Below are 144,179 nucleotides of genomic sequence, written 5' to 3' on the forward strand. Positions count from 1 at the left end.
ATATATTCTATGGAGAAGCTCTCTCAAGAAGACACGGACAAGAATGTTTATTTCAGCATTGTTTGAGAAAAAATAGAAACAGATTAAAGATCCTTCAATAAGAGAATCAATAAATTGTGTTTTTTTATACAGAATACTCTATCGCAGTTTAAATGTGCAGGAGGATGTGTATTAATGTATATTGTATGAGAGTTTAGAAAAGCAAAGAATACATTTAATGATATGTAATAGAAACAGCAAAATATTATAAATTGTTTATAGAGACACACAAGTGTAAAATACTCAAGAATTCAAACTCCAAAACAAGGATACTTTGTTCCCTCTGCAGATGGCAGGAGAGGAATGAGATCAGATTCATGACAGGACTTTCAACTATAGCTTTAAGATTTTAACTGGTCCTGGAGAAGGAAAGAACAGGAAGGAGGGGGGATGAAGGGAGAGAGGAAAAACTATTACATGAATGAGCTGAGTGGTAAGTACATGATTTATTATATTAGTGTCTATGTTGTCCTATGTGTGAAACATTCTAGAAGATGAAAGACATGCTAATCTTTATATATGTGTGTACATACATTTATACACATGGGTATAGATAGGTACAGATATGATCAAAAGGTGATTAGATTTAATTGGTCTTGAACTCATCAGCACTTCAAAGTATAGAGAACAAAAGTGGCTTACTAGCCCACTGATCTATCATTGCTAATTAATTTCCTATGAGGTCTCTATCGAAACTTTAAGATGAATTTTTTACTGTTTGAAAAATAAATCCCTGATTATTTCCAAACTGGGAAACTACAATATAAATAATGCAATACGAAGTTATATATCATCATACTGCTGAGATAAGGCCACTATTTCTAGTTGTCTCTTCTCTCCAGTCTTTTTTCTATGGAGACATAGATCTTTTTATATAAATTAGCGTCATGTTCCTCACATGTAAATTAGATGGCCAATTATCTACTGAAAACCTCCAACGGTGGTCTAACACCCTCATATAAGATCTAAACTCTAGCTAACCTTGGCCCTGAGGCCATGTATGACGTAGGGTTGCCTGTCTCCTCCCCCATTCTCCTCCTATTCTACCTAAACCGCACTAGCCTTCTCCTGGGACTAAGCTTGCTCTCAGCCAGGACTTTTGCATGTGCTCTTCTTTCGTCCTGGGATGCTCTCCCCTCAAAGGATTACTTGAATTACTCTTCATCAAGCATTCATTCATCTACCTCTTCTACATGGGATGGGTTTCTCTCCCCCATGGAAATTAGACTTGCCAGAGTGATTTGCTTAGGAATTTGCAATAGAACATCAGCAAACATGACAAACAGTGGTTGGCAGTATGTTTGCATGATGGGGTTTGTCTTCTTGTCTCTCTGTCCTCACCATGGGGGGCACACGCCCCAGCTGACCTGCTGGTCCAAGGAGGAGCAGCAAACTCCCATGACCCGGACTGTGCATAACTTTCAACTTGGTGCCAGGCCCAGACAAACACAGACTGGATCAGCTAAACCCTGTCTACCCACCTCAAAGAGTACATTATGTGGAGAGAGTAAATTATTTTACCTTCAACCACAGAGTTTTGCAGTGATTTGTTACTCAATATTATGACAATTGTTCATGGACACAGTCCATATTTTTGCACACTTAATCTTGCACTCAGTCCAGATCCTGATACTTTCTATCCCCTTGATTCTATTTTATACATATCTGTAATATTAATAATTATACATGAATTTGCTTGTTGTCTTCCCCACTAGAGTGTAAGGCTCATCAAAGTAGAGATGTTGTTGGGGCACCTGGGTGGCTCAGTCGGTTAAACGTCTGGCTTCGGCTCAGGTCATGATCTCACAGTCATGGGTTTGAGCCCCGCATCAGCTCTGTGCTGAGGGCTAGCTTGGAGCATGGAGCCTGCTTCAGATTCTGTATCTCCCTCTCTCTCTGGCCCTCCCCTGCTCGGGCTGTCTCTCTCTGTCTCTCAAAAATAAATAAAAAACATTTAAAAAAAAAAAAGAGACGTTGTTAACTGCAGTCCCTTCACTGCCTAGAACAGGGCCTTAAAACATTGTACATGCTTGATAAATAAATCTTGAGAGACTACTGTAATCCCATTTCCAGATCATGAAACATTTGATTTGCTTCTTACATTTGCTATTATAAATATCATTATGAAAATATCCTGGTACACCAATCTTTCCATATATCCCTGATTATTTTCTTAGAATGGCTAAATCAAAAGTTTAGGGCACATTTCAGATTCTAAGTAAAACTTGAACAAATTTCTTTCTCTAAAGTTTGCACGGACCTTTAAAAACAGAAAAGTTTTCAATCTTTTGCCCAAACATAATTTTATGTGTTTTTATATCAGCTAGGTAGTTTAACACGGCACACCACTGGCTTTTTCCTATTTGAGTGTATATTGTTGATGAGGCTTTTTTAAGGCTTTTTTTTTTAACATGGATGATACATTATTAATTCTTTAAAAAAATGATATTCATGTCCACTGCCCGGTTTTTTCTTTTAGTATGTTAAATTTCTTTCTAATTCTTTCTTTTTAGTGTTTGTTTATGTTGAAAGAGAGAAGAGAGCGCAGGAGCAAGTGAGAGAGAATCCCAAGCAGGTTCCATGCTGTCAGCATGAACCCAGACTCAGGGCTCAGTCTCATGAACCATGAGATCATGACCTGAGCCAAAATCAGAGTTGGATGCTTAACTGACTGAGCCACCCAGAAGCGCAAATTTTTTCATAACTCTTTAGAATTCTTTACAATTTAAAGCTATTAAGAGTTTTGGATCATCACTGCAAAATATTGCAAATATTTTATTCTAGCTATTTTTTTCTTTAACTTTTAAACCATCGTAGGTATAAAATATTGACACTTTTGTAGTTAGGTAGAGTTGAATTTGAGCACCAGCTCAGCCTCTTCCTACCAGTGTGACCTTGATCAAAGCTTTATCCTCACAAAGTTTCAGTTTCTAATCTGTAAAATGGGAAGAATAATACCTCTACGTAGATTGATGTGAAGATTAAGATAGATCATATACATCCAGTCAGTTAAGGTTCTGCTTTTAAGCAACATTCACTCTGGGTAATTTAAGCAAAACAATGTATTGTAAAGATACTGAGAAAGCTCGCCAAATTATGGAAGAGGTGAACAAGCACACCTTATGAAGGGCAAAAAGCATGGGCAACCCCAGTGGTCAGCAGCAGGAGCCCTTCCATGGACTGCCCAGCTAAGGTGTAGCCATTACATGACCCTTCTCCAGTTGCTTTGTCCCTGGTGTCTACACTCAATATTTAAATTCCTGGTTAAGGGGAACCTGGGTGGCTCAGTCGGTTGAATGCTCAACTTCAGCTCAGATCATAATCTCAAGCTCCATGGTGGGCTCCATGCTGACAGCTCAGAGCCTGGAGCCTGCCTAGGATTCTGTGTCTCCCTCTCTCTTTGCCCCTCTTCCACTGTCTCTGTCTCTAAAAAAAAAAAAAAAAAAGGAAATAAAACATTAAAAATTTTTTTTTAATTCCTCCTTAAGAGAATTTGACCGGCCTAATATAGATCCTATGCCCCACCTCTATAATCAGGGAATAGGACTTGATTACGGAAAGGCTGGAAAGTATGTGAGGCAGACAGCCTCTCCCAAATAGACAAAAAAGAGGGGAGGGTAAGGAAGGAAGAAATAGGGAGAGAAGAAAGAGAAAGAAAGAAGGGGGAGGGAGGGAGGATGGAAGGAAAGATAGAAGGGTGGGGTGGGAGGGAGGCCAGCTACTCCTATAAAGTGCTAAGCTCTGTATATGTCCCCCTAGTAAGTTCACATAATAGTAGCCACGCATATACTATGCAACATTGTCCTCTGGATTTTATACTTGTGTAGAAAAAAAAGATTCCACTGAAGTCAGAGTCTTGACTAAGTTTCTCATGGTATCTTTTGCTCTTACTGAACTCATTCCCAAGAGAGCCAGCCCTGAGTCAAGCTGAAAAATCTCAGCACTCTAAGGGCTTAACGCTTAGTAGTAACCATAAAGAAGCAAGCGGGCCTCTTCCATAGACTCTACTTCCCTAGGATGCACTGTGCATGTTTAATCATATTCTTGAATAGTACAGAATCCTGGATCGATCAAGTATTTGAAGACAACCCTTCAGAAGATCCAATATTTCAAACCCAAGATAGAAATTTGAAGTTTGAGTTTCTAGAATATAACCAAGATAGAAAATCCTCCAAAGATATTACCCTTGGAAGTGATTTAACCCTTCCAAGACTTAATTCCCCATCATTAAAATAAGTTTAATGATATCTACCTCTCATGATTACTCTGAAGATTAAAACAAGATGAAAATAAGATTTAAATTGCAATAGATTTAATAGAAATCCACTTTCCCCATCTCTTTCCCATGTGAGCCAGATGAAAGCACTATGAAGACTTTCTTTGCCTGATTTTATGTACTTAAGTATACACCATATAATGAATAGAGTATAGAAATAGCTATATTTTAATCATTTGGGTGGCTCATTCAGTTGAGTGACTTCAGCTCAGGTCATGATCTCACAGTTGGTGAATTCGAGCCCCACATCAGGCTCTGTGCTGACAGCTCAGAGCCTGGAGCCTCCTTCAGATTCTGTGTCATCCTCTCTCTCTGCCCCTCCCCCACCCATGCTCTTGCACTCTCAAGAATAAACATTTTTTTTAAATAATAAAAATAAATAAAAGGAGGCTTGAAACCATCCTGCCAGGATCACATCATAAGGCTATTCCTCACAGCAATCCTCCAAGTTTTGTTTTACAGATGAAGAAAGTAAAGCTCGGAAAATTTAAGAAGGGCCATGTCTGAGGCACCTGGGTAACTCAGTCAGTTAAGCATCCAACATCAGCTCAAGTCATGGTGTCGTGGTTTGTGAGTTCAAGCCCCGCATCAGGCTCTGTGCTGACAGCTCAGAGACTGGAGCCTGCTTCTGATTCTGTGTCTCCCTCTCTCTCTCTGATCCTCCCCTGTTCACACTCTGTCTCTCTCACTTAAAAAATTAAATAAACATTAAAGAAATTTAAAAAAAAAAAGAAGGGCCACATCAAAATTCAAACTGAGATTTGACTCCAGACCTCATGCTCTTTCCACTAAACTACATTACCTCCTAAGGAGGTAAGATGATCCACAAAGAAATTATTCTAGAACTCAACAACACCATAGTCAATTGCTCAGGAATCTGATCTTTTCAGCCAGTGCTCTGAAAGAACATGAAGAAAACAGCAGCACATTGTTTATGCACCTAACCCAGCACCTGGGTTGGCACACAGGCAGCATTCAAGATGGGGGTGTTCAATAAATCTTGTCTGCAGTTTCATGGAGGAGGAGAGATTCTAAATACCATTAAACACTTCTAGAAAAGGGGTCTGAGGAAAAGATTCAACTTTAGCTTGGAAAAATTCTTTAAACCGTCCTTTCCATCCAAGAAGAAAAAAGAAGAAAATGAATAAGGAAGACATGTAAATCCCTGTAAGTCTGGTTACCAGTAGTTTTCACAACTGGTATCATTTGAGCTTTGATTACTCTCTCTGATGGGTCACAGCACCTGAAGTCAACCCTTCAAGGGATGTGGTATTTCAAAGACAGAATGGAAACTCTAGGTAGGTTGCTAAGTTTTAAAATTTTTGTAGCTATCCAATTATTTCTATGACATATATGTGTCAGAAATTCATCTGAAGAGACTGATCTTAATGTATACATGACTTAGATAAGTAATAGCCATAAAATGTATTTCCTAAGATTCTCTAAATTGGAGCTAAAGAAGCATAGGGTATATATGTCTATTTTATTTTAGCATTTGGAGATTTTTTTTTTCAACTGTGCTTACAGAATAGATCGGATTCTTCTAGGGAACACCAAGAGGGCTTCAAAATGCACACATTGCAACTCCTCTCTCTCCAAAGCACACGATCCAGCTAGATTCTGAATGAGAGAGCGCTCCAACAGGATTGGCATCAACCCCACCCATCACTGGAGGAGTCTGGTTTTTGAATTATTTTTCAAAGCCTCGTCTTCCCCCGTCTTCGGAGGCAGTACAGCTGGGAGCCATTAGCTGTCATCAGTGGGCAGCCAGCACAAAGCAGCCGCAGTGGGGGAATGCTCCGCCTTTCTGTAGCAACCATCTGGGCAGAGGGAATTGGGTTCTAAACCGTAGGGGGTAAAGGAAGTTCTTGGGATCTTGTTATCTTTGGACTTCACTTGATCCTAAACAAAAGGTCTTTTTCTCACCCGACCTTCGCTTCCTGGGAACAGGAGTAAAATGGTAGCAATGGGTATCTAGGGGCCACCTTGCAGGATATTATGGTCAAAGCAGACAGTCCGAATACAAAAGCCAGACACTAGCTGGTTGGGAGCCTATTTCTGGCTTAGGGTTTTGAAAGAAAGGAGGAACACATCCTACTGTGAAAAAGCTTTTCTTCCCTCTCTGTGTTTACAAAGAAAAACATACCTCTTCCTCTCAACAAAAACAAAGACAAAAAAGGATTATGCTTGTCTTTTAACTTCTCCATACCTATAGCAAGATCTCTTTTGACTTGCTCCCAAATACAAGTACCGCACTTTTCATTTCATCCTCTCTCTCTCCTCTAAGGATGTTAGCAATAGGTGTACTAGAGGAAGACCAGAAACGCACTTTGAGGCCGGAAACCTGGGTTTGATCCTGGTTCCCCTACTTACTGACAACATGGCCTTCACAAGCTAGGTCAGCGCTGGGCCTCATCTGCCTCCTCTGTAAAATAAGGATAGAAATAGATGTATCAGACTGCTAGAGTCAGCAGCAAGGTGCACCAAGCACTTGTCATACTCCCTGGAACCTAGAACACAGTAGGCATCCAACAATTGAGTGTTGTTCCTTTTTATGTTGTTTTACAACCAAACTTTTAGGAAAAGTGGTAAAATTCACCAAATGACCTCATAAGGTTTCAAGGAGGAAAATACAGAGTGAGTTAAACGTGGTTCATCCCTCCAAACCCAAAGTCCCTAACTTGGGGAAATCTACAGATCCATATACCACTTGTAGATGTGGGTATCTTGGCCTCCTAGGGTTTTCTTTTATTTATTCTGAGCATCTTAAGATGCAGACTTTACACTAAAATACAGATTTGCAGCTTCCCTTGGAAAACTGCAAATGTCGCTACCCTGGGCCAGCATTCCTGATTGGCACAAAGGGCTAGGACCGACTAGGGACTATGCCCCACAGATAGGACATGTGCTCTTTGGTCTGCCGCAGTTGCCCCTCTCCCAAGTGTGGCATTCTGACCCTGCTTCTCTGCAATGATCCTTTCAGACATGTGACTCTGTGGCACCTTTTCTAACCCTCTGCCCCTAAGTGCAGATGGTTGAGAATAAGAGCAACAGGAAAGTGCCTCGTGAAGGAGCTGGGTTAGTAGTTGCAGGGCATGAGGTGAAAAGAAGAGCAGTTTGAGTTAGAAGATTAGCAGGTCAAGGGGCACCAGACCCAGCGACTTCTCCAGGCACTTGGAAGCGTGTCATTTAGTTCCAGCAGGTCTCCAGCTCCTGGAACTTAAGAGGCAGTTAATATTTACACTGACATTTCACAAGGTAGACACAAGGATCAACTAATACAATGCCTGTGAGCAAACGGCAAAATGCTTCGCATAAATGAAAAGTACGTCATCAACAAGAATGGACACAATATTCAAAGGAAGAAAAATTATTTATCTAGACCATCTAGAACATATCTTTCTGGGAAATCTCACAACTGAAATATCTTTAAAATGTCATTAGCCCTCAATATTACAAATGAGCAAATAGAAGCATCAGCTCAAGAAGATTGCAAAAAAAAAAAAAGTTGACAATATAGTGAAGGAAAATGAAATATTTGCAAAAGATGCTCACTGAAGAGATGCTTAGAACCAGGTGAGCCTCTGAGTCCAAGGGTAGAAATGGTTATGGGGGGGCAAATTTTTTTTGTTTAATAAAGTCTCTCTGCCTTGAATTTCAAACTCTAAGGATAATAGGTATTTCCTCACTCTGGAGGAAAGGATGGAATGGGACATGTGGACATGTGTTAACAGGCAGAGAAGATGTTTCTCCACTTTAGTGCTTACTTCCATGGATGGGAGGAGACCCTTTGCAGAAAGGAAGTAGGAGTGTTCTCAATAGGGAAAACTCCACCCAAACTCAGATTCACAGTTAGGACATCTGTCAGGAACACCCAGAATGGCCTTACTCCAAAATCCACTGGTAAGAAAGGTAAGTCTCAAAAGAATTCACCAGGAAATAAGGGGTCTGGGGCCAAACCAAGAGTCTAAGAGTCTGGTAAGTATAAGGGGAGGCTGGAAACCCTTTCATATCATCTTGGATCTTCCTTAAAACAGACATCCAGACTGGATTAGATATGCAAGAAATTTATTGGATGAAACAGTCCTCAAGAGTAGAGGGGGAAGAACAAGTGGAGGTAAGAGTATCCAGGCTAGGATCCAGAACGCACACTAACAGAGGGAGGGAGGGAAGCAAGCAGGCATCAGTTCTGAGGACTTGGTCGAAAAATCTGGAACCACGAGTTGGGGCCAGGTTGGGAACTTTATCCAGAAGGAAGTGGGAAATATCAGGTTTTGAAGATGGGGTAATGCCATTGAAACCATTGCGAAGACCACTATGACCAGAGCCCTGTGCCTTGTGGTTCAAAGGAAGAGGAACAGACCAGTGGGGGGGGGGGGGGAAGGTCATGGAATTAGTGTGGGCAAACTAACAAAGGGACGGAAATGACTCTAATACTAAATATGGAAGAGTTGAGTGTCAGAGAAGCAGAGAATGAGCAAATTCCCATCACAGAAACCACAGAGATAGATGGTTTCCAGAAAGAGTGACTCCAGAGACAGGATCAAGATACAGATAAGAAATCAGTTTAAACAGCTTTTATCTTAAGGATTCTATATTTGGACTAATCCTGCAGCAAATGAGGTTAAGAAATGTTTATGTTAGAAGATTTGCATGTAGAGCACTGTTTTCCTTTTCTCGGTTTCAGGGCAGCCAGACAGAAGAAATTAAGTGTAATTAAATATAAAAAGTATCAATTAGCTCTGATTTGCCCATCCTCAGAGAGAAATGGCCAGTTGGGAATGAGTGATCTAATCCTCAATCAAGCCTCAGAAGGAGTCAGAAACCAGACATCTATCTAATCCCACAGGAAAACATCACATGAAAGTCAAGAGTTCCTGATAAGCAAACAGGATTTTTCCCCCAAGTCATTACAATTCCTAACATAACAACATTTGATGTCCTGTTATATTATGCTCACAAATCGGACAGCCTGGGGTTGAAGTGGTATCTCAGTCTTGAATGATATTTCACTCCCACCTATCACTGAATATTCAAAAACCTTTTTCTGTCTAAAAAGAATACAGCTGATAATCTGACAAAATGAACACATTTAGCATCAGTTCCCACTTTTGTTGGTTTTTACCAAGTAGAGTCAAACCAGCCACTTCACCATTCTCAAGATGACTCCACCTAGCAGTGCTAAATGGCAAAGTCCTAGATTCTAACATTCTGTTCCTTCCACAGCCACCTACGCTAGTGCCTACCAACAGTTTTGTGAGTCTGTCCTATTTGTCCGCTCTCCTTGCTCAATGAGGATCACATTTGTGCATCACCAGTCACTGGTTTTAAGGCCTTTTCTAATTGATGTAGTTTCCCTCCACTCTCCCCTGTCCTTAGTATCCACCCTCCTCCCAGAAAACAAACATACATTTATATATTCACAGCCTTTGCGGGACATTCTGAATATAGGGCAGATGTTCTATTGAAGTTATATTAGGTTTGACAACATAGAATGATTAATTCAGCTGTTAATATGATAAAGCATTCTCAAACCTTCCCCACCAACCCCCAACTCCTGAGAACATCTCACTCCAGGCAGGTGCCCAGGTACCTCCAGTCTAAATGATCCCAATTATTCTGGGAGAAGCCCACCCTTTACTTGTGAGGCAAAGCTCCCAGTCCACACAAATCAGGACATCTAGAGTGTTCCCTCAGGATCTGCCCCTGCCTCCTGTCTCCCTGGAGTCCATTCACTGCACAGCCTACCATCTCTGCACCTCCATGCATCCCAGTACCTATGACAAGTGGACCCTCCCCAGCCATGTACCCCCAACACACAAAGGACACCATGGTTTTCCCGTATTTCCTGAAGCATCTTGAATACAAGATTATGTGTAGTAGAAACTTGCTACAGCTTAAGGGTAATGGACAACAGCACAGAGCAGGAAAGAACTTCCTTTTCAGTGTTCAGACAAAGGTGGACCTGTATTGGCCATTCTTAACTACTGTATATTTTATATTCTTTCATAGGCCAAGTTCCTGGGAGCCCCTTCTCTTGCTGCATCCTCCTCACTCAGCCCCTTCCCTCTCCATTCACAGTCCCCAGCCCCCTAGGTTTTACTTTACTAAGGAAAACAAGAAAGGCTTGCCTTCATCTCCTCTGACTCCTCCTCAATGTGCCCAGGAAGTCTTGTTTTCTTAGCCAGAGGGCCTAACAGGGCTTTTTCCAAAGCAATACAATTATTCTTATGGGAATAATATATTCTCTCATCCCCCTGAAGATAAAAACACTAATGACTTTTCCATTTCTTAGTAATGCTTATTTGTAATAGCTAAATATGTATAGTTTTCTCATTAGGGTACAGCCCCTCCCCCCAAACTCACATTGCAGTGTCCTGGAAATGCTCTCCTGTCGTCCTACGGGGTGTGAGACCCAGCAGTAGTCAAGGCCCATGCTAGCTGTGGACTGACTCCTCTCCAAAATCCATTCACAAGACCAACAACACTAGTGATCTCTCCAAGGAAGAGAAAATTTTAGTTTTTTGACTAGCCATTTTTCTTTTTAAGAGCGAGCATGTGTGCACAAGCAGGGGGGTGTATGGGGAGGGCAGAGAGGGAGGGAGGGAGGGAAGGAGAGAATCTTAAGCAGGCCCAGCACTCAGCATGGAGTCCAATGTAGAGCTCGATCTCACCACCCTGTGATCATAACCTGAGATGAAATCAAGAGTTGGATGCTCAATGGGCTGAGCCATCCAGGGGCCCCACCAAGCCATTTTTTTTTATTACTCCCCAGTGATACTCTATCCTAATCCTCAGCCAGGCAGTACAACATCCTTCTCTGCTCCTGGGGTGGCCACGCTCTCCAAGCAACCTACAGGTACTCTTCCTGATTCTACCACAACAGCTAGCCACGGACTTGCCATTTACCCTGGTGTGCACGCCGCCTGCCACGTGAACGTGCTGAGAGATTTTTGTAGCTCCACTTCCTGGAGGACTCTCTAGGATGACCTCTGACATCTGAACTTACCAGCCCTCATCTTCTAGCTTTGCCTGCTTTTCCATCAGTTTCCCTCTGTCCTCACCTGCAGCCCTGTATTAGTTCCCTGCTGTTACCGTAACAGCTACAAACATGGTGGCATAATACAACTGGAATCTATGCCCACACAGTTCTGGAGGCCAGAGGTCTGTAAGCAAGATGTCAGCAGCATTGCGCTCCCACCAAAGACTCCAGGGAAGAGTCTTTCCTTGCCTCTTCCAGCTTCTGGTTCAGCCAGGAGTTCCCTGGTTTGTGGGCTTCTGTTGCTCAAATCTCCCTCTGCCTTTTCTCTTATAAGGGTGCTTACCAAAGACGCCTACCCAGATAACCCAAGGGGATTTCATGCAACATGCTTAACTTAATACATCTGCAAACACCCTATTTCCAAATAAGGTCATATTCACAGATTCCAAGCACATCTACCTTTTGCAGGGGGTAGGAAAGATACACAGAGGACCATTCATTCCACTACAAGCACCATACTTCTTAGAGCCCTGGCCTGACTGCTAGTTGTGAAGGGCATCCTTCCCACAGACTCCCCAAAGGCCCCTCGGCTCAGGAAGATTCACTGGATTGGCCTGCTGTGTATTTCACAGCCACAGGGGAACTTGGTTCCCTCCACCCTGGGGTAGGTAGATGCTCTCTCCCCACCAAGAATTGCTACTAGAGGTCTAGGTTCACAGGTTAGGAGTCTACTGCAGTGTAAGGTAGAAGATGTAATCAGTCTCACTGGACTTTTCCATCTCCCTCAGCAGGATAGAAATTTTACCTTTCTCTTCCGTCACCTCTCCTGGAAGCTGTACATCATATGCACAACAGCATTTTCCTTCATCTACAGAACAGGGGACACTGCTGGTTGTTATCCCGTTCTCTGCTCTGAGACCGAGATCACACACACAAGATTAGCCACCCTGAGAAGTCTAGAGTAAATAGGCTTTAACACTTTTAGTCCTTTAGTAGTTAAAGAAAAAAAAAAAACCTGGCTAATCTCATTAGCCCAGTATTTCTCAAATTCTCTTGACCTTCAGTTTTCAAATTTGCGGGAGGGGTGATTGTTATTTTCCTTACACATAGTATCTTAAAATCTCATGGAACACTAATGTCCAGTAGAACACAATTGGGAAATGTTTTCTGAAAATATTGGGAGGGTCAAAAAATTAATAAGCTACAGTTATTTTTTTCTCATGCCCAACGTTAGAATACATAGCTGTATTTTAAGTCCTGTCAGTAGTTCATATCTAAAATTAAAGTCTTAATCTGGCCAGTTTTGATTTTTTCCACCGAGAACCGAGTTCCCTGAATTAGCTGGCATCTGTAGAGGATGAAGGCACCAAACTGACACAGAATAACCCTCAAGATATTTTTGAAGGCGGTGACCCATCTTCATCTTTCTGCAGCCGCCTCCTGATACCGGAAGCTTGTACGAAATGAGCGCTACCTTGCGGTCCTCTGAGCGAGAACAAAGCTGTGAGCCGTGAGGCTCCCTCCCGCACAACTGATTTGTGTGTGAGAAGAATAAACCCTAGTTATTTTTCCTCTTACAGACACAGGACAAGATTTCAGTGATTACTTCTTTTTCTGATATAGATGAGAAACAATCTGGATTACCAACTAGGTCATTTCCAAGTTTTTCATGAGTCATCTCAAATTATAAAACTCGATCGCTTTAGGCACAGGTACCACACTTTGTTCAAAAACAGGTGCTTTCTGTGGGCTCAGGAGCCTGATTCATGGGTTTCTCTCCACTTCCTGAGAAGGCAGCCCAGGGAGTTGGAATAAACGCTGATGCAGGCAGGAGTCGTAAGACCCAGATTTCAGGTCCACTCAGATGATTAGACCAGTATTTCTGAATTTGGAGTTTCTTTCTGAAGTTCCCAAATACACAGAAAGCACATACTAATCCAGTCCCATCCTCACTAGTCAAGGATTCCTTATTTTTGAACTCACCTACTTGCTGGTATTTATTTGTAATGCCCTAATCACTATCCATGATGCCTTCACAGTCATTCATGCCCATGGACTGAGTGACAGAAGACTTGAGCTGCCCAAGGTGCATGCCACCAGCTGCTAATTAACAAGGACAGGCTCTGCCTTCCTGTTTCAGCTGCCATACTGTTAACAAGCATCCTTTTGGTAGTCTATTGCCACATTTCCCACACTTTATTTACTCTTTGTTGATGATTTCATATTTTTTTAAATGATTTCACTGTTTAAAATGGCCCCTAAGTGTCAGACTGAACTTCAAAGTTCAGTTGTAAGTGCAAAAAGATTGGGAAGTGTTTTAAATGTGTGTTGGAGAAGCTTCATTCAGGCATGAGTTACAGCGCTGTTGGCCATGAGCTCAATGTTAACGAGCCCACAACATATAATAAATAAGGTGTCTTTAAACACACAAAAAATAAGATTATGTATTGATCAATTGATAGGAATTTGGCGAGCAGAGGCTCACAGGGACTTAAACCCTGTATCTTCCTTAGCAGCAATAGTTCTGTATTCATTAATTCAGCGTTCACAATGACTTTATAGAACATTACTAGGCATACAGAGAAGTAACCCTACCTCCCCAGCCTCATAAAGGAGTTATGGTGTTTAAATGAGAAATTCTATGTATTCAGCAATATTTAACCACTACAGTTGACCCTCAAACGAGGCAGGGGGTAGAGGCACTGACCCCTGTCTACCAAAGATCTATGTTGAACTATTAACACCCTGCTGTTGGCCAGAAGCCTTACTGATAATATCAACAGTCAGTTAACACATATTTTTGTATGTCATGTATTATACACCATATTCTTACAAGAAAGCTAGAGGAAAAATATTAAGAAGATCCTAATATATATATTTATGGTATGGTGTATTTGTTAGAAAAAAAATCAGCACATAAGTGGACCTTACATACCAGACATTGTGTAGAAACTGTGGACATATCTGAGATACAGTAAACATGGTCCCTGTCCCAGAGAGAGCAGAGATAAGGGAGCACTTGGAAAAGTTTAAAACCTTACACAGTAAGTTATGTTACTTTTACTATTAACAAGCTTTTCTAATATTAAGTCTATTTAAAAATCCTTTGCCTTCGCAATGCAGGCTTTGTTCTAATAAGAAAATAAAAAGTAGAATCAGACTTAGAAATACAGAGAATAAATTGATGGTTGTGGAAAGGGAGGAGAGGGGAGCGGGGGAGATGGGCAAAATGGATGACGAGGCACAGGAGGTCCAGGCTTCCCAGTATGGGAAGTCATGGGCAGGAAAGGAACAGCATGGGGAATACAGTCAAGGGTACTGTAGTAGCGTTGTATGGGGACATTTCTAGCAAGCACAGCAGAATAGAGTTATCAATTCACTGTATCATACACCTGAAACTGACGTAACACTGGGTGTCAACTCTACCCAAAAGAATTGTTTTTAATGTAGGCTTTGTTCTTATGGAACCAGAAATGGATTTGGAAAAGTAATGTTTTTGCCAAATCTCCTAATTTAAGTCAAAAAGATGAAGAAAGAAAACCTACAAAAACACATTTTAGGGACATGTCAGTATTAGATTGGGGGTCGTAATAAGTTTGTTTTACAATAATAATCAAGAACAAAATCTACAGAGCATTTTATAAAGATTGAAATTCCCAACAATCTTTAAGAAACTGAATTTCCATCTGGGACAAAATAGATGAGCAACAAAGAAATGCTGGGTCACCAAAGGATGGCTTGGTCCTTGGTGCTCAGGGGACTGATCAGATACGTAAAATAAAGACAATGCCAATCTGCGTAGAGAGTTGGAAGTAAAATCCAGAAGGTACAGAATTAAGACTAAGAAGTTCACCTGGAATGAATGCCCTTCTCCTCACGACTCCAAGCATAGCCACAGCCAAGACCTAGCAACAGTCGAGAGGGGCCAAAAGATGGAGGGCAAGTACCAGTAAGAGATGGTCAACTGCTGCTCCATTGTATTGGACTGGTTTTCTCAATGAGAGCACGAGTCCTATTTTGGAGAACATGGTAGAATGTTCTAGGTATTACGGCGCCTCAATGCATGGTTATGTAGCTTCTCTATTTCCCCAACTCCACCATCGGCTGATTGAAAGGACTTAGGTTTTGAAAATCTGCTGTGCCTCGCTCCCCTGGGGGGGAGGGGGTGCTGCCGTGTAACAAAGAACATGCCAGTTCATCTTCCCCTCGAACTAGGCGCAGCTGGTAGGAAAGAAAAGGAAACCCATTTTAAAACATTTTAAAGCTACTCTCTATTCCAGACTATGAGACTGCTCTGTTTAGGATCTAAAATATGCTTACTTTAACCCATCTTTGTTGACACAGCCACAAACTTCAGCAAATACTGGAACCAGACTCAACTAGATTTCTTGTAAACTTTCATATGTGAGCAAAATCCCCCTTTGATTTTGCCGCATGTTCATCTGCTACATTTTTTTTACCAAGTTCTAAAAATGAAATCTTCTGGCATTCTCTATTCTGTATTTTAAGGTAAAAAGGGGGAAAAAAGCCAACTGGACAACACTTATCTATTTCAAGCTATAGTAAGTCTTGAACTTCATTTTCTGCAAAGTTTTCTGATAGTCTTCATTTTTCTCTTTTTTTTTTTTAATAAGCAGTCCTACTAATCCATGCTACTTTCTCTGACTCCCAAAATAATTAGTATAATTGAACTTATAATTGAACTTCTGGGCAGTCAGAGGGACCAGAAGCCAAGTTTCAGATTAGCATGGTAGGGGTTGGGATGTAGAAAGAGGGCATCTTTTGTTCCCCTCTCAAAGAAGGAGCCCCAAATGTGTTCACAGTTGGCTGACTCTCCACTCAGAGAAATGTGCTATCTTGTGTACAAAGCCAAGGGCTTGTATCCTCATATCTTTGTATCTCTCCTCAATCCTTCTGTCTGACCTGGTATCCTGCAGAAATCCAGGAGCCCTGAACCTCTTCTTCCTCGTGAAAGAATTGGCTACATAACCTTGGGCTTGCCTCTGGTAACTTCTCTGAGCTTCAGAGTCTTTGTCAGGAAAATCTGGGTAATACCTGCTCTACCTGAAAGCTTAGAAGTAGACCCTTCTCATTTTAGAGTTAAGCTAACTAGCTCAAGACCATCTAAAGAAAAAGGAAAGCAAATGCACTATGAAATTAACAGTGTTGCATGATAATTTTAATGTTGTGGCCTCTTCCAGCCCTTTGACTCCAGTTATGAAGGGTTTGGGGAATAGCAATGTGTTCTTCTTACAGCTGACTACCCATGCTCACCCCTCAGTGGCCCAGTTTTTTGATGTGGCCCCCAGACCAAGATTAAGAACAAGCCACAAGGCACTCTCCACCTATGACAACTGAGACAACCTCAGCCTCTTTTGGTACCTGTAACTCCAAACTCTCATATTCACAGCCCCATGTATTGGTAGGAAAGGAAAGGACCTCAAATATGTGATGAAACATCAACCTTGCAGTCAGATGAGCAGAAGTCATGTTTGACTATTTCAGACCAAACTGAAGAAGAAATGGCTATGCCCTCTTTCATCGTTTCCTCTTCCACCAGCTGGAAACAAGATTCCAAGATAGACAGGGCCACAAAATGGAAGTCCTTGAGTCACTGCATGGAAGAGAGATGCCCACCAACTAGGAACACCCACATTACATTGTTAAGGAGCAAGAAACAGACTTCTATTGCATCAAACCACGGACATTTGGGGCTTTGTTACAGTAGCTTTACCCAAATATTCACTCTCAAAAAATGCTTATTTTATTTAATTAGAGAATTCTGTGTAACAATGCTTAGTCCCTCTAAGGCCTCAATCATAAAGGAGAGGGAAGGAAAGGGGAGGCAAAGGAGGGAAAATGGAAGAGAGAAGGAAAGAAAGAGTGGGATGAAGGAAAAAACAAATGTATGCAATGCAGAACTGTGGTCAGACCACCACCTCACACATAAGCTGTCCCTGTCCTCATCAACTGAGTACACAAGACCCAGGTCATTAGTCAACTTTGCTACTGTACCCACGGTGCCTAAACATTCCCTGAGACACAGATTTTCAGTATGTGCTGAATTAACTAGTAAATACAATCATGAATTCATACCATGTCTTTGCTTCCTTATAAAATGATCCCAAGAAATCACATCTCCATAAGCCTACAGATTATGATACTCAATCGGGTACGAAATAATTTCTCACCTCCGAAGTTTTAAACAACATGCTAAGAATGCATCTGAATACCTAGGATGTTCCATGCGCTTTTTAGAACTCCTGTTCCCTGGGGGCTTGCTTCTGAAACAACGGCGTATTGCTTGTTATTAAAGAGCTCATACTCCATGGGGCTGGCTCTGAAGTAGATAAAAGGCAGAATTCTCCCTTCCTTATCCTAATCTCCAAAACAAGTTACTTATTATAAGAATTTTTAGAAAAACCTTCAGAAGATATTTTGGAGGAGGGAGATCAGGAGGAAGGAGAGATTTCTAAACAGAAAAGAATCATCCAATCTTAATATCAAGTAGGAGAAGAGACCACATGTAGTGATGAGACCAATTTAATCTACATCCTCCGGTCCGATGGTCCAATTATTGCAGTGTGTGTGTGTGTGTGTGTGTGTATATATATATATAAAGCTAAATTTTGCCCAGTCCTGCTAATCAGACAGCAACTCACTGTGTCTGTTTATCTCTAAACCATTACCCGTTGTACAGTAAATCTGCATTTCCAGAGATGGTCTAAAATAGAAACCCATGCTAGCTAAATTTGTTTTGGGACATATCAGGCAACAGCTAGAAATTTTTAAATGACCAACTTGTATTCCACCGAGGCCCTGAATGAATTGATTAGGGAAAAGCTAAAAATTGAATAGTATTTTCTGGAGTAGGCTAAGGTTAGAGCTGCCAGTGAAAATATGTAACTACCAGGAGAGCAGCTATCCATCAGAGCCGATTTTCCAATAGAAATGTGGAAAAAATGCAACTCAATGGAAAAGGGAAAGGTCTTCTTTTCCCATCTCAATGCCCCTTTCCAACTCGGTCAATGATGTAATTAAGTCCTCAGGAATACACGCAAACTCCCAGCACTCAAATGATGATCGGGGAGAATGAGTTTTCCCCACCAGCCAGAGGTTATTTCTCAGTTAAGACCACCTTTGATCAGAAGATGTGCGTGGCTCCTCTAAGAACGGACGGCACCCCACGGACCAATACTGCGTGATTGATTGGTTTCTAATATGGACTGTGTGGTGCTGCCATGAGGAGAGGGCTCTCTTGAGAGACAAGCCCAGCTATTGTTTGGCCGCTCTCCTGTTAGCGAGTGCCCTGCGGTAACCCTCGTGCTCTGAAATACTCATATTGGTTATTTCAAAGTTGGGTGCAGAATTGTGCTTTCCCGTGTCTGTCACTAATGACTTGCAGCTGTTGCTAATCTGTGCCTCTGATTTCCTTTGATTACTATGTGTATTGATGCCTGTGGTAAATAGGCATCTGCCAGGTGCCAGCACAATCAGGGGAAAAATATAAAAAGTTCCCTGTTTCGAATTCAATGTGACATTGTGCAAGTTGAGAGGCAGCCATTTAACTATTCAGAGGAACCCGCTTCCTGGGGCACCTCCGGCCTCCTGGCCAGGGACATTCCTCCCATTCCTACCCTCCCCCCATGATGCTGACTGTCTTTAGGATTGTTTTCAGCCAGAAGAGGGACAGTTTCCATACCCCATGACAACAGCAGAGCAAAATATCTCAGTTGGGTGGTTATGACCCAAGTTTCCAGGGAAAGAGTGAGTGACTAGCCCTTTGGCCAAGTTACGCTTTAAAGCACCACACCTGCCCCCATCCAGGTCCCAGGAGATTCTCCACAGCAGCTGTCCTGTGATTTTTCCGCCCGTGAGGAACACGTCTTACTCAGGGAGAGCAGTAGCACCATCTCCTCCAGGAAACCAGGTGTTAATCTTTGAGAAAGCAGAGCAACATGGAGGCTTTCCCAGAAATGACCCAACACTGGTCACGATCCAAGGCCACCACCTGCAGGTATATGGGAAGAAGCAGGAGCTTCTCGCAAGCATTTTTGTTTTGTTTTGGGTTTATTTTTTGGTTCTTTAGGGATGCTATGGACAGGAGCTGGGCTCTTCCACTTCCTACCCTGACCCAGAGACCTTAGAGCACAGTATGAAAGAAAGGGGTCTCCAGCTCCCCAGGTAGGGGCTCTCCTTCATGCCTTCCTCCACCCACCTTTACTGTAGGGGGGGGGTAAGAGAGGGAGGGGCCCTCCAGGACCGCACGTGATAGCTCTTCCTGCACCTCAGTAGGTGCTACTCTGCTATTCACAGTCATCTCCCCCTTCACCTGTGTAGATTTCTTGTTTTTTAAAAAAAAACCTTCTGTTGTTGATTCCCATCTGTTACTTTATCATCGCTAGAAAACAAATCAAGAGGCAGGTCCACTTTGCAGTTAGTTGTTAAGCTGCAAAGTGAAGCACCCCCAAGAAGGGACTAAAGAATGAATGGTGGTAGCACCTGTGTGGCTCAGTCAGTTAAGCCTCAAACTTAGCTCAAGTCATGATCTTGAGGTTCGTGAGTTTGAGCCCAGTGTCCAGGGCTCTGTGCTGGCAGCTCAGAGCCTAGAGCCTGTTTCAGATTCTATGTCTCCCTCTCTCTCCATCCCTCCCCCACTCACTTTGTCTCTCAAAAAAAAAAAAAAAAAGGATAAAGGGTAACCAATTGAATCCTAGAATATTGGGAGAAAAGTCCCAAGGTAGGTTGACATTCAACAGGTCATTTGAAACTTACAAAAATCTAACTTAAACATGAGCATCTGATAGATTTTTTAATCCCTGGTTGGGCAATTTAAAAACCCAGATGGTGGCAAGGACATTGATTTAAAAGTAGATCAAGAAATCTTGTTCCTGTTTGACAGAAGACCCAAGTGACCACTCTCAACATCTAACCCAAAAAATGGCTTCAAAAGAAAAAACTCAGCAAGATAGCATGCGCTAGGAATAGATAAAAGCAGCTAAAACATAAATGAAAGAGAACCTCGTATCAAGTCAGAAGTAATAATTATAAATGCCCCTTGGCCCAGTTCTTAAAAAAATCTTCATCTGGACACTGCAGGATTCAGAAAGAAAACTCTGAATCAAGCAAAGTACAAGATAATAAGAGGATACAGGATAATAAATTAACAAAACTGTGGGTCAACATTCTTGGAACGAGCTCTCATTCTCTGGGTATTCCAACAACAAATACTTGCAAAAAAGTTCTCTACACTGCATTTTAAGACAATGGTTAAAAAAAAATTCCCAGATGTAAACTAGGAGTCAAGTCAACATCTAAGATACAGAAAACACTGCCAAGAGGAGTGGTTGGAGGGAAAGGCATCAGAGACTGGATGCTGCCACTGCGCTTTAGCCAGACACTCAATGAAGAACGCAGAAACACATCTCTTCTCAAGGACAGCCAGACAACAGATGGAATCTGACGACGTGTAGAGTTGATGATCACCTAGAAAACCAGGAGTAAAAGGCCGGCTGGGGATATGTGTGACCCTATTAATACCAATCCACCCAGCCTCCGCCCCACCATCCACGTTCCCCAAAGGGGTGCAGTGTCAGGAACAACACACTCTCAGCCTCACAAACACTGGTGAAAAGTGAAATCTTTGGTTTCCAAGCTCCTGGATGGGACCTCTATTACCAGTAGCCCTACCAAATTTTCAGTTGCTGTCAACACACTTCAACACAGCATACTCCAGGGAGATCTGCAAAAGGAGCTCTGTCCAGTGTCTGAACCCTGCACGGGCAATGAGGTTGGCCAGAACCTGCTTCAGCAAGAGCCAATTGCAGCCAAATCAAGTGGCCATCTGGATCTTCTGCCAGCAGCCTCCCTCCTCCGTCCTCAACCACACTCAGGCCCCAGGACTTGGAGGAATTAGGTATCACAAAAGAAACCCACTAAGTGCGAACTCGGAGTGGTCACCCTTATTATTGCTTTCATCACTGGGAAGAGTTGTGTACATACCGAATGCATAGCATTACCAGTTCATTTAATTTGGGTCACTAGAATGGCAACTGCCTCTTTTCCTGAATATTTACACAGGAGTTTTGTGACTGGACTCCCAAATGGTAACATAAGCAGACTTATCACTGCAACCTGCTAAGCAGATTAAAAATGTAATAAAGAGGGCACATGGGTGGCTCCGTCGGCTAAGCGTTTGACTTCGGCTCAGGTCATGATCTCACAGTTAGTGCGTTCGAGCCCCGCATCAGGCTCTGTGCTGACAGCTCAGAGCCTGGATCCTGCTTCAGATTCTGTATCTCCCTCTCTCTCTGACCCTCCCCTGCTCATGCTCTCTCTCCTTCTCTAAAATAAATAAAAAGAGTAAAAAGAAAAAAAAATTGTAAATGTAATAAAGTAATTGAAGTAACAATTTTGAAAACCATGCTGAATACCATAGGCTCCCTTTTTAAAGATTCCTAGAATATATTAGCATATTGTGGACTAGGAGGAGTACTGGAGTTTAATAAAAATTAATAAAAGTTAATACTGTTTAATCTAGAATTTTCTAAATACATGTGATGGAAAATTCCATGTACAGGTGACACCTATAAAAATGCCAAAGAAACTATTTCAGGGGCATTCTATCTTCATATAGTCATTCATCTATATGAAAAGAGAACACTTTATTATTGACATGTTGTCAAATAGAAGTACTTCTAGGATAGGTTGTCATCTATATAATTTAGTCCATAAACTGGCTGTAAGATTTAATAAATCTTGGCAATAATCAAGAGAAGACAAAAGTTACTGTTCTGTTAAAATTCTCTGGCATGATGAGTTAATATAGGGTCTTTATTTCTCATTTGCTTAGGTTATATTTTGTGAAATATTTTATTTGCATCAACAAAAATGGGCAATGTTATTTTTGCCATAGAAGAAACGTGACCAAGGAAATTCTTTAAGTGTTTCATAATAAACATTCAGTCTCTGTGCCCTCACCCCCCAAAAAATCTCTATATAAGTATCTACTCAAATTTTAAAGACCTTCAATGTTAAAAAGAAATAAAAGCATGTAACAGACATGGAGAGTCTTGCTCCTTGTTTCCGAGCTTATTAAATTCAGCCAATAAAACAAGATAACTATGCTGAAAAATAAGGGCATAACACTCTCAATGCTGTAAAAATAAAAGAAGGCTAGCTCTCAGTTACAACCGGTAAAATCAGGAGGTGCTGGGTGGCTCAGTCGGTGAAGCATCTGACTCTTGGTTTTGACTCAGGGCATGATCTCTTGGTTTAGTGAGTCTGAGCCCCACATCAGGCTCTGTGCAGCACAGAACCTGCTTGGGAATCTCTCTCGAGACCTTCCTGCCTCTCTGCCCTTCCCACACTCACACTGTCTCTCAAAATAAACAAGTTTTTAATAAATTTAAAGAACTAGTAATATCAGGCGAATCTTCAGGAAATGGGTGTAGTTTGGCTAGAGCCCTGGAGAAGGAGTTGACCTTTAATAAGCAGACATAAGGGCAGGAAGAATATCACATGACTAGAAAACACTGCTGAATCAAAGAGACTGATCGCATTTATTTTTCTGGGTCCTGACTATGAGGGAGGACATTTGAAATGTGAAACTAAATTCAGTACACAAGAAAGGGCCAGTGAAGGTGTTTGAGAAAGCATCTCCAAGAGTTGAACCCTGAGAGCACATGTAGGGTGGATGAGGACAGCAGTCAGAGCAATGGTCCTCAGTGTGGTCCCCAGGGCAGCGGCAGCAGGCGCTGTGTCAAAAATGCACGTTCTCAGGCCTGCTCCAGACCTACCAAATCAGCATCTCTGAAAGTGGGGCCCAGAACCTGTTTTTATAAGTCCTTCTGGGGATTCTGATGCACACTCAAGTTCTAGACGACTGATCTAAAGACAGCAAAGTCATTTGCAGGATAATTGTAGCAATTGTCCAGTAAACCGGTGACGAGTTAATCCAGATACAATAATCATAGGAAGGTAAAGAATAGATGGAAAAGGAGCACCTGAGTGGCTCAGTCAGTTAAGCATCAGACTTCAGCTCAGGTCACGATCTCAGTTTGTGGGTTCAAGGTCCTCATCGGGCCCTGTGCTGAGAGCTCAGAGCCTGGAACTTGCTTTGGATTCTGTTTCTCTCTCTCTCTCTCTCTCTGTCCCTCCCCTACTCTCTCAAAAATAAATGTTTAAAAAAATAGATGGGGGAAATATAACTGACTTCACCAAAAGGGCAGAGATCTGGAGGAGGCAAGATCACCACGTCTTTTCAAATACTTTCCCAAATTTCCCAGATAGCCACAGCTCCCGTTTCCCCCCAGTGTGCGAGCGAGACTGTAGAAGTATAACTCAACAACATATGCAGACTGAGGACCTACAAGGAAGGAGGGATAGAGAGGATTCAAAAGAGCTCCAACTTTTAAACCTCAGAGATAGACAGAGGTCAGAAAAGTAGAGGACACCAACACAACAGGACAGATCCACGTTTACTTTTACTTATTTATGCCCCTACCTAGTGGCAAAAGGATTTTCAGACAATTATAAAAATTATTATTCAGTAAGTTTAAATAAAATAAATGAAGATGAAAATGAAGTATAGAAAAATGGGATGAAGCCATGACTGAGCCAGAAGAAAGCCATAAAAATTTGGTTCTTTCCACTCATGACCTCAAGAGTCAGAGGACCCATGAGAGCAAAGCAGATCAGTTCCTTATCTCGTTTCCTCTTCCTGAAACCAGGGAGAAATTGCAACCTTAGATCATGAAAGACGAGACAAAGTAGCAAACAATGTCCTTGATAGGGGCGTTGGAGAGGATTCTGTATAAAATTACCACATGGACCTGCATGTACCCTGAGAACAATGAAGTGAACGGGTTCTGCAGGAAGTGGAGAATGTGAATCTGAAGCTCAGGAAGAAAATAAGAATGAATTGAGAATTTTCCCACATGAAAGGGTGGCCTGGTGGGCAGATGACAACACAGTTGAAATACAATTGAAGGTCCGGTTGCTATTAGGGTTTATGCCTACAATACAGAGAACACTGCCTAAGCTCAGATAGGAAACTGTCCCCAAGATTATAGAACAGGTCTCAAACATGAATAATTAAAAATATAAAAATGTTTTCCTTTTGCGGGAAAAAAAATGAAGACTACCAAATTTTGCATTTCTACAACACTCATCTGATTACCATTCCAAAAGATTCAATATTGAACATCAACATTGATTTTTATTGACTAGCAATTGCCCTTAGTGACGTCATGCTGTAAAATTTCACTTATTGCTAATTTTTGCAGAAGAGGTCTATTGCATTAGATGTGGCAAATCCATTTTAAAACTACAATCCAAAAAAACTGTGTTGGGAAATCGTTTCTACAATAAATGTGATAGGACATGGACAAACTTAATCAGTTAAACTAGCGAATCAGTTAAATTAGAACAGAACTTTCTGATAAGGCTATTACTAAAAGGTAAAAATCTTCCACAGATTGCTGTATAAGGAAGGACTGATCCTGACTTTTATACATGATATATATGCATGTATATATATTCTTGGAAGGCAATGTCAAGTGGCTCACAGATCAAAGGAGACGTTGAGTAGAGATACAAGATCTAATAGGCAGACTGTACAGGGAACACTGTGGTCATCAGGATCAATCAGCCTCGAGGTTTTCCATTTTATGTTTGAGTCAAGGTTCCCCAGTCCCAGGACAGAGTCTGCTTCTCACGCCCATCTCTTGGCTAGAAAAGGCAGGGCCCCTGGATCAACAGCCCATCTCAAGCAGCCTTTCTTACAGCCTGAGAGGCCAGGTTGTGTTATGGCGAAAGGTAACAGGCCTACCACAAGCCACGGGTGCGCATTTCTGTCAGTGAAGCCAAAACCAATGCAGCTCTTGATCTGTAAGATGAATCCAACCATCATCCAGAATCTGTAGTCTGTTCACATGCACATCCCTTGAATATCTTAAGAAACCAGGGATTTGCTGCAGGTTATTACCACCTCAGGAGGAATCCTGATCAGATCAGGAAGATCTTTTTTCTTCGATGTGACAGGATCGTTTTGTCTTATTTCCACAGTTCATACAAAGTAAAGCTAAGTTCAAAAGAACAAGGAGTATTGTTCAACTGAGGCTTGAAATAGCCATCTTCATACCAAAATATTAATGCAAAAAAATAGTAATGCAAATTCAGACAATGGAATTTAAGTCCAAATGGCAGGAAGTAGAGTTTCAATACCTTCTATACTGTTTAAACAACACAGTTTTGAGTTTTATAATTTAGAAAGGATGCAGTAAATTAAGACTACTCAAAGGACAGGACAGGAGAGCAAGGAAATGATCAGAATAATAATGAAGAGAAATGGGGACATTTCATACAGAAAGGAGAGAACTCGGGGAGTCAATGACAATGGTCTTCAGAGTACTACACAGCAGTGCAAAGAAAACCTGAATGCACTCTCCAGAGAGAGAATCTAGTTCCTCCTCTTCTGATTTTGCTGTGTGATCAGGAACAAGTTGCTTACTGTCTCTGGCCCTTGATTGTCACATCTATAAAAGGAAGTGTTTTGTTGTGGCTAAAGGCAAGGATTTTAATCCGAGACCCTGATTCAGATCTCACATTCACTGTTTAGTGGTTAAGAGATTTGAGTAAATCTCTAATAAAGTAAGGACAAGTTGGAATCCCACTTAGAGTTTATTGTGAGAATTAAACATAAATAAGACCCTTGATACAGTGACTGACACATAGATCATACAGTTACTCAATTACCAATTTCCAACCAATGGTACCTCTTCAATAATAGGATTCTATGAAATATTCCATCCACCCTCCTGAAGAAAAAAAGGGACAAAGTTTTCTGTGGTGTTGTAGGTCCAGTGGCTAAAAATTATAGGTAAGTTGATTTTTCTTTAATCAAAGGAATCATTTCCTATTAACTGGAACTAGGAAGAGAACAAGGAACTTGTGAAGTAGCAAGGTTCCCAACACTGGAAACATTCTAAAGACAGGAGACAATGTCAACTGGAGACAGAACATCTTCATCTATTTTGTGTGAGTATAAGTATAGGAGGTGGCCTAGTAACTCAGATGTTGGTGAATTCCAGCCGAGTTCAGTACCAAGTGCAGTCATGGTTTATAATATTAATGTACCACTGCCCTCTAGTGTACAACCTACGGCAAAACCATGAATATGAAAACAGAACGGAAAATTTGTACAAGCACCGTGCGAAATTATTTCTAATGGACAAAAGTGAGCTTACTGATCATGGAGTAAAACCATCTCATTTCCAGATGAGGAGATGGGAATATAAAGCTACCTGATGAGCCCAAAGCCAGCTGCAGAGCTGAGACTGGAAAGCTGGCGCCCTGGCTCTCAAGAAAGAGCTCCTCTTGTTCTGTCACGTCCCTGCTACCGCAGCCCCAAGCCAGGGCTTGTAGGGAGAGCACCCCTCATCTGACCTCCAAGTCCTTGCTTCCAGCCACCTATCTGCCCCAGGAAAGTTCCCCCTTAGCAAGATAAGCCCAGTGTGTCCTCAATCACAAGTTCAAACACTTACAACTATTTTGCTGCAAAAACAATGGTTAATGAGGCCTTGTTGACAAGAACAGTCCATTATCAGCAAGCTAATGACCACTCAGGACGCAGCAGGGATGCCAGGCTGCAATTAGGTCTGCAGTGATGTACACACAGAAAGGACTCTGGTTATAATTAAACCTGATCCTTTAGTCCAATTGCTCATTAGAAAAGAAAATAAAACAAAACATGGTCCCCCCACAACAAGAAGGCCTAAAACTAGTACTTCTTTGGTCCAGGGATGGATTTTCTAGGCTGTTGATCTATTAGGCCAAGTGTCTGTCTCTGAGAGACCACTTGAGCTTAGAGTCACATTCAGAGTACTTTGAAATGAAAGGGGATTGTTTTTGTGTCTTAGTGATTTTTTTAATTTTTTTAATGTTTTTATTTTTGAGAGGTAGAGAGAGACAGTTCGAACAGGGGAGGGTCAAAGAGAGAGGGAGATATAGGATCTGAAGCAGGCTCCAGGCTCTGAGCTAGCTGTTAGCACAGAGCCCGACGCGGGGCTGGAACCCACGAACCGTGAGATCATGACCTGAGCTGAAGCCAGACGCTTAACCGACTGAGCCACCCAGGCGCCCCATGTGTCTTAGTGATTTTAAAAGTCATGACATCCCGACACACCAGATGGTGAACAGTCTTATTTTGCTGATCAGCATTTCCCAATTGCTTTTGCTATGAACCTGTGTAACTAAACATCAAAAACATGACTGGCAAAACCTCTTTAAGTGATGAAAAATAGGCGTTTAATACAAGAATACATAAGAGCACAAATCTTTCATAATAATTTCATAACAGAGGAGGGAATAGTCTATTGAATGGCAGGAGGATGCTTGTCAGGTGTCAGCATGGGCTCTGGAGCAAGCAGACCACCACTTACCTGACAGCTGTGCCCATTAATGCCTTTGGGACTTTGGCCAAGTAGTGTAAGTCTTTAAAGAGGATGATTTCACTTAGGGTTAAATGAAAGCTCATGTAAAGATCCTAGCAGATGCAAAAATAAAGGGATCCTCTTTCCATTACCCCCACTTTTCTCTCCCAAGATTCCAAAAATTTGTCTAAATCTAGAAAGAGGATGTTGCTACATCAGCAACCCAATGCCTTATGTAGGTAGGTCTTTTTTAGCCAGTTCCACTGACTTCCCTGGGATTTTAACTCTGCACAGTGTTGAGAGAAAGGTCAAGGGAAAAAAAAGAGAGTGAAGCTAGTGAGACTACAAAAGATTTGTTGTTTCCATTTAGTCCCATGTGCCCACTCCCCCCTCCCCAAACCACCACGCTCCTCCCGGCTTCTTTCCTGTAGCCGCTTCCAGATTTTCCTTCTTATTCTTGCCCCTTCACTCTTCATGTCCCAACCGCTCACTACTTTTTTTTTTTTTTTTTTAGTAGTTTATTGCCAAGTTGGATTCCATGTAACACCCAGTGCTCTTCCCCACAAGTGCCCCCCTCCATGCCCATTACCCCCCTTCCTTTTACCCCCTCCCCCTCCCCCTTACCACCTCCCGCTTCAGCCTTCTGTTTTCTGTATTCAAGAATCTCTCATGATTTGCCTCCCTCCCTCTCCCTCTTTTCCCCCTTCCCCTCCCCATGGGCCTCTGTTAAGTTTCTATTAGACCTATGAGTGCAAACATATGGCATCTGTCCTTCTCCGCCTGACTTATTTCGCTTAGCATGACACCCTCGAGGTCCATCCACTTTCCTACAAATGGCCAGATTTCATTCTTTCCCATTGCCCTGTAGTACTCTATTGTGTATACCACATCTTCTTGATCCATTCATCAGGTGATGGACATTTAGGCTCTTTCCATGATTTGGCTATTGTGGAAAGTACTGCCATGAACATTGGAGTACATGTGCCCCTATGCATCAGCACTTCTGTATCCCTTGGGTAGACCCTCAGCAGTGCTATTGCTGGGTCATAGGGGAGTTCTATCGATAGTTTGAGGAACCTCCACACTGTTTTCCAGTCCCAACCACTCACTCCTGACTAACCCTGTCCCTGGCTCCTGTCCTTTGGACTCCATGTGACCAGCATCCTTTAGAACTGTCCTCAAACTTCCTTTTCCTTACACTATACTTTCTCACACGTTCCTTCATTCCATTTATCTCTACTGGTCTCTTATTTGTCTGTCTAAAAGCCTTCTTAGGGTTTCTCTGCTCTTAATATTCAATCTTACAAGCCCTGAAATTGATACGCCTCCTTTCTAGCTAATAGGAAGGGTAAGCATTGTAAATATATAATTTTGAAAGGGTTCCAATGCTCAAGGGGCTTGTAATTTAGCTGTGGAGGCAAGACTGCTACTTCACTACAAACAATGGGGATCAATAAAAGGTAGTGGATAATGAAGTCCTAAATCGTGTTGTCAGACTCCGTTTCTATAGCAGGGGTGGGGGTAGGGGATGCAGAGAGAGAAGAGGAAATAACCCAAGGTAGGATAATTGGGGGAGAGGGGGGAGGACTTGAAGGGAGCACCAATGAGAATATCGCTGGTAGCAATTATTCAATAACTGTTTGGGTTTTGATTTTGATAGGAGATGAAATGTTAGCTAAGCTTTGGAAACTGTAAGATCACCGATTCTCCCTTCCATTTGACCATTACCACAAACACGTGGATTTTAAGGTATACCTTATTTCCCAGTTTAGCAATTCTGAAACAAGGATGTATCTTTTCATGAATACCTCAGCATGTATCAATTAATATGCAGTGCTTTCTTTGTGGTATATGAAATAATTGTATATCTGATAACTGACAGATTCTTAGATTCCATAAAACACAATATTCATTAAGCATCCAGTACGTTCCATGCTACTACGCCTCTGGGCTGAGGGGATGGGTGAACAAAAAATGCAAAGTTTCTCCTGTGGAGCTTGCCTTGTGATCGAGGAGATGAACCATAAGCCAATGGGCAAATAGGTGATACACTGAAACCAGGCACTGTGCCAGGCAGGGCAGGAACTAGATTGAAGCCTAGGTCCCCAGCTGCTGTGTTAGGAAAAAATATACATTCAGAAGATTTTTAATATTCTGATTTCATATAGGGGGAAATTACAATCTAGGAGAAACTGAAGATAATATAATGTGAATTGGACCAACTAAAATAGCTGATTAATGCAAAAACATCAGACTTGGCAACTGTCTCCAAAGCTATGGGACAGCCCTACACAGCTTTGTCATTTTCAGCCATTTTATCAGTGCTTTGAGCAAACAAGAAATGGCATTGTATCTAATTTGCGGTTGATAAATCTTGAAAGAATAACAAGTACATTAGATGGAGTTAAGACACAAAAAGGTGTCCGAATCAGACAATGGGCTATACCCAACATAATAAAAATAACCATGAAGTCTTGCTTTCAGATTAAAATTTCTATTTGCAAAAGAATAGGAGATCTATGCTGAAACAATAGTATAGCTAAAAAGATTGGATGATTTTAGTTGCTGACAAGATCTACAGAAGTTAAAGTTCTGAGGCTAGGGGCACCTGGGAGGCTCAGTCGGTTAAGTGTCCGGCTTCGGCTCAGGTCATGATCTCATTGTTTGGGGGTTCGAGCCCTGTGTGGGTCTCTGTGCTGACAGCTAGCTCAGAGCCTGGAGCCTGCTTCAGATTCTGTGTCTCCCTCTCTCTCTGACCCTCCCCTGCTTGCGCTGTCTCTCAAAAATATATTAAAAAAATTTTAAAGTTCTGAAGCTAACTTGTCATATGTATGCTATGTTGGATACATCTTATTCTCCTTGTACTGTTATCCACATGGAGTGAACACCATAGTCAGTTTGGGCTGACACCATTTAGACAGAGGCTCAGCAAGAGTCAATGGACAGATTCGTTTCGAAAAATCTATGAATCTCAAAAATGTACGTAACATTTTGAGGAAGATTCCATGATTCCTTTCAGATTCTCAAAATATTCAAAACCCACTGTTTTTAAAAGATGCTGGCCAACTATAGTGGACCCAAAGGAGAATCTGAGGTGATAAAGGCTCTGGGGAACAGACCCTGTAAGTAAAAGCTGAAGAAGAAACTGCATAGAGGACAAAGAGAACCGCCTTTAAATATTTGAAGGATCTTGTCAGCAAGAGCTTACATCTGGTGGACTCTGGAGCATAGGACCAAAGTGAAAAAGTGAGTCACTTTGGTAATTTCCCACATCATAGAATCAGAATTATTTTAATGCCATTGGCTGCCGGTAAGATAGTGAGTTTTTAATTTTTTTTTTTTTTACTGTTTATTTTTGAGAAAGGAAGACAGACAAGCGTGGGAGGGGCACAGGAGGGAGGAAGACACTGAATCTGAAGCAAGCTCCGAGCTGTCAGCACAGAGCCTGACATGGGGCTTGAACTCACAAACTATGAGATCATGATCAGAGCCGAAGTCAGAGGCTTAACCAACTGCGCCACCCAGGCAGTCCAAGATACTGAGTTTCTTGCTGGAGGTATTCAGAGAGATGCAAGGACATTGTAAAAATTTTGCCCTTGATCTCAAGGGTTAGCAAGTGTTTTCTATAAGGGGCCAGACAGTAAGTACGTTCAGCTTCGTGCATGATATGGTCTCTGACACCATTATCTGACTCTGCCATTATAGCACAAAAGCAGCCTGGACAATACATGAACAAAGGAGTATGGCTGTGCTCCGATGAAAGTTTATTTACAAAAATCAGGTCACAGGCTATATTGGCTCTATACTGCAGTTCACCAATCCCCAGCTGCTCCTAAAGGTTCCCCAAACTCTAGAATTCTTTGACTCTGAGATCTGAACCTGGAGACCTCTCTACCCAGATTTTTAGCAAGACTACAAAGTCAAAAAAATAAGAAAAAGGACGAGCAATGCTTATGCTGAGTAGTAAGCAGAAATGAACCGTGTAGTGAACAGAAATGAATCCATTTGCCAATTTTTGCTCAAAGACCTAGAATTCATACGCATCCCAACACAAACAGGGACTTCAGATAGAATCAGAATCTTCTGCACTAAAAACAGGCACTTATGCAGCCACAGGTAGAGGGTGAACAGGTGATTAGTGAGGTCTGGATTCTCAGCCCTGGCTTGTTACACTGCAGTCAGTTACACAGCTGGTTATAAGTGTGTGTGTGCACCTGTTCAAGCCTTCAAATGTGCTGATCTCCTATTAATTAAACAACTTCTTAGATGCAGGTTAAAAACAAATTACTTGCTGCCATCCTGTGGCTGTCCCAGCTTTCCCTCAGTGGCCCTTTATCTAGAAAGGGATCATCTACAGAGGATAAAGAGCAGTGCTCATTTGTAATTAGGGAGGGGCTCGTTATCCCACAATTAATGCTGCCATCACTTAGTGAAAACAGTTGTTGGTACATAGTACAGGTTAGTGACTAACAAGGATTGATTAGCTAAGCTTGCTCACAAAGCCCAACAGCCACCTGCCACATGGACCACTGATGGATTGGTAAAGGGACAGCAAGAGTCTAAAAGACAGCCTGATAACCCTCATCTTTCCTAGTGGCTTAGGACACAGACACCCACAGCTAACCAGTGCACCTTCCAAATGTAACATTTTCAAATGACTTGGGTGGTCAACGATCTCTGGCTTAGATCAGTGAAGACCGAGGGACAAGACCCATGGTGACGAAGGTGGGAGCTGGTCTGAGGAAGGCAGAAGAATTCACACTGTGCGTGCGCACAGTGTATCACAGAACACAGGACAGGAATGCTCGTCCATTTCAGTACTCCTGATGAGCTTTTAAATGTTATTTTTATTAGGAGCATGGAATGGTGGGTACAAACAGGGGACTGAGATTGGGGATTTGCTCCATTTCAGACCAAGCAAGTTGTTCATGTTTCTATGACAGCAGCTGTTACGGCAGGTCATAATTGCCTGTTTGCATATACACCACTTATACACACAAGCACAGCTTCGGAGCAGCATCAATAAATTAGCCTGCACACAAGGCACTTTCCTATATTAATAACTATATAAATTACCGTGATTCATCTTTAATTTTGAAACTCTAGGATCCTGGAAAGCAGATGGTTTGTAACAGGTCTGTCATCCATTCTCTCCCTTTACTGTGGACATCCCCAGAAAATAAGAATATACAGCCACTGATCACCTACTACATGCCAACACTGTGCTGGGCACAGCAGCTCACTTTCTCTTGCTAGAGCTCACACAATAAAATGAGTATAAAAAAAAAAATTCCCGACTTACATAGTTGCAAAGAGCAAATGAACTTCAAGTGCTTAAATACTGGGATTTAAAACTCTGTTCCTCCAAACTTTCAGTCATCCAGGGTTCCATGTGGAGTTTCTTTATTCGAGGACATTACTAATTTTCTTTCTTCATCTTGAATACCTTAGTAACAGGTATATGATTTTTATTCTTTATCAACTGGGTCATTTTTTTAAATGTGGAATGCCCATCATTGACAAGGTGGCAGATACAGGTCCATTTGGTGGAGATGTAGATTGGAAAACCACTTGAAAATATGTTGAACCACATTTCTACTCTGAAGGAATTTAGCCTTCAAAAGCATTCCCATGCTATGCAAAGTGTGCATGGAAAGGTGTGAACGGCACAATTCCCTTCAATGGTTAAATGAACCATGGTTTATTCACATCATCAACTATGCAACTCTTGAACACCATGATGTGTAGATGTACCTATCCAAAGATGTCCAAGACATATAGCTAAGTGAAAAGGCGACTTGCCAAAGAGTGTCCTTCCACCTTAATATGAGTAAGGACAGTAATTATACTAACAAAACACAAAGCTTAATATAGTAATAATATTAATATATGCTCAGGAAAAAACTGTAGAAAAATCTCAAATGACTTAACATGATCATCTTTGTGAAATGTTAGTATGAAGGGGCTTCCACGTTTTAAATTATTTATATTAAATAAGGTAATGTTTGTAAATTCTTACATAGAATGCACATTACAGATAGTAATCTCTGCTATAAACTTCCCTGAATAAAAAAATGAAACAATATAAAAAGATATAATATTCTATTTGCTTATACTCAAAACAAAAATGAAAGTTTTGTTAGATCTTCTGTTTGAGTGAAGATGGACTCTTTTAAGTGACCATTTTGCTCTATGCTGACAACTCAGAGCCTGGAGCCTGCTTCAAAGTCTGTTGTCTCCCTCACTCTCCGCCCCTCCCCCATTCATGCTCTGTGTGGGTCTCTCTCAAGAACAAATTAAAAATTTTGAGTGACTATCTTGGGAGTGTCTGGGTAGCTCAGTTGGTTAAGAATCCAACTTTGGCTCAGCTCATGGTTCATGGGTTCAAGCCTCGTGTTGGGCTCTGCTGACAGCTCAGAGTCTGGAGCCTGCTTCGGATTCTGTGTCTCCCTCCCTCCCTCCCTCCCTCTCTCCCTCCCTCCCTCTCTCCCTCTGCCCTTCCCCACCTCATACTCTGTCTCTCCCAAAAATAAAATTTTTAAGTGACCATTTTGAATCTTGCCTAAAATCCCAGATTATTATTCTCAGCTCAACATTCCAACAGAAACCCCACCAAAGGACTAGGTTTTCACACCTACTCCTTTCCCCAGAAATGACAGAATTCCAAGGAATCTTGTGAGTGGCAGGTAACCTACTGGTCTAGGACATTTGGTACTCCTCTGCTTAGGAGTCCTCTTGGAAACAGGACACACACACTCAGCTTGTTCTCACTCGAATGCTCACGAACATCTCTAGGTCAGAGACAAGGGTGGCTCATACCAGGTAGAGGTCAGTGGACGAGAGCAAAGTGGACGGACGGCAGAAGCCTTTAGCTGAGAATAGGGCTTCGGTAACTTTGCAGTTTAGAAGTAATCCTGGAGCCCTTGGGAATGACAGGAACCTACCTGAGTAACTACCAGACCCTGGCTGTAGATCTTCAAAGGGTAAACAAGGAGGAGGGGTGGAGGGCTAGGAAGATCTAAAAGCCAAGGACATATTCGGTCAAAAAACGCTGCTAGACATGCTTTGCTCAGCATATAGAGACTAAACAAATGCTTCAAGATTTCAAAATACTTTTAAAAACACAGAAAAATTGATAGTACCCACTAACTCAATCAATCTATTTTCCAGTGGCAGAAGATGCTGATTGGAATACCACAGTAACCCAGGAGTATCACAGCAAGACTCCTTGGGTCGACTTCTGTTGCCATTCCTGAAGCCAAGAAATTATTTTTTTTTTCCAGTTCAAGAGATAAAGAGATGCCAGGATGTCAAAGGAAGAGAGAAAAGCTAGATGGCACTTTGTAGGACAAATCCCGGGTTTTCCTTCCATTTTCAAATTTAAGTCATCCTTGTTACAAGATGTGCATCCAAGTCGCCGGGAGAAAACAATCACCAGGTGCTGGGGAAGCTCACCCCTCAGGGGCCAGGTTCTATGAAGTGAATGGATGTGATGGGCAAGTTTGAATACATCTGGTATAATGGAAGTTCTAGTGCACTGAGCATTTTCCTAAGATTTTTTAATGGTCAAAGTAAATGTTTTATCACATCTCTGATGCTTTGCAGGCTAAAGTTACAGTAGTATGGCCTTTGGCAATGGTCCACACATTTTCAAAGTGCGAGAACCTCAAACATCCAAGTACAGTCCATCCTGCAGATCCCCCAGGAAAAGTAGTAGTTCTATGCTGAAGGTCTCTTCATTGAAGAATATTTGACACACTTTAGGGGTGCCTGGGTAGCTCAGTTGAGCATCTCACTTTGACCTCAGCTCAAATCGTGATCCCAGCATCATGAGACTGAGCCCCCCATCAGGCTCTGTGCAGAGTGTGGAGCCTGCTAAAGGTTTTCTCTGTTCACGCCCCCTCTCTAAAATAAATATATATATTTGACACACTTTAAAAAAACATGTGCCAAAGTGCCTGGGTGGCTCAGTAGGTTAAGCATCCAACTCTTCATTTGGGCTCAGGTCATGATCTCACAGTTGTGAACTCGAACCTTGCTAATACAGAGCCTACTTGGAATTCCCTGCCCCTCCCCATCCCCCCCAAAACATGTGCTCTCTCAAAATAAACCTAAAAAAACATGCCAAAGCCAAGCTCAAAAGATGTCAAGAATTTATGCTGTAGCACCTAATACCACTTTCAATACTTTTAAAAAGAGAATATGAGTCCATATGCATAGATAATACTCAATAATTAATGAAAAAATAGCATACACATACAATATTTAACCCACAGTTTTTGTAGGAATTGTCCCATAACCCACAGATTGGGCCATTCTCCTTGGAGTAGGAATTCTCCTCAGACTGTAAATTGAGGGCCTCCTTTGCCAATTTGTCTGTGTGTTGGGGCAAACTTGAAGCTATTAATCAAAAAGAATCTAAGCCTTGCCTGGACTCCACCCAATCCCAAATGGAAACTGGGGAGCTCTCTGTGTGGCAAGTACCCCTTAGACTTCACCTTTCACAAAATGTCAAACCTCCCTCCTCCTTAGCTGCTAAGCACGTGGGTCTGAGCTCAGCTAACCATCTGGCTTACCTGGTCTTCAGCTATTACTGGAAAAAATAACTTTGAAGTCACTGACATTTAGTTGTATCAAAACCTAGCTAAGAGGTTTAATATTTAGGAAGGACTGTTGGACAATCTCTCTTCCTCTAGATTTATGCTTATTGATTCACATATGCACAAGCTAAAATAATCCAACTTAGAAACAGAGAAACTCACAGAGCATAAGACAGTAGTTGAAAGGTCCTGGGGAGAGGGAAGAGGTCTTGGTCAAATAGTACAAAGTTTCAGTTTTGCAAGATAAGTAAATTCTGGAGCATGAGAATTATAGTTAACAATGCCATACTGTATACCAAAATTTTCTCAGAGCGTAGATTTTAATTACTCTTACCACACACACACATGCGTGCGCACACACACTCACACAGATGAACATGTGAGGTGATGGAAAGGTTGATTAGCTCGGTTGTGATGATCATTTCAAAAGGAGTATGTTTATCAAAATATCAGATTGTACGCCTTCAGTATATACAATTCCTATGTGTCAATTACAGATCTATAAGCTTAAAAAAAAAAAAGATTTATGCTCACATCAATCTATTTAGTCAAACTGCTGCTTCCCTAGTCTGGATACAATTGTCTGGTTCACCTACCCACGCTGCCCCCAGAACTGCTCTGACCAAATCGCATTTCATGTTTATACCATTGGCTCACATTACAGAATGTAATTAATGACACGGACTTGGAGAACATGGTTGGGGACATGGTTGGGGACAACATGGTTCTCTCCAGTATACAGGGCTCTCTAAACAATGACTAGGGAAGCAGTTTATCTGTTGCAGAAAAAGTTACTTTCCTAAGCAATTGTTTTCTCTGTCCTCTAAAGATAAAATAAGGTTTCTATGAGTGATGGTATTTTTCCTCAGTTATAAAACTCAGAGCTGATCCTGTGAACCGCAGTGACTGCCAGTAATTTCAAAGAATTTTGAAATGGGTGATGATACGCATTTTGTGTCATGACGGCTCCCTAGCGTTTACTTTATTTTTTCTAATCTTCTGTTTCATTGGCTCTGATTTCCAACGCTGTTTGGGGCTGGAAGTGACAGAATGGGTGCCTAGAGCTGCATCTGAGAGCTGGTCAGTAAGTGGAGCCCATCCTAAGCACAGCAGGTCCTGGGGCTGGACATTTCCACCAAGAGCCTCATTTAGCTGTAGCAGCACTAAACCCTTCACCTCCACTTGGCGCCCATCACCTCCAGGAAGATGGCAGGGAAGCTGCCAAGACCTGCAAAGAGGTGTCAGTATGGGGGAGGAGTCGAAACAAAGAAAAACGCTGGGGGCCCCTGGGTGGCTCAGTCAGTTAAGCACCCGACTTCAGCTCAGGTCATGATCTTGCAGTTTGAGTTTGAGCCCTGCATTGGGCTCTGTGCTGACTGCTCAGAGCCTGGAGTCTGCTTTGGATTCTGTGTCTCCCTCTCTCTTCGCCCCTCCCCTGATCACGCTCTGTCTCTCAAAAATAAGCATTAAAAAAGAAATTTTTTAATTTAAAAAAGAAAAGAAAGCTATTCTCTCTCCGTAAGCAGGAAAGGCTACGGTCACACACCAAAGAGCCAAGGGAAGCCCCTACACTACCTGGAAACAAACCCTGAAGCCTGGAGTTCACCGCGGAGCCTGTGTGCCAGGACGGAGGGATGGAAGGTATGTGAGAACCGCACACCATGTCCCCCAGGCACTCCTGGAAGGCCAGGAATCTTGGCAACTGAGCTTGTGGACTGGGCAGGCCTGGTAAAGAAGAGTATCAAGCAAATGAAGTTTAAAAATGAACAGTAAAGGGTACCTGGGCTCAGTCAGCTAAGCATTTGATTCTTGATTTCAGCTCGGGTCATGATTTCATAGTTCCGTGGGTTTGAGCCCCGAGTCTCTGCACTAGAGGCTTGGAACGTGCTTGGGATTTTCTCTCCCCCCATCTCTCTGCCCCCCACCAAAATAAACTTTTTAAAACTGAACAGCAAGTAGGGAGTCCCCTAAATGTGATGGTTTTAGTAGCCAAAGAATTGACAAATTTATGGAACTGGCCTGAGATGTTTTGTGTGCCAACAGTACAAGAAAGTTTTATGTAAAAGGTTGAGAGCATGAAAAAGTCACATGTTTAAGACCAACACACTGAGCTGTCTTTCTAACCCAGCTATACTTATCTCTTTCCTTGTACGGAATCCACTACATTTGTTAAGATTACTTTTAAAAACACTGTTTATTTAAAACTGTACACCTTTAAAGCAACACTGTAGGTTAACTAGCTGGAATTAAAATAACGTAAATACAAACAATTAAAACAAGGAATATAAATAAGTTTAAGAGACCCTTCCCAGCATCACCGTGTACTAAACTGAGGGTGGGGGCGGGGAACACACGGTACAGATCTGAGAACCAGGGTCTGAGAACTTGACGGCCACGCACTTCCACTCCAGGCTCTTAACAGCATTTTCCGTTTTTCAGCCTCCAGCTCCCACTGTACCTTGAGAGTGTGGCATACTTCACAAGCCATGCTGTTTCCAAATCACACTTCAGAACGTGTAGTACTCTAAACTTATGGATACCCTTTGACTCAGGATTTTTCTTTCTAGAAATTTACTGTGAGTAACAATCAAAGAGATGCTCCAAGATTCCCAAGATTAGGTCCCCTTCCAATGCCTATTTGGGAATTCCCCGATTCCCTTGGTCTTCTTCCTCCTTCTCCCTCAGGATACGTCAGGTTTGCTTCTAGCTGTCTGCCCTCCACACAGGTTTAGAGAGGTCCTGGCGAGCCTGGCAGACCCTCAGAGTTCTCTGGATTTTCAGAGGCAGCTTTCCATCCACCAGCATTTCATAGAATACCCTCCCAGTATTTAACTTTCTCCCTCTAATATTAATATAAACTGCTAATCATTTTTTAATGTCTTTTATTTATTTTTTGAGAGAGAGAGAGAGAGAAAGAGAGCGAGCGAGCCAGTGCGAACAGGGGAGGGTCAGAGAGAGCGGGAGACACAGAATCTGAAGACAGGCTTCATGCTCTGAGCTAGCTGTTAGCACAGAGCCCGACGCGGGGCTCGAACCCACGAACCGTGAGATCATGATCTAAGCTGAGGCCGGATGCGCAACCGACTGAGCTACCCAGGCGCTCCAACCGCTAATTATTTTAAACTTTCAGTTTGTAAGCACAGATCTAAGAAATTCATATTTAATCTTTGTGACCAGATAATCATTTCTTAAATTTTTTATTTTTGAGAGAGCACACACGTGTGCGCATGCGAGACCATGCACATGCTCATGGGGAGCATGTGGGAGGGTGTGCAGAAAGAGAGGGAGACACAGAATCCTAAGCAGGCTCCAGGCTCTGAGCTGTCAACACAGAGCCCGACGAGGGGTTCAAACTCATGAACCATGAGATCATGACCTGAGTTGACGTCAACACTTAACCAACTAAGCCACCCACATGCCCCTTATTCCACACTTTATAGGTAGGACAACCCAGTGAGAAAGGTGAAGCCAAGAGCCAAGATGCAGTATAACCCTAGGATTCCTTTAAAAAAAAAAAAAAAAGATTTTTAAATAATCTCTGCACCCAACATGGGGCTCAAACTCACAACCCTAAGATCAAGAGTCACATGCTCTACCCACTGAACCAGCCAGATGCCCCGAGAATTCCATCTCTTAACCATGGCTTCTATGACAACTATGACCTTGCTACTCTTGACAAGTTTGGGAGGGCTGAGTTTTATACCTTTAGGCTATCAAAACTACCACTGTTCTCCAGTTAACCAAAAGACCAAGGCTGGCGATAGAAGAAAAGAGAGAGGGGTGGAAAGGAGAAGAAAAGTCCACCCAGTCACCCAAGAATTAATCACGGCACCATTTTAAGTAGGAAACAAGGCAAACAAACATCTTGAGGACTGATGGAATTCATGTACAATGATACATCCAATAGATCACATGAAGTCATTACAATTATGTTTTAAAAGACCAGAAGTATTTAGTGACATAGAAAATGCTCTGTTGAGATACTTCAGAATAAGAGACATAATATCTGACGGGTAATATCAAGTATGTGTGTCATATGCGTATCTAAAAGACTGGAAATATAAGACTCTGGACATTTTAAATGGCCATCTCTGGTGATGGAATTGGGGAAATTGTTAGTTTCTTCTTTGTGCATCTCTGGATTGTCCACATCTTTACAACTTGAGATACATTCTAGTCAGAAGGAGAGAAAAAAAAAAAAAAGCTCATTTTGAAAACACAGTAAATATTTAACACTAATCCTTCAGAGACCTCACAAAAGCCATATAACCCCATGGGTCAGCTGGAACTAGACTAGGTTGGATGAGACTAAGTGAATTTGCACCTCTCCCCCGCCTCCTGCACACAATAAAACAGGGTTAGACACCACAGTAACATGTAGCAGACACATAAAAACTGATTATGTAACCACAGGCGCCTGGGTGATTCAGGCAGTTGAGCATCTGACTCTTGGTTTTGGCTCAGGTCATGATCTTATGGTTCGGGAGTTGAAATCCCTGCGTCAGGTTCTGTGCTAACAGCGTTGAGCCTGCTTAGGATTCTCTCCTTCTCTAAATGAATAAACAAACGAACTTTTAAAAAATGATCATATAACCAAATAACCCAGAAGTAGAATCTAATATATATCTACTCAAGAAGAACTTAGGGGGAACCTGGATGGCTCAGTCAGTCAGCTCAGCACCCAACTCTCAACTTTGGCTCAGATCATGACCTCACAAGTTCATGAGATCAAGTCCCACATTGCACTAACAGTGCAGAGCCCATTTGGGATTATCCCTCCCCTCTCTCGGTAACCCCCCCACCCCTGTTCTATCCACACACTCCTCACACCCCCAAGCAGTGCCCCTCCATCTCTCTCAAAATAAACATTAAAAAAAAAAAAAAAACTTAACCAAGCACCTGGGTGGCTCAATTGTTTGAGCATCTGACTGTTGATTTTGGCTCAGGTCATAATGCTGCAGTTTGTGGGGTCAAGTCCCAGATCTGTCTCCACACTGATAGCACAAGGCTTGCTTGGAAATCCCTCTCTCCCTGCCCCTGTCCTGTGCTCTCTTGTTCTCAAAATTAAAAAAATTTTAAAAAAGAACTTAGTATTTGATAAAGGTAGCATTACTAATCATGCAGTAGAGGAAGGATTATTTAACAAACAGTGCTAAAATGGCCAGTTAACTTTTTTGGGAAGATAAATCACTACCTGCTATGATACAGCCATATATAGTTTGGATGCACTAGAACTAAATTACTAAATGTAAACACTATACTCAGAAGACCTTAGAAGAAATACACATGAATTTGTGATCTGGGATGTAGAACATCTCTGTATGCAAAATTTTAAAACAAATAAATCCAAGAAAGAGCCATTTTCCTACATTTTGTATATTGCTTCTTATCAAAAACCACCATGAATGAAATTTTGAGGTAAAAAACAAGCTAAAAAATTCTGCCACCTATACAACAAAGAGGTAAAATTCGTAGTCTACTGAGATATTATAGGTCAATAGAAAAGGTCAACCATTTCAATTTTTTTTTTTTTTTTAATCAGAGACAGGACAGGATGAGGCATTAAGTTCCATTAGGGCAGGGACAGTCTCTCTCATTCAGTGCTGACTGCGCAACATTCCACACATGAGGAAACACCAGCCACTAAATACAGATTCCATGGAAGAGCAACAACTTACAAAAGAGCTAACAGAAATGCCCCCACAAAGTCCATATTTGAGGAGTTCAAAATCACCAGTAATCAAAGAAATGCAACACAAAACAGATAACATTTTATTCTATCAACTTGGCAAATATTTTTCTAAAATAATGTCCACTGATGTCAGGTATGTGGTAAGATGATAAAACTCTTATCTGCTGCTACTAGGAGTCTAAATTAGTTCCAACTTTCCAGACACTGATTTGTCCACACATATAGAAATCCTAATGTTCTTCTGACCCTTCACCAATACTTTTATTTCTGGATATTTATTCTGAGAAAACACTCCAAATACACACAAAAATATCAATATCTCCAATCATTTTAATATCCTAAATTGGAAACAACCTGAATGTTAAACATAGGTAATTGGCTAAGTATATACATGTGATAGATTATGAAAATAATCACCTGGGGGCTCCTGGGTGGCTCAGTCGGTTAAGCTTCCGGCTTTGGCTTGGTCATGATTTCACAGTTCGTGGGTTCGAGCCCTGCATCAGGCTCTGTGCTGACAGCTAGCTCAGAGCCTGGAGCCTGTCTTTGGATTCTGTATCTCCCTCTCTCTCTGACCCTCCCCTGCTCACGCTGTCTCTCAAGAATAAGTAAAAAACATAAAAAATTTTAAAAAAAGAAAATAATCATCTTGAATATTTAAATATATGGGAAGTTGCATATTATAAAATAAGTTGGTTTTTGAGAGAGAGAGAGAGTGCGCACGTGCACAGGGAAGAGGGAGGGAGAATGAGAGGTGGGGAGAGGGAGAGAGGGAGGGAGGAAGGGAGAGAGAGGGAGAGAGAGGGAGAGAGAGAGAGGGAGAGAGAGAGAGAGAGAGAGAGAGAACGCACAAGAGAGAAAAAATCCCAAGCAGACCATGGAGTCCAACGTGCAGTTCAATACCACAACCCTGGGATTATGACATGAACCAAAAATCAAGAGTCAGACGCTCAACCGAGCCACCCAGGCGCCCCTAAATTTAAAAGGACAAACCTACATGTATATATTGATTTCCACTTTCTTTAAAATATATGGATATCTATGTTTACTTAGATAATGGAATAGGTTTTTAAAATGTTGCCCATAAGGAGAGCTTGGATGACTCAGTCAGTTAAGCATTTGATTTCAGCTCAGCTTATTTTTGAGTTTGAGCCCCACATCAGGCTCCGTGCTTCCAGCTTGGAGCCTGGAGCCTGCTTCAGATTCTGTATCTCCCTCCTTCCCCCTACTCATACTCTCTCCCAAAAATAAACATTAAAATTCTTTTAATTTTCCCATAAGAACTCCTACTTTTGTATAACAAGTCAAAGAAACGATTTTTAAGTCCTCTCCTTTGAGGTTTTCAAACTCTTCTTCACAACACCAAGCTATTATTTGAATACATTCTATTGTCACAACAATATGGAATGTGTGCTCTAAATTGAAATTCCCGCACCTCTGCTATTAAGCAATTCCAACACATGAAGTCATTGCTAAAATATCCATATGTATAAAAATGAACTTCCACTCTTCATACCATATACAAAAATTAACTCAAAATGGATGGTCAACCTAAATATGAACTCAAACTATCAAACCTATAGAAGAAAAAAGGGGAAATCCTTATGATCTTAGTTTGGCAGAGCTTTCTTAAATAGAAAAAGAATAAATTTAATTTCTTCCAAAGACATCTATAGGGAGTCCCTGGCTTTTAAGATTTCATCTTAAAATTGTTCAACCTTAGAATGGTGCAAAAACCATGTGCACAGGGTAGAAATTGTACTTCACATTTTGAATTTGTATCATTTCCCCAGGCTAGCAACGTATGGTGGGATACGGTCTCAGGACACAGGACAGTGGTCACTGCAGCTCCCAGTCAGCCCCATGATCACAAGGGTGAACAGTCAATATGCAGACAACCATTCTGGACCCACATAACCTCTCTGGTTTTCACTCTTTCAGTTCAGTGATCAATAAATTACATGACATATTCAATTCTTTATCATCAAATAGGCTTTGTGTTAGATGATTTTGCCCAGCTGTTGGCTGACCTAAGTGGTCTGAGCACATTCAAGGTATGCTAAGCTAAGCTATGATGTTTGGTAAGTTGAGTGTATTAAATGCATTTACTACTTATAATATTTTCAATTTGTGATGGGTTTATCAGGACATAACCGTGTTTTAAGTCAAGGGAGACTTAATTTTGAAATTAAGTATTTTGAAAATTTCAACAACAGATTGGGGAAAAATCTTACTGAAGCACCTATCTGTTAAAGTACTGGTATCAGGAATATATAAAAGAACTCTTACAACATGATTTTTTTTTAAAAACTAGGAGAAATATTTGAACAGACACTTCACCAAAGAAGGTATAAGGGGCACATGAAAAGATGTTCAACAACATTCAATCATTAAGGCAATTAGTCCAAAGTAATACTGCAGTGAGACACCACTACACACCCAGTCGAATGGCTAGATTTAAAGACTGACCACACTGTGCTTTTAAGAATGCAGAGCAACTGGAAATCTTGTTGAAGCATAAAATGCTTCAACCTCTTTGGAAAAGATTTCTCAAGTCCACCTACACCTACCACAGGGCCCAGCCATTCCACTCCTCAGGATTTACCCGCGAGAGATGAAAGCCCAGGTCCAAAAGACATACATGAATGTTTACAGCAGCTTTATCTGTATAGTCAAAACCCAGAAACAAGTAAAACACCCTATAGGAAAGTTGTGGAATGTTCTTATGAAATACCACTCAGCAATGAAAAGGAATGAACTATGGGTTCATCCAATAACATGGAGGAATCTGGAAATAATTATTCAGAGTAAAGAAGCCAGAAAAATAAGATTCTAATTAAAAGATAACATTCCATAAAACTCTCAAAAATGCAAACTCCTCTACAGTGACAGAGAGCCACAGTTGCCTGGGGCTAGGGGAGGGGCATGAGTAGCTTGTGCAAATGGAAACTATGTTCATCAACTTGACTTTGGTGATGTGCTGGGAGCCATTCTGAGGTAAGGCAGGTTTGAAAGGCCTCCCACCATCAGATGGAGACCAGCATCTACACCCACTCAACCCCCACTCAATTTCTGCTTGAGCACCGACTCCCAAGGCACCTGACTGACTGATATCAGGAGTCACTTGCCTTCTTATGCTAAAAATATGTGAATTGTACCTTATGAAAAAACTTGTTATAGGAGTTTCTTCTTTTGTGATTATAGGAGCAAATGTTACATTTCCTGAGAAAACCTGTTTTTCTTCCCCTTGAAAACAGGCTGCTCACAAAGACCTAACTCTTGCCTTTGCTATGCTAAAAACTTTGCCTTGTATTTGAATGCTAAAGATCCCTTCCTTCCCCATATGATAAACATCTAGTCACCTGCTTCAATCACTATTGATATAGATTATGCATGAGTCTTCTACCAATCTATGTTCTGGGAAACTTCTACATACCAAAGAATTTGTCATCAGAAATCATTGTCTCAGGCAATTGCCACTTCTGTTTTGTATCCCATACATTTTTTCAATAAATAAAGCTGACTCTTGGGTCAGTGCAGAGATGCCTGCCTGGTGAGCAGAAAGAAGCTGAGGCTCTCTTGCTCCCTTCCACTGACACTGTCCATCCTTCAGGGAGCCCTGGACCTGCTGATGGTTTCACTCACACACACACACACACACACACACACACACACACACACACAAATATGCATACATACACCATGTGTGGTAATGGTTTCATAGATGCATATATTCACATATACATATATACATAGACATATGTATCTGAAACCACCAAGATCATGTACTTGATCATGTACATGTGTGTATATATATATATACATATACACAAATATATCTCAAATTCTATACTTTAAATAGGTAGAGTTTATTATTTGTCCATTACTCCTCAATGAAGCTACAAAGTACCATTAAGTAAAGCCTATGGGGGGGAAATGTGTAAGAAAAGGATCCCTGCCCTCAAGCGAGACTACAGATAATCTTTTTCCAGTGTGGCATAACTGAAATTAAAAGTCCTTTTGCCCAGAGAGGGGAGCAACCTGACTGATCAGTAGAGCCCTAAACGGAGCCAGAATACTTCCACATCTAGCACTAAATTGGTGTTCTTAGGTCTTGATTCCCCTCTACCAATTATTTAGGGGTGTGAGGATTCTAGGTGCTTTTCTGTTTCTTTTTGTTAGATTCCAAGTTTTCTTTATTCCCATAATCCTTTCATCATAAAAATTAATTTTATTTAAAAATAAAGGTTTAATGGAAAGACCAATTTCAAACATCTTCGAATACTAGAAACACGAAGTACCAAATGCTCAACAATAGTCGGATACCGAGGGGAAATGTATGCCTGAAGACACAGGTCTACAGAGAGATTTCGGAAGAAGCCACAGTGGCCCAGAGAAAAGGGATGAAGGAGAGCTGTGGGAATAATTAACTTTCTTTAAGCAGTGCTTTCAACTCCGCTTTGCTACCATCTACCACAAAGCCTGGGCTTCTCTGAAGAAGCGCGGAATGCTAGGATGTTCTGCAGTGGAGAAGGGAAGCAGCCTCCCGCAGCTCACCCCAGTGAGTCCAGGGTACAGAAGCCGTAGGCAGGCAGCTGTGGTCTTGGTTATTTGTGCACTGCTTTGATGGGCACTGAGGGACGCTAAGGGCAACCTGACCTTGACAGCCATGAAGGGCAGGCTCTAAAAATGAGTAGCAATGTGCTGCCGTTCCACAGCTCTGAGAGCCACTAAAAATCTTCACTAACCTCTTGGAATATCATCACCCTTTGAAGACATTGCCTTTTTTTTTTTTTTTTTTTTTTTTTTTTTTTAATTTTGGTACTTCCACTCCCCACACATTGCCTGCAGACATGGCAGACATAGCACAAACTCAATGGCTCTGCATCAATTCACCTTTGGAGAGAGTTCCAGTTCCAGGAGATGCTGCCACAGACCTGTCAAGGGTGAGAGAGACACCACCCCCCCAGAGGGGGATATCTGTGCCTCCCACTGTGGCGTGCCCCCACCACACAGCCACAGACCCTGAGCCATGAGAGGCTGCTGGGGTTCGGTCACAGCTCCTCAGATCCAGGGACCCCTCACATTCCTGTATGCACAGTCCTAGCCACTGTCACTATCCAGATTTGTGTGGCCAACGTGGGAGCAACACCTCTGACCTCTAGGCAACTCAAAGGCCATGTGGAATTTTGCAGACATGAACATTTTTTTGCCCTCTTTCAGAGAAACACCCAACATGAGCATTCAAAGCAAACCTCGCCTCTCAACCAATCAGTTTGCCTCTCAACAGGCTGAGTCTGTCTTGCCACTCCTAAGAAGAAAAAATAAAAAGTACACACCTCAAAGTGCTAGAGATCAGGGAATCCATACCCCTTTCCTGCCCCTCAATCCGATCCTCTCAATTCTGATTGCCCAGAACATCCACAAAGTTCCCCTGCCCCAAATGGGGATCAGAAGATGAGCGCCATTAATGACCCATACTTCATCTACTTTAAAAATATAAAAGGAAAGCAGATCTCTGGGCTTCTTTTTGCAACTTCTTGAAACACAGAAAGCCAGACCTGCAGTCAAGGTCACCCTAATATCTCCCAACAGGCCCTGGCGAAGGATCTGGGCCCAATGGCTAAGCAGCTGAAGGGGTCCTGCTCAGTTTGCTTACCTCAAGTATGCAAGCAGTCCTAATGCCCTTCGCCCTTCCTACAGCTTTACAAGAGAAGCAGGCAAAGAGTCAAGTCAGATCCTCACTTTGGAGAAATAACTCTTCTCACTATGTTGTATATGGCCCACAAGACTACCAATTAGCAACTCATCTTCCTTCCACAAGAGTTTAAAGAAAGGATGGTCAGGGAAACAAGAAATGTGAACTCCAGAACTGCTTAGAACCCAGCTGGTCCTACAAATGCTGGAGTTGGAGGCCTAGTAGAATGGAATATCACAACACATAAATCCTGAAGACCTCGGTTAACTACGGAGCTCAAAGACAGCAATAGAGAACATCGACTTGGGGAGACTGTAGGGGAGGGAGGAGCATTCTCAAGTCCCCTCAGTTTCTGAGAGAAGATGGGCTCAGGCTGGTAGCAATGGTTCTCTCCCTATCCAAGACAGCCTCTACTATCTTGCAGGAAGGTCTGTTGTGGTAGAGTTCTGGCAATTGCTTTATATGGTTGCAAAAACTAACATTAGTTCGCCATATCAGCTGGCTTTACCACCCAGTTCTCAGGGCACATATTCACTGCCCCATTGGTGCCATCTTGCCTTACTGTTGAGAGGTAATACACGGGCAGTCACCAGCCAGTGATATTATCAGTCCATGTTCTTGCCCAACTAGGTTATCTAGGAGATCTAAGAGAAACAGCACAGCATACCTAGTCCCCCTCAAATAATCCCCTTTCTACAAAGAAATCAGGTCAGAAGGTAGTTCTATATCTCCCGGTCACCACTAGTGTGTTGTAGAGCCAGAAATTGAACCCAGGTGGCCTAGCTCCAGAATTCATTATACCCAAGCAGTGCACTGTGCTGGATTACAAAATGCCTATATATATTTCTAAGGAAAACTACCCTACCCAGATCAAAACAAAAAGTTTTACTAATAAAAATATCCTCCTCTCTGATTGCCACCTAAAGCCACAGACTTGGAATTAACAAGACACTAAACCATCATTGTGTCCAATCTCCAGTCCTTAGCATAAATCCTATCTATAAAACCCCCAACCGGCTATCCGTCTTTTCATATTGCCACAATCCCACAACCTGTAAGACGTAGTACTTACTGAGCATATATTCTGTGTTCCTCTCCCAGGACTTCATGGACAGCTGTTACATTTAGTCCCTATCAGGTCAGAAACACAGAATCCCCATTTTCCAGACAAAAAAATTAACTGTGAAAGGTGATTTATCTAGAATTGCATACCTTATATTTAGCAAACTCAAAGTTGTCTATTGGAAAGAGGCTAAGAGTTGAGACCAGGGTGCAAGCCCTTTCCAGGGTGGCACAGGCCTGCACCGCGCAGGCACAACTCTTGTCTGAGCTTCACAAGGGGCACGTGTTGAGCAACAGGGTTGCAGCTGATGTTCCCTGTGCCAGTTTATTCCTTCTGCAAGCTGCCTTTTTGCCTTCTCTATTTAATCTGTTTGTTTTATCTTTTATTCATGTCAACAGACATTTAATAAACACCCAGAGTGAGCCAGAGACTAATGTAAGCACTGAGGATTAAACCAGGAAGCAAAAAAGAAATTCTTTCTCTCCTGGAACTTGCATACTATTGGGGGCAGGAAAGAAATACACGTGTGCATGCAGAATGTAGAAGAGATTTGCCAGCATCCCTATTATCGACAGATATCTTCTATAAACGGTATCTGTACCTAACCATTCATCTATCCATCTAGTAGACAAGTAGACAATAGACATAGAGGGAAAGCTTTGGTGTAATGGTTATGAGAAAGTAAGGCAAAGAGAGAGTGATGGTATAAAGAGGGGGTGGTAGGGAAAGACTTTGCTAATGGAGTGACTTATAAGCAGAGACTTTAGGTAGACGTTTAGCGTACTTTGGAGTCCTTAAATCAGGGAAGAGATGCAGTTAATAGGTCTCCTCTCCACAGCCCTATAGGAATGTCTACGTATCATCATTCATTCATCTTGGAGCATCTCAGACAATGGTTCCATTATGCTGTGGAAGACACACAGATGGAGAGCAACTAGCTATCCTGAGTCATGTTCCCTGGGCACACAGACACATCGACCAGCTTTACAGGGAGCTCTGGAGCTGGGATGGCCCTGCAGAGGCCAGGCCTTTGGACTTCTGCAAGACCCAGTCCCTGGATACGGGCTGTCCCCAAGGACAGAGTGGACCTGGCTGGGGCGCTCCCTTCTACAGAGGGCAGTTAGAGGCAAGGGACTCCATAGTTAGCAGCCAACACTTTCAGCAACTGCAGAAATGAGTAAATGGGCGAATGACTTGCCTGCAGGGAGATTTGGGCAAAAATATCACAGCACCCATTGTGCTAACTGCCCAATGCATTTTCAGTAGGCAGTTTCGTAAGGTGGTTAAGAACATCTTGGGTCAGAGCACCAGGGTAAATCTCCCCTCCACTACTTATTAGTAGGAGGACTGTGCACACGTTTCCTCTATGCCTGGGTCCCCCCTTGTCTATAAAATTAATCTAACAATGGTGTCTATTTCCTTGGGTGGTTCTGAAGATTACATGAGTTAGTACATGTAAAATGCTTAGAAAAACACCTGGCTTACCATGGTAAACATTGGTTAAATTTTGTTTTGTTTTGTTTTCAGAACATCCCCTACACATATTACTACTTCTAGGCTAACACACAAGTTTGGATAACACACGGCATCTTTCTGTTCCCTCTCTGCTTTGTCATCCATTTGGTTTGTATGGGGCTGGCTCCACCCCTCAAGCTCTGGGAATGGCCATGTGACTGGGTCCCAGCCATCAGGGCAGCACAGACTTGCTGCCAATTCTGGAACAAACAGCCAACCTAAACAGGCAAGGAATTCCTCCCCCAGGGCTTCCACTAGATTTTCATCAAAGCATGTTCTTTTCCCCTGAAAATCCCAGCTCAGAAGGTTTTATCAAGATTCTGAGATTTCTAAGAATCCTCTTTTCTCAATTTTGAAGAATGCCAGCCTAAAAATGGAGCCAACCCAGAAGAAGCAAAGCCAAGATAGAAAAGAGATTCCTAATGACTGTGATGGAGTTTCTAGATCCTGCCATGTCAGAAACTAGCCTTACGGGTTTTGTCAGGGGAAGAAGAAAAAAAAAAAGGAAATTCTTTTGTTTAATTTCATTTTGAGCTGCATTTTTCCCTCTGGCCATACTCAATTATGTAAGCACCCTGAGCTAGCCAGAAGCCAACTCTGTGGAGGTGAGCAAAACCCCAGAGAGCTAGAGCTCAGGATCCTGCTCTAAGGACAATCACAGTAACAAGCAATGGACAACCACAGCCTCAGACAGACTTGTCAAAAGGCAGACTAACCCTTGATCTGATGGGAGGGGATGGGAAAGGCACTGCACCTCTGTAGTCTTCCTCCCCTAAACCCACACCCTCAGGCGAGTCAGGAGAAAAACCTCAAAGGCTAGGGAGGTGCTCTACAAAGTACCTGACCAGTGTTCCTCAAAACTGTCAAGGTCACCAGGGCACCTGGCTGGTTCAGTTGGTTAAGTACCCAACTTAGGTTCAGGTCATGATCTGGCAGTTTGTAGGCTTGAGCCCCGTGTCGGGCTCTGTGCTGACAGCTCAAGGACAAGAGCCTGCTTTGGATTCTGTGTGTGTGTGTGTCTCTCTCTCTCTCTGCCCCTCCCCCATTCTTACTCTGTCTTGCTCTCAAAAGAAAACATTAAAATCTTTTTAAGCATTTGACAAAATACAGCATCCTTTCTTAATAAAAACCCTCAAGAAAGTCAGGATAAAAGGAACTTTCTATAAATGGTTTTTATGATATTTAGGTAAGTCCACAGCTAGTATCATCTAAATGGGGAAAAACAGAGCTTTCCTTCTGAGATCAGGAACAGAACAGGGATGTCCACTCTCACCACTGTTGTTTCACATAGTGCTGGAAGTCCTAGCATCAGCAATCAGACAACAAAAGGAAATAAAAGGCATCAGAATTGGCAAAGATGAAGTCAAAAGTTCACTTTTCACAGATGACGTGATACTCTACATGGAAAATCCAACAGACTCCACCAGAAGCCTACTAGAACCGATACATTCAGCAAAGTCTCAGGATACAAAATCAACATACAGAAATCGCTTGTATTTTTATACACCAATAATGAAGCAACTGAAAGAGAAATCAAGAAACTGATCCCATTCACAATTGCACAGAGACTATAAAATACCTAGGAATAAACCTAACCAAAGATGTAAAAGATCTGTATGCTGAAAACTATTAAAAATTTATGAAGGACATTGAAGACAACACCAAGAAATAGAAAAACATTCCATGCTCATGAATAAAAATATTGTTAATGCCATTACTACCCAAAGCAATCTACACATTTGATGCAATCCTACTCAAAATTGCACCAGCATTCTTCTCAAAGCTAGAACTATCCTAAAATTTGCTTGGAACCACAAAAGTCCCCAAATAGCCAAAGTAATATTGAAGAAGAAAACCAAAATGGGAGGCATCATAATCCCAGACTTTAGCCTCTACTACAATGCTGTCATCAAGACAGTATGGTATTGGCATAAAAACAGACACAGACCAATGGAATAGAGAACCCAGACCTGGACTCACAAATGTATGTCCAGTTAATCTTTGACAAAGCAGGAAAGAGTATCCAATGGAAAAAAGACTGCCTCTTTAGCAGGTGGTGCTGGGAGAACCGGACGGCAACAAGCAGAAGAATGAAACTAGACCACTTTCTTACACCATACACAAAAATAAACTCAAAATGGATGAAGGACTTGAATGTGAGAGAGGAAACCATCAAAACTCTTGAGGATAAAGCAACAAACCGCCTCTTTGACCTCAAACGCAGCAATTTCCTACTTTCCACATCCTCAAAGGCAAGGGAATCAAGAGCAAAAATGAACTATTGGGACCTCATCAGGATAAAAAGCTTCTGCATGGCAAAGGAAACAATCAAGAAAACTAATAGGCAACCAATGGAATGGGGAAAGATAGTTGCAAATGACATATCAGATAAAGGGCTAGTATCCAAAATCTACAAGGAACTCAAACTCCACACCCAAAAAACAAATAATCCAGTGAAGAAATGAGCAGAAGACATGAATAGACACTTATCCAAGAGGACATCCAGATGGCCTACAGGCACATGACACAATGCTCAGCGTCACTCATCATCAGGGAAATACAAATCAAAACCACACTAAGATACCACCTCACACCAGTCAAAGTGGCTAAAATGAACAAATCAGGAGACTATAGATGCTGGCGAGGGTGTGGAGAGACAGGCACCTCCTACACTTTTGGTGGGAATGTAAACTGGTACAGCCACTCTGGAAAAGAGTGTGGAGGTTCCTCCAAAAACTATCGATAGAATTCCCCTATGACCCAACAATAGCAATGCTAGGGATTTACCCAAGGGATATAGAAGTGCTGATGCATAGGGGCACATGTACCCCAATGTTCATAGCAGCACTTTCTACAATAGCCAAATCATGGAAAGAGCCTAAATGTCTATCACCTGACGAATGGATCAAGATGTGGTGTGTGTGTATTATATATATATATATATATATATATATATATTATACACACACACACATATATATACACACACATATATATATATATACACCACATCTTGAGATATATATACACACACACACACACACACACACACACACAATGGAGTATTACATGGCAATGAGGAAGAATGAAATCTGGCTATTTGTAGCAACGTGGATGGAACTCGAGAGTGTCATGCTAAGTGAAATAACTCAGGCAGAGAAGGACAGATACATAATTCACTCATAGGTCTAACAGGAGAAACCTAACAGGGGACTGTGGGAAGGGGAAGAGGGAAAAAGAGAAAGAGGGAGGGAGGCATGAGAGACTCTTGAATACTGAAAACAAACTGAGGGCTAAAGGGCGGGGAGGAATGGTGTGGTTGTCATGGAGGAGGGCACTTGTGGCCAAGAGCACTGGGTGATCTATGGAAACCAACATGACAAAAACTATAAATTTAAAATATAAATAAAATTATATTGGTCAATTCCAAAAGAAGTAAAGAGCAATGTTACTACTTCTAAAGTAGTATTAACTAGAGAGGAGATGGTGAGGGGGAGATCATTACCTCTCATCTTATACACTTCAGTATCATCTGATCTATCTGTGTGAGTATACATGGATTATTTGCAAAATGTTAAAAAAAATTAACTTAAGAAGCACTGAATACTATTTTTGAATCATGTAGAACCTCCAAAAGACTACATAATTAAGCATTTGGTGAAATCTAGCTCCTTTCAAAACTGACTCCACCAAGCGCTAACATTGATGTGCTAGCTTTCATCAAAATGTTTTGAAAAGTAATCATAAAAATAGTATCTCCCTGTTTATTGTAAAACTTGTCAAGGACATTTTTTATTACATGAATCAGCATTCACTATGGAGAGTCCTCAAGTGAGTGTTTTTTTAATCTCAGTGCTAAATAAAGCTTTGCTGGCTTTAAAAAAACAACAAACAAAAACGGGGGGTCAAAACCACACTGAGATACTACCTCATGCCAGTCAGTGGCTAAAATGAACAAATCAGGAGACTATAGATGCTGGCGAGGGTGTGGAGAGATGGGCACCCTCCTACACTGTTGGTGGGAATGTAAACTGGTGCAGCCACTCTGGAAAACAGTGAGGAGGTTCCTCAAAAAATTAACAGAACTCCCCTATGACCCAGCAATAGCACTGCTGGGGATCTACCCAAGGGATACAGGGGTGCTGATGCATAGGGGCACATGTGCCCCAATGTTCATAACAGCACTTTCAACAATAGCCAAATCATGGAAAGAGCCTAAATGTCCATCACCTGATGAACAGATCAAGAAGATGTGGTATTTATATACAATGGAGTACTACATGGCAATGAGAAAGAATGAAATCTGGCCATTTATAGGAAAGTGGATGGACCTCGAGGGTGTTATGCTAAGTGAAATAAGTCAGGCAGAGAAGGATAGATACCATATGTTTGCACTCATAGGTCTAACAGGAGAAACCTAACAGAGGAGCATGGGAGAGAGGGAAAGGGGAAAAATAGTTAAGGAGAGAGAGGCAAACCATAAGAGACTCTTAAATACTGAGAACAAACTGCGGGTTGATGGGGGTGGGAGAGAAGGGAAAATGGGTGATGGGCACGAAGGAGGGCACTTGTGGGGATGAGCACTGGGTGTTATATGGAAACCAACTTGACAACAAACTAAAAGACCAGAAAAATAAAAAAAAATAAATGAAATAAACAAAAAAAACTCAAGATCATCAAAAATAAGGGAAGTCTGAGAAACTGTCACACCCAAGAGTAGCTGGATAATGACTAAATAAATGGACTGCGGTGTCCTGGGCGAGATCCAGAAATGGAAGAAGGACATTATGGACAAATTACGAAGATCTGAATAGAATATGCAGTTTAGGTAACTGTTTCAAGAGAGAAGGAAGCTAAGCTCTTGCCCTGACGGTTGAGTGGCCCTAGTAAGCAGCAGCAAAGCAGAACCCTCAGCCCAGCACCAGTTTACATCTCTCTGTCACAAGGCCTCTTCCATTTATTTAGCATAACCAGGCTGTGTGCATGGTACTGCGGCTCAAAGAAATGGGACTCTGGCCTGACACTCAAGGATTTGCCGTCTGGGGAGCACCGGGCAGCAAAGGTGGGTCTCTCAGCTCTGGTCGTGGCTCCCAGACCACTGTTGCTGACCTGTCCTGAGCACTTGAACTGGAGCTATCCGACCTTAGCCTGGAGAACCCCTATACTTCAGACAGCTGGGTCACTACAGGAGAAAGGAAGAAGGGAGACAAAGGAATTGGCTCCATCAGCTGCTTCTGAGAAAGGACCATAGGCTCGTAAGCCTACAGATCCACAATCCCTGGAGTTAAATCCTTGAGCCAAGTAAGCTGCAGAATGGAGAAATTTTCAGAATTTTAGGGAGCATACAGGTTGCATTACCAAGAGCTCTAGTAGGATCTGGGACCACAGCCCCTAATCAATTGTGTTATCAAGGCAAAACACAACTGTGCACTCTACAAGGGATAAATACAACAACGATAAAGAGCCTCATGAATTCCAGACAGGCTTTGCCATCTGGATGTTGGTGCCAAACGTACAATAAGATTCTGGGTTTTCAGAGCTTTCATGATGTTAGGGTTTGGGATAAGGAATTGGAGAACATTATGAACCATTTCAGCTTCAACCCCAAGACAAAGCCAGTAGGATGCTTCCCATCTGCCTCCACTGTCTATCAGGCTGTCTTTGGTTTATCTCCTTGTCAAGGAAGATCATCCTTTAAGTTCTTTTCAACCTTCTTTCAGCCACATTACAATGTCGGTTTCAGAGGGAGTTGGCCGGAACTCGGTTCCCCTCCGAAGCTTCTGCCTCAGTTCTCACTCACACCCTAGTTGGTAGTTCTGAGCCCAAGTGTGCGTCACCATCACCTGGAGGACATGACTACCACACATACGGAGTTCTGCACCAAGTTTCTGGTGCAGGAGGTCTGGAGGGGGGCCTCGGGGCTGCATTTTTAACCAGTCCCCAGGAGCACCACTTGGACGCTGCTGGTCCGGGACCACACTCTAAGGACCCACTGTGTTACCTGCCGCAGCCTCCTCATTCCACGCTGCAGTGAAGAAATCCATAATCACTCAAACCCATTTTTCATTCTTACAAAGATTATCTCCCCGATGACCTCTGTGTGGATTTGACGACTCACAGCTGCCTGCCCGTTGGACACACTTAGAGACAGAAAGCCAGCTGGGAACTTGCAAAAAGCGTTTTTGTCACAGGGCTTTAATGGGAAGTCACCAAGAGAAGTCTAAGCTAGGCTTTTCCCTCGGGTAATACCCTAAACAGTAAATTCTAAAACCCTGGGGGTGGGGGGTGGGGGTTGGATTTTGATTTTAAAGAAAATTCCTGAGTTGAAATTATTTTCCCAAGTCACTGTATCATGTTGCTATGTGGGGAAAAATATTGCAAATGCATTTTTAAAGTGCTATTTTCCTTTTGACATACATAACTGTCAGCCAACACAGGAATGAATCTGTGCACAGAGCGCCTCTTCCTTCTGGAACAGGGAATTTATACAAACTCCCAGAAATTGAGTTTCGTCATGTGTCTACCTACAGGCCAGTGGCCAATGTCAAGACATTTCTTTCACAACATACATTGTTTTTCCAAGTCTACTCCTCCATCTTTATCTTCATTTTAATTTTTTAAATATTTATTTATGACAGAGAGCGAGCGAGTGAACGTACCTGTTGGGGAGAGGCAGAGAAGGAGACAGAATCCAAAGCAGGCTCCAGGCTCTGAGCTATGAGCCCAGAGCTCAACACAGGCTCAGACTCATGAACTGTGAGATCATGAACTGTGAGATCATGAACTGTGAGATCATGAACTGTGAGATCATGACCAGAGCCAAAGTTGGACACTTAACTAACTGAGCCACCCAGGTGCCCCTTCCATGTTTATCTTCTAGATCTTACCCACTGAGTCCAGGAGAAGGTTTTCTTACTGTTTAAATTCTCAGAGGGAAAATGGCCACATTAGATAAGTACAAGCTAGGATAGATCTACTCAAACCCAGGAAAGCTACACATTAAGACACAAGAATCAATGCCACCAACGTCTCAAATTCTTGGGATCTTTCAAGCTTTACAGAAGTCTCTTCATATTTTTCTCACAGTGCATTTACTCAAACATCTTAATGATAACCAAAAACATTTCTGTTGAGTTTATCTCTTTTATGATTTTGAATATTCTAGTTTTTTTTTTTTTTGAGAGAAAGAGTGCATGTGGGAGCGAATTGGGGAGGGGCAGAGAGTGAGAGAGAACCTTAAGCAGACTCCATGTCCAGCACGGAGTCCAATGTGGGCTCGATCTCATGACCATGACCTGAGCTGAAATCAAGAGTCAAACACTTAACCGACTGAGCCACCCAGATGCCCCAAAGCAGGACTCTTTTTACTGGTTTCATTACGAATTTTATTATTTAATCTACATCATGGGTTTAATAGATTTGGGGGGGGGGGCTGAGCTGGAAACCTACCATGACTTCTAATTTTCTAAGTAACAGGACACGCATTTTTGCTGCAATAAGGATCCAGAAGCCAATCCATTATTGCTCAAGGACTAAATGAATTTCCATAATCCCTTACGCATGACCCATATGCAGTCACAGAGTCCCCCAATGAACACGGGGTCACCAACTCCTCAATTATCAGGTTGAACAGTCTGGTTCTTTTTTTTTTTTTCCACAAAAAAGATCTTTGCTTTTCAAAAGAACCAACCATAGTTTCCTTCAAATAGACATAAAAGCATATTTTGACTCACATAAATTTTTGTGCACACAGCTGTCGCTAAAATCAAATGAGAAAATGGAATCGAAAGAAGGGTAAATGTCTATCACCTGATGAGCGGATCAAGAAGATGTGGTATATATACACGATGGAGTACTACATGGCAATGAGAAAGAATGAAATCTGGCCATTTGTAGGAAAGTGGATGGACCTCTAGGGTGTCATGCTAAGCGAAATTAGGCAGAGAAGGACAGATACCATATGTTTGCGCTCATAGGTCTAACAGGAGAACAGGAGAAACCTAATGGAGGACCAGGGGGAAGGGAAGAGGGAAAGAGTTGGGGAGAGAGGGGGACACAAAACCTGAGAGACTATTGAATGCTGAAAACGAACTGAGGGTTGAAGGGGAGGGGGAGGGGGGAAATGAGGTGGTGGTGATGGAGGAGGGCACTTGTGGGGAAGAGCACTGGGTGTTGTATGGAAACCAATTTGACAATAAACTATTTAAAATAAAATAAAATAATTTTTAAAAAAAGAAATGAAGGTTAAGTATCATCAGTCTCATCCTAGGCCTGTAGACTCTACCTTGTTAGACTGACTCTCATTTCTAAACAGAAAGGCTCAGAGCACACGCCTTTCCATGTGGAGGTTAGAGTTAACCTCTGCGACACGGCCACATGCCCCGCCCCCACAACTCAACAGTAAGCAGCCAGGTGAAATCTAAGACAAGGGATGTTTGGTAATACCTTACACAAAGGGCTACCAACAGCAAAAATTAGAGTATCTAAAAAGCAAAAGATTTCCAAGTATGTCTTCTGTAGCTCATCCTTAGAGGTAAGCGTTTTCTCTCAGGAAGCTGTACTGTAATGAGAACAATTCCAAAAAAAACAGGACTCATGCACACCCCGTTAGCATCCCTGACTCTAACCATAATTGTGGATACTAAGGGGGACTATAAATTTTCAGCATTCTGTGTTTCATGCCTTAAATGCACTTATCTTGCCAAAGGTCCTAACTATCCTTTAAAAACAAACCCCAGCCCTGTTTCTAGAGAAGGACCAGGTTGGAATTTGTCTCAAAAATATACACAACCCATACTCAAGCACCCTGCTTCCATAGGAATAAGAATCCGAGAACTCACTCACGGACAAGACTGGTATGTAGGTCTTCCTCCTGCAGATGTCACTGTGCCTGAGATCACGCCATCGGTAATGGAATGAAGTCATACTTACAGCTGCTCCCTAGGTAACAGGTGTCTCCTAGCCCAGTGGCAGGAAATGGCCAACTTGACCCTGAGTCGTTAGAGGGATCCCTTTGGGGAGGGGACAATTGCTGTTCTGTCTCTGTACACTTGTTAGTATACAACTACTCATGGATATAACACGCATGCTACAGGGATTTGTTCATCAGGTCTTTCTTTCCCATCCTGAAGAATCTGAGAAAGTGTCATTTAATGAAAATAATTCTCACAAACCTCCTGAGGTTAATTCAACAACCCGTAGACCCCAGTTTGAGAAAAACAACTCCGTCATCTTAAGGACTCCACTCCAACTGTCATCTCCTAGGACCAAAGCCATTCGTCTGCCCTGACGTCATCAAAGCACTAGATGGCGCTAGAGGCCCGCACAGAAGAGTAACGCAGTGGCCTTGGTGGACATCTTTCTCAAGCATTTTACACACAGTGCTTCAAATTCGCCCTCCCCAGTCTCTTTCCTCAGAGAAAAGCTAAAGAAAACAAGCTGATATTCTGACAGAAGAGGCACCTACCATTCTCACTGCCAATGTTCTGACTTAATGCGGGCAGGGGAACAACAATGGGTCTTCAAGGAGACTAGGACTTTCCAAGCAACTCAGAGTTCTCATTTCCTCAAATACTAATTAGAGTTAGAATTTTGTCTACTCTCTGACAGAAACATTTGGGTCCAAATACAATGGATTTCAAAGGGCTTTGTAAACTGGTGGTTTATTTATTAATTGCCATTAGCATACAAAGTGAACAGAAAAAGAAACAGATGGCTTAACATGTTAATAATCCTTCCAGAAACATCTATATTTAAATGAGAATGGTAATAAAAGGACAGTTTCATCCAATAGAACAAATCTCTAACAGCTGAATGTAAGGCACTGTAAAGAGAGATTAAGTTACCATCTCTTCCTATTAGAAAAGTCATCTCTCTAGGGGCGCCTGGGGGGCTCAGTCAGTTGAGCGTCCAACTTCAGCTCAGGTCATGATCTCACAGTTCGTGGGTTCAAGGCCTGCGTCAGACTCTGTGCCAACAGCTCAGAGCCTGGAGCCTGCTCCAGATTCTGTGTCTCCCTCTCTCTCTCTGCCCCTCCGCCACTGTCTCTGTCTCTCAAAATAAAATAAAGACAAAAGAAAATTAAAACAAAAAAAAAAGAAAGAAAAGTCATCTCTCTATAGGTATGCTGTTTTGAAGGGGCACACGCACCCCAAAGTTTATAGCAGCCCAATCAACAATAGCCAAAGTATGGGAAGAGCCCAAATGTCCATTGATGGATGAATGGATAAAGAAGATGTGGTATATACACACAAAGGAGTATTACTCAGCAATCCGAAAGAATGAAACCTTGCCATTTGCAACATGTGGATGGAACTAGAGGGTATTATGCTAAGCGAAACCAGTCAGTCAACAAAAGACAAATATCATAGGACTTCACTCACATGAGGACTTTAAGACAGTACAGATGAACATAAGGGAAGGGAAGCAAAAATAATATATAAACAGGGAGGGGACAAAAACTTAAGAGACTCTTAAATAAGGAGAACAAACAGAGGGTTACTGGAGGGGTTGTTTGAGGGGGGATGGGCTAAGTGGCTAAGGGACATTAAGGAATCTACTCCTGAAATCATTGTTGCACTGTATTCTAACTTGGATGTAAATTAGAAGAAAAAGAAAGTTAAGTGAGGCTGAACTATATATCTATACTGAGATGGTGTCCAACAGTAAGAAATAAAGCAAAGAACAAAAAAAAAAGAGAGAAGGAAAGTCATCTTTTAGGACAGACGCCCCACACCCAAGGATGGCTCAGTTTGTTAAGCGTCAGATTTCAGCTCAGATCATGATCTCACGATTCGTGAGTTCGAGCCCCACATCAGGCTCTGTGCTGACAGCGTAGAGCCCAGAGCTTGTTTCGGATTCTGTGTCTCCCTCAGTCTCTGTTCCCTCCCTGTTCATGCTCTCTCTCTCAAAAGTAATATTTAAAAAAGAAAAAGAAAAAAGAAAAGATCATCTCTTAGCTTTTATCAGAAGGCCCAGCCAGCTTTCCTCCTGCCCTACCCCAGCTCTCTGGTCCACACAACACCACTCTCCAATGTCCCCACTGTGCTCTTCCTGCCCTCGTGCCCCTCAGCAACCACACTTTCAAATTTAGAGGATCCTTCTTTCTGACCCTGAGCTCAACGCGGAGGTTCTCCCTCCCCACACACATACTCAACAGAAGTCAAGCTCATCACAACGCGAGCACCCAAACACAGCAATAACCCGGTAACTCCACACTGCCGTATAACTGGTGAAGGGTTTCCGTCCCATACGTACGAGGGAAAGACGAGGCAGTAAACTGGTCTTGGGGCCAAGCGGCGGGAGTCAGACCTAAAGGCAGATCCCTGGCTCCCAGCATCTCAGCTACTATTCTGGAAGCTACAGACAAGCCTGAAAACCAGAGGACACTGCCATAGTCATGCCCCATGCCTTCACCTCCAGGCCACAGACTTGTCACATGGACCAAAGGCAGATCAGGTCTACAGTCACAATGGATAAGCCCCTATGGGAGGTGGGAGACAGAATGAAAATGGACGTATTACCTCCAGCCCTCGCCACTGGCAGAGAAGGACAGATGCCATATGTTTGCACTCGTAGGTCTAACAGGAGAACAGGAGAAACCTAATGGAGGACCAGGGGGAGGGGAAGAGGGAAAGAGAGTTGGGGAGAGAGAGGGACGCAAAACCTGAGAGACTATTGAATACTGAAAATGAACTGGGGGTTGAAGGGGGAGGGGGGAAAAGAGGTGGTGGTGATGGAGGAGGGCACTTGTGGGGAAGAGCACTGGGTGTTGTGTGGAAACCAATTTGACAATAAACTATTTAAAAATAAAAAAAAAAGAGAAAAAAGAAAATCCAAGAGACCTGAGACCCATTCCAGCCTGAGCTGAACAGGTCCCAGAGGTGCCCTCTATCCCAGGTTCAGACCTGGACCTCAGGCATCTCAAAACACCAGGCGATGGGGGAGGAATGACTCAAAGGTGAAAAAATCTGGATGGCAAAACCAAGTTCTTGACTCCAGATTTCTTGATCCTCCTAAGGATGCCCCTGCCCTCCCCCCCGCCGTGAGAAGCGCATTCTAGGCTCTTGTGACAGAGGGCACCACAACCTATTTTTCGTGTTCCTCCTGAAATCCCCTTCCGGGACTGAGGACTCGACAGCACACCCAGTGGCAGCCTTTCTTCCCATTGGACAGTTCCTCCTAGGGCTTCCTCTCTGGCACTGGGAGCTGTGTGCCCTCCTGGGCCGGCCCAGTCCTGCCAAACACAGTAATGCCTTTGTGAGAGCTGGCAGCCCTTCCTCACTGGGAAGAGTCCCAGCCCTGGAGCAGGCAGAGGTGCCCACAATGCCATTCAGTCCTGAACAGTTCAGCGCAGGGAAGGGGGTAAATGGGGATTAAGAGGAATTCAAGAGAGCCATTGAGAAAGGCCGGCCACCCACCCTCCGAGGGGGCCATCTTGTCAAAGGCCTCTGTAAAAATACCAACATCAGTATGAAATACTTCCATGTGAGACCCACCCTCCCCTCCCCCTCATATCCCATACCTAGAAATGACGTCATCAGAAGACATCCAAGGGCAGAAACAGAAACAAGATGTGAAGCCCATTCAATCACCCCACAAACATGTCAAGTAACCTTGGCAGCACAAATGGGAGGCTGAGGTCACTGCTGCCCTGGGATGTTCACGCCTGTGGTTGAACGGTTTCTCTAGTGTTGTCCTAGCATATCCTGGCTTCCGAAGGATATTGCACATACATGTACATACATGTGTTTATGTGTGTACATGCACACATATATACATACACAACCCTTCATGAACGTGAAGAGGGACTACAAAGGAAACAAGAAACCAATACCCTACACGTTTAGGAAGCTTTCTTACCTTTTATCAAAAGTTTTTCAACTGTTACTATACGCTTTCCCTCCAAAGTCACAGGCTAGACTGGGTAGATAGAATTAGCCCCTATTTGGCAGATGAGGAAATTAAATTTCTAATACATTGTGCTGGTTTGAATCCAAACTCCAGATTTAATGACTTATTCTTGTCATCCTGCGCCTAAAAGATATTGCTTAATTGTGCAATAATTACATTTTGTGCAGTTTGGGATTTTAACTTTTAATGTTTTGTAAATCTAAATTATTTTTGTTGAGGGGTGCCTGGGTGGTTCAGTCGGTTGAGCATCCAACTTTTGATTTCGGCTCAGGTCACGGTCTCACAGTTGTGGATTCTAGCCTCACCTTGGGCTCTGTCCTGGGCATGGAGCCTGCTTAAGATTCTCTATCGCTCTGCCTCTCTTCCATTCTCTCTTTCAAACAAAAAAAAACAAAGAATTATTTTTGTTGATACCCCACAGACTACTTTTACCTCTGTCATTACAATTGATGTAGAAATGAGCAAAATCATCTGTATTTTTATCTTAAAATGGCTATTTGAACCCTACCTGTGTATTAGGCATCAACTGAAGACCTTTTTAAAAATATCGATGCCTTATTATAGAATGCTCCGTAAGCTGAATGATGCCTACCCAAGATGGAGAGGTAGCATGATGTGGTGCAAAGAGGCTTTGGAATCCCACAGACCAGGAATGACATCCTCATTAACTGTAGGATGCGGACAAGCTGTTAATTTCTCTGCATTTCGACTTCTCCATCTATAAAATGGGGGTGAGGGATTCCCACCTCAAAGTTATTCTCAGAATTCACTAAGCACATACCTGCCTTCTCTGGGCCAGACAGCGCTTGGGACACGTCAAGACGACACGACGCTATCCTCAAAGAGTTCACTCCAGTGAATCGCCTAACGTGGTACCTGGTAGAGTATGTGCTCAATGAACTAACTTTGTTGCATAAACTAATAAGTGAATAGTAGATTCCTAAATACATAGAACCTACCAATGCCTGGGCTTCACCCTGGCTAACTGAAGCAACTGTTTGGGGGCAGACAGAGCAGAGGAGTTTTGTAAAATTCCATGTAGGACTTCACTGTGTAGTCGTGACCTTGGCAGGATGGGAGCATATGATATGTTCTCCAACGTCCACCAGATGCCAGATCACTGTGTGCCTTGTGTGTGTGCACATGTCCGTTTACAGAATTTCGAGGCTGTCAAGCTCACCAGCTATTTAAGGTGACTTTTCATGGATAGTCAAACAAAATATTGAATAGAAGCTACTATCAATACTGGAGGTACTATCTAACATATGATAAGAAATCCACTCACCTCCCTGGTATTTTTGAGGCATCCCAGACCCATGTTCTCCTGGCTCATCTCATCCTAAATCACTAATATTGCCAGTTTCTCAGTCCCACTCACCATCTCCCTTCCTGCAGTGGCTGGCCTGTTTCCTCAACCCATCCCCTCACCTCTGGCTAGCACCTTCCCACCTTCATCCAATACCTGAGGCAATTATCAGCCCAGTTCCATAGGGCCTTTACTAAAAGTTTCATAGAAGGCGACTACAGCTCCAGAAAAGTTTGCCACTAAATACAAGACATCATTGTTCTTGAAGTTTCTCAGTCCTGCCACAGGGAATTCCCACTGCCTGGTGTGTCTGTTTCCCATAAGGCATCAACAGTTTTCTAGGTTTCTGTATCCAACTAGACATTTCTAGATTCCTTACTCCTGTCCTAGGTCCTCACCACCTTCCTACCCAGCTTCCACCCAAGAAACCTCACATTCCCTCAACTTTATTATACAAAGCAATTGAGCACTTTGGTCTTCATCTTCTCCTGTAGATCATTCTGGGAGGCTTAACTTTTTCCTTTTTTTAAGGTTAAAATGTTCCATTCAATATTTTCCCAAACCTAAGGCTCATCGCCATTAGCATCTGGTGGAAGCTTTGAAGTTTGTTTTCCTTTGACTTGTTACAGAGTGAATTTTAGACTTTGTCCACCCTTCTTCATGACTAAGTATTTACACGCATACACAGATACATGTATAGACACAGATGGGACTGGGGGCAGGAGATAATTGGCTGTCATGTGGAAGCGTGGCTACAGCCTGAGGGAACGGGGGCAGGCCAGTTTGGGCGGGTATGGAGAGAAGAAACCATTCAAAAGCAGGCGGAGGCAGCTGAGGCATTTGGGCAGTTCCCACCAGCAGCCTGAGAAGGCTGACAGATGGGCCAACATGGTTTGAGCGTGGAGCCATCAAAGAATGTTCCAAGGTCCGTTTTTACTTAAGGCAACCTGAGGACTTGTTGCAAGCAATCAAAAATACTTGCCAAGAGCCCTCCTTGGCCTCCACAAGCAACACTGAGAGGGAAGGGAACTAAACCCCTGGGGAAGCTAGTCAGTACCAGATGCTGAGCTGGGCACTTCCATCACCATATGCCTCTGAGGCAAGGGATGAACGAATTCTTCCAGCAAGATGCTTTCTGGACATCCCATCTATCTCCAGATCACATAGTTTGCTAATGGGTTTTTTTGTAGAAGGAAGGCAGCCTCCTACTCGTGCCCCTCAGGGTGTCCACTAGCAGGCCTGATGGTCCTGGACTGTACGTTAAGCAGCTGCTGCAGAGTCTGGCAGAACACACAGCCCAATCAGAAGGATTTCAGGAACAGGGCATCGTGCCAAGAGGAATGATCTAGAATTTGGGCACGGTGAAAGAAGTCAAGTCGTCTAATTCACCTTTTAATGACCTAAAGGAATCAGGGTTCAAGGGCGAGATCTACTACTAGATGCTCTCGGCTTCTTAGTGGCATAGCTGAGGCTACTCGGTCTTCTGACTTCCTGTTGAGGGGCCTTTTGTGAATACACAACCTGTCATAAAATGTACCCTTAATCTTTAATTTTCTTATTAGAAGAAGCCATAAGAATTGAGTCTACATTAAAAAAATTATTTAATATTTATTTTTGAGAGAAAGACAGAGCATGAGCAGGGGAGGGGCAGAGAGAGGGAGACACAGAACCAGAAGCAGGCTCCAGGCTCTGAGCTGTCAGCACAGAGCCTGACATGGGGCTCAAACCCACAAACTGGGAGATCATGACCTGAGCAGATGTCTGACGCTCAACCATGCACCCCTAGAGTCTACATTTCAATTTTTAAAAATGACAGATGAGAAATACAAATACAAGTGCCATTTCCATTTCCCACACTGCTCACTTCTCCTTCTCCCTAATACCACACCCATCCATCCACCCCACCCAATATATAGTGCATCTCTTCATACAACTGCCCACGAAAAGAGCCTTGGAAAAGGCCGTGGTTCAGTCTGATCCCAGAACGAAGAAGAAAGTCAGAGCCCTGAACAAAACATGGGCTTGGCTGTATTGGCACAAGACATTTTTATACCAGCATATTGCCTCAACTTTATTACCTCTAGGTCTGCCACTTGCCCTGCTAAAGATGGGAAATCCATGCCAACCTTGCCGATTACAGCATTTTGCTAAAATACCAGGCAATCCTCAAAGGAGGTCTACCTCAGTCCCCCCCCCCCCCCCCCCCCCCCACACACACACACACACACACACACACACACACACACACACTCAAATGCATAAGCTCTCCAAGCTGGGGCATAATGAACAGTGATCCGAGTAGGACCCAGGAGGCCTCTTTTACTGACACAAAACACCAACCTTATGGGCCTTGCTTTCTTTACTGGAAATCAAGAACTTGGGACTAACAATCCTTAAAGTTTTTCCATTCACATTTCTGTGGTTTCATATAATCATCAGGATATCCTCTGAGCAACTTGAGTGATGCACTTAGGTTGGGTCATCTGGAAGAACAGACATGCCTCCCTAGGATCTTGGCAAAGCACTCCAGGAAACTGAATATTGTTAATAAAAAAAGGCATTGAAAAAAATAGGGTCTCTTTGGAATTTGACCAGGACCTACTTTCCTTGGGAGAAAAGCCTCAGAAGCTCAGAAGCCATTGGCCATTACTGAGGCTGTGGGACCCTCCTCTCACAGCCCAAACCTTGCCTCACCCAAGACAACAGAGACCTCTTCTGATACTGACTCAGGGTACTCACCCTTCCTCACCCCCCCACCCCCCCACACATACACCCTGCTTTCCTTGGGACTCTTAACTACAGCCCAGCCCTGCATATCTTAAATGAAAGTACCAGGCAAGTCTCCTCCTGGTCCAGAGCCAGAAAAATAAAAACACAAACAACTCCTGGCTACTTTAATGAGATTTTTCCGGGTAATGAAGAAGAAACAGAAGAGAAAGCTCAAATAGGTAAAGGTCATTGGAAATACTGAATGGAAGAATCAAAGAAGAAACAGTGCCAATAAGTCAGGACAAGGCAGTTTGGGAAGGGATGAAGCAGGGGCCTCTCTACTACCCATATGTTAGGTTATAGGAGCTGAGGGGTAAGTTGTAGGATTTGCCTAGTGGAGTGTACATTTCTCAAGTGCATGCATTCAAGAAGCCTTCATCCTCAACACATAATTTGGTGCGTGAATGATGGCAGGCCTCCAATTTAACATTAAGAGTCTCAATTTCAAATACAGCAAGAACGCTGCCATCAGTGTGACCTTGGAAATGGTCGACACATCAAACAATAGCATTTAGGATGCATTCTGTCTATTGCAAAGCTCAAAGGCAGCAGAGGAGGTAGAAGCTGTTATGCTTATTCCTTTTCACATTCCATTAAAAAATGTGAGCATTTCAAGTGTTATGTACTGAATGGTTAGATCCCCCAAAATGTGTAGTAAGCCCTAATGGGATATTATTTGGAGGGGGGAGCACTTGAGGGGTAAGGTTCAGATGAGGGCATGAGGATAGGGCTCCCATGATGAAACGGATGTTCTTGTAAGAAGAGTGATCAGAGAACTCTCCACGAAGAGATCATAGGAGAAGACATTAGCCTACAAGCCAAGGGAAGAGACTCAGAATGAAACTTACTTTGCCAGCACCTTAATCTTGGACTTTCAGCCTCTCAAACTCCAAGAAGTCCATTTCTATTATTTAACCTAACCCAGCCTAGGAGATTTTGTTACAGTAGACTGAGCTAATCCACCAAGACTCAGAAGTCACCATCCTTCAATTAAGTGGTCTATTAAGGCCCCAGGTGCGTGCTATGGTAGATGGGAGGTCTGGAAACCTGAGTTTAATGAACACCACAAAGCAAGTTAAACAACTCCCAAGGGCCACAGGTTACTGAGTATAATTTTCCAGATAAATAGACATTCTGCTGCCTCCTCATTCCTGCCATTAATTTCTAACATGAAGGTTCTTTGATAGAAAGTGAGGCAGGTCTGAACTCCTGACTAATCTACCGTTTGGCTTCCCCCCACCCCCGTGATTTACAGCACACCATCTAGCACTGGGGTATGTGCCATGGACTTTTCACATGTGTTTTGTTTTTGTAACCTGTCTTCTCCCTTAAGATCCATCATAAGCACCTGAAGAGCAGAGGCCACATCTCATTTATTTCCAGTCTCCACCAAGCCTGAAGTAATACTTACCATATAACAGGCAATCAATATGTATATGACTTATTGGTCAAATAAAGAGCAACAATTTCAGTGGTCAGGGGAAGAACAATTTGTTACTTGTATCAAGAGGTCTGCCTTCTTTTACAGACAAGGTAAAGATCTCTGCTCTTCCCTTCATCACACCTTGGAGCAACAACTGCGCCTCTAGATCACTTCAAAGTGCGCACACTACCTTCAGACTTTCCTGAAGGTTTCTTCCCACACATCCGACAAGCATGATCCTCTGATGTGAGCCTCTCAGGATGGAGAAGATTATCAAGCCCACTTCACCAAACATCACCTATCTTTCTCTAACCCCTCAAAAGTTACAGGTCTAAGAGGAGCAAACCTAGCATAATTTCCATGGTTGAAGGCAAAGAGTGTCATTTTAGAAGTTCCACCTTCTCGTAGGTAGGAGTCCGAAGGGAGAATCTCTAAACAAGAGAGACCTAAACAAGAAGAATTTTTCTTGCAGACACAGTCAGATTCCTCCCATTCAAAACTCCTTGGTTGAGGGCTAGCTGGAGTCCTTTGCCCCCAGGAAGTTTTGAGAAGCAGAGTCAATCCTGGGGTACAACCCTGCTTACAGATTACAGTAATCTGGAAAGAGATAAATTACCCATTTTTTTATAAACAAAACCATACAGCTTTTATGGGAAAAATAAGCCATGAAAGGATAACATCATGTCCTTAGGCAGAGGGGTATATACAAAAGAGAAAAGCAGTTCTCCAAATTCCTTTGTCCAAAGCTACAAACAAATTTCCAATTTGTCACACCCGGTGAGTGCTTTCATTCTGCAGGCACCCTCCAAATTAGAGGGTCAGGACCAGCACTGTTTAAAAATTGAACAAACAGAACAGATCAACTTCAATAGAAGGACAGAGCACTTCACACTTAGGAAAATGGAAAATGCCTTCGTGAAATTTTATGTATGAAACTGTACCAGGTCTCCTGTCAAATCTATTTCTTTCCACAGCGGTGGACAAAAAATGTGAACGCTTTGCCCTAGCCGTAGCAAGGTTGTTGGTGGCATAGCACTGTTTGCACTTTCTCCTTTCCTGGTATTAGCACAATGAAAGAACAGCATTGTTTGTTTTCTGATAGAACAGCATTCGACCCACGAGCAATGGAGGAGGGTGGTGTAAGCCCTGGACTCTGGCCCGTGAGTCACGACTGCATTACTGCTGAGCACAGAGGCCTGGGGCAAGTTACTTAACCTCTCCGAGTCTCAATTTCTTCATCGTGCTCTGGGGATACTGCCTAGTTCATTCGAGACTCTCGAGGACTAACTAAAATATTGCCTACAAAGTACCGAACACAGTAGGGCCTGAATAGATAGGCAACAAGTGGGACTTCCTGCTCTGTCCCCACACCCCACCCCAAACTGCCACTTCTGTGGGCCTGTGGGGTCACCTCTGCATTTCTCCACTTTCCTTAGCAAGAGCTCTGTGAACCCAGACAACTGCTACCCTAACAATCCAACCAAGTCATCTGAGGAACAGCCACTGAATCAAAACGAGGTGGGGATATAATTTATTCAAGCTTTTGGAAACATTTCTCAAAGACATTAAGGATGGCTATTTGTCTTGGTTGGCACAGAGGGGAAGCTTAAAGGCAGTACTTTGCTTGATGAATGGCTTCAGTGCCTTTGGGGTCCCTAAGAAACCTCAGTGTCCTATGTTGAGCAATAGTATGACTCCTAGGCCACCTGTATCCGAATCTATGCTCCCTGGGATCAGGGGGTTTCCACAGTACCCAGGGAGGACTCTCAATAAATATTAACAAAAGTAAAACAGACCAAAAAAAACTCTAGTCTTCTTACCTGGCTTAGCCATTAAACCAGAGACTGTTTTATCTGTTCCTATGGAAACCACCGGCAGCAGGCACCCCCCTCCTCCTCCCCCCCACTGCTGCGGGTCCCAGATCTACCATAAGGATCAGGCACCGTTGAGCTGGTTTCAAACTCTGTCAGGTGTTAAACTTCTCTAACTATGAGAGAGCAACTGTCCTGAATTCCAGAACCCGGAGGGAAGCAAGTTAATGCTAGGTAGTCCCCGCCATGGCTGGGTTTGTGTACACACACACACCCTCTGAAACTTCTTCTAGTTCCTTACCAGCAACAGTTCTATCTGTTCTCACTGTGGCTAATTTTCTCTTGCTTTCTCTCACACTCACTCTCTCTCTCTCCAGGTTTGTTCTTTCCTGAAACCTTCCCCGTGTTTCCTGTCCAAATACTTGTAGGTGTCTGCATTGCCTGCTATTTTCTTTATACCTTTCCCAGATCACTTACTATGTTTTTTAATGTTTATTTTTATTTTTGGGAGAGAGAGAGAGAGAGAGAGAGGGAGAGAGACAGACAGACAGAGCTCAAGTGGGGCAGGGCAGAGAGAGAGAGGGAGACACAGAATCCAAAGCAGGTTCCAGGCTCTGAGCTGCCAGCACAGGGCACGACATGGGGCTCGAACTTACAAACCACAAGTTCATGACCAGGGCTGTAGTTGAAAGCTTAACTGACTGAGTCACCCAGGTATCCCCTACTTACTATGTTTTGACATGTGAAACAATCACTTAGATGCCTTCCTCCCCTCTAGACAGTGGGCACCTCGAGAGCACGGACTTGACCTTGTTTATCATCACCCCTCCCATGACCTTCAGCCACAACACAGTGCCTGGCCCATCATGAATGCGCTTCATCAGAGTTCTCCACTTTAGTTATCTATGTGTGTCTAAAACCAAGTCTTGCTTTGCCAGGTCAGGAGAGTATTTTAATAGACAGCAAAGAAACCGAAGGGCCAGGGAACAAAGGAAGCCAGAGAGAAGGCTGAAAACCTTCTTCTGCACCGTTCACAGCCGCACCCACCCGTCTACCTGGAGCTGCCACCCATTCAGCCAGGATGGAGGGACTGGTTTGACCTGAAAAGCAGCTCACCCACACTGGAGCCTTCAAAGGCTTCCCGGATCTCTAATGAGAATGACAACTGCATTGTGATTTAGAATCCTTTTTACCACAGTCTCAAAGCATTTTCTACCTAAAGAACCAATCTTGATTAAATCATCGGCTCACCACCCGCAACGCCCCCTCCCTGCCCACAACTCCTAACATACAGGTCTTTGGGGCAGAGACCATGAAAGAAAAGGAGAGGGTGTCCTGCAGAGTTCTAACAGCCCACTGGATCTCAGTACACCCGCCCCTCCGGGGTCACCCGCAGGCGGGCCCAGCAGCTGCTACTGTCACCAGTCTATGGCAGGACTTGGTCAGGGACAAAACGCTGGGACCCCCTTTGCCCTGGTTGCAGCAATGTTTTTGACAGAAGTTCCCACAGCCACAACATGACAAGGCTCCTTTCAGTTCCCTTTCTTCCCCCACAGGTCTGGAGAATGGCCTTTATGAGGCTTAGCTGAGTCCCAAGGGGACCCAGGGCTCTGGCCTGCCCCCACTCCTCGTGTCCCTCACCCATAGGACACCTAAGGCATCTGCATACAGTGAACCCACAGGCCAGGCTCTTTACCGAAGCAAAAGAGAGCCATTTTTCCCCTCGAGGGCTGGTGGTGGCTCTGACCGATAGAACATGTCCCGTTAGCAAGGGCAGCCAGAGGACAGGAGAGGGCGCCCAGTTTCCCTCCACAATGATTCCACCCAGTAGTCCTTTGGAGGGGCCGGCGCCCTGTATTTTGCAGAGATTGTGGGAACCAAGACTAAACCCTGGTGACAGATGCTTGTAGAGACTCCCATTCCCGGCCCCCCAACACCAGACTTGAACAACCCGGAGACTATGCGGGGATTGTCACCTCTATTAAAGTTCCTTTCATCTCCTATGTGGATAACACAGTACATCCCAGATTGAAAAATACACAATGCCTCCGACTCCCCCAACAAAGGCGCAGGGACGGGCCGATTCGCCCATCATGGTGGCTGTACGACACACCCAGTTGCTGGAAGAGACGCCCAGAAGTCCTTCCGGTTGCTTCCCTTCTCCCTGTATCCAGTGGGTCAGTTCTGCCTACGTGGCTCTTACTCTTCCCTTCTCCTTCCTGCCACTTGCACCCCACATCCGGCTGCTCACGGGAGGTTCACCGCTTTTCCCCCCGAACCTCCTTCCACGAAGCTGTCGTGGTCATTTTTCTAACGTTCAAGTCTGACTTCCTCACTCCCAATCCCCCATTAAACCTGGAGATAAAGACTGACTTGTTCATATGGCTTTGGGATTTGGTCCCTCCCCACCTGTCCACCTGCCCTGGTCTCTCCCATTCTCCTTGGACTGCGGGGACTCCAATTGGTTTTGGGCAGAGCATATCTGCACGACCCTGGCACACTTCCAAAGGGGCTTGCTTTCCCAGAATGCACCTTTTCTCTGGTCTGTTTCCAGTTTTTAAGACCTCCTAATATTCCATCCATCTGCCTAGTTGCGATCTTTTTCCCACCCCCAAACCAGGACACATGTTGGTCCATTCGTCTCTGTGTTCTGTTTCTTTAGCCAGCCAAGGTCAGCAGATGTTTGAGAAGTTAATTTTCCCCACTCCATTCCCAAGCAAGAAAACCGTTAGGGGTGTCCCACAGGGTGAATCAATGGCGGAAAATGATGTGGTAGGCCGAACAAAGCAGCAAAGCACAAGTGGGTTCTTGGTCACTTTGAGCAACTAAGCTACACCTGTCTGGAACCTAGGCTACATCTAGACGTTTCAATTATGTCAGCCAACAAATTCCTTGTATTGTTTAATGCTGTTTGAACTGGATTTTCCATCTCGCCACACAGAGTACCTTATCTGATACAACAGAAATTAATAGTATTCTCTTTGAAAAAAAAAAAAGCCGCTTTCCTTAGAATAAGGACAAAATAAAACCCAGGGGGTTTGGTAAGAGCATGAAATAGAGTCAAGATGATTTATGATTTATTTGTATGTGGTATCTAAAACAAAACAAAAAAAAATGAACAAACAAGAAAGCAGAATGAGACCCATAGGTACAGAGGCCTAATTGATGGTTGCCAGGAGGGAGAGAGGTGGGGGGATGGGCAAAATGGGGGAAGGGGCGTGGGAGACACAGGCTTCTAGTTCTAGAAGAGTAAGTCATGGGGATAAATGGTACGGCGGGGCAGAGAATACAGAACGGTATTGTAACAGTGTTGCGTGGTGACCGATGAGCTATACTTGTAAACAAGCAAAATGGACAGAGTTGTCAGTCACTGTGTTTATTCCTCGGAACAGTGATTGGATCTCCAGAAACTATAGCCTAGGGCAAGAAAGGAAAAGTAAACACCAGTCCACTTCTAAGTATTAATGCAAAGGACAAAACCTAGAAGCTAAATCCCTGGTCTATGGTGGGTTTTTGCTATTGTGGTCTACGGTGTGTCACAGGTTAGCTTCCACCTGACACTAATGTAACGCTGCTTCAATTAAACCTCATAACAGTAAGGCTGAGGTGTGGGGGAACAAACAAACAACAACAAAAAAAAAAAAACCTAAAAGCAGCTTGAATTCTAAATGAAAATTTGCCTACAACGTTCGGGGTCCTGCTTTCTCGTGCTTCATTCTTCTACCTATAAATGGTGTCTCTTCCTACCAACTCCTAATTTATAACACAGGTAACAGGAACAACGCCTGGAAGGACATCTTAGTCTGTGGGGGCTGCTGTAACAAAACAGCATGCTGAGTGGATTATAAACAACAGAAATGTGTTTCTTACCGTTCCGGAGGCGGGAGGTCCAAGATCGGGGTGCGGCGGGGTCCGGGTCTGCCTCCGCAGGACGCAGACGGCTAACTTCCGGCTGCTTCCTCACGCGGTAGAAGAAGCGGGCATGCGTTCTGGAGGCCCTTTCATAAGGGCTCTGATCCCATCCCTGCACTCTCACGAGCTCATCACCTCCAAAGGCCCCACCTGTAAATATACCACCTTGGGCATCATGTTTCCAACACAGGATTTCAGGTCATAGTCAAAGAGTTCTACTGCTCCTTCATATATCTGCATTTGGTCATTTAAAAACCTTATTGAGCATTTATTATGTGCTTGGCAGTGGGTATCACCTATATGGACAAACCTGAGATATCCTCTAGGCTAGGGTTTGGCAAACTACAGCTCACAGGCCCTCCTATTTCTGAAAGTCAGTTTGATTGAGACTCAGCTGTACCCATTTGTTTAGATTGTCTATGGCTGTTTTCACCCTATAACAGCTGAACTGACCACACGGCTTGCGAAGTCTAAAATACTAACTATCTGGAACTTGACAGAAAACGTTTGCCAACTTCTGCTCTAGTCTATTCACCACAGCTAGAAGTTCTGGTTGCCATACGCCTTCCTTCCCTGTGGTGAAGTATATATTTCAACAACTTTTGTGTAACACAAATGTCAAATTATACACCTCAAAAATAAGCACAGGGGAGAAAAAAGAAAGTGTTTTTAAACATCGATTCGCTTGAATGAATTTTGAGTTTCCAGAATTAACTGGGACCACAAATGAGATGCAGGCCGGGCGACTGATCATCAGAGCCCTCCTTGAGAGATGGGCAAAACCCACCCCAGCTGGTGTCAATGAGAAACCACATATGGAGAATATGCCTCATTAACAAAGAAGCGAGGTTTGGGTTTTCTCTTCTCCATCCTTTTTCCTGGTGCAGTTCATTTCTCAGAACAGTGGTCTGATTTCAAGAAACTATAGCCTAGGCCTGGAAGGGAAACATAAATGCCAGCCGACTTCTAAGTATTAATGCAAAAGATGAAACCTAGAAATTAAGTCCCTGGTCTACGGTGGTCTATGGTGGAGTTTTCCATGTTGGTCTATGGTGACGCACAGGTTAGCTTCCACCCTAAATATCCCTCCCAATTTCCATTGTGCCCTCAAGGCTTTCTCAAAATTCGTTTCAGGTTCCAAAGGGATTAACACCAAAATCACTCACAAGAGAGTGGGACGAGCAAAGGCTGTTGAATCCAACAGGCAGCTGCGTGAACTTGTCTGGCCACTTACAACGCACACAATACGGAAGAGCGCAGGTTCCTTCTCTGAACCACGGGTTCCACAATAGTATACAGAACGTGAGTGCCTAATCAAATGAGGTCCCACCCAAAAGCACCTCACACAGTTGCAGGCACAGCGCTGCGTTTCAGTAAATGCGGATTTCCTTCTCTCCCCTCATCCTTTGCCCCACGAGAAAATAAAAAGCAGACCCTACTCTGAACAAGAGTATCACAACCTCCTGTTGCTGTGAGTCTTTCCTGCGTTAAGAGAAAAACAAAAGTTAAAAGAGACATAAAGAGATTTAAAATTGTGTTCTCCTCCCCACTACTTCAATTCCCAGCCCAAAGATTAAAGATGGGAATAGGTTTCTACTTCTAAATGAACAGAATGCTGCAGGCATCAATCAGTAGTAACCACTAATGGAAACTTGGCCACGAGTACCTTCTCCAAGGCCATCTGACACATTTGGATCTAATTGGCAGTCTGTTTTAGAGCAGCCAAAAAATATAGTGTCATACACATCACAGATCAAAGCGGAGGCAAACTTGCTAGCGGCCATGGGCCTTTGATTGCCAAAATCAGGCGAGCAGGTCTGTGGGTTTTGTTTGGGGACAGGTCAATGTTCACCAGCTTATTTCAAGAAAAGCTCTAAAAGACCCTGTTTTAGCTAGTGTGGACCCAAAACATGAAAGAACAAGAAAAGGCTTTCAGGGTAGTTGCAGCCTGGGTGGTCAGAAAGAGAGACTAACTTATTTCCATCCTGCCACAAAGTACATTGGAAATTAATTAATATTCTCTTCTTGGCGTTGACGTAATGAGTGACTTCGACTTTTCAATAAGAACTATGCCTCAGCTCGAAGCTCAGGAATGTCAATTATACCTAAAAGTGCTCTTGCATCCATTATTTGTAGGAGAAAACAAAATTTCTCCTTCTCCTAAAAACCAAGAAAAAGAATGCATCTTTCTAATTCTGACATTACACAAAAATACCTACCCCCCCAGAACTTAAATGATAAATGTTCCCGTTGAACACTGTTTGTCTTTTTAGTGTCATAGCCCACTAAAAGTTACAGAACTTAATTTTCGGATAAATACATACACAACACAATTTTGCATACAATTTCAGTATTCACAGACTTCCTGAAGACCTCCCAGGGGTTCTCTAAGGCTCTATACCTCCTAGATTATACTTCCTAAATTAAAGATTCCTGCACCAAATATATTAAACAGGTCAAAACTATTTGCTAAGTGATGGTTAACCTCTGTAGGTCTGTCATTACTTCTAATTTCTGCCAGTAATTTTCAATTGCATGTTCCTACAAGGACCTCCAACTCACCAGCCAAAGATTACTGCCTTTTTTAGTACCTTCCCAGCCTCAGAACCTCATGGAATATCTGCTTTACAGAACTAAGAGGCCTTTGGCCCAAACTCCTAGATAACCTCGATATAAAACAATGAAAAGAAGATAGTGGAAAACATTCAAATATGGAAATTATTCATTCATTCAACAAATACTTGCTGTACACCCATTAGATGAAAGACAATTTCAAGGCACTAGAGGTACCAAGTGATTTTCTGCCTTGAGAGTTCAAAACTTGGCCCTACATTTACCATATCAAACTATCTGAAGATATTCTAAGACTTGGCTTTCTCATAAAAAAAATACACTTGGATTATAATTTACACGTTAAATGGTAGTAAATATTGTTTTAAACGGTAATGCCAGTGCACCTGGCACATAGTGGATACTCAAGTATTGTCCATCACTATTATTATCACTACTGTTAATAATGGCAAACATTAATTCTTCAGATTGTGTATGACTGCTAAAAAAGCTGACAATATCGCTACCCTTACTGGATCCATACATATTAGCAAAGTGTTGCACGAGCATTGGGGGAAATGCCAAAGAGGAGGTTTGGGCTCAATTCTACAGTTCTGGACCTACTTCCACCAGCCTCAGTTGGGTTCCTGTTTCTAGAATGGGCTTCGACTATGAGTCATGGATCACTAAGAAACTGCTCCTTGGTTAGGCAGTTCTTTCCACATGAATGCAGTCCTGTTTCCTTTTAAAGGCTGCCATCTTCCCTCCTCTAAGACATCAATGGCTTGGCTCCTATATTTGTTAAAGAAAGTCCCTTTGAATCAAGTTGCCATTGCATATTTTCCACTTCAATCTCTCCATCATTGAAATATTTTATGTCACAAGGTACCTTTTAACACATAGGTGACTCCATACTAGATCACATCACCTGCTACACTTTCTTGAAACCAAGAAATGACAAATTTATACAGCCAAAAAAGTCCAACTGCCAGGAAATTTGCAGTATTTTGACAATAGGGAGTAAGGCTGTCCCATCTCTATATTCAACACCAGACAGCACACTTGGAATGTGTTCCATTCTATGAAATACTTCTAGAGAATTAATGGCAATCCTGAGGGGCTATAAACTAATTCTAACTCCTATCCATGAGAAGTCCTGGGTTCTCTGGACTGTTTAGAACACGAAGGGTATGAATGTGAGAGGGGAAAGACCAAAGAAAGATAATGACAACCAGAGGTATCATGCAGTGCTCAGTAAGAAGTTGAACTAGCTAACCAAGGGGCCACAAATCTAGGATTCTAGAAATAGAAAACCACAAACTCCCATCATTCTGTGGGGGCAGAGGAACAACACCTTGAAGTCAGACATGGCTCTAAATTTTAGTCCTCAAGAGAAGTGCCAAAATGGAATGGTTAAAATTTTTCTAAGCAAATATTGGAGGAAAGTAAACCAGTAGATCATCTCTGGAACATAAGGGACAGACGCTGAAATGTGAAGTGAATTTTCAAAGAGATGATGCATGTCAGAAAGAGTCACAAAAACCTATCCTACTGTGTCAATTATCAATTTACTTGCCTCTAAGCTTCAAATTCATCCTTCATTGTCTGTTCTACAGAAATGGATATGGGCCCTTTAAGTATTCTTCTTTGGCAGTTGGCACAATTATCAAGCTCTGTCAGTGGAGGAAGATGGAGGGACAATGAAGGAAGAGAGAGATTTTTCTCCTCATGGTTTGGTAAGCTCCTTTCACTAGGCTCCTATGGCTCCTGATTTCTCCAGCATGGGCACCTGCAGTGCCTGGCTTCTGTACATCCTGCTCTCACAATGAGCCAACCGTTCCTACAACGAATGGCTTCTTCAGCACCGGTTGGGGGGGGGGGGGAAGGACAGTCGCACTCAGTGGCTAGCTGCTTTCCTAGCACTCCCTCAGTTGGCCTTGCAGTGAATTGCAGGCCACAGCACTTCCTGGTGGATGGCTCCACAATGCCTTAGAGGGCAGATATCCAGCAAGACCCACAAGCACAGCATCTCTGTGATTCTTCCAATATCCAGTGAGCCAAAGCTGTGCCCACTCCAGAGAAGTCTGTATCTCAGCCCTGATGGAGAGGGAATGTTCCGTGTCAGTCCTACATGTAATGACTGCCCCTTATATCTGACTTCTGAGTTCTTCTGAGTTCTCTTTACTTCTTAGGACCAGTTCCCCATTACTCGAATCCTCTGGCCAAGATTCTAAGTCTTTATGTTAAACTTCCCTTATTCTAATTACTATGTAGCTCTGTCTTCTGGTTGGGTCCTGACTTATCTATTAGGGTACCATCTGTGAATTCATTCAGGTGCACAAAGGCCATTGTTTTAAGGAAGTAAGGTGCTCTTTCTCCAGGAAGCGTACCACAGAACTAGCATGTCAGAAAATAGAAGAATCTTAGCAATCAAGATAGAAAATTAGAGGCACACTTATGTTAAGTGATTTCTGGGTTCATTCAAGGAAAATCGATCACTCTTTTATTTGTACCATCACTCTAACTGGAATACAATTGTAGTTAGAACACTTATGCTGAATTATTTGATTATATGTCTATCCATTTGGAGCATGTTCAGGGCATGACTCATATATTACTTGTGGTCTCCTAGACACCTGGAAAAGTGCTTAGGACACAATAGGAGGAGCCCCATAAGCAATTTCTCCAACGTAAAACAACTGCTTAATTTCAGAGCCAATGTATCATGTTCTCCTTTCCAAAACCATATTAACATTTATCCTTTAAATTTTCAGGTAAATGACACTCTATCATTAAAATTACTCTGGGATGGGTGATATATTGTCTTTTCTATTTTTTTTTAAGTAGGCTCTACTCTGGGTTTGAATTCATGTCCCTGAGATCAAGGCCTGAGCTGAGATCAAGACTCAGTTAACTGAGCCACCCACCTACTCCCTATTAAATCTTCTCTATTATTAAAATTGGACTCCTCCTCCAAACTGGTTTGGGTTCATTCTTTCCTGTGAATATTGTTACTGAACATTCCCTGGTTATTTGCTAGAAACCGCATACAATCTTGATCAGATGTTGTATTTACCTTCATGTGAAAACTCTGAAGATTCAATAATAGATGAAACTCTGTATGAGGGAGGAAGGGAATAGAAAAACTCTTTGTGCCCTCTATGCACAGTAAATAAAAGAAACTCTAAAGATTTATAAGTTATGGCCCTTAACAAAAAAATTGAAAACTATAATATTAATAGCAAAGTTAAATTCAAGGCAGACAAACCTTAATAGGGACAAAAAAGCTATATTATTTTTGTATTAGGTAGAATGTAAAGGTAGATGTAACAGTCATAAATGTTTTGCAATAAACATAGTGTATGTGTGAGCTTAATTATATAAAACAGAATTTCATTTTAGAATGGGAGGTCTGCAGAAATAGCAATATCTCTTCCCTTTTTTTTGAGAACCCATTATAATTAAAGCAGTCATTTTTAAAAGTATAAGCCTTCCAAAGTAAAGAGTAATGAGAGGAGGCCATCAGTGCAGAAGAGAGTTCAATAATTGCTAAAGAACACAACATCCATTGACCAATGGATGAAGCAGAACAAAAGTAGTCAACTGGTATATAAACAAAGAGGGGAAGTGCTCCTGCACTGAAGGAAATTACTTATTTTACAGAACCCAAAGGTTCTGAATTCGACTGAGAAGTTGCATATAAAACAGAGATGGGGACTGAGAACTGGATCTGGATATAGGGAAATTGGTTGAACACCTGTGTAAGGAACAGCCAACCACAGCTCACTATCTGCCTGCCTCTCTTCTGCCAGAAGAAGCGAAAGAAGGCATTTACCCTGAGGCCAAAACAAATAGGTTAGATTGCTGCTGCTGCTGCTGCTGCTGCTGCTGCTGATGATGATGATGATGATGATAAATAGATAGATAGATATGAATGATGATGATGGTAGATAGATGATAGGTAGATGATAAATAGATAGGTAAGAGATAAATGACAGAAATAGATGACAGATGATAGAAAAATATCAATACACAGATAGATAACAGATGACAGATAATAGATAGATAGATAGATAGATAGATAGATAGATAGATAGATAGATATAAACAGATTCTTCTCTAGACCAAGTCAATAAAATGTCGGGGGAGAAATCGGGCAATAAGGGTGGATGTTGGTACCTTAGAGAAATAACTCATGATGTAGCACTCAGAAAATGACAGTGTTAAGGTCAATTCCCTGACCACTCAGCTCAAAGAGAAGCCTCTCTGTCAACAGAACTCGCCCATATACACCCAACTCCTGATCATTCAATTCACTCATCCTAAATATGAACACACAACCATGAAAAATCAAACATTTGAGAGAAGCCTGCAGCATCAAAGAGACTGGCAAACTTTTTTAAAACTAAGACTCTAATTACCACCCTCAGAGAGATTAGAATACATATTGCATCCACAGCAGGTGCTATGGAAAAGAAAAGTCTGTAAATAAAAAGAAGCTCCTGGAGATTGAACACGGTTGTCAAAACACCCATTAAAACAGAATGGTTGACAGGCAATAGAGGAAGTCTCCCGTGAAGGAGATCGTAGAGAGATGGATGAACTGGGGGGTAAGGGGAAGCATGTAGGGTGAAAAGGGTGGATTCGATATGTCATAGAAGTGGTGGAGAGAGAGAATGGTGGCAAAGAAATCTCCCAGGGCTAAAGAACACTTGTCTCACCATTTAAAGACTTATAAACTACTAAGGACAAAGCAAAAGGACTCATAGCTACAAATATGACTATGAAAAAGTTAAGAACGAAAGAAAACAAATCTCCTGAAAACTAATTAGATATTAGAAGGTATGGAATTAATGTAAAATCTCGAGCAGGAAAAACTTATAATCTAAAATTCAGTACTCAGGGATGCTTAAGTGGCTCACTCAGTTGAGCATCCGACTTCAGCTCAGGTCATGATCTTGCAGTCGGTGGGTTTGAGTCCTGCTGGAGTCCAGTTCCAGCAGGTCCAGGGTCCCCTGAAGGATGGACGGTGTCAGCGAGAGAGAGAGAGATGAGAGAGCCGCACGTTTCTTTCTTGGTCACCAGGCAGACATCTCTGCTCTGTCTGCTTTGGTGTCTTTCTTTATTGGTTAAGCAATAACATGACATCAGAAAATAGAAATTGTTTACAGTTTCTAACTCTTAGTGATAAGGTGTTTCAATCATCAAAGGTGTACAGAGGCAAGTTTTACAGAAGTATTTTTGTAGAACCATCCCAATTTATTCTTGGCATCAGTCCCCAAGGTTAAGAAAGTAACAAACCCATCTTATTTTGTACGAGTTGGGCTTCGGCCAATAATTATGACTTTGTTTTTAATTAATATGTTATAACTAAATCATGTAATGCACTTACAGTAAGGTAAATTTTACAATTAAGAGAATAACAAGATGTTTTTAGTAAAAAAATAGGATAATATACATATTATTTAAGTAAGTAATGCTAAAACTAAATTGTGTATAGATAGGTTGGAGTTATTTTATCTAGTTCATAAACCACATGAGAAAGAATGTTTGTGAACAAGTTGCTAGAGAAAGCCCTTTCCTTGATGTAAGCATAATGGGGGCCCTGTGTGTTGACCTTGCACCTGGGTTTCTAGTTTCTTAACCATCCTCAAGCTGAAGTCAGTACAAGGGAGGGTATTTTTGACTCCAATAGCAAAAATATACGCAGCAACTGATGTCCGGTCCTTGTCTGTTCCTTATCTGTAAGTTAGACTCTTTTTCTCCAGGCCAGAGTTAATTGTAACTCTTGTGTTTTTAGCACCCTTATGTTTTGGGTCTGCAAGGCTCATTAAAAGAGCCTTTAGCAAACATCTGCAGCACTTTGATCTACAATCCCTTATGCAGGGGCAAGAATATGCCTTTTCTTATGGGGCAACTGAGTGGGGAATATTGGTCTGATTTGGAACATTGTGAGGCCTAATCAATAGCAACAGGCTTAATTTCACAAGGGCAGTAGTAGCAGAAGGGGATACCAGTTCTGCCTCTCATGACAGGAGCCGTGCAATGTCTGTCATTTCCTTAGTGTGACCGTGTCATCCAGCAAGGCCGGTGCGGCTCCCAGCAGAGCCCCACATCGGGCTCTGTGCTGACAGCTCAGAGCCTGGAATCTACTTCAGATCCTGTGTCTTCCTCTCTCTCTCTGCCTCTCCCCTGCCTCTCTCTCTCTCTCGAAAATAAATAAACATTTTTTAAATAATAAAATAAAATAAAATTCAGTACTCGGCGACACTGTCAATTTAATGTGAGGAAAGACTAAAAAAAAAGTCAGACAAGCAAGGACTCAGAAGGTTTCCTTCAGCACATATTTTTGTTGAAGATGTACTCCAGCAAAACAATGGGATAAACCAAGAAAATGAAGACCTGGGACTCAGGAAACAGTAGGCCAGAACCAGGAGCAGAAAGAACGTCTCAACATGACAGCAATGGAACTGGCCTAGAGGTACAAGTTGAGGCAGAAGACTTGAATGTAAGACTTGAAACCATAAAACTCGAAGAAAAAAACCCATAGGTGGTAAGCTACTGCCTGTCTGTTCTGGCAATGATTGGGGTTGACCCTAAAAGCAAAAGCAACAAAAGCAAAATAAACATGTAGGACTACATCAAACTAAAAAGTTTCTGCACCTGAAAGCAAACACTTCACAAAATGAAAAGGCAGCCTGCAGAATGCATGAAAATATCTCCAACATCTTTATTCTGATAGGAGGTTAATTTCCAAAATATGTCAAGAACTCCTATGTTCAATAGCAAAACAAAAACAAAACATACATTCTAATTTAAAAATGCACAAGGGACCAGAATAGACACTTTCCCAAAGAAGAGACACAAATGATGAACAGGAAGGGATGCATGAGTGGCTCAGTCCGTTAAGCATCCAACTTCAGCTCAGGTCATGATCTCATGGCTCTTGAGTTCAAGCCCTGCGTTGGGTTCTGTGCTGACAGCTCAGAGCCTGGAACCTGCTTCAGATTCTGTGTCTCCCTCTCTCTCTCTCTGCCCCTCCCCTGCTCACACTCTATCTCTCAAAAACAAATAAACATTTAAAAAAATTGATAAACAGATACATGAAAAGGGGCTCAACATCAGTAATCATCATGGAAATGTAAATTGAAACCACAATGAACTATCACTTCACACCTGTTAGAATGGCTATCATCAAAAAGGCAAAACATAACACATGTTGGCGAGAATGTAGAGAAAAGGGAACACTTATGTGTTGTTGGCAGGAATGTAAATTGGTGCAGCCACAGTGGAAAACAGTAAGGAGGTTTTTCAAAAAATTAAAAATAGAATTACCATGTGAGGCAGAGCTCCCACTTCTGGGTAGATATCCAAAGGAAAAGAAAACAGGGTATTGAAGAGCTATCTGCCCTTCCCCATTCATTGCAGCATTATTCACAAATAGTCAAAATATGGAACCAACCTAGGTGCCTATCAACAGATTAATACAGATGTAATACACATACATACATATATGTACATGTATACACCCAGACACACACACAATGAAAATTACTCCATCATGAGAATGAAGGAAATTTTGCCAACATGGGAGGTTCTTGAAAGAATTATGCTTAGTTAAACAGAGATAGACAAATACTGCATGGGACCACTTACATATGGATTTTTTTTGAAAGTCAAAACTCATAGAAACGAAATGTAGAAAAGTAGTAGCTAGGGGTTGGGAAAGGAGGAAGAGGTTGGTAAGAAGGCACAAATTTTCAGCTATGGATGAAGAAGTTCTGAGTAATTATGTAAATAAAGGCGACTATTGTATAATTTAAATTTGATAAGAGTAGAATTTAGAAATTCTCTCTCACACACACAAAGATCAATTAGTGAAGTGATGGACGTGTTATCTGAATGGGAGGAAATCCTTTCACAATGTGTACATATATCACTATCACATATACTTGAAAAATCTTAGAATTTTTTGTCAGTTATGCTTCAATAAAGCTGAAATTAAATAGGTAAAAAGCTTTGTACCTTTCAGAGGAAACACTTGTTTATGGACTATCTTCCAATTATTTCCCACAAAGAAATTCTCAGTAAACTCCCAACAGTGGCGCTTGTACGGGCTACATGACCACAACGCAAAGACAATCTGAGAAACTCGTCATATTTTTAAGGGAAAACAAAATACACCTGGAAACCAAAACTACTTTACCAAACCATTATTGAGTGAACACAGAAATCAATACGGTAGGGCACCTGGCTGACTCAGTCAATTAAGCGTCCAACTTCGGCTCAGGTCAGGATCCCACAGTTTGTGAGTTCAAGCCCCTCATCGGGGTCTGTGCTGACAGCTCAGAGCCTGGAGCCTGCTTCAGCTCCTGTGTCTCCCTCTCTCTGCCCCTCCCCCACTCATCATCTGTCTCTCTCTCAAAAATAAATTTTGTATTAATTCTTAAAAAACCATCAGTATGGTGATTATTTTGCAGAGAAAACCAACAATGACAATACTATTTAATAAATTTGTCGGATGCTACGAAGTTATATGGGAAGAAAAATTCCTAGTTTTAACTTTTTTAATGAAACAAGAAACAATAAAAATAAGTGAAAAATTCAACCCAAGAGGTAAAAAGGAAAAAAAATTAAAAGCTAAAAAAGGCAGAAGGTAAAATAACAAAGATTAAAAAATTAACTAGAAAGCAAAATAATTAATCCAAGAATTCATTGTTTGAAAAAACTAAGAAAACAGACACACGTCTGATCATTAAGAAACAACAGAGAAGATGATGGCGCGGGTGGCTCAGGTCATGATCTCACAGTCTGTGGGTTCAAACACCACATCAGGCTCCGAACAGGTGCAGAGCCTAGTTGGGATTCTTCCTCTCTCACTTGTGCGTGCTCTCTCTCTCTCTCTTTCAAAATAAATAAATGAACTTTAAAAAAAATATTCACAAATAAACTATGTAAAAGTAGGACATTCCGATTGAAAGTGGTTGTCTTCTCACCTGTGGGCATCCACTGCTCTGTGTCTGTACTGTAGATTAGTTTTGCCTATTTTTGAACTTGGTATAGAATCATACATAATGGCACTTTTGAAATAAATACTTTTGAAATTCCTTTCCAAAAAAAAAGGAACTACAAGAAGAAACCAGATAGAACCATCATTCTAAGAATCAGAGATTTCTTTAGTTAAAAGACTTCTATTTTTAACTTTTTGACAACCCAGCAATTGCACTACTAGGTATTTACCCAAAGGATACAAAAATACAGATTCAAAGGGGTACATGCACCCCAATGTTTATAGCTGCATTATCAACAATAGCCAAATTATGGAAAGAGCCCAAATGTCCATTGGGTGATGAATGGATAAAGAAGATGTAATACACACACACATACACACACACAGGAATATTACTCAGCCATCAAAAAGATGAAAGCTTACCATTTGTGATGACTGGATGGAACCAAGAGTATTATGCTAAGCAAAATAAGTCACAGAAAGACAAATACAAGATGATTTCATTCATATGTGTAATTTAAGCAACAAAACAATGGACACAGGCAAAAGGAAGGAAAAATAAAAAACGGCAAAAACAGAGTGGGAGGCAAACCACAAGAGACTTAACTACAGAGAACAAACTGAGGGCTGATGGAGGGAGATGGGTGGGGGATGGGCAAGATGGCTCTTGGACATTAAAGAGGGCACTTGTGATGAGCACTGGGTGTCCTTTGTAAGTAGTGCATCAGTAAATTCTACTCCTGAAATCAATACTATATGCTGTATGTTAACTAACTTGAATGTACATAAAATCTTGGAAGAAGAAAGCAAAGTCTTCTCTGTGTGACTCAATTCTTCACCCTCTCACTACAACAAAAGTATTAGCAGAATTGATAGAATAACATTTGTGTGTGCCAATATCTACGGGTGAACTTAGGGTAAGAGTCCACACATTTCTCTACGTTACACCTTTCCGCCCTGCTCACCAACTGATCAGCACAGAGGGACAGGGGGCTGAGCTCTGCTACTTGTTTCATGGACAGGCATGTTGGTCTCTGGACATTCTATGCAACTCTTCCCTTTTTTCCTCCCATAATAATGGGTATTGATTAAGAGAGTCCAAGCTGGCCAGAATTCGGTGTTCTTCATTTCTGTTCCCAGATCTCTGTTCAGCTCTAATTAAACAGAGCTCCCACAGCTACCGTGTCAGGTGTACATACAGCGAACAAATGGTTTCCATGGGCAAAGGGCAAAAGAATACTCTAAAAGGATGGGCTCATCATCAATTATAAAATAGAATCACCCAGTTTCTAGGTGGCTCGATCGGTTGAGCTTACAACTTCAGCTCAGGTCATAAGTTCGAGCCCCTCATGGGGCTCTGTGCTGACAGCTCAGAGCCTGGGGTCTGCTTCAGGTTCTGTGTCTCCCTCTCTCTCTGCCCCTCCCTGACTCACACTCCTCCCTTTCTCTCAAAAATAATTAAACATTAAAAAACTTTTCTGGGGGCACCTGGGTGGCTCAGTCAGTTGAGCGTCCGGCTTCAGCTCAGGTCATGATCTCACAGTCCGTGGGTTCGAGCCCCGTGGCGGGCTCTGTGCTAACAGCTAGCTCAGAGCCTGGAGCCTGCTTCGGATTCTGTGTCTCCCTCTCTCTCTGCCCCCCGGCCCCGCTCGCACTCTCTCTCTCTCTCTCTCTCTCTCTCTCTCTCAAAAATAAAAACATTTTAAAAAATTTTTTTAACTTTTTTTTAACAAATAGGTATTGCTATAAACTTCAGGTTTTCACACAGAGGACAGATGTATGTAACCTAAAATTACATAAGTTTATCCTATTAGCAGACAGAACAGCAACCCCAAAAGGGGAAAGACACACCTTATGCACTTTCAAAGGGAATTCCTTTCCAAGTAAATGAAAACAACATGGCCAACGGACTTCCTCAGAGCACTTCCAGAACTCCGCTCCATTTCCGGTCTTTGTTAAGCTGGTTCTGAACCACAGTCCTCTCAGCTTTCCTCAGAAAAGGAGAAGGTAGTTGGGTTGAAAGCATTTCTTAAACACTAGTGAATTCATTAGTGCAAGAAATTCTCCTGTGCCCCTTACTTCACAGGACAAGAAAAATTAGGAAACCAACACAAATCCACGAACCCACACCATCGTCCTACGTTGGGTCTGGCTGCCCTGTTATCGTGCCTCATGAGTAATTGTATTTATTCTCTGCTTTGTTCCAAAACAGATTTAAGGGATAAAACCCATGAGTAAGCTTCATGTGAACAAAACTCCTTCTAAGTTGGCTCTGGGTAAAGACTGAAAGAAACCGTATAGGGGCTTTTGGATTTCATTCAGTAATATGTGCAAGAAAGAAAACAGGAGCAGCAGAAGCGCTTAAAAAAAGCGCTTATCTGTAAGGGACGTGATCACCAAAATGCTATTAAGTGTTACGTGGTTGTAACATCTTTCTCATTTGCTTCCCCCCTCCCCGCCCCACCTTTCTCTGTGGACACTGCCTTGGACCAGGCCTCAATTAAATACCCAGACTACCGCCATAACCCTCTATCCGTTCCAGCTACGCCCCCAACAACTCAGCTGATATGCTTCTAGCAGACTGACTGCCAAATACGTACCTTCACGCAATCACCCCTCCAGCTTACAGCCCTTAAGTGGTTCCCACCAACTCCTGAGCCTGGTAGTCAAATCTCTTTTCTCATCCTCACCCGGCTTTCCTCCTACAAGCCCTACAAGCGCTTTGTTTCACCTTAATTAGGCTACTTATCACACCCCAAACCACCTTGCTGTCACCACACACCCTCTCTGGAATGCCCTATCCCCTTCTTTGTGATCATGATCCTAACAACCTTTCAGAGCCTTGACCCAGGCTCAGCTCTGTGAACCCCTGGCCAAAAAGCTTCAGGAATGTCTGTGCCCCTCCACATGCTTATTATCCGTATCTCTGCCTGGCACTTACCACCTGGCATTGACCAGGCATGGCCTGATGTGGTTATTCATCACTCTATGGCCCGGTGTGCCTTTTCTCCTAAACCAGAGCAAGGCACCTGACGCAGGTAACGGCCACACATTCGTCTGTACAAAGAAGGCTCTGAATACGTCCTTCACACCATGGGTCCATGCGTCTCAAATAGGCTTTGGTGCAGCCCAGGGATACTCAGTGGGTGCTAGAGGAAACCAGATAAACATGAAGCATCTTCAAGTTCACTTGACAAGTTGCAATGTTATCTTTAAAATGAAATCAAAATGACATGTGTAGATTATAATTTTTAGATGAATTTTAAAGATGATAAAATTAGAAAATAAAACCGGAGAGGTAAAATAAGTTCCAAAGTCCTCACTTTGGACAAAACTTCCAGGTCCTTTCCTCTTTTCTCCCACATGAGCTGAGAATGTTTATGTGGAAACATTTGAGAAATACCCTGCAGATTATGAATGTGTAATAGGGAAAGAATACAGTCATTTCCCTTTTTTTCTTTATCGTTTGTTTTAAGATGCCACCAGTACACATTTTTGTTTTCATTAAAGGGGTAGGTAACAGAGGGGCGCCTGGGTGGCTCAGCTGGCTAAGCATCAGACTCGATTTCAGCTCAGGTCATGATCTTATGGTTCGGTTCATGAGTTTGAGCCCCTTGTTGGGCTCTGGGCTGACAGCATGGAGCCTGCTTGGGATTCTCTCTCCCTCTCTCTGCCTCTTTCTTCTCTCTCTCTCTCTCTCAAAATAATTATACTTAAAAACACATATGGGTTATAGAAATTAAGTCTGCAGATTGTTTTCAAGTCTTTGTTTTACTTCCTTGGTTATGTCATCAGCTAGGCATCAGCTAGACCCAAGACCCCAAGACCTGACCTTCACTGCCCACTTACTTGGACTCACCCACTTTGGTCCCACATTTTTCCTTAAGCCCTTCTTTCCAGCTTACCTCTGAATGTAGGCAAATGCCAAGAGAAACCACCCCTCCAGTGATGGCCCCTGCCCTGCCCGGACCCCCAGCTGACCTGGACTACCCAGACCAGTTCACACAGAATCCCTGACTCGCACCTGCACAGACGGACCAACCAAGGAGTGACCTTTAGAATGACTGGTGACCACCTTTACCTCAGTATAATATGAAAATCTCTGCCCAGTGAGGAGCACAAGCCTCATTTACATAACACACAATGTATGTGCAGGCACATTTCCTTAAGGCACATGCGCAACCTTCCACCTGCCTCTGCATCTGAGGACAAGGCTCCCCCTTCTAAATATTCATCCTCACCCTCTGTAAGAGGAACCCGCACACCCTTGCTCAGGGAGTCACAGCTCTGGAAGGTATTCCCAGTGACCTTATTTGCTGCAAATAAAGTTTCCCTTGTGGGACAACTTCACCTGTTATGTCTCCACAAAAAGGGAAGTCACATTGGCTCAGTTACAAATTGGTGACCCAGAGGGGACTGGTGGTCCTTCCAAGGTTCTGGCCTCTGGCTCCCTGGTTTCCCGTGGAGGGAGTAGTGCACAGCGACAGCTCACGGGCATAACCAATTCAAGCTCCAGGGACCAGGGGCAGCTTCCCTGGGGAGGACTCTCCCTTCTCGGGGCTTGTGACTGCTGGCCCAGCGTTCTGTCCTCACCTGAAATCCAGCGGCCACTCCAATTACTTTTACTCAGGAAGATTTCTTTGGGGACTTACGCCAGTTCCGTGGCACAGCTTTTGGAGATAAAACCAGAGCTATCTCGCAAAATCTGAGCAACAGTCAGACTACACCAGGTTAACAGGGCCTCTCTGCTAAACACTGAAAAATCAGTGTAGAATCTAGACATCCCCAGGTAACAAAAGATCACACAAGACCCGGCTGTTCAGAGGCCTGGATGCTCCAGCCTGGTGAAACGGAAGTGATCTAACAGACACTAGTCTAGGGCCTGGGAATCGGAAAGAACTCTCTGTCCCACCTGGTTGTTTGGTCTGTGTGTTGTTCTGTTTGTTCTTGCCCCCTGTTGAAATGTCCACCCTTGTGCCCCTCCCCCTTCCCTCACAACCCTGGAAGAAGGAGGCAACCACTTTTTGGGAAACATACACACCAGGAACAAGTAAGAGTTCTATCTCATTGGTTGAAAAGATAAGCACTTGTAAAACTTGGGCATTCTAAAATTTAGACAGGTAAAAACGAATCCAAGCATTTTTCAAGTTCACATGATACGGGATAATGTTTGGTAAATTAAAATAGACATGGTTTGGTTTGGTTTGTTTCGGTTTTTTAGTCATCTGTAGATCCCACACGGGGCTCGAACTCATGACTACAAGAGCAAAAGCTGCATGCTCTACTAACTGAGCCAGCCAGGCACCCTCCAGCAAAGCAGATTTCAAACAGTTCTACGGCCAATCGCTTTTCGTGCCAAGCCTATATAAATAATTGGGCTAGGTTTCCTAAATCTTGACTTGTTTTACAAACAAATTAGTCTTCATTGGGCTCTCTTTGTTGGAAATGGGGGTGATTTTAGAGAATTTTTGTCTCAATAACATGTCTTTGTGGACCTTAGATTCTAGTTCTGATTATCCTAGCATTTGTCATTTGCCTAGAAAACTGGGCTGGCTCCTGAATTCTCCTAGTTTCCTTGAGTATCTGGCTCTGAGTCTCCATCATGATTCCACCCGACTTGGCATCACTGAGAACTAAAACTGCCCTTGTACCCAAAGCCCAGCAGACTGAAGCTAGACAACCCAGGTCCCTACTGACGAGGCTCCAGTCTTAGCATCACCTGATTTTGACAAGCTGTTTATTTGTATGCACGTGAAAGACAAGACCTAGCTGTTGGGGTGGTGACCCAAAAGCTGGGACCCTGGAAAAGAACAGTAGCTTATTTTTCTAAACAGCTGGACACAGTGGCCAGGGATCAGCCCCCTTGCCTAAGAGCCATAGCAGCCACATGCCTCTTGATAAAAGAAACAGAAAAACCATCGGCCAACCTATGACTATTTGGGCCCCATGCCAGGTTTCAAGTTTGCTGGAATCAAAACAGAATGTTACAACATCAGGCCATGCTGGTGGATACCCGCCCAGAGAGAGCTGCCACCCTACAGGACTCATGAAGTACTTGATCAAGTTTACTTAGCTGCAAAGATCTCCAGAGTGAACCTTTGTCCAAAGCAGAGGAAATCTGGCTTGTAGAAGGCAGCAGGTGTGTGGGAAATGGACTAAGAAGGTCAGAATAGGCATTAGTATCCCTAAATGTTCTCATTGAGACAAAAAGCCAACTCCAGGCACCTGAGCCCAAAAAGCAGCAATAATTGCACTAACCAGAGCATTAGAATTGAGTAAAGACAGGGTGTTAACTGTTCAGACTGATGCTAAATGTGCCTTCCCTGTAATTCAAGCCCATGGAGCCATATGGAAGGAAAAGGTCTACCAAGTCTGGGGGCGACTCTGCAATTGCCCCTAATTCCCTCTCTACCGGTATGCAAGTTCACTCCATCCTACTTCCAGGATGAGATTTAAAAAAAAAAGAAAAAGGCTGTAACACTGAGCTATTAATGGCCTCCAACAGTCAGAGGATGAATGACAAACGACAATGGGAGACTCTGGGCACCTAAGTAAATGGCTGAGGACTCCTCACAAGTACACATGACTCCACCCATTAGGGTAAGGAGGCTGCACACACACTATTAATGAAGATTATGAGCACCCAGCAATGAAGGGAATTATTGAGAAAATAACAAACCAATGTGCCTACTGTAGACCAAACTACAAAGCACTACTCTATTTAGAGCAGCTCAAATCTGGGGGTTAAATGCCAGGGGTGGACTGGGAAACAGACTTTACTGTAATGCCAAAGGCCCCCTGGAGGGTTCAAATACCTTTTGGTATTTGTAGATAAATTTACTGGATGGACAAAGGCCTTTCCCAGGAGGACAGAAGAAGCTAATAAAGTAACAAAGGCCTTAAACATCAAGTTGACCTTACATTCTGCCTGGAGGCCTCAATCTTCTGGGAAGACAGAAGGTGCTAACAGAACCCTGAAAAATTGCACCAGGAAACACAGGAAAATTGGTTAAAGTTACTACCAGTAGCTTTCACTAGAATGACAGAGGCCCCAAAGGGCTAACTAAAAGCCCAGCGCATTTCAAATGACTTTTGTGAGGCCCTTTCCAAAAGGCTCTGACTCCTTCTAACCCCCAGAGGTTTCTGTGGCCATTAAGCATATAATTAATCTCCAATAGGTGGTGGGGGCATTCAACAAATATGGAAATGCGTTTTGCCTCCTGAAATGAAGCTTCACCTGTATGGACCCAGGGTGTATATCAAAACGTAGAAAAATGGGTCACCCCAGGATCAGCTAGACCCTATATGGACAGGCCCTGCCTAGTGCTATTAACCACACACTCTTCCTTAAAATGAGAGAGTCACACCTCGGATGCACCATACTAGAGTAAAAAGGCATCGACCTGCACCAGAGGCCCAGGAGGAAACAATACCAGCGCTACATGACAGCAAATATTCCCGTGAACCACTCCCTGGCATGAAATTCCTATTCTGGAGACAACTCACAAGAGAAGTAAAGCCTCATTAAATCAGGGTCCTCAAACTGAAGCTAATAGTATCGGTCGGTAGAATACTCATTCTGCCATTTGGTTTCCTCTGCCTTATTGTTTGCTGCCAGGCCCCTTAAATAGAGTAAATCATTCTCTCCGTGACTGTTGTCTTAAACGTGCCACGGCTTACTGTTAGGACATGTCAGAATAGACAATACTCTAGTCCCCTCTACCTTGGTCTGATTTTCAGATGAACATCCCCTTGGTGTTAGTCCTGGTGGCTATTATCCTAGAAATGCAAAAAGCTATAAGCATGCTAGAGCCTCCCAGGGAACTAAATTCCTTAGAAAATCTCCGTGGGATCTAGCAAAGGGAAACAAAGTAAAGACTGCTTTTATTACTGATTGAACCTCGAATACTTAACTGTTGGGTGGTTCTTGGGTCCCGCGCTAGAATAGTCATCTGTTAATTTTATAGAGCCTATAAAATTACAAATGGTAGTAACACAAAGATATGAGCATCTTGGGGTGAGACCTGGTGACCCAGAGACATATCTAAAACTAGCTGAGGGGTAATTCTGCTCCCCTGGCAATTCTCATGACCATGTCCATGTCCAGCCTTAAGTAGCTACAGAAAACAGACCTTCCCCCTTGTGCCTCTCAATAATGAGGCGCAGAATAAAACTACAGGAGGAATTGTCACCAGCTAGATCCAAGACCTGACTTTTAATCTCCCCCCTGCCCCCCGCACCCACCCCGGACTCACCCACCTTTGTACCACGGATTTCCTTAAGCCCTTCCTTCTAGCTTACCTCTGAACATAGGCAAATGCCAAGTGAAACCGCGCCTCCAGTGATGGCCTCTGACCTGCCGAGATCTCCAGGGGACCCGGACCACCCAGACCCGTTTGCGCAGAATCCCTGACCCGCACCTGCGCAGACAGACCAACCAAGGAGTGACCTTTAGAATGGCTAGTGACCACCTTTACCTCATTTTAATATGAAAATCTCTGCCCAGGGAGGAGCACAAGCCTCATTTACATAACACACAATGTATGTGCAGGCACATTTCCTTAAGGCACATGCGCGGTCTTCCACCTGCTTCTGCATCTGAGGACAAGGCTCCCCCTTCTAAATATTCATCTTAACCCTTTGTAAGAGGAACCCGCACACCCTTGCTCAGGGAGTCACAGCTCTGGAAGGTATTTCCGGTGACCTTATTTGCTGCAAATAAAGTTTCCTGTGTGGGGCTTCTCCACCTGATATATCTGTGACTCAGCAAAGTCACATCGGTTCGATTACAGTTAGGATATATTTGTGACATGGGCTATAAATGCTAGAAAGAAGTTTAGTAGGAAAGGACCTCTCTTTAACAATGTTACTCTCAAATGTTAAAAGCCCTAAGTGAAAACATTCTGTCACAAAGAGAACAGTCATCTGTTAAGAACAGCTTATTGTGTGTGGGTTTCAAACAATCTCTGGAAAAATAAACACATTTTAGTTCAAAAATCAAAATGCTTTTCAGGGGGGTTAAAAATATTTATGTAGCTTTTACTTCTTAATTTACTGTTTGAAATCCGGAAGCAGTTTTGTGTTCTTCTTTTGAAAAGAAAATTTATTATTTTCGCCTGAATAAAAATGTCACTGTGCCTGAGATGTAGATGTGCCCATCCATCCATGTATCTATTACCCATTCACACACACAGAGTATCACATACTATCTTATGCATTGACACATATCCATGTATACCTTACATTTAATTCAATTCATAGAACACACAATGTGCGCCAGAAACATAGAGAAAAATTAACCAACAGCAAACAACTACATGTTCAAAAGAATCCTCAGACTGACACACTCAGAATAGATAATCCGCTGTGTGCTTCGAATAAAGAGAATGAGGTTCTGATGTTTCTAATATAAATACTAGAGGAAACATGACCCTGGAAATTCCGCAGGCACCTTTTGTTGTAAGCCTTTTCAGCCATGGAGAGCTGTAAACAACTCATGAAGTTCAACCATTGTTCTTTAAATTTGCTTATTTTAAATAAACTGGTAATATTTTCACATGCTTCTGGAGTTGTCCATAATTTGGTGCCTGGAAGCTTCTTCTGGCAATTACCAGTTCCCTGCCTGTAGAAGTTCCCTCGTTGGGGCGCCTGGGTGGCTCACTCAGTAGAGCTTTTGACTTAGGTCATGATCTCACAGTTGGTGAGTTCAAGCCCCGAGTCGGCTCTGTGCTAATGATGCTGAACCTGCTTGGGATTCCCTCTCTCCCTCTCCACCCCTCCCTCGCTCGCTTGCTCACTCTCTCTCTCTCTCTCTCTCTCTCTCTCTCGATAAACTTTTAAAAAATTCTCATGTACTAACTGTGCTTTTCCACAAAAAGTTAGACTTGAATTGGATCTAGAGATCACTCACTTCCAATTTCCTAGACAAGGAAACTGGGGCCCAGAGAATTGTCCAAAGCTCTTGCATTGTCTACCTGTCTACCTCTACTCAGAAGAATGGCCATTCTACTCTCAAACATCTAACTCACTTGCTTGGGGTCTGCATTCCTGCACAGGGCAGGTAAGGGGAGGCGGCAATGGCCTTGACTTCTGGTGCAGACCCCTCAATAACAGGCAGCAATGGGTTCACTCTGATCCCTTGCTTTTACAGTCTGACTTGAGTGAAAACACCATCATGTACTTTAAATCAGCTCTTACTAAGCATCGTCTGTTCTGAAACCAACACAAGGTTCAATCCAATCCTGGATCTTCCGAGGCTTTGTTGAAAAAGATGAGATCAGGTTTTCCTCCAAGTCCATTTGGGAAAATCTGTGTCATGCAAAGACCAAATGGCCCTCCCAGCCGGGAGCAGGGATGCCACTCATACCGTGGCTGCACCAGGTTAAACGGAAACTTCACATCAACAGTCCCCTTGCAGGAGGCCCGGTATTGCTCCGAACTCTCCCCTGAGTTTGTGAATTCTTTGGTGGAGACCATCATGCCTGTAGACCATTTGGCTTCATGGAACAGGGAAACAGAGAAGCAAAGGGTTACATTTCTGACTGAGAATGACCGGCATAAAAACATGTTCACCACTTTCAGACTTGAAATGATGGAAGTCAGAGAGATGCAGCAGAAGAGAAAGTCAAAATGATCTGGAGTATGAGAAAAAGTGGGTTAAAAGAAAACGCAAATAAAAACCAACCTTGAAAATTCCCCCAAGCAGACAAAACCAGTCTAGTCATACAAACAAAGCTTAATTTAGCTTATTTTGCAAGGCTAACTTGACCTGGGTCATTTCTTGCTTATGCCTCTGAAAGCCGTAAGCAGAACTTAAACTGTTTCCTGAGGTTGATATGAAGTAACCGCTGACCAATTCCCCATCATTTAAGAAAATTCTAACCTTATAACCAAGAACGTCTTTCTCGCTCTGTAAGCTGCTTTATAACAATGTACCAGTTAGCCTCATTCCAAGTTTTAATCTAAGTGCTCCTGGTATGCAAATTGTCTTTTCGGTGCGTGCATAATAAACTTCAACTCGTTACTACTTTGGCAATTCGTTGTTTTTACTTCTGTTACTTCTGAGCTTTTGCCGCTTGATGGCATCAGAGGTGGGATCCAAAAAGGACCTCAGACCAGTGAGCAAACAGGTGCTGGTACCGGAAAGCCCATCATCAACTCTGCTTTCTCCTCAGCTCTAGAATTTGAAGGCAAGTCTGTCTTGGATCTGAGCTACGGCTGTCTTTGCCTTCTGAACTTCTGACTTTACTGTGCACGCTTGCTTTCTGATTTTGTTTATTGAAGCTTCTTGGGAAGTCATCCTTTTCTGTTCAAAAATGGGGGAAACGCATGACTCCCTGTGTTTTGTAATAGCTGTTGTATAACAGGGCTACTCGTAGTTAAAAGATTGTAGGGTATCTAAGGACAGAGATGGGTTCCAGCTGGTCTATGGACCAGGATTGTGTGCCTTTTTGGGGACAAAGGGTGACTTTTGGATATGTAGCGGCTATTCTGGGGAGTCTTTAAGTAAGTCATCCTTAAAAGAAAGAATTCCAAACCTCTCAGAGACAATAAAATGCAGTCTTTGATTGGTATGGAGAAGTTCCTATAAGACAAAATGACTCCAAAAACAGCTCTGAAGCCTTACACTGTGAAAATACAATAAAGTAAAATAAAGCCTTACGGCATTCAAATAAAAATATTTAGGGGAAAATAAAAGAACCACTTTGATCAACTGAGCAGGTAACCCTAACTTAGTCCATCTTCCAGAATACAGTTTAAATACAACTATTCTTTTGAGTTTTATACCTGGGGCATGGCTAAAACTTTTAACACAAAAGCTATAAGATCTGTTTGCATCTGTCTGTATGTTTAGGTATGTCTATATATGTGTGTTATAGATACATTTTATCTCCAGATGGCATTGCCAAAATTTATTGGTGAAGAGCTCTAGTTAATTGGCTTAAAGAAAATTAAGTGGTTATATAAATCTAGTATATTCTCAGAAACACAGAAACTAGCTCAAATGTTTTTCAAGTTCACATGATCTGGAATTCTTCTCTGAGAGCATATACAATGAACTAAAAACAAAAGTACAATTCAAAGAGTTTCATGGAAAGGACCCTGAAAGGTACTCTAAAGGGCAGGTTTCTGATAACTTGAAGATCAGAACACCAAACTGGGTAAGAATTTCTAAAACTCTGGTGGAAAACTGATTCACCCGAAATGGAGCAAAGCAGGAATAATTACAGGAGACAGAATGAACTGAGGAAAATGGTTATAACTTTTTAGGATTTTACTTAAAACATTGCCAGTTCTTTAATGGTTTGTTTTCCAGATTAAAAAAATTTTTTTTTATTTTAGAGAGTGAGAACTCACGAGTGTGCATGTGAGTAGGGTAGGGGCAGAGGGAGAGAGAGAGGGAGAGAGAGAGAATCTTAAGCAGGCTACCTGCTCAGCACAGAGCCTGATACGGGACTCAATCCCACGACCCTGGGATCAAGACCTGAGCAGAAATCAGAGTCAGATGGTCAATTGACTGAGCCACCCAGGCACCCCTGTTTTACAAATTTAAAGGACCCCTTTTTCTCCTCTCTTTTAAGCTCTGTATAACTTACAGCAATTTATTAAAGTGTATCTTTGCAACAAAGGTTGAAATGTTTCTCTCTTTCTCCCTACTTGATCCCTGAAGAATTCAGAAACTCTTATCAAATATTATTTTCATGACACTACTTATTATATAAGCATAATAAAAATAAAAACAATATAATCATAAGTTTATTGAAATGACTTAATTTGCAGACAAATAAGGCTTACTGTGGTTATCTTTGATGAAAACAAGGATGATTATAAAGAGAAAAATTATGTTTCAGTAATACGCCTTTATGGATATCAAAGTTGCTCATTTTCTTTGAGGTTTTGTGTTCTTACCCATAAACCAGGCTGAATTCTGAATTCTCCCATCCCCCCTCCCAACACTTAGCCAGAACTCTCCCAAAGTTAACATTCCCAATGTTCTCCCACTCCTTTGACTTGGAAACGCTATGGAATTAAAATTGCCCTTTCCCCCAAAACCACAGAAGCTAAAGCTGGACTACTTGACATAAACTTCAGAGAAAATCACCACAACCGCTTGTGGGTGACTTCATGGCTACTGCAGTGTGGCCGCTCAGGAAAATGAACAGCAACATTGACATTGCAAACCTGAGAATTGGACAGATCACTGCTGCCTGTCCTCACTCCATCTGAAGATGCTAAGAATCCAACATCTGGAAATCTTCGCAAGGAGTTGCTCTCCAAACTCAGAAACCAATTCTATAATTTGCTTGAACTATTAAAGCTTTGTTTACCTTTTATTTGCATTGAAATGTCTCTCATATTGTCTGATTGCTCACATCTAGAAGCCTAATTTGGAAGGTGGGGAGGTCAGTTATCAGCAATACCACCTCCTGAAATCAAACATCATGATCATCCTGTCCTAAGTAATCATGAGGATATTTGATGGCTAATACATCATGTTGTGCCTATAAATAGTTGAAAAATTATAACCCATTTGAGTTATTTAAGTGGCTAAAGCTTGGCTCCTGGGAATCTCTGCTCTGGAAAACTTTTCAATCCTTGACTCTTTCTTATTCTTTGTATGGCCATCATATCAACCTCTCCAGTGTGGTGTGTTTTTTCTACAGTTTTAAACACCCGTCAACAGCCACTCACATGCCAAATGGTCAGGCTCAGACAACTGGATGAACTCAACAATAAGCCCTGAAATGATGAGGTTGACTGCATGGCCCCTTGGCCTGACAACTCAACAGTTGAAAACATGGAACGTGTGATTCTTCAGCCTGACCACATCATCAGTGCTAACGGGGACTGACACTGTGCTGAGAGAATGGCCAACAGGGGGAATTGTTAACATAGAAAAAAAGAGACCAGTCTTGAAAATTCCCTGAATTGTAGTTTAAAACCAGTTTAGTCATACAGACAAAGCTTGATTTAGCTTAATTTGCAAGACTAACTTGACTGGAGTCATTTCTTGCTTCTACCTCTGGAAATTATATGCAAAACTTGAACTACCTCCCCAGGCTGATATGAGGCAACCACTGACTAAGTCATATTGTAACCAATCTCTGTGAAGATGAGTCACTGTTCTCTCACTATAAATGCTGCTTTACAACAGTTTAACACCAAGCCTCATTCCCTGCTTTGGTTTCAGTGAGTGATCCCGTTTGCAAACTGTCTTCTTGGTGTGCACTCAATATACTTTTAGTAATTATTACTTTGGAGACTCATTGGTTTTCTTCTGCTTTTTCTGAACATGTGACAACCCAACATGGCTTGAAGGTACACGAGACCACGAGGAAGGCAGGAGACAGAACTGAATTCTGTCAACAATCAGTGAGCTTGGAAAAGAACTCCGAGCCCCAACTGACAATATCCCTGGCCAACACCTTAATCTTTAGTCTGGCCAGCTGCCGAGCAGAGAGCTCGGCCACATCATGTCAAACTTCTGATGTACAGAAGCTGAGGTTAATTATTGTGTTCTTTCAAGACACTTTAAAAAAAATTTAAATAACATTAAGAGGTTCTAGGCTGGCTCATGAAAGATGTTTCTAGCTTTGCCACTAACCCATTGTATGTATGGCCTTGTGCCATGTCACCTAGCATCTGAATCTCACCTCCAATCTGTCAAATGGGGGAGGATCAAAGCAGTATGTACTTGCTAGAGTAGTATGGAAAGCAAGAGAAAATGTGTTTGAAATCACGTTGCAGGGACGCCTGGGTGACTCAGTCAGTAAAGTGTCTGATTCTTGGTTTCAGGTCAGGTCATGATCTCACTACATGGGTGTTTGAGCCCCACATCGGGTTGTGTGCTGATAGCGTGGAGCCTGCTTGGGATTCTTTCTCTCCCTCTCTCTCTGCCCCTCCCCTGCCCAGTCTGTCTCAAAAATAAATAAACTTAAAAAAAAAAACACTTTGTATACCATACAGCATTGTGTAAATGTGAATTTTTATGGGAACCCCCCGTTGGCTAAAATTTATGTTGATATGAGTTCTGCCTTTCTCTTTCCACACAGCCTCCATTTTAATTGAGCATACAAATAGATAAATGTTTGTGAAATACTTGCTTGTGACAAAGGAACATAAAGGAATTTTTTAAATCTAGAAAGACAATCTTTCTTCTGAGGTGGCTATTCCTCCCTCAACATACATTCACAACCTTGAAGTGTATTCACGTCCATCTTCTCCTTTGGGAACAGTGTCTGGCTGCAAATTTGTCACCCACAGCCACAGCACATACAGTGTAATGGTTCCTCTTCACTAACCTCCTAAAAAATAATGTCCCTCTGCCATTCACGATCTCATCTGACACTTTGCCTGAGCCATGACATGAAATGACATTGTAGATTAATGGTTGGCCCCGGACCACACCACGATCCAGAGCAAAGGGACACCTAGAGCTGCAGTCATCTTCTTGCAAGCTGGGTGTCTGTCCCCTGAGCCCACACTGTCTGGACTGGCAGAGGGCATGGAAAAGACAGGACACCACCTGCTTGTTCTGTGCCCAGGGGTGACATCAGATTTGCCAACCCTCTCCCAATGCTCCGTTCACGTGCCCTTGCGGTGCCAAAGTCCCAAGGCTAGGCTGGAATTCGGGACACACAACATACAGGGCAGTGTGTGGATTTCTGGACTTGTTTGCTTTCAGTTAAACAAATGGGCTTGGCCTCAAAAAAAATAAGTCCAGACTGATCAATAGTAGTAGTCTCACAACTCAAGAAAACCTGCTCGTTCATTTTATTTGAATGCATTCAATAGCATTAATGTTAATCACCCATCCATTCCTCCAAAAAGAAAATCTGCCCTTCCAATCATTAGATCATTAGGGAACTACAAATGGCAAACATTAGACTTAATTCCTTTCTCGCCTAAGCCCGAATTCCAGTTTCAACTGATAAAATTATACTGATAAAATTGAAAACCATAAAGACAGAAAATGGAATTCAAAGCACAACTTTATACACACTAGAAATTCAGTCAATAAGTTCATTATTTAGAGTTCCATTTCTTGTTTTTGAAACTGCCAATTGATAGACTTATTTAATGATCAGTCACAAATACCCATTATAGCACAAGCTGGCAAGGTTAAAGTTTATTTATTTTGAAAGAGACAGAGAGAGTGAGAACTCAAGCAGCAGAGGGGCAGGAAGACAGAGGGAGCGAGAGAATCCCAAGCAGGCTCCGTGCTGTCAGCAAGAGCCAGATGCAGGGTTCGATCTCAAGAACCACAAGATCATGACCTGAGCTGAAATCGAGAGTCAGACTCTTAACCACCTGAGCCACCCAGATGCCCCAAAGCTGGTAATGTTAAAAGGAAACGATGTGGATTTGAATTAACAATCACTTTGGGTGTTGATTGTAAACATTAAAGGAAATGGTGATACCACACTTTCTATTGTGGAGAAGAGCCGAACATTTTGGCATCTAAAGTGAGTACACGGACCCACCTGTGATTCTACTTCCAATGTTAGCAAGACACTCAAACCCCAGGGAGTGACTGGGGTTGATTTCATGAGTGGCCACCTGCCTTACGCAGGCGGTCAGACACACCAAAACACAGACTCTACATGATTACTTGAAATGATAAATTATTCTCTTACATATGCCTCCACTGACGCAGATAACTGAGGGCAGGGTTCATTCTCTTTGTGCTCACAGATCCAGGAGTGAAGGCAGGCTCAGAATTACTAACTAACGAAAGCACAAAAGTAAGTTATTTCAGAGGAGTCTTACGTTCTTTTTCTGGCTGCCGTTCATCAATAGTGTGGCCCTCGAGCAGACATGAACAGAAAACCACTGTTTCCTCAATGAAATAAATCTAATATCTACTCCATTTATCTCATAGGATTATTTTCAAAAGTCCTATAAGAAACATGTAAACAAAAAAATATGTATATGTAACATAACTGCTATTGAATTATTTGAAGAAATTCATTTCTTGCTCATAATGTAGAGTTGGATACCATCTTTGAGGGCTAGAAAATAAATTTATTGGGGCACCTGGGTGGCTCATTGGGTTGAGTGTCCAACTTCAGCTCAGGTCATAATCTCGCATTTGTGGGTTCAAGCCACAGGTCGGGCTCTGTGCTGACAGCTCAGAGTCTGGAGCCTATCTTCGGATTCTGTATCTCCCTCTCTCTCTCTCTGATCCTCCTCTGCTCATGCTGTCTCTCTCTCAAAAACAAATAAAACATTTAAAAAATTAAAATAAATAAAGTAATTTTATCTTACAAATGGAGATAATTGAATTACAGAAAAACCTAATAGCAATTCTCTTTCAGATTCACTAGGCTCTTAATTCACATGGCAATGAGTTTGCTGGTTGGGCACTGATTGAAATCACTGCTGTATAAAGTGGTTTGTTCCATAATTCTTTGGGGATACAGATTCAAGTTTAGCAAACAATGACACTTTAAAAATGAAATAATGTTGACATTCTAGGAAATGATTAAGGAGACAAAGAAACCATAACCCAAAACTCTTTTAATATGGACTGATTGATTTCCTCAAACCTGAAGGTCTACAAAATGAAATCTGAATTCTAAGTCAGTCCTAAGTCTTTATATTCAGGCATCCTGCCACAACCATGGAGCTGATGTTCTGGAGAAAGGCATCAACACCAGTACACAGGAATGTGAGCTTTCAGTTTTGCACAAACACAAGTTCTAGTTGTTAACCAACTTTTGGCACTCACACTTTGGTGAGTCCTGCCTTGAATACTAATCAAATGGAAATGACCTTAAGTTAACACTAGTGTAAATCCTTTAAAATTCATAACGAGGAAATACAATCCTCCAAAAGACTTGTGTAGAACGAACCAGAGAGAGCAACAATCCAACCCTCATTTTATAGAACTAATGGCTTTGATCCCTGGCAGTATTTTTTATTAGAATGATCAAAGACCTAAATTATCGGTTGTTCCCCTGAATTATTACCAATGCCCATCCACTGACAGTGTGAGATATTGCACATACAACAAAAATGTCTGCAACAAGTGAAGGCATTATACTTCTCAGTTCTTTTAAGAAACAAGGTAGCAAGAGTTATTTCCATGAATGGCGTCAAGGATTTAGGTACTTTTTGTAAATTCAGAACCTGGGATGTAATAGTGCTTGGGGGTTCTTGGAGGACAAAATTAAATGTGTCTAGAAACCTGTGGCACCAAAGAGGTTAACCACACTTGCTTTTCTGTTCCACATTTATTGGGGCAACAGAGACTGAAACAGCTATTTTCCTCTCAAATAATCAGAAAAATATAATACAACAGCAATTTCTTAAATACATAACAAAACTTTCTGGATCATGAATCAACATGAGATGTAACAGCCTACAGATATCAATTCGACAGCTTTATAAAATGTCATTCATCTAAGGCATTATGAAATTATCTTCAGAGCTACACATAATATATACATGGGTCTATATACATAAAGGCATCCATTCAGGAACAGAAAGTCAAGCACTGTGTAAAGAAGGGTAAAATAAGATGTATGTAGATTCGGAATAACTTTTAAGAGACAATTTGGGGTTTCCAGAAACAGTGATTTACATTCAAAGAAACATACACATTTTGCAAATGTGGATAGGTAAATTTTTCATGATGTAGGGTACAAGAAAATTCACACTGTGAATTACTTGTTTTTCAAAGGCCTCTTTATCTAGAGATTTCAAGTCCAGAGCGAACACCCATTGCATGAACAAACAGAATGCCTATGATTCCAAAATTTGCTTCCCTATGGCTCTCCCCCTCACCTCCCTACCTGATAAGAAAAAAATTCCCAGAAGGGACAACAGCGAGTTCTTGCCTTCCATCTGCTAGTGTTCCCAGATGACAGCTGGGTGACGGAGTCCGATTCCTATTTCAAATAGACTCTATTACTCCAAACACAAAAAGGTTTTGCCATGACATCCAAACATTGTCACGTAGACTCCTATTTCTTGCTAGTCTGGAAAGAGAATCATGAGGAGAAGATCGAGCTGACGGACAGAGCAAGGAGACAGGTTAAACTCTCTCACTGGCCAATTATCCCAAACAAAAACATTAGTCTCTTTATCAAAGTCGTTGGCTCTCTCCTTTGTAAACAGAGTTTCTAAATTGGCTTGCTTCTCACTCTTTGGGGCACCAGAGACATATCTGGGTTTAAAAGTACCAACCTATTCCTGTTGATTCTGACAACCTGACACAGGCCTATTCATGTAGCTATTTAAGGAAGAAGTCACTACTTTCCAGGCACTTTTCAACATTTAAAAACTTAAATCCAGTTGTTTAAAATCTGTTTCAAAAAAGCAACCCCCCACATCCTGTCCCATACCAAAAAAAAAAAAAAAAACCAAAAAAATCCAGGAGCTCCACCTCTGATAACCCAAAATTTTAGGTTACTTGAAATCAGTCCCTGTTTAGAGATTCTTTGCAGAATAGAGCTTAGAGAGTTCGCTCATGCAAGAGTACATTGCCACTACTGACATTCTTGATACAAAAATTCAGTTTCAGCGGAGTTCCCGTGACCCCCTGAGCAGTTATAAATGCCCTGTGCTACAACGAGGCAGTGTGAAGACAAAGCAAATTATCCAAATATATGTACATTTCCATTTATACTAACAGGAATACATTGCTTAGAAGAGGGTTCTTTTGTTCTGAAGTGTTCAGAGTTTCAAAGGAAAAGAAAGACGTTTAATATTGAGATGTTTCAAAAAAAATGGTTAAAAATGCTTTTGGTTGGTTGCTGCTTGAAAGTTTTCCGAGAGTCCTCATCTACGTTCTGTAAAAACGGTAAATAAAAGTGTACACAACGCAGAGATGTACTATACATCGGTCAGGGATTGACATGTACGTGGGAACCAAAGTTCCTTAACTATACACATCCCCACTTAGGACACATCCCATTACACAGGCAAAGCATCGGTCCTGAATAATGGGTCCAGGAGAGCAGCAATTTAACCACCCAGGTACCCAGTTACCTTGGGAAATGTCATGGGTTCTGACAGTCCTCGTCCCAAGGACAGCCTCCAGAGCGTTTTACATGTTTCCATGAAGCACCAGACTATGTTGCTAATGGTGATTATGGCATCCTGTCATCGGAGCAAAAGTTACTGTCTTTTTGAAACCCATGTATTCAAAAATCTCACCAACGGAAAAGGGGGAACTAAGTTGCAGCAGGGCTATACCAACCCAAACTATGATACATAAAGCCTTTACAGTTTACTTCTTACATTTTTTTTGTTGTTCGATCAGTGCCTTGTACAGACAGGAAGAATCTGGCTCGCCCCGACAGAGGCTTCCCAGAGCAACATTAAACTTTGTTGAGAGCTACTTGTGCTGTGTTTGAAAATATGTAACTACCTTGATTCTCCGTGTTTTTACACACGGAGATGGCATATCTCACAAGAGTTGGGTTTGTGAGTCTATACCTTTGGGTAAGTGATGAACTTGCAACCAAAATTTAAATATATAATATGCAAAAAAATATCATTAGGTTGATTTCTAACAAAGCGTGTTAGTCCCAGAAGGGAAGACAGAATGGCTCTGAGGAAACATTTGTTCTGTGTGTATCACTGCATATGCTCACGCACGCCCAGTGGATGGGGGGTCTAGGTAGGCGGCCTAGACGCACACACGGACTCTGATATCCACTCTTGCTATAGACTTTTAGGTCCAATTCTAAATGTGCTGGGCACATGAACGCAGAGCTCAGGAAAGGACTCTGCTCTCTAGGGTGAAGGTTTTGAACCTCTGCCCCTTGACCCGTATTTCACATAGAACAGACCTGCAGACCAGGCTACCGGCTGGAGGAGGAGAGTTTATCACCTTCGCAAAGCTGCACTGGCCAGGGGGGTGCCGCCTGGTCAGACCACGTTGTGTACAGGCTGCAGCCCTCTCCCTGGGAAAAGACTCCCTCTGCACAGCGGTTTTGTGCTTGAGGCTGAGATCACACAAGGAGAAACCCATTGTGTTCCCGCCAAGTCACCGCGGGAATGCCGGGAGCAGCGCACCCGCTGGCCGGCCAAGGCCAAGCCCCCGTACCCACCCCTAAGCACGCAGCCTGCTTTGCGGCTCCTAGGACCATTTCCCCTCACATGGTGCCACTCTTTCCCTCCCACAGTGGGGGTTTCTCCCCTGTTTCTTCTGGTGGTCAAGGTCAAATCAACCCAGAGCAGATGCTGGCTGCTTAGTTGTGATGTGCGTGGCCAACCGCGACAACACATTTATTACACTGAATGTCCACTCGGGCTCCTTGAATCTCGCCAGAAGTGGAACAGTCCGGTGGGATCCTTTGCGGGGGAGGGGGATGGTGGATAAAATGATGTGGGTTAGTTCCTTCTCAGCAACCCCAAAGCTTCCGACATGCTCCACAGACACAGCCTAGACGGCACAGCCTGGTTCTCTTTACAGGGGAACACGTGCACCAGGGCTGGGCCTTTCCTGGTGCCAAAGGCAAGTTCAAAGTCTGGACACAGAGGCACTTTTCAAAGGTTGGCAAGGAGGAGGCAAGTTCGCTAAGGGGGGCTTTCTCACTGTGCTTCTCGTTAGAACCCCAGACGTCTGTGGCACTCGGACGTGAGCAGAGACCTCTAGGTTGTGGATGGGCTGTGCTTTTTCTTCTTGCCCCGACAGGACTTGCAGACACAACAGATGATGCAGGGGGAGGCCAGGAGCAGCAGGGGTGAAGTCACCAAGGCGATGATACCCAATCCCACCAGAATCCCCACCACCTGGAAATGTGGAAGAAAAGGCCCCTTTAGCAGTTAAATCCTCCTGTATGTTTACTCTACTATCTGCTAAAGATGGACCGTTTGTGCCCGCCCCCCCATTCATATGTTGAAACCCGGATCTCTAATACAATGGAATCTGAAAAGGAGGATCACTGGGAGGGAATTAGGACTTGGGGTGGAGCCCTCACCATGAGATTAGTACCCTCATAAAGATATTAGAGGGGCTTCTGGGTGGCTCAGTCGGGTAAGTGTCCGATTTCGGCTCAAGGTTCATGGTTCGAGCCCTGCTGGCGGGCTCTGTGCTGACAGCTGGAAGCCTGGAGCCTGCTTTGGATTCTATGTGTCCCTCCTTCTTTGCTCCTCCCCTACTCATGCTCTCTCTCTCTCTCTCAAAAATAAATAAACATAAAAATTTTAAGAAAAAGATATTAGAGAGCTTGCTTCCTCTCTCGTCACTCTCTGCCATGTGAGGACACAGTCAGAGGAAGGCTGGCCACAGGCCAGGAAGCAGGTCCTCACCAGAACCCAACCATACAGGCACCTTAACTTCCGGCCTCGAGTCTCTAAAACTGGGAGAAATACATTTCTATTTTTTTTAAGCCACCCAGTTTATGATAATTCATTCTAGAGCCTAAAAAATTTATTCTAGGGACCTTTCAGCCCACTGCCTGGCACGATCTGAACTGGATGCAAACTGGGGAGGGGAGGGAAGGAAACAGGCGCTCACTCGAGCTGACACCAGCTCTGTGGAACCCCGCACTGTTGCTCTTGGCTCTCTCTCTCTCTCTCCCTGAGTTTCCTCAATAGTCTCACAGGGATATTAATAATGATTACGAGGCTATTAACATGGGCACCCTTAAAAGGAATGCAGCCTTTCATAAATATGAAAGACTATTAAAAATAAACCGGGACTCCCTTTGAACCTGCTGTGGAAACACGACGGCAGGTACAGAGGGATCTGAGCCCCAGCTGGGCTCACGGGGCTGTAGAGCCCTGCCTTTTACAGGAAGCGGGACTTCCAGGGCTTTAGGAGAGTCGTCTACCATTTCTGCAGGAGGAGAGAACGTCTGCCTTTGTCTGCAGGTCACTGTTAACGACCGGCGGCTCCGAGCCCTGCCCCTCAACTCATCTGCGCGAGGCTCACACTCATGAGCTCACTTCAGGCGGTTGCCGCCTTCCTTTTCACGGGCCCTGCTCCGGGGCTCCCCAGAGCCCCCCCCTGCCCCCTGCCCGGATGGGTAAGTAGAGAACTGGGGGGTGGGGTGCGGGGAACAGGTGGGCTTTCTACGCCGGCTCCAGTCGGGTGTACCTCACGCTTCCTTAGAGGTCAAGGTACCTGCGTGCGGTTCCACATCACTGAGGCCCTTGAGTGGCCGAGCTTGTTCCTACACGGCCCTTTGTCATAATGCCTGAGGAAGATGTCATTCTGCAAAACAAGGAGAGAGGTTTCTGCAAACATGTGGTTTTGAATTGAGAGACAAATAAATACCAACCACGCGGGATCTAACCCACACGAGCCATGTTTGCTTGGCGGAAGCACACGCTCGTTTGGGCGATACTAACGGACAGCCTCCATGAATCCCAAGGCTGCAACCTTTAGAATGCACCTCAGTACTTTTACAAAGCAGTGAGTGAAGAGAGAACATAGTCAACGAGACTCTGTGTCTAGAAAGCATCCGTGTCCTGATCATCTTTGAAAGGCGGCTCTGGCACAGGTGCGACGTGGAATGAAGACCAGAGTCCTCCTTGGCTGGAAGGCAGCCGCAGAAGAGCAGGTGAGAAAAAATGCCAGCGACTGAGATGGGAGACACAGACATGAGACACTGAGAAGGTAACTAACGAGGTGGGCAGGCAGGCGAAGAACTCACAGGTAAGGGGAAAGCCACCAGGGAGAGGCAGGAGCCTGGCCAAGAGAAATGGCAACAGAGAGATGAACTTTGTTGGGATCATGAGGGCTACACTTTGGACATGCTGAACTTGTAGAGACACTTGAGCCATCCAAGTGGTTCTGTCCAAAAGGCAGCTGATTACATGGATCTGAACTTGGGGGAAAGCCTTGGGAACCGGCATATGTGGGGGAGGGGGTAGGAAACAACACAGAAGTAGATGAGATCACCCAGGGAGAGAGCGTGGGCTGAAGAGCAAAGAGAATGGGTCAAGGAGGAGCCTGGGAAGGAAACGGAGAAGTGGCCGGAAATGTAGAAGGGAAGCCAGAAGAGATGTCATCACTGATACAGAGGTGGTCAAGATGTCAAAGGCAGCAGAAAGTCTAGGTAAGATGAGGACTGAAATATCCCTTGCATTTCACTCAAGGCCTTAGAAAAATACAGTAGGGGAGCGACAATGCGGCAGCTGAGTGCACATCAATGACTGCAGGTAAGTAGGTGTCAAGGACAAGAGTGGATTATGCTGTTTTGAGGCCGGGCTCAAAGAAAGAGGGAGGGAGGGAAGGGGGGAGGCAGAGAGAACGGGAGTATGGGAGACACACAGGCTTGAGAAGAGTACGATTCGTTTTTAAATGGGACACAGCTGCATACGTGATGTCAGTGGCAGTTGGAGTCACAAGAGAGAGAAGAGGTAACAGAAGGGAACACGTCCTGAGCGGCAGAGCAGATGAAGAACACCTCATCCTCTGAAAATAGCAGGGACGGAGCCAAAGGCAGGAGCAAACTCAACACCCTAGCAAAACTCTAAACCCTGCTGGGTGGCTGTCTGTCTCAGGCTTGGCTCGTGGACAGCCCTCCCGCGCCCAGACCCCCTGCAATGAAACTTTCCCATAAACAAAGATCAACACCACCATCTGACCCAGAACACTTGTCAGAGAAAAACATTACCAGCAGGCCGATGCCCCTGGCCAAAACCGAGAAAATGAGATCTCAAGAAACAATGACCAGAAAAAGACGCTTCGAGATTTGAAGTCTGTGTATCCAGCCTTTTAACATCTGTACCACTTCATCTCGAGCACCAGAGCAGTCCAAGTAACAGAACAGTGTGTTCTTTGCAACACCATGCCCCAGACAGACTTCAGCCAAAGGATGGAGAGATCTGGCACACATATTTATTCCCTTACATTCTTGCCTCTTAAAAAGAACCTCATGGGCTCAGCCTCCTGGTGGATGTGAACCCAATTAATATTCTGGTTAAACCTGAAGGAACACAGAAAAGATTTCTTCCCTTCATAAAACGTGAGAGGTGTGCAGTCCGTGAAAACCTCACCCAAAATCTCTCACATTTGGAATCATGACAGGTCTCAAATATCACACCTAATTGTAATTCAGGGGGCTATGGCAGAATTTTTTTTTAAATGGACACATTTCTTTCAACCTGAGCTACTGAGCTTCCAAAGTCTAAAGTGTCCATTGTCTTTTCCCCCAATTTATACCTCTGCTTGAGACACTGAGATCAGGCTGATTAAAATTCTTACTCACAGACATCGTCCGAAACAATCTATCTAGTTTTCAGTTAAAACCCAGGCATGTGGTGGGCAGCATGCATCCTGTATTAGCTGCACACTGGCTGTGTGTGATACTAATTCCTGATCGAATTGAAGCAAACTAAGCAAATGAAATGACACGTTGAGAAAAGAATGCCCCCTCCCCCACCACCACCCTGACAGAGGCTCACACAAATATGGATGCATTTTCTTCATCAGATTGCCAAAATAGGGAGTATCTGTTCCTATTTGGGGTGGCTCGCGTGTGCTAGAGTCAACGCTAGAATTGACGCAAGATCTGCCCATCCAGCCTTCACGTCACCTTTCACCTCCGGGGTTACCATCCGCCTTGGCCCAGGACTGAGTGCGCTGTACTTGAATTGGGCAGGACGTGCTTCACGCACGGTGAGTGAAAAGAGTGAGGGGCAGACCCCCGTGTCTGGGAAGGTGACCCTAACAAAACAACAGCTATGTTGCTGTCTTGACAATGGACGAAGTAGTTACTGAAAACATCTTATGGGTTTGAGTGGCTTTTTTCTTTAAATTCAGAAAGAGGAAAACAAGCCAAGTATGGTAGGCAAAATGGCGCTGCCCTACAGATGCCCGTGGCCTAATCCCCAGAATTTGAGAACGTTACCCTTACATGGCAGAAGGGACTGTACAAGTGTGATTACATGAAGACCTTCCCGGGGGAGTGTAGCCTGTATCATCCAGATGTGGCCAATCCAATCACAGGACCCCTGAGGGCGGAGACGCCTCCCAGCTGTGGTCAGAGGGAGCCGTGACCATGGAAGAAGGGTCAGAGAAACGTGACATGGCTGGCTTCGGAGATGGGGAAGGGGCCCTAGGCCAATGAATGCAGGCAGCTTCTAGAAGCTGGAAAAAGCAAAGAAATTGAGTCTCCTAGAATCCAGAAAAGAATGCAGGCCTAAGGACCCCGTGATTTTAATCCAGTGAGACCCACGTCAGATTTCTAAGGTACAGAATGAAAAATAATAAATCTGTATTGTGTTAAGCCACTATGTTCATGGTAATCTGTTACAACAGCAACGTAAAATGAATACACTAATAGTTCTTTATATAATAAGAAGAGGAGACAGTGCTCCCCAAAGAGGGAATGTCCCTAAAGCAAAAAAATAAAAAAATAAAAAATAAATAAAAGCTTGCCTTTAAAGCTGAGGTGACACAGTGAAGGTAATCAAAGAGAGAGTTATAGGGGCACCTGGGTGGCTCAGTCGGTTCAGCGTCCGACTTCAACTCAGGTCATGATCTCGCGGTTTGTGGGTTCGAGCCCCGAGTTGGGCTCTGTGCTGACAGCTAGCTCAGAGCCTGGAGCCTGCTTTGGATTCTGTGTCTCCCTCTCTCTCTGACCCTTCCCTGCTCGCACTCTCTCTCTCAAAAATAAATAAAAAACATTAAAAAAAGAAAAAAGAATCCCTATCAAAGAGAGAGTTTATAGACATCCAAAGTGGCGGCTCAGAGAGGGTCACTAAGAAAAGCACATGTCTCTTGCAGGACAACCAGAGGCTCAGTGTTTCCAAAGAGAGGCTGTGGGGTCCCGGCCGTCATGCCCATGCAGTGTAGACACCGAGCACGCGGGAAGACTTCCGGGTGGAACTCACATCCAGGTTCTGGAGACAGTACCAGCAAAACGTGTGCTTGCAATTCTTGCACATCATCTGAGCACAGCCTTCGTTGCGTTCGATATAAACCCGACACACAGGGCATTGCTTAATGGGGGCTTCTGTGTCTGTCCCAAAGAGGGCCCTAAAAACAAAATGGAGGAGAAATTATAGGGTGGGGATCAAGAACGCTGCCAGACTTTAATAGCTAGAGCCACACGGGGGTGGACATCCAGAGCTGGGGAAGAGTGAGCTGAGTGTAATGAATTAATAGCTACCTAACACCTTTCTAGACTCCACTTTACGGTCACCAACTGGATTTCTAGGGCTCCTGATGGGTAGGGAGTGAACCCTTCCTTATCTGTGCTTAATTCACTTCCATGGAAGAGGGTGGGGGTAAAAATTGGAGAGACACAGATTATTAGTTGTTCAGACAACTCCAAACAGAAGAGAACCTTTATTTATCTTTGGCTTGAAGTGAATTATATAATTGTATTTTCCACACCTGATTTAACTTCTTATTTTGCCAAGTTAGTACTTCATTTCCTGAGCACACACTGTCTATAAAATGCAAGCGGTCTACTACCCAACAGAAACATGAGCTCAGGGTCTGACGTGGCACTGATAAACCCATCTAGTGATCTGTTCGGATAAACAAATGGAAGACGTTGGGGGAGTTAATGATCAATACTTTAAAGAAACGCCAGAGGTGCCTGGCTGGCTTAGTCAGTACAGCGTGCGACTCTTAACCTTGGAGTTGGAGCACATCGGGTGAAGAGATTACTTTAAAAAAAGAAAATCTCCAAAAAAATAATAAAATAAAATAAATGCCCAGTATCACTAAAGAGACCGGCTCCAAATGGATGAATAAGTCAGCACAGGCTCACAGCCTTAAGGGTACAGAAAATAAGTGGAACTCATTGAGGTGGGAGGGGGAAGGAAGCCACAGTCCTGCGCTGCACTGTGGCCCCTGTTCATTAAAACCAGCACCCAGCGCAGAGACGTCCAGTTCACAAAGCGTTGTTAGATCCAGGATCAGACCTGGTGCTCACAATGACCTTACAGAGCAGTGGGACGGTTACTATTTTAATTCCTACCCTCCCCCTTCTCTTCCAAATAGAGAAACCTACTCAGAGAGGCTGAGTGACGGACAGGAGGTCACACTGACACCAAGTGACAACGTCAGAACTCAACCCCTCTCTCCTCCGGGATCTTTACATTGTCCTGTGATTCCCACAGACCTCACCGCCATGGCAGTGAAAACGCAGAAGGTGCTGGCTAGGAAGGCCCACGCCTGCCATGCGCATTTAGATCTATTTCCCTCTTGATCTGTTTGGTCTAAGATTCCAGCACGGTAGGCCACGTAGTGCTGCTAATCCCCCGAAGACGGTTCTACACCCTCGGAGGGTGCGGGGCGAGTGAGCCAACCACACTCCAACACTGGTACGTCTGTTCTTGCACATGCAGAACAGCAATAGCCTAGAGCAGAGCACGGGATCAAGCACTTTGGGCCCTTCTGCTGCCGTAAAAAGAACTGAAAGGTATAGATTTAATTGCTGCTCATTGTAACAAAATCTGAACCTTGGCGCCCTCTTTTCAGAGCATGAAGCATTGAGAGAGGAGTTCTCTTCCTCTGGGACCCATGAATCGAGCACTGCCCAGCCCTGAAGGGCTGCTGTTTCTATTGCCATGCTCTCTCTGACGTGACTGGCACGCCTCACAAGCTGGTAACAGAATCAGGTAAGAAAATAATCCTGGCACCACTTCGCAAGCAGGAAGAATGAGGTCTGTTGCTAGCAGGTGGTCACGGGTCCTCAGCAAATGGCCGTGGACAAGCTGTGACTTCCTACTGATAAACCAGTGGGCCCTGTGCCTCCCTGCCTAAAGAGAAATCAAAGTTTATACAAGCCCTAATTTCAGCAGTATCTGCAAGACTCTCTAGGGGTAAATGCCTAAGTTCCCTTTAGAAATGCTTTTTCAGTTATTCTTTGTTAACAACTTACCAATTCTGAGACACTTCTCAGGGACGTTCCCCAGGGACATGATTGATCTCTAAATCCCATCACCAAATAACTCCTTTGCCAGGTGACACATTTGGGGTTTCTGAGAAAAGTAGTGAATAATCCCGAAGGCCAGTTCCCTTCTTACCCGTGCTCCATCGGCAGGACAACAGGCTGACTGTCTCTACAGGAGACTTCTGCATGCCAAGCATCCTTGCAACATGAGCAGAATTTCAGATGACAAGAAGGACACTCCACCAGTACTGGCTGTCCTGGGTCACTTGACGCAACGGGGCACACTGTCTGACAGTCTGCAACAGGACACCATGTTCGGTAGGGGTCCAGGTGAACTTCTGAAGTGTAAAAAAAGAAAATGTGATGGCCTATGTGTCTTGCACGCAGGCTTGAGATTTTTCTCCCCTTCATGTTCCTGTTGTAGGTTGACACCTATGGAAGCTTGGCCCACTCAAGGGCAGTGATTTCTACCACTGTCTTCAGAATGGATCCAAACATATAAGGTCACTCAGCCCTGCTGCCTTTCTCAAAGTAGGTACTAATGGAATGCTCTTCTGAACAGATAAGGAGTGTTCTCACCAACCAAAATTTGCAATTGTTTTTGGAATACTTCTCACCGTTTCTTTGGCACTCAAAGTAGGCCAATGTCTCAAGTTATTATAATATTTTGGGTATCATCTTAGAGGAAAATTGGACCTGAAGGACCTACCAAGGCAAAAGAAAAAAATATATCCACAAGGGATTTTGTCCTTTCAGGTATGGAGAAATAAGTAGTGAAGCTTCTTCTGCTTCTTAAGGGGAAATGAAAGAACAAGGAAGAAACTGAATAGTTTAGGGACCAAAGAGCGTCTGGCGTGGCTTAGCCAAGAAGTCGGATTACCTGGCAATCTGGATATTCTGTAGCATATCCTACCATATACTAGGGACATTTGTAAAAGACTCACATGTGCTAAAAACAAAATGTATGGACTTCCATGGAGCATAAGATAATAGTCAGTTATACCCTCCACATAGGCTAGACCCATGTGACCTGCAGGAAAGCATATGGAGTTGGAGGTAAGACCACTGCCATTCTATTCAAATGTTTACAAATCTTACTCAGTTTTCTAATTTCTGTTCCATAACAGACCCCATGTCCTTGTCATACAATGTGACCTTTAAGGGAACATATCATGGGGAAAATGATGTTATTTGAGGAGTTGAGTGGCCCTTTTTTCCCCTCTGAACTAATGTATATTGCAAATCTTAAACTGATGAGATTCCAGTTTTAAATCTCCCAGGGCTTGTGATTCTTGGTAATTTCCACACAGGACACAAACAGAGTGGTGCAAAAAGGAAATGAAGACATTAAGTATGAGCTTAGTTTTAAAGGTAATAATTTTACAAATTCAGTACCAGGGGAAATGTCTAAAATGTTCCAGTAAACACTGTCTCCATTAATCTTTCATCTAGAAAATATAACAATCAGATCTATGCTCCCTATACAAAAAGAGCATCCTTACACAGTTTTTTAATCTAATAATTTGGGGGGAGTTGGGGTTGGAGAATGATAGGCCAAATATAATCAGAAAAGGGAAGCCTATGATTCACAGGTCCTCAGACCCCAAGAGAGATGGACCCTTGAGAAGTCCCTAAAAACTTTGGGACAGCCTGGTTAGAGAGTCAAGGAGACAATGTCACACATATGCTCCAAGGTCTTGATCTTTTATTTCCATGCCATTTATATTGTTTTTCAAATTCTTACAACTGCTCCACAAACACTAAAGCCCAAAGAAATGAAGACTGGTATGTAAACTAGAGCTAAGGACTCCCACATCACATACCTACTTAATCACCTATTCTAAATCAGGGGTCGTTGAAAAGTCTGAAGATAAAGAAGGAAAAGAAAGGAAAGATACATAGCATAGTTAACTTTATTGCATCCCTGCAGATCAACCTAAAAAGATACAAAGATCAACCTGTCCACATAACTCCAATCCAAATAATTTGAGAGACATTCTGACCTGTTTGTTTCTACCAACTTATTTCAGGGAGCTGGGACGCCACAATAGCAGCACAATCAATAAACGCAGGAGGAGATCGATTTTGATGAATTTCCACAAAGAAAAAACCTTAGGAAGCAACGCAGCTGACACAGTCTAATGCAAAACGCAGGGGGAAAGTATGAGCATCAGGAAACGGTGATCCTGTGTATTTTTCTCCACTTGGTTAGGAGTGTGGAAGAAGGCACCAAAGGGAGAGATTATAGCTTTCTATGCATTGATTTCATCATGTCTTGCTCTTTAAGGATAGCTTATAGAGCTTAGCAAACACCCAAAGTGGGGTTCTCAAGAAACAGAGTTTTTACTCTATCCAAAAGCGATACTGGCCACTCTAGCCATCTCCAGAGTATCTACTCACTATCCACCCCAAACCCTTTCAACCAGCTGAGAACACTCGTCTATGTCATCAGACGAAGAACATGGCTGACGCTTGCTTTCCCAGCGTTCTGCGCAGCCATAGCTTTATCACGTGACATGGCTCTGGCCAATAGGATGGGAGGGCAGGTCTGCCAAGAGGCTTCTGGATAAGATCTCCTTTCTGACCTGCGGGCGGAATCTCCCTTCAGTGCAGTGCCTTTGACCACGACTGGTTAAAGCTGGGTTGTCCGGGAGCCCTCTGATAGGAAAGCTACAGGAGTTGAAGAAGTCAAGCTGCTTCATCGACCAAACCTGCTACAACAGACCTCTGGATTTCCTGTGTATGAAGGAATTCAGCGCCCTGGTGGTTTAAGGCTCTTCTAAGTCTGCCATTCTGCTTCTTGTGGATGAAAGCATCTCCGATGGGAAGGCCACCTCTAGCAATAGTGAGCAAATGGCCAGTTCCAACAAGGACCCTACCTCTCGTGGTGGCACATACTGTACAAAGGGGATGAGAGCCGCCTCTCTGAGACGACCTTCAAAGTCTTTTCCAACGCGATGATTTTATCATTTCTGTAGGTGAGGGGCGTGGAAATGTGTGTATGCAAATAGAAAGAAAATACACCCGACACACATCCTCCTGCAGAAAACCGTATCTACCATAATAAAAACCTATTTTTATTATTAAAGTTTTTTTTAAAAGTTAACACACTATGCCAGACCTATAATAAGGTTTTTGTGTAGTTCAGCGGACAAGTAATGTACATTCATATAGTTGAACACTACGTAGCTTTAAAATAAGGTGACTCAAAGGTGACAATACAGAAAGATCCCAAAGATATATTACCAATTGAAAAATGCACATTCAGTAAGATATAAATGAACTGTGTTTATAAAAATATGTACATATAAAAATATGTTTTAAAAAATGTATGTTTTAACATTTTCAGAAGAAGGCGCCCCATTGTGGGCTCCGTAGTGACATTGTGGACACTAAAATCATCCAATACCAGTCCTTGTGTTGAAAGTATATTATGATCTATGTTAGACCCTAGATCTCCACCTACCTCAATTATGGCTGTCTACACTTACAAAGACATCAACTTGGCAAAGCATGGATCTTTAAATATAGCACTTTCAAAATTAAACCTCCTTTATGAAGTGTCAATAAGGGCAACAATGAAAACATTTTCTAACTTCAAAAAGAATAAAAATTACCCTTTCTGGAACCCTATGTACTGTCTCCCTATGCCTAACATCCATTTTACTTCTTAGCTCAGCTCAGTCCTTGGATGAGTGATCCACATTCACGGATTCTCATTCCTATCCCCTCCTAGCCTCCTCTAGTCTCTAAAATAAGGTTTTTATACCCAGCTCATTAATAAACTGTTCTCTAAAAGTTACACCTGCTCTCTCCTGCTCCTATCCAGCAATTGTTTCTTAATCCATCTTGTATGTGATCCTCTTGTAACTCCCTTGTCCATAAAACACTGCCTGTTTTCTTCTCCAAACCTTCCTTCTCCTTTAGCATCAAAACTATTTGCTTTGGTTCCATCTATGAATGGTGTCTAAGACTTAGTCCTAGATTTCTCCCATGTTTGACTTATTTACACAACCCCTGCCATGACTATGTCTCAATCTCATTTTAACTTGGACTATTTCAAACTTCTTCTTTTGGCCTCATGATACTTCTGAAAATTAGGCAAATGTCTATGATTCACTGGTCATTCAACAACTGATCCATTTCAGGTACTTTTTAGAGACTGTGGGTTCTAAAAGATATGAAAATCGAGTTTGTGGGGCACCTGGGTAGTTCAGTCGGTTGAGGGACTGACTCTTGATCATGGCTCAGGTCATGATCTCACGGTGAGTTTGAGCCCCACATTAGGCTCTGCACTGAGAATGTGGAGCCTGCTTGGGATTCTTTCTCTCCCTCTCCCTCTGCCTTGCTCACTTTCTATCTCTCTGTCAAAATAAAGAGATAAACAGTAAAAAAAAAAAATAGAGGTTTGCTTCTCAGAAATCTCAGCATGAGAAGAAACAGAGATGTTCTTAAGAAACTAAAAAACACACAAGCAATGTGATAAGTGAGAGAGCACCTCACAAGGTAACATAAATGAAATTATTAACAAATAAATGTGAGCAACTCTTAGGGGTAGAGGTAAGGAATGTCTGATAAAGAGAAAGGTTTTTTTAAAATACAGAAATACTTTATGCTTTTCTTAATCAAGTATCCATAATGAAGGTTTCCCTTTTAATCAGCTCTCCAATCAGGAGGTAAAACTGGTCCCTCCTAATCACAGTACAAGGCAGGTGGCACACGCTGAGATAAAACACAAAGAAATTAAGTTAGAAAGAGCTAAAGTACCACATAAGCAGAGATGAAAAACAAAAAGAACAATCCCTATAACAGCAACTCTGTAGGCAGCCAGAGGTAGGAAGGCTTAAAAGGGAAAGAACAGTCTTCTTCCAGATACAGGAATAAAGATTCTGTACTTAAGGAAACACTGATCTGGAACTCTGGCGGTCACCTCCTGAAGCAGGGTCTTGCCCGCTCACAACCTACTCCATCTCATCCCAACCCTGCCTTCAGTGACGTGACATGAATCGGCCATTTGAGAAATCAGCCATGGTGAAAGCATTTACACCACACAAAGTGGCAAACGCTCTAAATCAGAGGCTCTCCTATCACGCCCAAAATCTGTTTGTCAACACATCCCTGACCACTGTCCAAACTGAGAGTAAAAACATAAACATATGACCCAACTTCAGCACAGTCAAGTGCAGGGCACACAAACCGCCAACCAAAGAACTTAGCGCGAGAAGAAAAGCGGAAACTACCACAGTGACTGTTCTTCGAGCCATATTTGCTGACCAGCCTTTTTCCCTCCTGAACATCCTGCATACAGACCAGCACTCTACCTGAAGTAACCCTTTCGTGTCTCCCAGCAGGACACGTCTTCTAAAGAGTGTTTGCTATTTGGTTATATATTCTAGTTTATTGTTCACTAATTGCTTCTGGTCCCTCTGTCCGGGATCATCAACTCCAGTGAGAGCTCTCCTGGAGAGGGCAGGCTGTTCTGCTCAGAACCACAGCATGTACATGTATGCAGAACAAGGGTCTCCCTGCCACACTGCACAGCACCCCTCGCTGTGCCAGTCACATGGGACGCACCCAGTACATTCCTGACCACCCAGCGGATGGAAGTTTTTTCCTTTATAAATACAAACCTTCATGGGAGAGAAAACAGAGAACAGATATCTACGAATGTAAACCAATTACTTCTCTCAAACAGAGCCCCCAGCCACTCTTTTAAAGAATTTAAATTAAAGGAAAGCGCTGCTAGGTAGAATCTGACAGGATTAAAGCCTTGAGAAAAGTCTATCAATACAGGAAGCACCCACAGGACCAATACAGCACCATGTGTTTGTGTACATTTGCTTTGGGGCACAGATAGTTTTTATGCAGGTGCCTGAGCTGTCCTATGGCTTTTAAATATTGTTCTCGTGGGGTGCCTGGGTGGCTCAGTCGGTTGAGTGTCCAACTTTTGATTGTGGCTCAGATAATGATCCCAGGGTCCTGGAACTGAGTCCTGTATCAGGCCCCATGCTGAGTGTGCAGCCTGGTTGGAATTCTCTCTCTCTCTCTCTCTCTGCCCCTCTTCCCCCGTGACTCACTCTCACTCTCTCTCTCTCTCTCTCTCTCTCTCTCTCTCTCTCTCAAATAATTTAAAAAAATACATATACTGCTCTGGTTATGTAAAAGGCACTTGCCAAAGAAGTTATGCCATTGCTTCCTTGATAAAGCATTAAGAACAGAGTAAATAACTCTTCTGGGGCAAAAAGATAAATCTATCCAAATTTGACAGTCCCCCCCCACCAGCTTTATGTTTCTGTGTTAACAATAGGAGCTGAATACGTGAACAAGGAGTTAACAGTCAAAGGAGAAGTGATTCTGTTTCTCATGCTGGAGATGGAGGTAAGACTAAAGAGATTTATCCCTTGCAGTCAAAGAGCACAGACAAGCCTTCTGTAGAAATTCACGAAGGACATTTTGGAATGAGAAGAAAAGATATATTGATACTTCCAAGCCTGAATATATAGAGAATACCTAAATTATTTGGTTTTTCCTCTGCCTTCTTCATTTTTGTTTTATGACAGAGACCTCTCAGCTCAAATGCACACTTTCTGCTTTCTCAACTGGGTAACTGTTAATTTGGTTAAAATCGCTAGAGATAAGCCTCTGGGATTGTTTCATTTGTGTGAGAACCAGATGACACTGAGCAAACCCTACTTCTGCTTTTGAGAGTTATTTATGGCTGTATGTTTTTTAAAAACACATTGAAGTCAATAGGTTAGAACTGTGAATAAGCAGCCAATCTATGCATGGTTTTGATCTGAAAGATTTCCAGCTTATATCCAAATGATTCAGAAGAGATTTATACATGTAATGAGGTAGGGCAATTCTACAAGGAGCTAAGTGAGCAGACAGAGCGTCACAGGACATAACGTGGGAACAGTCATCAAGAACCTGATTACAGATGATGACAATAAGGCCTAAGCATGCTGAGAAGCCACTGGAGGGTTGGGTTTTGTTTTTTGGGGTTTTGTTTTTTTTTTTTTGGTAGTACAATACAAATATGACATGCACGTAAGATATCTATTCATTTTCGCCACAGCACAGATTGACATTAGGACTGGGGACCCTGATGGCCAGCTGGGCTGTGCTTTGCACAATGGCTCTGCAGTTCCTGGAGACACATTGTAAGCTATCTCCGCACAGTATGATTTGTTGCACACCAGCTGCTCCTCAGGCTCCTTGACGTTGCGGACCAGGAACTTCTGCAAGTCACTGGGCAGCATGTGCTTTGTTTTCCTGCTGCTCCCATAGTCAATGTTGTGGGCCCTTGAATCTTCTGTGCACTGAATCGTCAATGCTTCTGGGTTTCTACCAGTTGCGCTTAATTTTGATGTATCGGTCTGACTGGTGCCGGATGAACTTCTTGGTCCTCTTTTTCTCGATCTTGGGCTTCACTAGAGGTCTGTGGGCGGCTATGATGCTGAATAGGAGATGGTCACCACCCCCACAGGCAGTGCTGAGGAAGACAGGGGACTGCCATTCTTAGCAGATTACCGTGGCTGCTGTAGGGAGAGTAGTTGGTGGCGGCACAGACTGACAACAGAGGAGTGATCTAATCCAAGATGACATGCTGGATTATATGTGCGAAGTGGAGGTACTGATAATTTGGAGCATATTTTGAAGGTGAAACTGTCAGGATTTCCTAGTAAAGAGGCAGCTGGATACAATCATCCCAAGCTGACAACCACTAGAAAGCTTCCTGAATCTTAGTATTTGTTGAATAAGTGAATGAAGCAATGTAACTGAAGTGTAAGAAACGGGATCTGCAGATCAATTCGCTGTGGTAATGAAGGATAATGACAGTATACACAGCAAGGTCCTGTATTACTCAGCCCTGCATTCAGATATTTCCAAAGAACAGGAGTAACTGCTCAGATTTTTGTCCACGGAGTCTTGGACTCTCACGGAGAAAAGCATCCCGCAACAGAACAGAGATCCACACATACAGGTGTGGCCGATGACACTGCAGGGGTGCCTAAGCACAGCCTCCCCCTCGGACTGCACTTCCGCCCAGCTCCCAGAAGAGCCACTGCAAGTAAACGTCCACAGAGGCTAAAAGAGGCATTTTTATTTTTTAAGAATTAGAATTTCAGGGGCACCTGAGCGGCTGAGACAATTAAGCGTCCGACTCTTGATTTCAGCTCAGGTCATGATCGCACAGGCCGTGGCATCAAGCCCGCCTCTGTCACTGCAGAGCCTGCTTGGGATTCTCTTTCCCTCTCTCTCTGCCCCTTCCTTGCTCACTGCCTGTGCGTACACACGCTCTCTCTCAGGATAAACATTTAAAAAAATTATTAGAATTTCAATCTGCTATTAAGAGCACAATTTTGCATTCTATCCATCAGGTAACAGAGTGTACCACAAATAGTCTTTTCCTAGGGGAAAAACCAGTAAAGGCATCAGATATTAGCAGTCCTAAACCTACACCCAAGAAGAACCAACTGATGGACACCAGGTGAAAGCCAAACCATGTCCACGAACAAGGGCTGCTCCCCCTCACGCCAGACATCACCCCGTTGGGCTAAGAGGAGCCTGAAGGGAAGAGAGCTGTACAGGGTGAATGCAAAACCTTTAAAAACACTTTTGATTACTATTCGCGTGAATTCAATTCTAACTCCTGGCTCTTGGCCTAGGAAACACCGTTATCATGGAGATGAAGAAAATGTACACTTAGCCACAAAGTTCAAGATTTGGTTTCTTCCCCCTTCAAACTGTCATCCCAAAGTTGGAGGAAGATGCGCCAATGTGTATTCAGCTCATATCTTCCGCATCAGCACTGATGAAAGCTTCGCGTAGCCCTGGGATGGGGGGAAGTTCAGGAATCTAGAAAGAGAGCCCAGGGGCCTGTGTAGATCATGGCTAGGGGTGCTCCCAACATTTTATGGTGAACATGATTTAGCAGTGATTAAACGTAACATACTTACAGCAGAGACAGACAAACCCACAAGCTTGAGCCAGGACTTACTTAGGAAAATTAGATCCCTGAAGCAAAGTTGCATGACTGTTTGGTCTTAAGACTGCTTGTTCACAGAAGTTATGCAAGGCAGGAAATGCTCTGTCAAGCTATTTCTACTTCTCTATTCTGACAATTACTGTGAAATAGGAATATTTTAAGAAAATAAAACTGCCAGGAGCCCTAAGGAGCATGTCTGACCCCAGCGATTGTTTTCAGTTTTCAAAACCTGATCTCGAGATCCCGGGTTTCCCCACTGGAAACTATTAGTATTGCATATGTAGAGCTTGGCTTTTATTCTGTTGCAAAGTCTCTTAACTAACATACGTGGGGTATGTGGGGATTCTGCCATCCTCTGCCAGTGTGAAACTGTGTCAAAAAAATATCTCCCATGATTTCACATGACTGTGGGAAACACCATAGAGCTGAGCTAATTTATCAGCTGAAATAAATCAAAGTAGTTTAACTTTTATGACCCTCTGCCTTTTTAATTATGCCAAAGTTAATTTGCTTTCTGATATCTCAAAGAACAAAGGTCTTCTGTAGATAGTTAAAATGCAATTAAACTAAACTGATCAGAATTAACATCTGCCGTAGTAAATAATCTCAAAGAGACATGGCCATCGGCAGCCCTGTCAAGACTGCTGAGGAGATACAACAGAATTTCAGACCTGGAAACAACTGCTGAGGTTACCCAGTCTGACACGGTTATATTATGACCCACACAAGCTAGGAGTGTTCATAACCCGGAGTCCGTGAGCATATGCTGGTTCCGGCCTTTTTTCCTCCTAGAATGCCATTCTCCAGTCAACACGTAATCACGTTGTTAAGTAGATTTCCACTTCCACTAGCAGCATGGGAGTGTTTTCTCTTTAGAGCAGCCACCTTGAATGCTCTGGGTCAGCAAGTCACGACCTCCTGGGAGGGGTCTTGGAGAAGGTGGGCTCGTGCTTCGAGTAAGAGCACACTGTATGACAGTGCTTTAGAATCTAGGACAATGAGGATGGAAACATGCTGAAAAAGATACGGATTAAGATGAAAAGAGGACAAAAGTGGTATTATTGTGCTTTACCCTCAGTCTAAGGTATGATCTGGATTCTAGAAGATGCTTTCTTTGTCTGATTTAGAAAACTGGGACAAAGGTAAGATGGGGTGGTGGCATTGATGAAGGACAAAAACCACAATGATAATGACAGTAATAATTTACCAAGTGGACACGGTGACAGACACACAATACCGACTCATTCTTTACAACAGCCCGAGCTGTTACAGGTGAGGATGGAAACACACGCGGGAGAGGCCAGACTTCATACCACGCCTGTCGTTCGGCGTAGAAATATCACCCTGCCTGCCGATAAATGTCTTTTCTTGTGGATACTTTAGTTTTTCAGAGGAAAGCCGAACCATCTAGAGGGTGCTGTTTTAGACCTAGAGCCTACCCACCAGAAAGAGCTGATGGTACAGGAGAAGAGGCAGAGTGCTGAGGACAAAGTGTTAGCATCCGGAAGCACAGAATAGCCCTGTAAGGAAACCCTAGACTTAATCATACACTCAGCACAAAGCATGAGTAAAGCAGGCTCAGAGGGAGAGCAGGGGTGTGCGTGCATGCACACACATGGTAAGAATGGGCTTAGGATCAGAAAATATGGAAAGGAAGATGATTGGTAAGAGATGGGAGCTGTTGAAAAATAAAACTGAACTAACAGTAAGGTCATGGAAGTGTCACATAGCCCTAAAAAAAAAACAACAAAAAGAACACCAGGGCGCCTAGGTGACCCAGTCGTTGGGCCTCCAACTTCAGCGCAGGTTTGGGAGTTTGAGCCCCGCATCAGGCTCTGTGCTGACAGCTCAGAGCCTGGAGCCTGGAGCCTACATGCTTTGGATTCTGTGTCTCCCTCTCTCTCTGCCCCTTCCCCACTTATGGTCGCGCTCTCTCTCTCAAAAATAAATACACATTAAAAAATAATTTAAAAAAAAAACCACCAACAGAAACCAAGTAACTACACACCGAGCCCTGGTGAGATCAAACCTTAAATGATTAAGCATAAAGGGGGTGCTGGGAGCATTTCACCAAGGACAAATAGAGGAGCGAGATGAAACTCAGAGCCACATCATCACTGTTGAGACTCACAATGAAAGGAGGCTTGTGAAAAATGCTGAGAACAGATGGGCTTTGGAGAAAAGTGAGGCCGCGGCGTACAGCAGCATCAGGAACTGACCGGCACACCACAGACTCTCAGGCCCCAAAAATGTAGATACTGAACACATGAGTGAATGCAGGGGGATTAACGGATAACCGGAAAATGAACTCCTATTTTACTTTTTCCAACAGAGAACAATGTGCTACTGGCACCATCTCGAAGTGTTTCCAGCCACTCTGAAAATACAAATAGCCACGAACAGACACATCAGCCTACAAAGGAACTGAAGCAACGTGCAATTACAATAAGCAAAAAGGGGTCACAAAAAATAGGAAAAGTGCTTAAGGACTAGAGATGGAAAATCTTAACCCAATTTAAAAAAAATATTCTGAAAGACTCTGGACAAGCAGACTCGAGAGAGAAGCAAAATTCTAGCATTAATCATCAGGCATATGCTTTGAGAACCAGGAGAAAGTACAACAGTGCTCACTAACACATGCCAAACTTCGTATTCTCTTTTCTTTGTTAATACTGGAAGACTGACACAGAAAGGGAAAGCCACAAACACAGTGGTGGCCAACGGAAAGTCACAGATGGAAGGAAAGTGGATTCACCGAGTAACCAATCTGTGCCAAATGCCGTTTCTCCACGTTATGTAAACAGTGACGAGTTAGACTCGTTCCTATTCAAAATATTTTCCCCCACAAAGACTCAGATGAAAACAAAGCTATAAAAGGCAAGCTAATCCGATATGTAACATAAAGCAGAGGACAATTAAAACACAGATGACAAACTAAAAACTGAGAACTTCGTAGGCAATAACTAATGGAATCATGAATAACTAAGACACAGGGCTGCCACTAATCTGATTCTACCTTTTTCCAGAGCAACGGCAATCTCTACAACTCTGAGGGTCCAGCCAGTGAGTTTTACTTTCCACAAGTTAGTCATTTAGCTCATTCACCTTATTAGTATTTAAAGCAGCCCAAGAGCCCCTTGTGAACAGTTCCACATAAAATATTTTTGTGGCATAGACCCCAAAGTCACCTAGCTGTAAATACTGAGTTTGAGGTAGATATGAGTCTATTGAATAAAATCAAGGAACACAATTTAGATAAAGATTATCCCAATCAAGTAAATTCCATTTTATAACACTATTAATTTAAACTTACTCTTAGAGTACCTTTTTCTAATAATTCTTTATCATGGATGGATAACAAAGAAATGTCTGAAGTGATACCAAAGACTTATAGGGGCACCTGGGTGGCTCAGTTGGTTAAGCATCTGTCCAACTATGGCTCAAGTCATGATCTCATGGTTCATGAATTCAAGCCCCATGTCAGGCTCTGTGCTAAGAGCATGGAGCCTGCCTGGGATTCTCTCTCTCAAAATAAATAAACTTTAAAATAAATAAATACATACATAAAATAAAGAATTACAAATTGCCTTCACAAATCACCTCAGATCAAAATGTCTCTGGACTTTGGTTTCCTTTCTTATAAAACAAGGGAGTTGAATCAAATGATTACCAGGTTTAACATACTTCCTCATGTAACTGTAGATTCAGACTTTATGATAGTAAAAATGACTCATTACATTTATATTTACATGACAGAGTTTGGGCATTTCCTCAAACAACAAACAGAATTTAGCATATGACCAAACAATTCCACACCTAGGTATATACCCATAAGAACTGATAAAGAGGGCTCGAAAAGATGCTGTACCCCAGTGTTCACTCAGCATTATTCACAACAGGAAAAAGGTAGAAACAATCCAAGTGTTCTTCAGCAGATGAATGGATCAACAAAATGTGTGGTATACATACAGTGGAATATTATTCAGCCATAAAAGGAAATGAAGTTCTGATACACGCCACAATGTCTTGAAACTTCAAAACATTATACTAAGTGAAATAACCCAGACACAAAAGGGAAAATTGTATGATTCCATGGAAATGAAAAATCTACAATAGGTTAATTTACAGAACAGCAAGCAGAGTCCAGGTTACCAGGGGCCGGAGGGGAAAAGGGAAATGGGAAGTTATTACTTAATGGTTACAGTTTCTGCTTGGGGATGATAAACAGATGGTAGTGATGGTTACACAACACTGTGTGTGTTCCTAATGTCACTGAACTGTACACCTAAAATGGATGAAATGTTAAGTTGTATGTTTTATATATACCTATTACCCTAACAAAAATTACATAATTAAAACACAATTTATAGACAAGGAAGCTTAGACATGTGCCAGGGCAAGCCTCAACCTCTCCCAATTTTCACTTTCTTCATCTACAAAGTTGGAATAATAAAACCCATTATCCGTTCATGGGATGTGTAGTGGGTCGCCTACCTGGAACTTGTGAGAAAAAATAAATTCCATGTATGAGTAAAACTATCTGACCAATTATAACGCATCAAAGCAAAGATATGCAAAACCACCTCTAAGACTGGCCCTAAGTCCTCCCCAACTCGACTCTAACTAGACGGATATATTAACATGTATGATGAATAAATAAGCCAATCAGAAGTAGGGCTGAACACTACAAGAACATCACAAAGTCCCAGTCACAAAATAAAGTGTGAGGACATCTATCCAACCTATCCAGAGAAGAGCGAGAGAGTTGGCCGGTGATTTTCCAAGTGGACCTCTCCTACAGCAAGGCTTTTCCTACTATAAACACAGATGTAGCTCTTATGTGCATACTGCTCACTGAGAGACGCCAATTTGAGAAGGCTGCATATTGCATGATTCTAGCTATAGCACATTCTAGAAAAGGCAAAACGACAGACACAGTAAAAAGATCAGTAGCAGGAAGAGATGAGTAAGTGGAGCCTAGAGGAATTGTAGGGCAGTGAAATACTGTGCATGATACTATAATGTCACATATATGTCATCAATTTGTCCAAACTGAAGAACATACACGCACACACACACATGCACACACACACGATGTGGCCAATTAACTTCAAATGTTCTAATCCCACTAATGAGATCACCGCATTCTCTGTTTCAACACAGGGATATTTCCTAGAGAATGTGAAGATTATCCCATCTTGGGAATAAGAGGAGAACGCTGCAGATGCTTCAATCAGAAAGGTGCTCCCCTTAAGTCATTAGTACTTTGATTATCAACGACTGTTGATATTTGAACATGGAGACAAAGTACTCAAGGAAGTACTTTACATGTTTTAATTCATTTAATCCTCATCCCCACAATGTGGGAGGGGAACCAACATTATCCGCATTTTGCAGCCAAGGAAATCAAGGTAGACAAATTAAGTATCTTGTCCAAGGTCACATAGCTGGGAAGCTGTAGGGCCTGTGTACCCAGCCAAGGCTCTTGGCTACTACCTTTAAAAAAATTTTTTTAATGTTCAATTTTGAGAGAGAGAAAGAGTCAGAGACAGAGAGTGCAAGTGAGGGAGGAGCAGAGAGAGAGGGAGACACAGAATCTGAAGCAGGCTTCCAGGCTCAGAGTTGTCAGCACAGAGCCCGACGCAGGGCTCAAACCCACCAGCCATGAGATCATGACTTGAGTTGAAGTCGGAGCCACCCAGGTGCCCCACCACTATTTTTTAAATACACTAAAAACTTACACTCATCACTGAGAGCCAACTCACAGAAAGTTTTAATTCCTAGTACTATTAGAATTTGTCTCGTGAATTATAAGAAGACACTTTAGCTAGTAAGGAGTCTGTAAAACGTGAACAGTGAGGAATGAACCCTTCCACTGACAGACAGGGCTGCAGGTCAGTGAAAGGGTCAGCGCAGGAGAGAGGAGAGGTGCGTACAGGCCAGGGGAAGACCATAAACGGGCTGAGCCTTGGTTACTGAGTAAGACTAGTGAGACTGACACATCTCCCCGTTTAAGAAGACTGAAAATGCAACCTAACTTCTTTGACTTTCTCCAGGTAAGAGCCCTTAAATCACAGCACTGGCTACAGCCACGTCCACGCGTGGGGTGAACAGCTGGAATGTCTACGTTCCCACAGTAGTTGATTTTTAGAGTAGAGGATATTGGGACAAAGTGGGAGAATGGCAGGCCAGGTGTTTGGCATTATCATCTCTGGCCATCACACCCCATAAATCAGCACCTCGGGCTATGACGCTTAATCAGCCCACATGGGAAGCCTGGAGATGTAAGCTACCCCATCATTAACTTCTCTGGTTGGCCTAGAATCCACACAGGAGATGCACTGGGCTCTGTCTTTGTTAATTAAACCTAAAACTCATCTGACTTCGCTGGTTCGGATTCCATGTTCAACAGCATCCCGCCTATTTCCTCACCTGCTCTCTGCATCGTCCCGAAAGGCAAAACTCTGACTCAAGTAATCCAGTCCAAGAGTTGTTTTAGTATCTTCCATCCTAATATTTCAGCCTTAAAAATGTAGTTAAATGATCTAACCAGGATAGCCAAACCCTGGTCCTAGGTCGTGAGAGCCATCCTGTAATTCCCACCCCCCAATCTACCCTTGCCCCCTCACGCTCTGCATGGTGTTCTTTTCTCATGTTAAGAATTATCTCTCCGCTCTCTTTCCCCCTTCCTCTCCCCATGGTCCCCTGCCAGGTCTCTCCTGTTAGACCTATAAATGCAAACATATGGTATCTATCCTTCTCTGCCTGACTTAAGAGAGAGCAGGGAAGAGTGAGGGACACAGATCAAGGGAGACTACTGAATACTGAAGAGGAACCATGGACTGAAAGGGGAGGGGGAAGGAGGGGTGGTGATGGTCATGGTGGGGGGCACTTGTGGGGAGAAGCACTGGGTGTTATATGGAAACCAATTTGACAATAAACTATTATTAAAAAAAAAGAATTATCTCTCAGGGTAACTGCAAAAACTAAATGAGATAAAGGTGATTCTGCTTATTAAACTTATTGGCACTTGAGACATAAATGTTCCTCTTTCCCCCTACCCTCACCTCTAGACTTTACTGATCCAGATTTAAAAGTTATCAATCAGAAAACTGTATGTTCATGCTGGATGAGAGTTTATTTTGGGTACTCAATGAGACTATGCATTCTAGGGAAGCAATTTTCTATTTCTCAGTTATGGAAAAACAGACTGTTTAGTTGAAGAATGTACAGGGTGTCTGGGCACCTGGGGGGCTCAGTAGGTTAAGAATCTGACTTCGGCTCAGGTCATCATCTCACAGTTTGTGAGTTCGAGCTCCAAGTCGGGCTCTGTGCTGACAGCTCAGAGCCTGGAGCCTGCTTCCGATTCTGTGTCTCCCTCTCTCTCTCTGCCCCTCCCATGCTCATGTGCACACTCTCTATCAAAAATAAATGATTAAAAAAATTAAAAAATTTTTAAAAAAGAATGTACAGGGTGTGACAGGAGGGAAGGGTTCCATAAAAAAAGACCTGCAAGGAGCCAAAAGGAGAATGAATGAATGAATGAATGAATGAGTGAGTGAATCCTCCAGATAAAAAGGCAGTACAAAGAAAAAAGCCGTATCAATTACCCCAAGGCCAAAGCCAGAAGGAAAATGAACCTGGTACATTGTAGATGGCATGAGAAAGAGACACTCAGCCATCACCCTGACTGCTAGTATCAGAGGAACGAATGGTGAGTATCACAGGCAGCAGTAAAAATGTTTGGGCCGATTAATATTCTAAAATGGTCTTTGGGAGGGAAAATGGGCGTAAAACCCAATTTAAGGAACTTGTTCTTTTGTGAAACCATCCCAGCTTTTGCAGAACCTCTCTTTTCATGAGCCAAATTAAAAACATAAAGCAACCAAAATAAGGAAGCTTCTAGCTCTCTGCCTCTGGCTGAGAGAGCTGAAATTTCATGAGGCAATTCCAGTTTTTCCCCTTTCAGAGCGCCCTCGTGGCTCTGCTGACAGCCCACAGGTGCCCTGACCTTGGACGGAGGATAGTGTACAGATGACACGTGTAAAGCCCCAACCCACCATCGGGATAGACGGGGGCGTGTGTACATACCTCGTTCAAATTTTAACCGCTGATAAAGCTGAAGCTGGTCCACAGGTACCAAGCAGGCAATCTGAAACCAGAGATATGAAAAAGATGAGGTCTCTGTCATCAGCGGAGCCCAGAACTGCAGCCTTCTAGGACCTCTCCTCCTCGTCTGGCTTACTTTCTAGCAGTGGTTCGCCAACTCCTTTGTCTCCCCACAGTTCACGTGGTAACACAAACAACAATTCCAACGTGGGCCCCAGCCCTCCGCCGGGGCTGGGAGTCGCTACTCCAAGCACCCACAACGGGACCTACCTGTCACCCTGCATTCTTCCATCAGCAGCTACTAAGACCAGACAACCAAGCTTCTGGACCACCCCAATTATTTGTGTGCATATACAAAAGATGCTCCTCTTCTCTCCACATTCATTTAAGAATAAAAGATTATATATGGTCCTAGCTTTAGAACCCCTAAAAACTACGATCAGGCAGATAATGCCTCAGGAACTGTGAAAACCTCATTAGTCTCGTAGGGAAAAGAACCTTTGAAGCAATATAAAAACCATTTCCTTGGACAAAAATCACTTCATGGGGCCCTTGGTTGTCACTGATTGCCATCCATGCCATGGTAGAAAATGCTAAAGGGGCACCTGGGTGGCTCAGCTGGTTGAGCATCCAACTTGAGCGCAGGTCATGATCTCACAGTTCATGAGCTCAAGCCCCTCACTGAGCTTACTGCTGTCAGCATGGAACCCCATTCTGACCTTCTGTCTCCCTCTCTCTGCCCCTCCCCCACTCATGCTCTCTTTCTCTCTCAAAAATAAACATTTTTTAAAAACAGAAAGAAAATGTTAAAGATGCTAAAATGCTAAAGCTATTTCTTGTGGCTAAACTCCTCTGTTTCCATTTCAGATAGCAATATGAACCCAAAGGTTTACTGGTAAGTGACAATGATTCATACCTGCCCAAATGACATTTTAGATTAATCCTTTTAAATTGCATTTCAAAGTCAGATGCAGGAAAAGCCAAATGCTCTTAAACTGGCATTCTAAAAATAATATTTCCATTGACGTCAACTCTACTGACGTTGCTTAAAAGATATATAACAGAAAATTGAAAGACGTGATAGTGGGCTTCTAAACATTTGGCAAGTGATACAGGACACAGTCTTAGCCTTAGCAATTCTGACTCTAATGCATTGCATATTTATTTTTTTATTTTTTTAATCTTTATTTATTTTTGAGACAGAGACAGAGCATGAGTAGGGGAGGGGCAGAGAGCAAGGGAGATACTGAATCTGAAACAGGCTCCAGGCTCTGAGCTGTCAGCACAGAGCCTGATGCGGGGCTCAAACCCACAAACTGTGAGATCATGACCTGAGCTGATGTCAGACTCCTAACCAACTGAGCCGCCCAGGCGCCCCGTATTTTTTGGTATAAAATATATCTAGATGGAAGTTCCTGCAATAATAAAAGGAAGTCCACTTTAAGAAAACAAGAGTAAAACAAAATGAGGCAGTTAAAAATTGTACATAACAGCTATTTTTTAAAAGATACCCAAAATCTGATCCTCCTCCTCATACACAAAAAATCAGTTATTTTGCAAGTGAATTAAACTACATTAGCTAAAATGTCTGAAGGACCACGAAACAGGCAAGTTCAGTCTTCTCCATTCCAAGTATGGTAAAACATTAATTTAATTTAATTATAACATTTTTTTCTCTACCTAGTGGGGAAAGCTTGCATTTTCATCTGGCGCCTTAAATAAAGCTCCTGAGCAATCACTGTCAAAAAAATTATGGTTAATTTTATATGATGGGTGTTGTACTATACTTTTTTTAAAAAGGATGGTTAGACTTTTATTACACTGAAAGCCAGTTTTGTTTCATCTGTTATAATACTACTTGGGCATCTTTCCTAAAAGACAAAGACATCTCAAAAAAAAAACAAACCACCCTTTGAGTTGGAGATAGAAGACACAGGCAGCCAAAGGCATGGGGGGCATTCAGGAACCCCAACTCAGTTCCTGACTTAGTCATTATAAGTAGAGGACAAATAATCTAATATTACTTTAATTTGGGGGGGGGCCAAGATGATTTGAAGATGCTGTCATCCAGGCCCAAGAGACCTCAGTGAGAATCTGTATCTCTATTTTCAACCCCCACCCTCCAAAAAGATCTAATTCTATGGGACAGCCCTGTACTCGATCTGCCTCCATCTAAAATCATTTCTGGACTGATGAGAAACTACTTCAAACCCTTCAAAGTCAACTCCTAAAAACTGTTTGTTTTCAATGACATGCAATTTATTTAACAGCTGAGACAAATACAGTTTCTGGAAGACAAAGCAAACAGGAGATAAAGTATTTTAGATATAGGTGAAATGCTAATGAAAAAGTATCACAAATTAATGCAGGAAAAAGTCAACAACAGTAGAAATGGATGTTTACTTTTAAATTAGAAAGATAAATTTCAGCAGGGGACACACACTGCCAACCAAGAAGTCAGAGGTCTCAAATTTTTTTTATTTTGGCTTCTTATTCTACTTTCAATCTCCTATTTATCATTTTTTAGAGACCAAAGACTTTTGTGGAATTAAGCCTTAGTCAGGCAACTCAAATTTTTTTCTCTATTGAAATTTGTGATTAAAAAAAAAGTTCCATCACATCATTCTCTTCCCAGCCCCCCGCCCCCCACAACACTTAGATTTGCACTTTCTCTGTATTCTGCTTGATGACCCAGGTAACAGTATAGCACTGTTACACACAAGCTCCCTTCAAGGAACTGAAATAACTCAAAAGGCAATAAAGACACAAAAGTTGTTTTTTTTAATGTGCTCCTTGAGGGAAAAAAATCCACTTCTTGATCTTACAATTTGTTGGATGTTAAGATTAGACTAGTATTCCGAAATGTTTCTATTATACCCATAGCTTTAGAGAAAGCCAGACCTTGTATTAAAAAAAAAAAAAAAAGTCCAAAGTATTAAACTCCTGGTTCATTCCCGTGTAGGGTAAGTCACTCTTGCTCAAGGGTCCTTACAATTATAAACTGGAAATAAGTATGTGAAGATAATTATTAAAGGCTCTATCAGGTCACAGGTTAAAGGACTACTGCTTTAAAAACAAAACGAAACCCCAAACAATCACAATGACTCCAAAACTGATTGCAAAACTGAAATCCCAACAGAAGAGATAATACAGAGGTGTCTTGTGATATATAACTCTCCTCTACCTGCCAAAAAAGAAATTCCAAATTGTTCAAAATCGTATCAGAATGTTCCTTTTTAACTTTTCTATTTTGAAATAATTTTAGACTCACAAAGAATTGCAAAACTTGGGTAGAGTTCCTAAATCCCATTCTACCAACTTCTCCTAATGTTAACACCTTATATAACCATGGCTAATAATTAATTTTTTATTTATTTATTTTGGGAGAGAGAGAGAGAGAGCACACTTGAGTGGGAGGGGGAGAGAGATTCCCAAGCAGGCGCCACACTGTCAGCATAGAGCCCAACATGGGGCTCGAACTCACAAAATGTGAGATCATGACCTATGAGATCATGACTTGAGCAGAAATCAAGTGTCCGATGCTTTAACCGACTCAGCCACCCAGGCATCCAATGGCTAGTAATTAAAATAATGAAATTTACATCGATACAAAACAACCTACAAGTCTTATCCAAAGGTCAAAAACTGTCCAACTTATGTCTTTTTTTTTTTTTTCAGTCCTAGATCCTGGACTGCATTTAGTTGCCATGTCTCTACTTAGCCTTCTCCAAGCTGTGGTAATTCCTCAGTTTGTCTTTGCTTTTCACGACCTTGACATGTTTGAAGAGTCCAGGCTAGTTATGTTGTACAGTGTTCTCCAATCTGGGTTTGTCTGATGTGTTCTCATGATTTGGTTGAGGCTCTGCATTTTTGGCAAGAGTATCACAGAAGTGATGTTAAGCCATCGGGAGGTATATGGGGACACACGCCTCATTACTGAGTGGTGGTGACTTTGTAGCTTGGTCAAGGTGGTGCCTACCAAATTTCTCCACCCTTTGTAATCAGCAAAGGTTCTTATAGGGATACATTTTGAGAATCTATAAATATCCTGTTTCTCGTCATACCTTTGTTCCACTAATTGATAATTCTTGCCTACAATAGTTATTACTGTGGTAATTAATGACAATTTTCTATTTCTATCCTTCATTCTGTATTTGTTAATTGGAATTCAACTGTAAGAAAGAATCGTCCCTTACTTCTCCAAAGAAGACATCCAGATGGCCAACTGACACATTAAAAAATGCTCAACATCACTCATCATCAGGGAAATACAAATCAAAACCACACTGAAATACCACCTCACACCCGTCAGAATGGCTAACATTAACAACTCGGGCAACAACAGATGTTGGCAAGGATGCAGAGAAAGAGGAGCTCTGTGGCACTGCTGGGGGGAGTGCAAACTGGTGCAGCCACTCTGGAGAACAGTATGGAGGTTCCTCAGAAAATTAAAAATACAACTACCCTATGACCCAGCAATTGCACTACTAGGTATTTATCCAAGGGATACAGGGGTGCTGTTTCCAAGGGGCACGTGCACCCCAATGTTTATAGCAACACTATCGACAATAGCCAAAGTATGGGGAGAGCCCAAATGTTCATCGATGGATGAATGAGTAAAGAAGATGTTACACACACACACACACACACACACACACACACACACTACACAATAGAGTATTACTCGGCCATCGGAAAAATGAAAACTTGTTACTTGCAACTACATGGATGGAACTGGAGGGTATTATGCTAAGTGAAATTAGAGAAAGACAGATCATATGACTTCCCTCATAGGAGGAACTTAAGATACAAAACAGATGAACATAAGGGAAGCAAAAATAATATAAAAACAGGGAGGGGGACAAAACATAAGAGACTCTTAAATATACAGAACAAACAGAGTGTTGCTGGAGGGGGTGTGGGGGATGGGCTGAATGGGTGAGGGAATCTATTCCTGAAACCACTGTTGCACTATATGCTAACTAAACTGGAGGTAAATTTAACATATAATTAATTAATTAATTAATTAAAAAACAAAGAAAGAGCTGTCCCTTCGCTCCCATTTACTTATTATTTATTATTCAGGTCAGTTTGGACTACTGATATTTTTTTTATTCAGTGGGTTCTAATCCACTAATAACCAGATCCACATTCAAGTTGTAGAAACAAACATTTCTAAGGCTCTTCTCAACTATTAAGAGAACAACGGCCTCAGATCAGCTACTGAAAAATTTTTATCTTGATATAAAGTAATTTTTTTTGCTATTTCTCCTGTGAAATTTATATTAATCTGCCTGTTCAAGAAAAAAGAAAAATGTCTCTCTCCTCCTATGAGAAACCACTTTTTGTCATCCTCATCATTCTAGAAATTCTTTCCAAAAAGGAAGAAAATTTAATTCAAAGATAAAATCAGTTCGGTTTCATCTGAATAGAACAAGAACAGTAGTAACACCAGGACAGTAAGAACAAAAGCTACTGGTTGACCACAATCACTATCTTTTTTCTTCTGGTAAAAAGTAACCTGAAGACTCAGTTCCTACTTTGCCGAGAAGTCTTCCTTTTCCATTCTACCCCAACTGCGGCCAACTGTAACCAGGGCACTCAGAACTCACATGCGCATGGGGGTGCTGTAAAAGGAACACGTGATGGTGAACGGGGTAGCCTAACATCCACAGTGAGAAGAAAAGGTGAGGCACACCCTCGTTTACCTTATTAACTATGATCACATCTGAGCAGGCGTCACCACCTACACTGACATTAGCCCCACACAAACCAAAGAAGGAAAAGGGGGGCAGACAGTGGAGCCTGTTTGCTGGAGAAGCATTTATGCTGAGAGCAGTGTGTTCTCAGGATACTGACCACTGGTCAATATCTTGTATATAAAATACTGTATGTGATTAAGATATACATGGTCTTTTAGTCAGGCAAATTAAATGGTTCAAACATCGAAGATAGAGGTGGGCTTCATGTAAGTACCTCTTGTCAAGGTCTAGAAAGTCAGGACAGAAGACAATAGAAAGAAAAATCTCATCTTTACTTGGTTTTGGCCCTTTAAATCATACTTCTGCTACAGTTGCTTTAAAAAATTAAAGAGACCAAACAAAGAACACAAGGGCCCGTATATTTAAAGATGGAATTGACCACAGGGAGATCATTATAGCATGTCAAGGCCTTGGCAATTTCTGAGGGTCTATGACTTGCAAGAATACTGGCAAAAAAAAAAGTAGTTCCAGTTGCACGGATAAGTGCCTTATCACACTTACACAAAAATTACCAGTGTTTCCTATCTCAACCCAGGAAGTAAGAACTGCCCTTTCTACCAAAAAAGAGAAAAATGGCACATCCACCCACCGAGCGTACTAACCAAGTTCACGTCTCCTTCCCTACATACGAGATACTGAAACCGGCGGGAGAGGACAGAGGGCATCACTGCTGGGGAACCACAAGGCAGGGCCCTCCTGGGAGGTGAAAAGATGGCCGAAGCTGGAACTCTGGGGCCAGGATTATTCTCACGGTTCCCTGAAGGGGCCGCTTTGGCTACTCTTTTCACCTGCTCTACAGCGGCTTCAGGTCACCTGCCCACACGGTCCCTGCCCTTGTGCCCCGCCTACTCTGTGGGCAAAAGAGACACACCCGCGTGCACATCCCTGTGACACATTCAACTCATTGCTGCTTATTCTTCTTATAGCTGCCTTTAAAGCAGCAGCTTAGAATCAGAAACATTATTCTCCATTTATAAGCACTTTAAAAAATTTTTAACGTTTAATTTTGAGAGAGAGAGAGCGCAAGTGGAGGGGGGCAGAGAGAGAGAGGGAGACAGAGAATCCCAAGCAGGCTCTGCCCTGTTGGCACAGAGCCCAATGTGGGGCTCGAACCCACCAACCATGAGATCATGACCTGAGCGGAAGTCAGATGCCTTCAACTGACTCAGCCACCCAGGCACACCCATTTATATGCAGTTTTAAAGCGAAGCCTTAGGTTCTAAAGTAAAATTCAACTGGGAACCTCAAAAATATCTATTAACACTGGCATAGCAGATTCCTTTATCCCTCGCCACCCCAACATTCGCCTCTTCTCCCACTAACACACATTGCAGCCAAGGGGATTGCAGACACACTCTGGTCCCCTCCTGTGCAGATCCTGCCTGGGCATCCTCAGCCCCCTGTGCCCCACCTCACACTGCCATGATGGGAAGGAAGAGCGTGAGAAGAGACAGCGAGTGGGGGCTGTGCTTATGGGTAATTTGCGGGGAGCACATGGGTCGCTATAATTCCAGCAGCCTTTACCAAAACTACCCCCAATAAACATCCAACATGAGTAAAAACTGTATTTAGTTTGCAAGCGTAGCTTCAAATTCCTTCCTACCCCCCCACCCCGCCCCAATCCGCTCTCCTGGTGCTCCGAGGTGCCCCACCCTGCAGCCCGTCCTGGAGAAATCCTGCAGCCCCCATTCTTGGCCATAGCACTGCCCCCATCCTGGCCTGGGTCTAGCAGCAAAATGTAGGCAGGTCATTCCAATGCGCCAGGGCCTGGGAGGAGGGCTGGGTGTTGAGAAGCTGTCCTTGGCCTCTGCCACCAGCTGGCAGACAGAGGAAGGCCCATCCCTCCGGCCATGTAACAGTTGATAGGCGCTCACCACTCAACTTGTACAGGGCCCAGACACATGGCTCGGGCTCCCCCAGCAAGGGGCCGTGTGCTACTTCCCCTCCACTGCGAGGGAAGGGCTCCAGTAGTCAGCACCATCAGAACAGGGCCCCTACCCGGGAAGGCCTGGCCTCAAGTAATGCTATGGGAGCAAACAACCTGCGTCCCACCTCTCACGACTCTGTGTTGGACACGACTCCAGGATCCAGCACAGGAGGAGAGCCCTGCCACGGGCGGAAGTACTCAAGGGCACAAGGAAGGGCAAGTTTTACTTGTCCTGGGCCCCCAGCGGGGTGGCCTCCAGCCACTGCCTCCCACCAACTTGACGTAATATAGAAGAGAAGGTGCCTTTTCTACTGTTTCCTCCACAAGTCAACCGTACGTAGATGGGGCATTAAGTGCTTTGCTAATGAAGCTACTTCTAATCAATAAAAGTCACGGGACAGAACCACAGCTGAGCTCATTGGAAAGCGGTAAGATGGCAGGCAGGACCCACGGAGAACAGCAGGCCAATGCCAGGGACACAGGCAACCATGTGAGCTAGATCTACACTGGAGAGCATTTGGCAAAAAGAGCTGAAATCGCTGCTGTCCCCTGAAGGTGAATAAATGTTATACTTCCACGCATTTTAGAAGACAATGAATGATGAAGAACCATGTACTGTAACATAAATAACAGCAGCACAAAGGGAACTTGAGACTTAACCATCATTATTTTTAACATGCAAAGCATATTTATCCGTTAGCTGTATCATTAAACATTTTTTTAAGGCAGGCTAAGTAATCATAGAGACAGAATCCAATCAAGCAATGAGGTGGATAAAGCCATTGTGATACACTTGCTCATCTCTAAGAGCTACCAATTATAATAACTATGTAAGAGAAAGTTTGATGTAAAGGAAGCCAGAAAGGAAGATGGCCCAGCCCAAGTTCATGTGTTTGTGGTATCTACTTTGAAAGGAGTGATCCCAAGGGTGCCTGAGTGGCTCAGTGGGTTAAAGCATCTAGCTCTTGATTTCAGGTTGGGTCATGACCTCACAGTTGAGATGGAACCCCACTTTGGCCTCTGGGCTGGGCTTGGAGTCTGCTTAAGATTCTCTCTCTCTCTCTCTCTCTCTCTCTCTCTCTCTCTCTCTCTCTCTCTCTCTCTCCCTGCCTTTCCTCTGCTCACACTCTCTAAACTAATCAATTAATTAAGAATTCATTTTTAAAAAACATACTCTATTCATGTCTCAACTGAAAATGAGAGACCGCCATGACTACTCCCACGATATTTTACTCGGCGGGAAAATAGAAGTGGCCAGTTGGCTAAGAACTTTGATTACTGTACATTCGTGCCCATCTCTAGTCAAGCTCTCAGCAGACCAGTGTTTACAGTAACAGTCCTTTAATGCCCTGGGTGTCTTCTTGCTCACCTAATGGGAAACGGACTTCAAGGAATTGAAGAAATAACCATAGTTTTTAGTTTGGTGGACATTTTTGTTTTGTTTTTCAAACAGCCTTTGGTAACTTCTAAGAGACACCATGGATTTGTTTGGTTTCCATACAACCTAAAAAGTTAAACTGTTTTGAGAGTCAAGCGGCGGGGCGCTGAGTACTAGGGAGGTGTGCATGAGGCTGTACAATAGAAAAAGGGTAAGAAGTAGAATGGAGGGAAGAATTGCAGGAGAATGAGAAAAGAAAATGCTATACTAAGAAAATCCGAAAAGTCAAACTCTGTTCTAGACAAATGCAAGACAAACCATAGCCTGTCTCCACTCACTTGCCTCAACACATGGGCTCGAACAGTTGATAACCCAAGTGTCTGTGGCCAGTGGTTACCATCTCTTTAAAAGTCTAGAACCTGCCATGCGACTGAACTTCCCACAATGGTGGAGACGCTGTATTCTGTGCTGTCTAATCAGGCTGCCATGAGCCACATGTGGCTCCTACCAGGCACCTGAAACATGATTAGTGCAACCAAAGAAATGGATTTTTAATTTTATTTATTTTTAATTAATTTAAATGTAAGTAGCCACACGGAGCTAGCGGAAGGTCTAGAATATAGGACTGTGGCTCATTTCAAAGGCTTCTCAAACTTCATCAAACTACTCATTTCACTTATTTTTAATAGATTTTGTATACATAAATTAACTAGGATTTCCTAGGCGACACAGCTCTTGCTGCCTGCTTCATGTCAGGCATTTGGCTTACTAGAACTCTCTGACTTGTCACAGGTTAATGTCACTCTGCTAGATCAGAAGCTCCAGAAGGGCAACGCTGGGCTGGGCTTACTCACCTCTCTATCCTGACCTGACCTGCATGCTTAGTAAACTGCTCACTGATGAGAATATCAGAGAAGCGAATCAAAAAAGAAGCATCTTTTCTAGAAGGATGATGTATAGAACAATGCTCCTGAACCCAAGTCCTACTTTAAAACCCCTTCCCAAGTTGTACAGATCAATAGTCTTTTTGGCATTAACCCAATCTTTCTCCACTTTAATTTCCGTCCACCCCTTCCTCAAACAAAAGTAACCAATATCTCTCACCTCGGGACTATATATTCAATATACTTTTTTATCAACTCTTCGATGATTTCATGATTTTCCTAAAACGAATCACTTCTAAACCATTATGTATTTTCATTCTTCTCTCAAAGCCACTTTGAGCTCACTTGCACCACCTCAGTGACGGCTGAACATGGGAGACCAAGATGCAGACTGGTTATAAATGGTCTAGTAACATCTTTCCAACTGTATAGCTTACAAAACAAAGAAAATATATGTAAAAGCATATGTATTTGTAACCAGAGCATAACCACACACACATACATATCCCCACATCTATATGGATACACACACACACACACTCACACGCAGTACAGAGTCTCCAAGTCCTTTATCATGTAATTTATCTATCTCATTCCACTCTTTTTTTCTCCAATGTTTATTTTTGAGAGACAGAGCAAGAGCAGGGGAGGAGCAGAGAGAGGGGGAGACACAGACTCTGAAGCAGCCTCCAGGCTCTGAGCTGTCAGCACAGAGCCCGACGTGGGGCTTGAACCCATAAATCATAAGATCACGACCTGAGCTGAAGTCAGCTGCTTAACCGACTGAGCCACCCAAGCACCCCTACCTCATTCCACTCTTAAAGCCAAGGAGTTATGGTGGTCAGAAAGAACAGATTAGAATTCTAGCTCTTCTACTTTTTAGATATGCACTCTTGGGCAAACTACTTAAACCCTCTGGGCTTCCATTTTCTAAGTTTGGTGAAGGGACTAGATGGTAGGCCAGCTCTGAATGCATCCGGAAGAATGCCTAATGCACAGCAGGCGTACTATATTTGCCAGATGAATAACTGATTTCTTCTGTTTCTCGGGCCCTCTTTCCCAGGCTTGCAAACTTCCCAAGAATGGACAAGAGCTGCTTATCCTCTTATTTAAAGCGAGCATGACATGAAGATTAAAAGCAGATTCAAGGGCAAGCTCCTGATTAGGGACTGAAGAAACAAAGCAAAGAGACCTATCACAGTCTTAAGAAAATGGGAGAACTCATTTAAAAAAGACATTTCTGATGCCCGACAAAGACCAAACAAAGCTTCTGTGGAAACGGTCTGACTCAGTCTACCTTTGTAGATGGCACTAGTTTATATAACTGGTTGAAATTGGTCGTGTTTATCTTTAAAGTATTAGAGATCACAAGACCTCTCATTACCCAGCCTCCATACCACACATCTGGTAAATTTGGTTTCTAGCACCTTGGCCCATTCTAGGGCCTCTCCAGCACTCAGACGGCATGTATAAATAGATCTGAGACATGGCTTAACCGCTTCTGTGAAGAATCCAGAGGAATGCAGAAATCAAGTATTAGCCTCTGTATTTGTTTCTAGATGCCCTGGTAAGGAAGTACATAGAGAGTCAAGGTCCCACAGAAGAAGGCCAACAGGAGAGGGGGAAGGGCAGGGCCCTCATCCGTACCTCCGCTTCCTGCAGGACCCCGTGGCTGAGGCACACCGTGTCAGGGCAGGAGATGGGAGACCCGCACCCCTCTCGGATCGCCAGCTGCAGGTACTGTTTCAAGCACTAGAAGGTGAGAAGAAAAAAGACAATTACCCATCGCATTACAGTAGCACCAAGGTTACGTAACCACCGCTGCCTCTTCCTTCGCTGGCTCTGGGACTCAGGAAACATCAGTTATCCCAAGTGTGAACAGTAAGAGCCATCACTCCGGAAAGAATGTGAGACAGGCCATTAATTATGTATGACCTCGATGTCGAGTTTATTCAAGGCAACAAGTCAAATAAATTCCTGTACACTCACACATTTCATCCATCACAGGTTTGACAAAGAAGAACCACTCTTTTGCACTCATGGCAAACGCCTTCTTTTTACTTTTTCTTTTTTTTAATTTCTTTGACTTCCTAATTCCATTTTTTACCTAGTGGTCCCTTCCCTCAAAGTTTGCCCCAAAGTAGAATCCTGTGACTCTCATGCGGAATGAGCCAAACAGAATCAAAATACAGCTGATCCTTGAGCAACACAGGTTTGAACTGCGTGTGTCCAGATACGCAGGGTTTTTTCAATAAATATACAGTACTGTAAGTGTACTTTCTCTTGTGATTTTCTTAATTTCTTCTGTAGCTTAGTTTA

At 42.8% G+C, this 144,179-nt stretch overlaps 1 protein-coding gene and 1 long non-coding RNA gene across 3 annotated transcripts in view; both read right to left on the reverse strand.

Annotated features, from left to right (window-relative positions):
• Positions 1-20,539: 20,539 nt before the first annotated feature.
• LOC115296324 lies at positions 20,540-59,609 on the reverse strand. The gene is made up of 2 exons (XR_003910850.1): positions 59,472-59,609; positions 20,540-20,783 (listed from the first exon to the last, which is right to left on the reverse strand). It is a non-coding gene; the product is annotated as an uncharacterized LOC115296324 (long non-coding RNA).
• A 43,882-nt stretch (positions 59,610-103,491) lies between these two features.
• RNF144B (ring finger protein 144B) overlaps positions 103,492-144,179 on the reverse strand; it is a 79,215-nt gene continuing 38,527 nt past the window's right edge. For both annotated transcript variants that reach the window (XM_029945241.1, XM_029945242.1), the window contains 6 exons: positions 143,508-143,612; positions 131,892-131,952; positions 114,942-115,146; positions 112,794-112,938; positions 109,075-109,164; positions 103,492-107,738 (listed from right to left, as the gene is read on the reverse strand). In XM_029945241.1, the coding sequence (XP_029801101.1) occupies positions 107,598-107,738; positions 109,075-109,164; positions 112,794-112,938; positions 114,942-115,146; positions 131,892-131,952; positions 143,508-143,612 (747 nt within the window). In that variant the 3' untranslated portion in view covers positions 103,492-107,597. The remainder of the gene's footprint in view (positions 107,739-109,074; positions 109,165-112,793; positions 112,939-114,941; positions 115,147-131,891; positions 131,953-143,507; positions 143,613-144,179) is intronic.

Source organism: Suricata suricatta, chromosome 7 (genome assembly GCF_006229205.1).
Source record: "Suricata suricatta isolate VVHF042 chromosome 7, meerkat_22Aug2017_6uvM2_HiC, whole genome shotgun sequence".
Taxonomy (NCBI): Eukaryota; Metazoa; Chordata; class Mammalia; order Carnivora; family Herpestidae; genus Suricata; species Suricata suricatta.